The sequence below is a fragment of the Puma concolor genome, chromosome E2 (genome assembly GCF_028749965.1).
Source record: "Puma concolor isolate L17-30 chromosome E2, mPumCon1.1.hap2, whole genome shotgun sequence".
In the NCBI taxonomy this organism is placed as follows: domain Eukaryota; kingdom Metazoa; phylum Chordata; class Mammalia; order Carnivora; family Felidae; genus Puma; species Puma concolor.
The window spans coordinates 45,684,418-45,819,516 of NC_141681.1; the positions used below are offsets into that span (position 1 = coordinate 45,684,418).

The window sequence follows — 135,099 nt, forward strand, 5'->3', positions numbered from 1 at the left end:
GTCTCCCTCTCTCTCTGCCCCTCCCCTGCTTGTGCTTTCTCTCTCTCTCAAAAATAAATAAACATTAAACTACATTTTTGTTCTTTTTTAATTTCTTTTTTTTTTTTTTAACATTTATTCATTTTTTGAGAGACAGAGAGAGACAGAGCATGTGTGGGGGAGGGGCAGAGAGAGAGAGAAACACGGACTCCAAAGCAAGCTCCAGGCTCTGAACTGATAGCACAGAGCCCAATGTGGGGCTTGAACCCATGGACCGTGAGATCATGACCTGAGCCAAAGTTGGACCCGCAACCGACTGAGCCACCCAGGTGCCCCTAAACTACATTTAAAAAAATAAAAATAAAGGGGCGCCTGGGTGGCGCAGTCGGTTAAGCGTCCGACTTCAGCCAGGTCACGATCTCGCGCTCTGTGAGTTCGAGCCCCGCGTCGGGCTCTGGGCTGATGGCTCAGAGCCTGGAGCCTGTTTCCGATTCTGCGTCTCCCTCTCTCTCTGCCCCTCCCCCGTTCATGCTCTGTCTCTCTCTATCCCCAAAATAAATAAACGTTGAAAAAAAAAATTTTAAAAAAAATAAATAAAAATAAAATCTTTTGAAAATAAAATCTTTTATACATACATAATTTTATATATTATACGTATATAAATATATATATGATCAACTTGTTAACATGAAAGGTGGGATGTAGAAATTTTCCTGTATTAATTTTTCTTCATATTTTCTCTGGAACTCCTTTAGGAGATCTTGAACCTCTTAGACGCCTCCACTAACCCGCTAATTTTCTAATCATTATTTCTTTCTCCCTTCTTTCCATTCTTCCTTTTTTTTTTTTTTTTTTTTTTTTAATTATTCTGGGAGATTTCCTGGAATTTTTTCCCCTAAGCTGTTGAATTTTTTAGTTCAACATATTTCTTATTTGCAAAAGCACTTCTTTATAGAACTCTGTTGATAGGGGTGCCTGGGTGGCTTAGTTGGTTAAGCATCCGACTTCAGCTCAGATCATGATCTCTCAGTCCATGAGTTCGAGCCCCATGTCGGGCTCTGTGCTGGCAACTCAGAGCCTGGAGCCTGTTTCAGATGCTGTGTTTCCCTCTCTCTGCACTCCCCCGTTCACACTCTGTCTCTCTTGCTCTCAAAAATAAACATGAAAAAAAATTAAAAAAAGAAAAAGAACTCTGTTGATATTTGTGTTTTCAGTGCTTCTGTGATATTACAGTATTGTTTATGTGTGTGTTTCTTTTGTTCCTTTCCTTGTTTTTTCCTATTTGTTTTGATCTAGCTTTCACATTAGGGCTTTCATCATTTTTTTGTGATCTTTAGCTCTATGTTAAAATTTAACATTGAGGTACCAGAAACACTATTGTAATCTTTGTGCATGGTTGGGGCTTGTAAAATGGTAGGCTTCACTATGCAGCATTTAGTCAGATATCTAGATGATTCTTTTAAATGACTCCAAATGTGAATATCTGTAAGTGTTTTCATGACCTTTTCATTTTTTCAGTAAAGAACCCTCCCTGGGTGCCTGGGCGGCTCAGTTGGTTGAGTGTCTGATTTGATTTCAGCTCAGGTCATGAACTCATGGTTTGTCAGTTTGAGCCCCGCATGGAGCTCCGTGCTGTCCATGTGGAGCCTGCTTGGGATTCTTTCTCTGCCCCTTGTGTGCCCTCTTTCTCCCTCTCTCTCTCAGAATAAATAAAAATAAGGAAGAAAGAAAGAAAAAAGAAACCAACCCATCTATTGTTTGACACCACCAACCACCAGCATTTCTAAAGAGCAGCAGTAGAAAGGGGTTGGAACCCTGTTCTACATAGGAATTTTTACTCCCTCTTTTCAGTATCTACTTTGCCTATCATCACTAAGTTTGGAGGCTTCTGGTTATACTTTGGATAAGCTGCTGCTTTTATAATCATTTTATAAGTTCCACCTTCTACTCTTACCCAGTCACTCCAGTTATAGAGCCTTTGTGTTGACAGCTGTATCACAAATTACCTTGCTTCTAGGTAGCATCCTCTTTTGCTGGCTTTTTACTTAAGCCACTTGATTCTGCTGTTAATTTATAGTTCTTTATTTGCTTTCCTTTCAAAATTTCCTAAATCTTTTCATCCACCGGTGTTTTCTCAACCTCTGCAGTGTTTATGAGTATATTCCCTTCATCCTCGTACTATCATTTGAATGGAGTTTCAGGAAGATACAGAATAAATATCTTATTTAACCATATGTCCTCTTTAATAATTCTATTTATTTTATTTTTTATCCTTTCATCTTAGGCTCTCCCAATCTTATGTGTTTTGTTTTTTCATCCTGTTTGTTACCTGTTCTTTATATTTTATTTTACTGATTTATAAAATGCAAAAGTTACATTTAAAAACAGTTTGAGCAGGGTGCCTGAGTGGCTCAGTTGGTTAAGCCTCCCAACTCTCGACTTCGGCTCATGTCATGTTCTCACAGTTCATGGGTTCGAGCCCCACATTGGGCTCTGTGCTGATGGTGCAGAGCCTGCTTGGGATCCTCTCTCTTTCCCTCTCTCTCTGTCCTTCCCCGGCTTGTGTGCACACTCCCCCTCTCTCTTTCTCAAAATAAATAAACTTAAAAAAATAATAAAAATAAAAACAGTTTAAACTACATGCTCCTGTGAATGTTATTTGTATTTAAGCTTTCTTTTTACTGTGGGACTAGGTTTGAAATAAAGAGTCTATTTTACAATACCACATTTAAAAATTTTTGTTAAAAATACTGGAAAAAATCACAAGTGTTAGTGTTGATGATGATGATAGCCACTTTATTGGATATTTACTACATGCTAGGCACTAAATATTTTACAGTTATTACCTCTTTTCAATGATGATTTTGTTTTTATTCCCTTTTAGAAAAGGTCTGGGAAATTTATAAATAGATGAAGACTCAGCATGGAAGACATGAGAGTTAAGTCTCATCTTTCTCCATGAAAATATAGTTTAGAAAAAACTCAGAAAACCTGGGCATAACAGAAAAGTATTTCCTTTGAGGACAGATGTTGATTCTTTACGACTACATCTCTATGTATGAGACTCAGTTTAAGAGAGTTCAGAACATAATTTATACTCAAATATAAGTGAAGCTAAGAAAGAACCATTAAGAATACAATTGATATTATATGTTTCATCCCAATCTGTAATTGTCTAATCTCAGGATAAGCAATGTAAGTCTTTCATCATAAATTCAGCTTCATTAGATACCTGAGAATTAATACTGGAGAGAAACCTATGAATTTGGTGAATGTGGAAAAGCTTTCATCTATGTCACATTGTCAATAAATACTGAAGAATTCTTGTTGGAAAAAATATCTGCGTGATAAGAATGTTGGAAAGCCTTAAGCCTGAAGCAGATCTCCTTCAGCATGATCAAATTCATACTAGAGAGAAACCTCATGAATGTAATGAATGTGGAAAAACCTTCAGCCTGAAGGAAAACCTCATAGAGCATAAGAAAATGCATACTGGAGAAAAATCACATGAATGTACTGAATGTGGTAAAGTATTCTCTCGAGTCTCATCCCTTACTCTACATTTGAGAAGTCATAGAGGAAAGAAACCATATAAATGTAATAAATGTGGAAAAGCCTTCAGTCAGAAGAGAAACTTCCTTTCTCATCAGAAACATCATACGGGAGAGAAACTCTACGAGTGTGGGAAAGCTTCTATTCAGATGTCAAGCCTCATTAAACACCAGAGAAATCATACTGGAAACAAGCCCTATGCATGTAAGGAATGTGGAAAAACCTTCAATGGCAAATCATATCTCACTGAGCATGAGAAAATCCATACAGGAGAGAAACCATTCGAATGTAATCAATGTGGAAGAGCCTTCAGCCAGAAGCAGTACCTCATTAAACATCAGAATATCCACAGTGGAAAGAAACCCTTTAAATGTAATGAATGTGGAAAAGCCTTTAGCCAGAAAGAAAACCTGATTATCCATCAAAGAATACATACTGGAGAGAAACCTTATGAATGCAAGGGGTGTGGGAAAGCTTTCATTCAGAAGTCCAGCCTCATTAGACACCAGAGAAGTCATACAGGAGAGAAACCCTATATATGTAAAGAATGTGGGAAAGCCTTCAGTGGCAAATCAAATCTCACTGAGCACGAGAAAATTCATATTGGAGAGAAACCCTATAAATGTAATGAATGTGGAACAATCTTCAGGCAGAAGCAATACCTCATTAAACATCACAATATTCATACAGGAGAGAAACCCTATGAATGTAATAAATGTGGAAAAGCCTTCTCTCGAATCACATCACTTATTGTACATGTGAGAATTCATACAGGGGATAAACCTTATGAATGTAAAATATGTGGGAAAGCCTTCTGTCAAAGCTCATCTCTTACTGTTCATATGAGAAGCCATACGGGTGAAAAGCCCTATGGTTGTAATGAATGTGGAAAAGCCTTCTCTCAGTTCTCAACTCTTGCTCTACATATGAGAATCCATACTGGAGAAAAACCTTATCAGTGTAGTGAATGTGGGAAAGCTTTTAGCCAGAAGTCACATCATATTAGACACCAGAGAATTCATACTCACTAAAGCTCGATAAACGCCTTGAATTTAGGAAAAGCTTCAGCAAAACTCAGATTTAATGGTATACCAGAAATTCATTTTATAATAAAGTGGCTTGAATGTGGAAAATACTTCAACAAATCAAAACTTAAATACTAACAATTTTAATAAGTATCATAGTTTAAAAACCTATGCTCCCAGAACTCCCACAGCAAACATTGTTAGTGATGTACTTTTAGGAGCAATCTCATTGAAGTAAGTATGGATCCAGTCATGGACACTAAGCAGCATGGTTCTGGAAGGCCTACCTGATGCATTAAGACAAAGATATGAGAGGTATAAAGATTTTAAATTAAGAGACAAAATTGTCATTTTTAAAGTTTTTTGCTACAGATGTAATCAAAAGTATTTGTTCTTGATGCATTCATAGAAATCAAAGATTGGAACAGAATATTGTATTCAGAAACATGCATGCCTTTATGGGGAATTGGTAATTGATAGAGATGATATCAAAAGTTGGTAGGGGAATTATGGATGATTCAAAAAATGGTCTCAGGGTAACTGATTCTTCATGTGGAAAAACTATTGGATCTCTGCCATAGTAATACATTAAAGAATTTATTATGAAATCCAGAAGTATTGTAAAGACCAGAATGCAAAAAGCAAAACTTGGTAACATAAGAATTTTATAGGAGAATGTTTTTAAAACCTCCAGTAGGAAGGAATTTCTAAAATAGATTCCAGAACACACACTCTTGAGTGTACATGCATATACCCAAGAAACCGATACATGTACTTAAGTTAGGGAGTCATGTATCTTTATGTTCATTGCAGCATGAATTACATTAGCAAAAAATTGGAAACGTGTGTTGCTTGTGAAATGGGTAAATACAATGTGATATAGGCACACAGTAGAATATTCTCTAGTTGTTAAGTATAACAGATTATATATATAAATAGAAAGACCTGAAAAATCATGTGGCGTGAAAAAAATGAAGAGATCAATATGTTATAATTGTTAGCTCTGTGAATTTGAATGAAATCAACACTATTATTAAGCATTAGTTATGGAAGAACATTTTTATGGAAAACTGAACAATGGATTGGAAGGATACACACTCATTTCCCAAAAGTGATTGCCTCTAGAAAGAAAGGTAGCAGAAAATGGGACCAAGCATGGTTGTTAAAGGATATTTCAGTTTTGTATCTAAATACCATCATTAAAAAGAAATAAAGATTCCAACTAAATATAACAAAATGTTAGTTAACTCTGGGTTGTGGTAATATATGTGTTCTATTGTTTGTGCTATTTCCTGAAAATTAAAAAAGATAAAGATAGGAGTAGGAAAGTTGTACATGCAGTACATGTAATAATGGACTCACAATCCCAGGCAGATGCTACTATTTTATAGAAAATATTTCTAAAATCATACCTTTATTAGAAGTTATTTTTTTTAATTGGATGGTAGCTTAAATTATTTAAATGTACTCTTGCATGTCACATCACTAATATGTGTGGTCTCAGAAATTAAAGCATGATTCTGCAACAGGTTAAGTGGGTTACATACATTTAAGAATCATATGATTTAATAATACTTGCACAGACTTGATACTACTAAGAACTAGTTTGTACTGAAACATCAGAAATTTTAAGAGTCCACATAACCAGTGTTAGCATTAATAATTTGATATTTTTTAAATGAAGAAACCAAGTTACTCTTAAATTTTTAAATATGCCACTGAGTAAAACTTCAACTCTTGCATTTTACCTTCAATTTTAACCTCAGACATTTTTATTCTCTATTCTGCCAGATATAATTGATAAATCCCCTGTTTGTTTCTTTGGTGAAAATGGTGCTAAAAGAGATCTGAGACCTAAACAGTATTGTTTTATGTGAAGCAAATCTTTTTGCCAATTTTTGTTTACTTGATCCCTTTCTACAACAACTTGACACATAAAGAGTTGTTAATGCTCTTCTTGAACAGTGATAAAAATGAGTATGCAATATTTAAACCTTAGGCATATGTCAAATATATCAATTTCTTTGAAATACAAAATAATGAAATGCTAATAAAACCATAGTACTACACCACTTATTAGCAGTTTTGAAGATTGGTCTTAAGATTATAAATTCCAGGGGTTGTTTATGTGTTTACATGAATCTAAATTATCCTCTATTTTCTTCCATTCTTCATTAAACATTCCCCTTGTATTTCTTAAGTGTTTTGCCCTTCCATTTGTACAGCTTTGAAGTCACCAGAGCAATTTAGAACTCTTAATTCAGACCAAACTAGGAGGATTACCTTTTGGTGCCTGCAGTGGGTTGGTGCCAAGGTGCAACAATGATTACAATAGTCAGATAGAGTAAGATGAGTAACACCTGTGATACTGTATACTGTAAATTTACTCTGATATTCCCTACTGATTGAACTTGTTGCTAGTTATTTGCCACCACAAACAACCCTACAGTGAACATTTTTTTTTTAACATTCTTAAAATCAGACCTTAAATTTCAGATGTTTTTATTTCTGAGGCAAAAGATTGTTAGATTAAATGACATATACTATTTTTTAATTTTAATAGATAATATCGGTCATTTTCAGAAACACATCTTTCCTCTAAGCCTGCAATAGATGGTAATATACTACTTAAATTTATGTTTGTCTGATGAGCATACACCTCAACTGCTCCAAGATTTGCTGCTTTGTAAATTTTTGCATTGTTGGCTCATTTTCCTATAGGATTATTTATCTGTCAATTTTGAAGACCTCTTTATATGTTAGATGTTAGGAATTTGCCTAATTTTTGTCATAAAAATATTTTTCCATAAAAATATCTTAAATTTCTGTGTAATCGATATGTGTTTTTTCTAAGCTTATGGATTGGTTAAAAAGATACTTTAATCTCTAGATTGTATATGTAATTTTTCTTAGGTTTTCTTGCAAGTTGTTTATTGTTTACTTTTTTCAATATGTAAATATTTAATATATCTAGAATTTATTTTTTAATGCCCTATAAAATGAAGATTCATTGTTATTTTCTTCCAGATGGGTTTCCAGTTATACAAGCACAATTTGTTAAAATAACCCATCTACTCAGCAGTCACATAGTTCTGACACCAATCTGCGGTGTCCACCAACAGCAATCACAGATTTGAACTGGCAATCAAAAAAACAGAATAGGCTTTAACCCAACATTAGGTTTATTATTAGCTTTGTCCTGATCAAAACAACAACAACAACAAAACCACCTTTACAATACTGCAGCTACCCAAGCAAAGATAGCTTCGAGGACCTATGTACTGCTGAAGGGAGAAAAGGTCAGAATGGGTGCAGTTCACCTAAGCCCTGGGAAACAACGTTCTCACCCAGGATATCTTACTATAACCCACCACTGTTATCTGCATGGTGTACCCCCATCACATGGGGCACACCCAGTTGTAAGACTGAAACCCACTTAAGCACAGGGAAGCTGCTACCTTGTTTTCCCAAGACTTATGATACCTTAGTCATATAGGCTAGCCATGTCTTCATGCCAATTCACAGCTCTTCCCTCATCTAGGTACAGGATACAAATGAATCTACAGTAGTATTTTCTTCAAGGAAACTGGTATGAACGCAAATCTAAGGTTCTCTTTCTACACATGGGTCAGTAGGAAAGGCCTGTTGTTTTTACCAGTACCATCCTTTTCCTATTTAACTGACTCAGTTATGTGATCCTTTAACCATATGATCTTTTCCTCATTCAGTGAAACTGCCTGTAGTTTCACTTGTACCAAAACCTATTCTGTATTTTCATTTCACTAATTTATTTTTCTACTTCTATACTAATACCATATTAACTGATAAACTGATTTAACACTAGCCTTACTGCATTTTGATACTGCATATTAGACCAAGTCCTTGCTGTTTTTCATAGTTTTATTGGCTATTCTAATTTTCTTTCTATATAAATGAAGATAGTGTTCTCAAAATACAAAAACTCTTTAATAGTTGGAATTACATTAAATTTATATATTTATTTTGAGAGAAATTACATTTTTTATTTTAAGTCTTCCTGACCCAAATTGTAGTGTGCCTTTGCATTTCTTCAAACTATGATCATGTCCTTCAGCATGAGGGTTCTGAACAAAGTAATCTGAATGCCATCCCTGCTTAATATTATATTATAGAAAAAGTTTGTTAGTTGGGTGAATAAGAAAAGTTCCTATTATGGACTAAATGTTTGTAGCCCCCCAGAATTCATATGTTGAAGCCCTGATTTCTATTGTGATGGTGTTTGGAGATGGGGCTCTAAGGAAGTAATTGGGTTTGGATTAGGTCATGAAGGCGGGACACTCATGATGGGAACAGTACCTTTATAAGAAGTGGGAGAGAGATTATAAGAACATAAAGAGATTTCTTTCCACTTGTATACACAAGTCCTAGGAATTGGACTACATACTAGGAATTGGACCTTCACAGGATTTGCCAGCACTTTGATCTTGGGATTTCCCAGCTTCTATAACTGTAAGAAATAAATGTCTGTTTAAACCACCCAGTCTATGGTATTTTGTTGTAATGCCCAAGATAAAACAATCCCTTTCCTGCTTAATTCTACTGGGCTCCTAATAAATGGTAAAACAAAAAGCACTTTTCATTAGGAGAGTAAAATTCCAACTCCCATTATTAATAAAGTCTATAATTTTAACTTAAAATTGTTTTTAACGTTTATTTATTTTCGAGAGACAGAGACACAGTGGACTACAAATCCACAGAAATCTGGGGCAAGACATGGATAGAGACACACAATAGATAATCCACAGCCTGGAGGAAAAGCTAGGGTAAGACTCTGGGAAATTAGGGTATTCAAAATCAGATGTATATATGGGGGATTTAGAAAGGCATACACCTGCCCATCCAAGAAGCATACTAAAGAAAGACCTGAGAAGACAAGATTTCACATCCAGATAATCCCTAAATTCAGAGAAATCCTAGCTAAATTGTAAAGGAGTATCTCAACACAGAGCCAATCAGCAAAGACTACAAAAGATGATGGTTGTGTGTCTCTTTTCTTTCAGTTCCCAGCATTCAAAAAACTCTGTCAAACTAGGTAAAAATGGGTTCCAGTTCAAGATGGCAAAATAGGGAAGAACCAGTAGAATTCGCCTCCTCCTAGGACACACTGACATACAGCTACATATGGAGTAATCGCCTCAAAAAAAAAAAAAACGTAAAGGCTGGCTAAGTGACGACTACACATTGGGCAAACAAGAAAACCACATCAAAGCATGTAGGCGAGGCTGAAACAATCTCACCATAAACCTCAGCCCTGGAGTGGCAACCCACAACTGGGAGATAACTCAAAACCTGGAGCTTCTACGGGGAACAAGGAATTGAATGCCACATTGGGCAACTCCACTTTTAGGATCTTCACCTGAGAGATGAGCTCCGAAATATCTAACTTTTAAAACCAATGGGGATCACATCCTGAGACCCACAAGATTGTAGCAATCTGGAAGAGAGCTCTCAGGGGCAATCATGTCCAGATATAAAAAATTTTTAAATTCTTTTTAGAAACCTCCATACTGTTTTCCATAAGTGGCTGTACAAATTTATATTCCCACCAACAGTGCACAAGGGTTCCCTTTCTCACATCCCTACCAACATTTTAGTTTTTTGTTTTTTTTAGTAGCCATTCTGACTGGCATGACGTGATATTTCATTGCGGGTTTGATTTGTATTTCCCTGATGATTAATAATGAAATTCAACATAAACTCAAGTAACATATGATCCAGCAATTAGCCTTCTGAATATTTATCCTAAGAAAACAAAAACACTAACTCAAAAAGTTATATGCAGCCCTGAGTTCACTGCAGCATTATTTACAAGAGCCAAGGTATAGAAACAACCTAAGTTTCCACTGATGGATGAAGAGATAAAGAAATTGTGATATATGTGTGTATACACATACATACATACACACAACAGGATCTTATTCAGCTGTAAAAAAGAATGAAATCTTGCCAGTTGCAACATGGATGGATCTTAGGGCATTATGCTATGTGAAATAAGTCAGAGAAAGACAAATACCATATGATCTCTCTTATATGTGGAATCTTAAAAAAACAAAAACAAAAAAGCCAAAAATAAATACCAAGCTCTAAAATAAAGAGAACAGGTTGGTGGTTTCCAGCAGTATGGACAGTGGGGGTTGGAGAAATGGAAAATCTTTTTTGTTTGTTCAAATGAATTGGTTAGGGGTGCCCAGGTGGCTCAGTTAAGCATCCAACTTAGACTCAGGACATGATCTCACAATTCATGAGTTCAAGCCCCACATTGGCCTCTGTGCTGACAGCTCAGAGCTTAGAGCCTGCTTCAGATTCTGCGTCTTTTTCTCTCTCTGCCCCTTCCCCACTTGTGCTCTGTCTCTCTCAAAAATAAACATTTAAAAAATGACTTGGTTAAAGAAAATGAATAAATAGATGCTATTTACATCTGTTAATTTTACATTAATAGAGAAAAAAGCTAAAATTGAACTAAGGAAAAATAGTAAAGTGGTCACATGTGACAAGAAACAGTCTATGCAAAAATAGTTTAGAAAAGTATCAGATTACACAGTCTTCAACAATCAAAAATAATGAACCTGGAGAAAGGGGGACAATCTAATTTCCAGAATTAACATTTTATAACAGTGCCCAATTTTCAACATAGAGACAAGGCATTGAAAAAACTGGACATGACTCATTCAAAGGAACAAAATAAAAGAAATTGTCCCTGAGAAAGCCCAGTCATCAGACTTATGAGGCAAAGACTTTAAAACAACTGTCTTACAGCATACCTGTAAGCATGCAGCTCTTGATCTTGGTGTCATGGGTTCAATCCCCACATTGGGCACAGAGGTTACTTAAAAAAATGAAACAACTATCTTTTTATTTAAAATTTTTTAATGTTTAGTTATTTTTGAGAGAGACACAAAGCACAAGCAGGGGAGGGGCAGAGAGAGGGAGACACAGAATCTCAAGCAGGCTCCAGGCTCCAAGCTGCCAGCACAGAGCCTCATGCAGGGCTCAAACTCAAACCGTGAGATCATGACCTGAGCTTTGGTCAGATGCTCAACCCACTGAGCCACTCAGGTGTCCCAAAACAACTGTCTTAAATATGGTCAAAGACCTAAGGGAAAAACATAGACAAAACTATCAGGAAAACCATATGAACAGAGTTAGAATGTCAACAGAAATTACAAAATAGTACCAAACAAATTCTGAACCTGTAGTATACAATAGCTGATATAAAAAAAACTTACTAAAGGGGTTCAGTATCAGATTTGAGCAGACAGAAGAAAAACAACGAGCAAACTTGAAGACCATTAAAATTGAGTCTAAAGGGCAGAAACAAACCAGAATGAAGAAATGTGCATAAGGGACAGACATCAGGACACTAATAAGCAATCCCTATTAAAATTCCAATGGCATTTTATATAAATAGAAAAACCCATCCTAAAATTCATATAGAATTTCAATGACCCTGGATAGCCAAAGGAATCCTGAAAAACAAGAACAAAACAAGAACAAAAGAGCAAGAGAATTTCTTGCTCCTGATTTCAAAATTTACTACAAAGCTACATTAATTAAAACAGTATAGTACTAGCATGAGGACGAGCATATAGCAAATGGACTATGGTAGAGAGCCTAGAAACAAACCTTTGCATATATTGGCAAATGATTTGCAACAAGAGTGCCAAGAATATTTAATGTGAAAAAGACAGTCTTTTCAATGCATTTGCTGGGAAAACTGGATATCCACATACAAAAGAATGAAGTTGGGTCTTAACCTAACACCATATATAAAAATTAACTCAAAATAGAACAAAGACTTAAACTTAAGACCTAAACTCTTAGAAGGGGACACCTGGGTGGCTCAGTCCATTGAGCATCCGACTCTTGGTTTTGGCTTAGGTCAAGATCCCAGGGTCATTGCATTGAGCCCTGTGTTGGACTCTGAGCTGAGCATAGAACCTGCTTGAGATTCTCTCCTTCTCTCCTTCTGCCCTGCTTTCCAACTCACACACACTTCTCTAAAATAAAAATAAAAAAATTAAAAAACAAAAAACAAAAAACAAAAAACCTCTAAGAAGAAAACATAGGTGAAAACTTCATGACATTGGATTTGGCAACAATTGTTTGGATATGACACCAAAAGCACAGGTAGCTAAAAAATAGATAAACTGGACTTCATCAAAATTAAAAGTGTTCGTATTAAAGGTCACTATCAAGGGTGAAATGAAAAGACAAAAACATTGTGGTACCTGGCTGGCTCAGTCAGCAAAGCATACGATCTTGAGGTTTTAATTCGAGCCCCATGTTGGGTGTAGAGATTACTTAAAAATAAAGCCTTAAAAAAAACTGGAAAAGACATTTGCAATGCATATACTAATATCTAGAATATATTTTAAAAATCCTATAACATCTAGACATTTCTCCAAAGTAGATAGATATACAGACGGCCAATAAGCAAGTGAAAAGATCCTCAATGGCACTAGTTTTTAGGGATATATGAATCAGAACTGCAATGAAATACCATTTACCCATTAGATTGGCTATTATTAAAAAGTGCAAAATAAGTGTTGGCAAGGATGTGGAGAAATTGGAACCCTTGTCCATTGCTGGAGGGAATGTTAAATGGTACATTACTGGAAAAACAAGTCGGTGGCTCCTGTTAAACACGGAATTACTATATGGTCCGGCAATTCCACTCTGGTGTATAAACAAAGTAATAGAAAGCAGGGACTCAAAGAGGTATCTGTACAACTGTTTTCATAACAGCGTTACTCATGATGGCTAAAAGGTGGAAACAACCTAAGCATCCATTGACAGATGAATGGATAAACAAAGTGTAGTAAACACATACAATGGCATATTTTTAGCCTTATAAAAGAATATGGATACAACATGGATGAACCTTGAAAACCTTATGCTATGTGAAATAATTCAGATACAAAAAGCACAAATATGATTCAACTTCTATGAGGTACCTAGTACAGGCAAATTCATAGACATGGAAACTAGAACATAACTTACAAGGAGGAGGGGGGATGCAGAGTTACATAGTTTCAGTTTGGGATGATGAAAAAGCTTTGGAAATGTATAGTGGTGATAGTTACACAACATTGTGAATGTACACCACTGCACTGTACAAAAATAGTTAAAATGGTAAATTTTATGTTATGTGTATTTTACTACAATGTAAATATATTACCTGATAGCATGTGATGAGTTATGTTAATAATAATAATTATCACATAGTACGTGAGGGGAGAAGTCTCATACCAATAAGTTGAAAAGCAATAATCCTACAAAATCAGTCTGAGCTGTGTGATTAAAAGAGTAACATTTGTTTAGACAAGGTAGAGATCAATACTGAGTCTTGTCTTAGGCACAAATAAAAATTAACATTAGAAGATTTTGTTTAAGTTTTTTATTCTGAGAGAGAGAGAGCATATGTGCGTACGTGAGCAGGGGAAGGACAGAGAGAGATGGAGAGAGAGAATCCTAAGCAGGCATGGTGCTAATCAGTGCACAGCCTGACGTGGAGCTCAGTCCCATGAACTGTAAGATAATGACCCGAGCCAAATCCAAGGGTCGGTCACTTAACCAACTAAGCCACCCAGAAGCCCCTAGAATATGTTTTTATACAGATAGAGTGTACAATGAAGGCAAATGTAGGGAAGAACACAATATAAGTAACATTAAGAGAACTTGAAATAGTGTACAGGAAGAGTAAATCTTACCTACTCTAGTACAATTATCTTCCAATAATTCCAGATTCTGTGACCCAAAATGCACTCATTTGGCATTGTCTCCATAAAGACCCTCAGTCATAAATGGAAACTATTTTCAGTGATCCTTCAAATGAGAAAAGGAAGAGTATGCCAGTTGGGCAGCAATTTTCCCATCTGCAAACATAGGGACATTTATTGAACATCTTTTTACAGCCCAGGCCTTTAAGGAGCTGTGTGTTTTTTTTTTGGTTTTTTTTTGTTTTTTAATTTTTTTTTCAACGTTTATTTATTTTTGCGACAGAGAGAGACAGAGCATGAACGGGGGAGGGGCAGAGAGAGAGGGAGACACAGAATCGGAAACAGGCTCCAGGCTCTGAGCCATCAGCCCAGAGCCTGACGCGGGTCTCGAACTCCCGGACCGCGAGATCGTGACCTGGCTGAAGTCGGAAGCTTAACCGACTGCGCCACCCAGGCGCCCCAAGGAGCTGTGTGTTTTTATAAAAGCCTCAGTCATATACTTTGCCAAATGTCCTGAATACAGAGTGCATAAACTCTAATCTGGTTTTTTTTTTTTTTTTTTTCATTAAATCATTGATTCTTGACCCCATCAAGTCAGGTCCTGTTATTGACCAGTGGACATAAAATACGCTGTTCCCTGAGGCTTACACAGTATAGTACAGGAAACAGATTTGGGTCGGATAACCATAAAAGTTGTGGGACAGAAGCATGTGAAAAGATCTGCAGGACCACAGAGGAGCCTATGACAAATTTCAAAGCCGTGTCTGATGAGGCTTCTCAGAGAAGGTGAAATTTAAGCTGAATCTTGACAGGTGAGAGTGACATCACTGGGCAGAGAAGGGAGAAAAGATCATTACCAGGCAAAGGATATCCTACGTGCAATTGGTCAAGGGCTGTATAACAGAAACTGTATATTTGCTATCCCCAAGTTAAGAGCAGTTCCCACCCACTTCACCTAGTTGATGCAGACTCATCAGTTTCTCAGGCAAGTAATCTCTGAGATACCCAAGTAGGGCAAAAATGGTATTTGTACTGCTTATCAAAATATATAAATCATGTAGCAACATGAAACTTCTGAAAATTTTATTTTGTTTTAATTCCAGTGCAATAAAATTTACATGTATTTGTATGACTGATATAAATATGTCTCCCTAAACAGAAAACATGTTTATGTGTATTCACAATTGAATTTCATTGCTCTTTGCCCAGTTTCTGGACTTCAGAAGGTGCTCAAAAAATATGGAAGGGAGGAAAGAAGGAAGGAAGGAAGGAAGGAAGGAAGGAAGGAAGGAAGGAAGGAAGGAAGGAAGGAAGGAAGGAAGAGAGGGAGGGAGGGAGGGATGGAGGGAGGGAGGGAGGTAGATACCCCACCTCCAAACACGACAAATGAGTTGCCAATAATTGATAGAAGTCCAAGATGAATCCCCAGGACTCCTGATTTCTGGTCAGGACTCTTATTGAACAACAAAAAGCTATATATAGGTCAGGGGAAAATTTTGTAGTTATTTTGAAATTCAGCATTTTCTGTCGATATGAAGATCTAGTTATATTCTTTCCAAATCACTGTACCTTTCTTTTTCATGGTCATCTCTCCAAGAGCTCTTAATATACTTGAAAGTCCATAAACTTTGGAAGCAATGATTTTTGCACCTCTCTCTGAGTATTAATATTCACAGTAATCATCTTTCAGGGAACTACAATATCTCAGATCTGACAAATATTTCCATTATCTGCCCAGGATAAGATGGCAATGACTTCTACTGTTCTTTTTTATTCTCTTCTCACAAGTGATTCATGGTGTCTTCATGAATGGAATACTAGGAAAAATGGTATTCATATTTGTAGATTTATGAAATATTTCCAAATTGCATTAAAAATAGTTGTACCAATTTACAATCCCTTGGCAATGTATGAGAATCCCCACCAATCTGTGTTCTCACTAACCCTTTTTAAAAATTTTTTTTAATGTTTATTTATTTTTAAGGGGGCGGGGAGGGGCAGAGAGACAGGGAGACACAGTATCCACAGCAGGCTTCTTGGCTCGGAGCTGTCAGCACAGAGCCCAAAGTGGGCTTGGAACTCAAGAGCTGTGAGATTATGACCTGAGCCAAAGTAGGATGCTTAACTGACTGAGCCACCCAGGAGCCCTGAACCCTTGTTTTAACATGAATTTTCCTGGGTTGCCTGGGTGGCTCAGTAAGTTAAGCGTCTTACTCTTGATTTCAGCTCAGGTCATGATCTCATGGTTCATGGGATCATGCAGGGATCAGCCTTGCATTAGGCTCTGCACTGACTGCACAGGACCTCCTTGGGATTCCCTCTCTCCCTCTCTTGCTACCCTTGCCCTGTTCATGCATGCGAACATGTATGTGTGTATGCATGATCTCTCTCTCTCACTCTCTCTCTCAAAAACAAATAAAAATAAACTTTAGAATGTGCTTTAAAAAAAAAAAAAAGACTAAGTTTCCCAAATATGTTGATTGTAGAATGGTAGCTTACTGTGGTAGTAATTTGCATTTTCTTTATTATATGTGAGGATAAGCTTCTTTTCAAATGCCTATTGTCCATCTAGTTTCCTCTTCTGTGGATTTTCTGTTCATATAACTCTTCACCCATTTTCTGTTTTTTGCATTTAAAAATAAATATGTGTGAATTGTGTATATACTCTGGATACTAATCTTTTGTCACTTATATGTGCTGCAATACTTACTCTCAGACTACAACTTTTTTCACTCTATGATCTCTTTGGATGCCTAATAGTTTTATTTTTTTTATATTTTATTTATTTTGAAAGAGAGAGAGAGAGTACATGCATGCACAAGCAGGGGAGGGGCAGAGAGAGAATCCCAAGCAGTCTTCAGGCTGTCCGCTCAGAACCTAAGGCAGCGTTTGAACTGCCTTACTCACGAACTGAACCATGAGATCATGACCTGAGCCAAAATCAAGAGTCAGATGTTTAACCAACTGAGACACCCAGGCACCCCCTAATAGTTAAAAAAAATTTTTTTAATGTTTATTTATTATTGAGAGACAGAGAGACAGAGCATGAGCAGGGGAGGGGCAGAGAGAGGAGGAGAAACAGGCTCCAGCCTCCGAGCTGTCGGCACAGAGCCCAATGCAGGGCTCAAACTCACAAACCGCAAGATCATGACCTGAGCCAAAGTCGGACACTCAACTGACTGAGCCACCCAGGCGCCCCAATAGTTTTAAATTTTAATGTAATCATCTTTTATGTTTGCTTTTAGGATCTTAAGAAATATTTTCTAATCCATAGTCTCTAAGGCATTGTACTATATTTTCTTTCAAGAGTTTTACAGATTTGTTCTTTATAATTAGTTCTTTATCATTTTCCCCTTTTATTGAGATATAATTGACATATAATGATTTGATATTTGCATATATTATGAAATGATCACCAAGATAAATTTAATTAACATCCAAGACCACACATAGCTACACTTTTTTCTTGTGGTGAGAATTTTTTAAATCTACTCTCTTAGCAACTTTCAAACATACAATATAGTATTATTAACTATAGTCACCACACTGTACATTATAGCACGAGGACTTACTTTATCACCGAAGTTTGTACCTTTAAACTGCCTTCATCCATTTTGCCTAGCCTCCACTCCACACCTCAGGCAGCCACCAATTTGTTTTCTCTGAGTTGAGGGTTTTAATTGGTTTTGTTTGTTGTTTTTCTCATAGGTGAGATCATAACGCTATTTTTCCTTCTCTGACTTAGCTCACTTAGCATAATGCCCTCAAGGTCCACCCATGTTGCCACAAATGGCAGGATTTTGGTTTTTTAATTTTTTTTAATTTTTTAATGTTTATTTATTTTTTAGAGACAGAGAGAGACAGAGCATGACTCCAGGAGGGGCAGAGAGAGAGGGAGACAGAATCCGAAGAAGGCTCAGGCTCTGAGCTGTCAGCACAGAGCCCAATGCAGGGCTCAAACCCACAAACCATGAGATCATCACCTGAGCCAAAGTCAGACACTTAACCAACTGAGCCACCCAGGTGCTCCTCCTTCTTTTTTTATAGCTGAAAAATATCCCATTGTATACAGAAAACCTCTGATAACCAACATGTATATGAAAAGATGCTCAACATCATTAATCATCAGGGAAATGGAAGTCAAAACCACAGATATCACCTCATGCCTCTCTTAGAATGACTATTATCAAAAAGACAAGTAAATGAAGTTGAACATCATTTGAGGTGGAAAAAAATGTAAGACTGATGTCAAAGAAAAAACAAAGCCAAACAGCAGTTAAAGTGGTAAAAATTGATTTTATTTAGCACTAATTTCAATAGGGGAAAAAAAGACCTCAGTATTGAACCAAGCTTAATCCTGAATATAAGCATGGGCAAGTGGAAATGTATAGTCAGGGAGCACGGTGAGGGTCAGAGGATGTTAAAATTATAAGAGAAACACCAGGAGTAAGGGTCTGGCTAAACCAACTAAACAGGATTCTTGCTGAAGACAGGCCAGCATGAACACACAGCACCTGGGCGATGGTGGAGGATGAGGAATCTGATCAGACATCAAGGGTGATCACATATTAACGGTGGAGGATTCAGTTAAACTGACTGAGGGCTCTTACTAAATCTTGATTTTATAAATAATTGCACAGATAGGTCTAGGAGAAGGTTCAGGAGTCTAAAGTTTGGTCAAAGAATCTTTGTCACTGAATTGTTGGCACCTGAATTGCTGGGGGTTGCCTGGCTGGCTCAGTAGGAACTCTTGATCTTGGGGTCATAATTTCAAGCCCCATGTTGGGTGTAGAGATTGCTTAAATAAACGAAACTTAAAAAAAATGAATTGTTGGCACTTGGGCTAAACAAGACCTTGGGGTTAATTTTATTAGTATGCTATTAATGACCCATTTCAAAGACTTCTGTAGACAAATTACACATGTCCATTTACAGTTTAAATTTTTTTTCAACGTTTATTTATTTTTGGGACAGAGAGAGATAGAGCATGAACGGGGGAGGGGCAGAGAGAGAGGGAGACACAGAATCGGAAACAGGCTCCAGGCTCTGAGCCATCAGCCCAGAGCCCGGCGCGGGGCTCGAACTCACAGACCGCGAGATCGTTACCTGGCTGAAGTCGGACGCTTAACCGACTGCGCCACCCAGGCGCCCCATCCATTTACAGTTTAAAAGGATCTCCCAGGTGGCAAGGATTAGTATGGAAGCACTGGTCTCAAGAAGATGCAGGCAAGACTATAGTAATAAACTATTGATTTCAGAGAGTTATGGCCATATTCATTGAATTGACAGAAGGAAAGGCTTGGGAATGTTAGTGGAGAATGCATCTTTCCCATTCATCTATTTTTCAAGAGGAGAGATTATATTCCCTAAATACTGCCCAACTTTTAATTTTTTTCCTGATGAGGCAGAGCAAAATAGTTGGTTAGAGAATTTATTGCCTCTCAGGTCCAAATTAACCTTTTGCTGCTTGATTGGTGAAAACAAATGTTTCCTTTTAAACATTTTTTTACCAGCTGGCATAATGTTAAGCTTTATGATTAGAGGGTGCTGGAGAGACCTGCAGAAGGAAGGAATTGGCCTTGGTTCTGGAGTGGCTCCCTGTCCAGGTTTCTGACAGTAGGCTCTTCTCTACAGCTTTGCCCCACAGTTTACTCCAGTACAAACTGCCTCTGAAGCACAGCTTTCTCTAGCATTTGGCCACGTGCTTTCTCCATTCTTGACCACATCAGAGACATCATAGCAGAGATCTTCAAACAACATGTGTCTATACTCCAGCTAGGTCTCTACTCCCTCTACACTCTTTATATCCCTACACATGCGCACTGGGGGACTCATGGAAGGCAGCACCAACCTCTGTCCCACAAAGCTACCTGGAGCTGTTCTGGCCCAAGCTCTTCACAGACAGGTGTTAGGTTCCTGCAGAGAAAGGTCTCTACAGCTCCAGATCCCAGTAGTGTCCACAGTGGTGCCCCACACTCCCTCTACATGCCTATCTATCAGGCTCTCCTCACCTAACTGCCTGATAAATATGAATTATATCTGGGCCTGGGTAAACTGGTAAACTTCTCTGCCATCTTGTAGCCTTTGATGAAGTGTGAATTCTTTCCCTTCTAAGTTTGTCCTTCCTTGGGTACTCTGCCTCAGCCCTGGATTCCCTTCAGAGTCCCTTCCCATCTTAATAGTTACATTATTATTGTTGCTTAATAATTCCTTATATTAAACTTCCCGTTTTAATTATTATATAGTTTCCTGTCTTCAAATTAGACCCAGACTAATATGGAATTTGGAAGAAGATGGAGGCATGAGCAGCTCTAGCCCTACCTCTTTTCTCTTCAGCTGTGGAATCTGCCTGTCTGCATAGAGCATGCATTCCCCAATGCTCTAGGTCAAGACATGAAACTGGAGATTGAGAGCCTGTTCTTGCCACTGTCGTGATTCACCGGGTAAGTCTGTTTATTTTAATTTTTTTTAATGCTTATCTATTTTTGAGAGAGAGACAGAGTGCAAGCAGGGGAGGGGCAGAGAGAGAGGGAGACACAGAATCCAAAGCAGGCTCCAGGCTCTGAGCTGTCAGAACAGACAGAGCTTGAACCAACGAACCGTGAGATCATGACCTGAGCTGAAGTCAGATGCTTAACCAACTGAGCCACCCAGGTGCCCCATGTTTTTTTTCTTTTTTTAAGTTTATTTTTGAGAAGGAGAGAGCACACGCATGCAAGTGGGGGAGGGGCAGAGAGAAAGGGAGAGAAACTTAAGCAGGCTGACAGCACAGAGCCCAACACAGGGCTCAATCCCTCAAACCATGAGATCATGACCTGAGCTGAAGCCAAGAATTGGATGCTTAACTGACTAAGCCACCCAGGCACCCCAGTCTATTTATTTCTGGAGTCCAGTCAGAAAGCTCTTTGGACCCCCACAGTGACCATACTCCAATTTGCCTTTTATCTATAATAAAAGTAATATCTGGCCTCCATACATCTTAACTCTTTGTCTTAAATCTCAGTTAAATAACAACTCACAGGCATAAAGTGGAGTGATACATATTTGGCCTCTTCAGAAACCCTAGCATATAATGCCACATGACACACAACATGATATATAAATATTCAGACTAACTTTGCTTTTATGCTCTTGCCTTTTAGTAATTTCCATAAGTAACTTTTGACAGGAGGAAAATCCAGACTTGCCACACATGATCTGTTTTTCCAGACCGGGATGAATGACTACTTGGACCCAAGATGGTTCAAACCACTGGGGAATGGTTTTTATTGGGTATTAGTGGGATGGGAAGAGTTGGAATTGTTATGAAAGAAGACTGAGAATGATACATGAGCACTTCCTGCTACACTCAAGCCACCATTCCAGTTGTCACATTCTGCTCAGTCATTCAGCTCCCTCAGAAGGTAGATTCAGATTAAGAAGCCAATCGTAGATGGTTCTGGTTCAAGAGGACAAACAGGAAGACATAAGACCTCCCACAGACACACCAAATCTACAGCTACATATGGAATAATTCCCTCTGAAAAAAATCCAGAAACTAGGTGAGTGACTGCTGTACATCAGGCAAATGAGAGATAGGTTATAAACCTAGTATGAAGATTAAAAGACAGAATTAGTATGAATAATTATAACAAGTTAACAGATACAGGAGAAAAGATGAAAACTGGTATCAAAAACATGAAACATGGTGACAGAGAATAAAAATGTAGAGCTTTAGAATGCAAATTCAGGGATGCCTGGGTGGCTCAGTAGGTTAAGCGTTCGACTTCGGCTCAGGTCATGATCTCACGGTCTGTGAGTTTGAGCCCCGCGTTGGGCTCTGTGCTGACAGCTCAGAGCCTGGAGCCCATTTCAGATTCTGTGTCTCCCTCTCTCTGCCCCTCCCCTGTTCATGCTCTGTCTCAAAAATAAATAAACATTAAAAAAATTTTTTTTAATAAAATAAAATAAAAAAATAAAAATAAAATAAAATAAAATAAAATAAAATAAAATAAAATAAAATAAAATAAAATAAAATAAAATAAAATAAAATAAAATAAAACACACTACTGGGGCGCCCAGGTGGTTCAGTAGGTTAAGCATCCAACTTCAGCTCAGGTCATGATCTCACAGTTCATGAGTTTGAGCCCCATGTTGGGCTCTTTACTCTTAGCACAGAACCCGCTTTGGATCCTCTGTCTCCCTCTCTCTCTTCCTTCCCCAGCTCACACTTTCCCTCTCTCTGTCAAAAATAAATATTTCAAAAGAAAAAAAAAAGTTAAAACACACTATTATAACTCCAAGATAGTTTAGGTAAGCTTTGAGGTAACCACAAAACAAAAACCTACAGCAGAGACACAAAGGATAATGTAATCTATGGCTTGCATACAGAAATCATCAAATCACAAAGGATTAAAGCAAGAGAAAAAGAAAGGAACAAAGGAATTATAAAACAGTAAGAAATTTAACAAATGGCAATAATAAGTCCAAATCTGTCAACAATTATTTTATCTATTTTTTATTTTAAAAAAATTGGGCGGGGGCAGGGGGGCACCTGGGTGGCTCAGTCAGTTAAGTGTCCAAGTCTTGGTTTTGGCTCAGGTCATGATCTCATGGTTCTGTGAGTTCAAGCCCCACATTGGGCTCTAAGCTGACAGTGTGAGTCTGCTTGGAATTCTGTCTCCCTCTCTCTGCCCCTCCCCCCACTTGCCCTGTCTCTGTCTCTCTCAAAATAAATAAATAAACTTAAAAAAAATTTATAAATAAAAGGTTTTTTTAATATTTATTTATTTTTGAGAGACAGTGTGAGTGGGGGAGGGGCAGAGAGAGGGGGAGACACAGAATCCAAAGCAGGCTCCAGGCTCTGAGCTATCAGCACAGAGCCCTACAAGGGGTTTAAACCCACAAACCGCAAGATCATGACCTGAGCTGAAGTCGGATGCTTAACCAACTAAGCCACCCAGGTGCCCCTATCAACAATTACAAAATTCTCCAAGCAAAAGACATAGAATGGCTGAATGAATAAAAAAGCAAGATCCAACTATATGCTAGCTGTAAGACATACACACTGAAAGATATTCCATGCAAATGGAAACCAAAAGAAAGATAGGGAAGCTATACTTACATCAGAAAAATAGACTTTAAGACTTAGACTGTAGTAACAGACAAAGAAGCTTAATATATAATATAAAGGGATCAATCCAGTAAGAGGATAAAACATTTGTAAATAAGGCATCTGGGTGGCTCGGTCAGTTAAGCTACCGACTCTTGATTTCAGCTCATGTCACAGTCTCACGGTTCATGAGTTTGAGTCCCGAGATGGGCTCTGCACCGATAGCATAGAGCCCACCTGGGATCCTCTGTCTCCACCTTTCGCTGCTTGTTCTCTTTCTCCAAAATAAATAAAGAAACATTTTTAAAAATGTGTAAATATTTATGCATCCAACATGGGAGCAGCTAAATATATGAAGCAAGTGTTAACAGATCTAAAGAAAGAAAGACAGCAATGCCAACAACAGTAGGGGAGCAATAACCCACTTTTCACAATGGATGGATCATTCAGATAGAAAAGCAACACGGAAACATTGGAATTGAACCATACTTTAGACCAAACGAACCTAAAACACATACATAGAACAATCCATCCAGGAGTGCCTGGGTGGCACATTCGGTTAAACATCTGACTTTGGCTCAGGTCTTGATCTCATGTTTCATGGGTTTGAGTCCCATGTTGGGCTCTACACTGATTTGCAGAGGCTGCTTGGGAATCTCTTTCTCCCTTTCTCTCTGCCCCTCCCCGACTCACACGTTCTCTCTCTCTCTCAAAACAAACAAACAAACAAACAAACAAACAAACTTTAAAAAAAATGAACAACCCATCTAACTATGGCAGAATATGTGTTCTTCTCAAGTGCACAAAGAACATTCTCCAGGATAGATCATATGACAGGCAACAAAACAAGTCTTAGCAAATTTAAGATTACTGAAATCATACCAAGTATCTTTTCTGACCAAAATAGTATGAAACAAGAAATCAACAAGAAAAATGCTGGGAAATCTACATATATGTGGAAATGAAAAAACACACTTCTGAACAATCAGTGGGTCAAAGAACAAATCAAAAGAGAAATTTTTTAAATCTCAAAACAAATGAATATGGAAATACAACAACCAAAACTCTTATCAGATGTTGCAAAAGCAGTTCTGAGAGGGAAGTTTATAATGATAATAAACATATTAGGAAATTAGAAAGATCTTAAATAAACAACCAAAGTTCATACCTCAAGGAACCAGAAAAAAAGAACATATTAAACCCAAAGTTAGCAGAAAGAAGGAAATAATAAAGGTCAGAATGGAACAAATAGAATAGAAATCAGAAAAAAAAAATAGAAAGATCAGTTAAAATAAGAGCTGGCTTTTTGAAAACAAAATCAACAAACTTTTAACTAGACTAAAAAGAGAAACGACTTGGGGCACCTGGGTGGCTCAGTTGGTTAAGCGTCCGACTTCGGCCAGGTCATAATCTCATGGTTCATGAGTTCAAGCCCCGCATCAGGCCCTGTTCTGACAGCTCAGAGCCTGGAGACTGCTTCAGATTCTGTGTCTCCCTCTCTCTCTGCCCCTCCCCACTGTCTCTCTCAAAAAATGAATAAACATTTAAAAATAAATAAATAAAATAAATAAAAAGAGAGAGGACTCAAATAAATTGAATCAATAATGAAAGAGGAGATGCTACAACTGATATTACAGAAATACATAGGATCATAAGAGGCTGTTATGAACAATTATATGCCAACAAGTTAGATAACCTAGAAGAAACGGATACATTTCTAGAAAACACACAACTTACTATCATCAGTAATCAAAAATCTCCCAACACAGAACCCCTAGGACCAGACAGCTTCACTGGCAAATTCTACCAAACACTAAAGAAGAATTAATGCCAATCCTTCTCAAAATCTCTCAAAAATTTGAAGAAAAGGTAGAATGAGTTGTGAAACTCATTCTACAAGGCTGGCATTAGCCTGATGCCAAAGCCAAATAAGGACATTACAAGAAAATAAAACTACGTATCAATGTCCCCAATGATTATAGATCTAAAAATTCTCAATGAAATATTAGTAAACTGACCTCAATACATTAAAAAGGACTGTAAGCCATGACCAAGGAGAAATTATCACTGGGATGAAAGGATGATTCAACATCCAGATGTCAATAATAAATCTGACACACCACATTAATTGAGTAAAAGAGAGAGGCACTTGGGTGGCTCAGTTGGTTAAGCATCTGACTCTTGATTTTGGCTCAGGTCATGATCTCACTGTTTGTGAGTTGGAGCCCCACATCAGACTCTGCACTGATAGCACGGAACCTGCTTAGGATTCTCTGTCTCCCTCTCTCTCTCTGTTCGTCCCCTGCTCATGTTCTCTCTCTCCCTCAATAAATAAATTAATTAATTAACATTTTAAAAATAAAATAAAAAATAAAAAACAATGAAACATAGAAATCATACAATCATCTCAGTAGATGCAGAAAAAGCATTTGACAAAGTACACTGTCCTTTCGTGAGAAAAATCCTCAATAGACTGGGTACAGAGGAAACATACCTCAACATAATAAAGGCCATATATGGGAAACCCACAGCTAACATTATACTCAATGATGAAAAATTGAAAGCTTTTTCTCTAAGATCAGGAAAAAGAAAGGATGCTCACTTTCACCACTCCTATTCTATATAGTACTGAAACTCCTAGCTAGAGCAATTAGGCGAATCAAAGAAACAAAAGGCATCCAAATCAAAAAGGAACTAGTAAAGCTGTTATTTGCATATTACATTTTATATATTAAAAATCCCAATACTCAACCAAAAAACTTTGATGAGTTAGTATTCATTAAAGAATTCAGTAAAGTTGCAGCATATAAGATCAATGTATGGTGTGCATAGGTGGCTCAGTCGGTTAAGCATCTGACTTTGGCTCAGGTCATGATCTCATGGTTCATGAGTTCAAGCCCTGCATCAGGCTCTGCACTAACAGTGCAGCCAGCTTCAGATTCTCGCTCTCTCCTCCCTCTCTGCCCCTCCCCCGCTCATCCTTTCTCTCTCTCAAAATAAATAAATTAATTAAAACTTTAAAAAAATTAAAAATAGGGGCATCTGGGTGGCTCTGTTGGTTGAGCGTCCGACTTCGGCCCAGGTCATGATCCTACACTTCGTGGGTTCAAGCCCCACATCAGGCTCTGTGCTGACAGCTGGGAGCCTGGAGCCTGCTTCGGATTCTGTGTTTCCCTTTCTCTCTGCCCCTCCCTTGCTTGCACTCTCTCTGTCTCCCCAAAATAAAGAAATATTTTTTTCAAAAAAGATAAAAAAATAAAAAATAAATAGAATCAACATATGGAAATCAGTGGCATTTCTATATACTGAAATATAGAAATATCTGAAATAGAAGCAAGGAAAGCTATTCCATTCAGAATAACATTGAAAACAATAAAATACCTAGGAATAGATTTAACCACGGAAGCAAAAGATCTGTACAATGAAAACTATAAGATTTTGTTGAAAGAAATTGAGAAAGATACAAATAGAAAGATGTCTCATGTTTATGACTGGAAAAATTAATATTGTTAAAATGTCCACACTACCCAGAGCCATGTACATATTCAATGCAATCCCTATCAAAATTCCAGTGACATCTTTCACAGAGACAGAAAAAAATAATCCTAAATTTTGTATGGAACCACAAAAAACCCTGAATAGCCACAGCAAACATGAGAAAGAAAAAAGCCAGAGGCATCACACATCTTGTTTTAAACTATACTACAAAGCTATAAAAAAGTATGGTACTGGCATAAAGAGAGAAACATCAAATTATGGATGCATCCTAAGTGTCCATCTATATATGAATGGAAGAAGATGTGGTATATATATTACTCAGCCATAAAAAAGAATGAAATCTTGGCATTTGCAATGACATACATGGAGCTAGAAAGTATAATGCTAAGTGGAATAAGTCAGTCATAGAAAAACAAATGCCATATGATTTCACTCATATGTGGAATTTAGGAAACAAAACAAATGAGCAAAGGAAAAGAAAGAGAGAAAGAGAGACAAACCAAGCAAGAGACTTAACTATTGAGAAATGATGGTTGCCAGAGAGGAAGTGGGTGGGGGGGTGGGGGATTGAGGAGAGCACTGGGTGATGCATGGAATTGTTGAATCACTATATTGCACACCTGAAACTAATATAACACTGTATGTTAACTATACTGGAATTAAAATAAAATAATAAAAGAGTAAAAAACAAAAAAGAAAACAGAGCAATGGAACAGATTAGAGCCCAGAATTAAATCCCCACATATACAGTGAACTAATATTCAAAAGGAGAACTAAGAACACCAAATGGATAGTCTCTTCAACAAGTGGTAATGGGAAAACTGGATAACCACCTGCAGAAAAATGAATTGGGACTCCTGTTATACTCACAAAAACTAACTAGAAACTGATGGAAGACTTAAACACAAGATACCATACCAGAGGTGCCTAGGTGGCTCAGCTGGTTAAGCATCTGACTTTGGCTCAGATCATTATCTCACAGTTAGTGAGTTCAAGCCCCACACCAGCTCTCCGCTGTCAGCACAAAGCCTTCTTTGGATCCTCTGTCCCCTTTTCTCTCCCCCTCCCCTGCTCATGCTCTCTCTCTCAAAAAATAAATAAACTTAAAAAAAAAAAAAAACCCCAACTCATCCAGGCCTGAAAATAACTTAAAAAAAAAAAAAAGATATCATACCATAAGACTCCTAGAAGAAAACATAGAGAAGTCCCACAACATTGGTCTTAACAATTATTTTTTTGGATATGACACCAAAAGCAAAGGCAATAAGCAAAAATCAGTAAGTAAGTGGGACCACAGAGAACTTAAAAACTTCAGCACAGCAAAAGAAATAATCAACAAAATGAAAAGCAAGCTACAGAATGGGAGAAAATATTTGCAAGTCATATATTTATTGGATGGGGTTTAATATCCAAAATATGTAAAGAATACTACTCAATAGCAAAAAAACTCCAAACAATCCAAATAAAAAGTGGGCAGAGGAACTATACAGACATTTTTCAATAGAAGGCATCCAAATGGCTAACAGGTACATGAAAACATGCTCAACATCACTACTTATCAGGGAAAGGCAAATCAAAACCACAACATATCACTTCACACCTGTTAGAATGGTTATCATCAAGAAGGGATAACAAGAGTGGGTGAGGAGGTGAAGAAAGGGAGCCCTTGTATACTGTTGATGGCAATGTAAATTTGTTCAGCTACTATGGAAAACAAAATGGAGGTTCCTCAAAAAATTAAAAATATAACTATCATGGGGTGCCTGGGTGACTCAGTCAGCTGAGTGTCCAACTCTTGATTTTCGCTCAGATCATGATCTTACAGTCAGGGATCAAGCCCTGTGTCAGGCTCAGAGCAGAGCATGGAGTCTGCTTGAGATTCTCTCTCTCTCCTGCTCTCTCTACTCCTCCTCTATCTCACACACAAAATAAAGAAATAAACTTTAAAAAATTAAAAAAAAATAGGGGCCCCTGGGTGGCTCAGTCATTTAAGCGACTGACTTGGTTCAGGTCATGGTGTCACGGTTCATGAGTTTGAGCCCTGCATCAGGCTCTCTGCTGTCAGCACAGAGCCCACTTTGGATCCTCTCTCTCCCTCTCTGTCTGCCCCTCCCCCACTAGTGCATGCACACACTCTCTCCCTCTCTCAAAAATAAATAAACACTTATAAATAGACTAGTAAGTAAAAATAAAACTATCATATGACCCAAAAATTCCACTTTGGGGTATATACCCAAAGGTAATGAAAATAGTATATGGGAGAGATGTACACTCCCATGTCTATTACAGCATTATTCACAATAGCCAAGGTATGGAAACAACCCAAGTGCCCTTCAACAATGAATCGACAAAGAAGATGTGATACACACACACACATGCACACACATGAATGTTATTCAGCCATGAGAAAGAAGGAAATCCTGCCATTTGCAACAATGTGGATGGACTATGAAGATTTTATACTAAAGAGATAAAACAGAGAAAGATAAATACTATATGATATCACTTCCATGTGAAATCTAAAAAAAACAAAAACCCCCAAAACCAAAAATCATAAGAACAGAGAGTAAAATGGTGGTTACCAAGAGCTAGGAGATGGGGTATAAGAGATATATTGTGTAAGAGTACAAAGTTGCAACTAGTAGATAAATAAGTCTTGGAGATCTGGTGCACAGCATAGTGATTATGAACAACAATGCTGTATTATAAACATCAAACTTGTTAAGAGATGAGATCTTAATTAGTCCCACCACACACACAAAAATTATAATTATGTAATGTGGTAGAGGTGCTAGCAATGCTACAATGGCAACTATACTGCAATATATGAACACACCAAATCAACATGTTATGTACCCTAAGCTTATATAATGTTATATAACAACTATACTTCAATTAACAAAAGAAAAAAATTGAATTCATAGTTTAAAATATTCCAAGAAAGAAAATTCTAGCCTAGATGGTTTTGTGGTTGTAATTTACCAAATACTTAAAGGATATATATAATGTTAATTCTGCACAATCTCTAGCAAAAAAAAAAAAAAAAAAAAAAAAGAAGGGAAAATGTTCCAACTCATTTTATAAAGCTAGCATTACTTGGAAAGTAAAACCAGACAAAGGCAATACCCAAAGAAGTATAGACTAATGTTTCTTATTAATATAGACACAAATCTGCTAAACAAAAAGTTAGAAATCAAAGACAGCAATATAGAGTGCATCAAAGCAAATTGGTTTTAATCTCAGGGATGCAACACTGGTTTAATATATGGAAACTAATTAATGTAATACACCATAGTAACAAACCAAAAAAATATGATCATATCCATTAATGCAGAGAAAAAAAAACATTTGACAAAATTTAATGTCTATTCATGATTGAAACTCTCAGCAAGCTAGAACAGAAATGACCTTTCATAAACTAATAGAGGACCTATCTCATGCATGGTAAGACACTGAATGAATGCCTTCTGTTCCAGATTAGGAACAATACAATGATACGTATTCAATGTCATACCAGAAGTCCTAGCCAGTGATATAAGAAAAAAAAAAAAAAAACAGTTAAATTAAAAAGAAGAAGGAAAGGCATCAAAATGGAAATGATGTCAGACGTTTAACCGACTGAGCCACCCAGGTGCCCCTGTAAATCCATTTTTAAAGGGTAGTGTTGTATTGGGGTAAAAATAAACAAAACAGATTAGAGATTAGAATCCATAAGTGTACTTATATATAGTCAAATGATTTTTGACCAAAGTGCAAAAGCAATTCAAATATAGAAAAAATAGTCTTTTCTCAACAAATGGTGTTGGAACAATTGGACATCAAATGCAAAACCAAAGAGAATGAAAAATCTTATCATAAGCCTTACAGAAGAATTAACTCAAAATGGATCGTATGTCTAGGGGCGTATCGAGCCCCACAAGGGGCTCCATGCTGGGAATGAGGCCTGCTTGGGATTCTCTCTCCAGTTCTCCCTGCCCCTCTCCTGTTTGCTCTCTCTCTCTCTCAAGATTAATAAATAAGCATTAAAAAAATGGGTCATATGTCTAAATTAAAATGTAAAACTTGGGGTGCCTGGGTGGTTCAGTTGGTTAAGCCTCCAATTCTTGATATAGGCTCGTCACAATCTCGTGGTTATGAGATCGAGCCCCTCCTTGGGCAGGCCCTCTCTCTCTGCCCCTCCCTGGTCACTCACTCTTTCTCTCAAAATAAATAAACTTCAAAAAATAAAAATAAAATAAAATGTAAAACTTTAAAACTTTTAGAAGAAAACAGAAAAGAACTTCCTGACCTTATGTTAGGCAAAGAGTTCTCAAATAATCATACACAAAACTCTCTGAACAATTAAAATGGGTACATTTTATTATATTTAAATTATACCTGAATAAAGTTGATTTTTCACAAAGCATACACAGAATGTGGCTGGGGGGGAAAATGCAAAAGAGCAGTGGGTCTCTCAACCTTCCCAGCAAGATGACTGTCACAATATCATTCTGGCAGGATACAGGGTATCTATCATCTAGAGAAACCTAAGTCACAACTGACTTGGGGATAAGAGGCTAAGCAGCTGGCAGATGAAAACAGGGATTAAGTCACCTTCCTATCCCTTTTCAAATGATGGGCTCAGATGTAATAATCAACTTTTTAGGTCATATTAAATTTTTTTAAGTTTATTTATTTTGAGAGAAAGAAAGAGCTTGGGCACAAGCTGGGGAGGGACAGAGGGAGAGGGAGAGAGAGAGAGAATACCAAGCAGGCTCCGCACTGTCAGTGCAGAGCCTGATGAGGGGCTTGAAACCACGAATCCTGAGATCATGACCTGAGCTGAAACCAAGAGCTGGAAGCTTAACTAACTGAGCCACCCAGGTGCCCCAGGTCATATTAAATTTGAAAGGACAGTCAATGATCACAAAATAATTCAGGGACACCTTGAACATGAAAACTAGATCTATAATGCCAGGACCAGAAGAAACTTTACAAATAAACACTACACTGAAAGCCAACAGCAAATACTGCAGCAATGAAGCAATGAAAATAATCATGTCTTATACAGAAATATATTTTTGGAAATCATCAATTTATTTTTAATTTTTTAATGTTTATTTATTTTTGAGAAAGAGACAGAGAGAGACAGAGAGAGACAGAGAGACAGAGTGTGAATGGGGGAGGGGCAGAGACAGATGGAGACATAGAATCCAAAGCAGGCTCCAGGCTCCGAGCTGTCAGCACACAGTCTGATGTAGGGCTCAAACTCACAAATGACCTGAGCCAAAGTCAAACACTTAACCGACTGAGCCACCCAGGCAACCCAAAATCATCAATTTGAAAGAAGGTAATAGGGTGAGGGGATGGGTTAAATGGGTGATAGGTATTAAGCAGGGCACTTGTGATGAGGGCTGGGTGTTGAATCACTGAATTTGACACCTAAAACTAATATTACACTGTATGTTAACTAACTGGAAATGAAATAAAAACTTGAAAAAGAAAAAAAAAAAGAAATAAATAAAAGGTTTAAAAAAAAAAGAAGAAAAAAGTTGAGTAAATTTCCCAAAATGCAGAAAAGTACAGAGTTAAAAAAGTAGGTAAAAGCAATCTATTCAAAGCCCCCACCTCTCCCCAGCCACACTTACAGACAAAACTCACAGGTGCAGCATTTGGCCTTTACTCTGTTTTTCTAGGTCATGGGGGCCCTACGTTCTCAGAGAATGTATTCTTCTCTAGCCTGATCACAACCCACATCCCAGCCCCTTGAAAACCTGCCACCTCCTGTTCTATCTGGCCAGGAGTCGACCCCCTCCCCATACCCACCTTCCATAAGCCCACCTACAACCCTCTCAACATACTTCAGAACCCTTAAAAAGGCCCAGCTTCACAGAAACTTGGGGCTGACATTTGTCTAGATGTCTGGCCCTTCTCCTCTCTTGGACAGTGAATAAACTCTGTCTTGCTTTTTGCTCCACTCTGTGCAATTCTTGCCACCCTTGTCACCAGCCATCCTAACAGTAGGGGGAAGATTAGAAAATAAGAGCATAGGAGTCCCTGGCTGGCCTAGTCAGTAGATCATGAGACTCTTGATCTCAGGGTTATGAGTGCAAGCCCCACAATGGGTGTAGAGATTACTAAAAATAATAAATAAACTTTAAAAAGAAAAAAGAAAAGAAGAGGATAAATACAAAATGCTTCAAAAATTATCTAAAAATAGTTCTCTTTAATTCTGGGTATATTTGGAATTTTTTTATAATAAATAATAAAGACAACCAGAATGAGAATAAAATTACAGAAAATACTGAAGAACTAAAACAAGAAAATTTCCTAAAACTATACATTGTGAGTCTCCATGTTAAAAAACACACAAGTGTCCAAAAACAGTTTTTTTAAAAAGACCCACACTAGGGGCGCCTGGGTGGCGCAGTCGGTTAAGCGTCCGACTTCAGCCAGGTCACGATCTCGCGGTCCGTGAGTTCGAGCCCCGCGTCAGGCTCTGGGCTGATGGCTCAGAGCCTGGAGCCTGTTTCCGATTCTGTGTCTCCCTCTCTCTCTGCCCCTCCCCCGTTCATGCTCTGTCTCTCTCTGTCCCAAAAATAAATAAACGTTGAAAAAAAAAATTAAAAAAAAAAAAAAGACCCACACTAATGCATATCATTATTAAATTTCTTAATTCTGGGGATAAGAAGATCATCCTAAATACAAAGAGGGAAAAACCTGTCCTATACAAAAGTACAAGTATCCAAAGGTCACAAACTTCCCAGGATAGACACCGTGTTATGTTAAGCTATTTAGTACAATGCATTCAAAATTCTGAGGGAAAACAATTTTAACTTAAAAGTGTAAATCTAGCCAAATTATTCATTGACTGAGAAGATAAAACAAAGACTTTTTATACATTCAGAGGCCCAAATACTTTATCCAGGACATTACTGGAGGATGTATTCCACAAAAATGAGGTGCAGTTGACCCTTGAACAATGTGGGGGTTAGGGGTGCTGGCCTCACACAGCCAAAAGTCCTCTGTAACTTTTGACTCCCCCAAAACTTAACTACTAATAGCCAACTGTTGACCATATGCCTTATTGATAACATAAGTAGTTGATTAACATTTATTTGGTATATGTATTATATACTGTATTCTTACAATAAGGTAAACTGAAGAAAATATTAAGAAAATCATAAGGAAAATACATTTACAGTACTCTACTGTATATATATTTTTTAAATCCACATATAAGTGGACTCATGCAGTTCAAATCAGTGTTGTTCAAGGGTCAATTTTAGTAGCTCAAGAGAAAGGAAGAGATGACATGAAGGACAGAAGAAATACCACACAGGAGAGAAATGCAGGAAAATACCCAAGAGGGATGACAAGATAATATCCTAGGATGACAGCTAACTAACAAGTATAAAGAAAAGCAAGTTTAGAATGTAGCAGGAAAAAAACTTGAGAAATGTCTCCAGGAAAAAAAAAACCAAACTGAAATACTAGTTTTCCTGTTGCATTTGACTACATAACTCTTCTCAAGACTAGTGAGAGGATGTGTAGTGAAGAATTAACTTTACCTAAAGCCTTTGTCTGGGCTCCCAGAAGGTAACCTCTAAACCTTTAGAATTTATCAAATGATAGGAGTGTTCTGTTCATGGAAGCCCCCTCAGGCCACATCTGATACATTATGATAATGAGGTGACTTATGGTGGACCCCTCAATAGTGTATGCTAAGGAGGGGCACCTGGGTGGCTCAGTTGGTTAAGCGTCCAACTCTTGGTTTCAGCCCAGGTCATGATCTCGCGGTTCATGGGATTGAGCTCTGCCTGGGGCTCTGTGCTGACAGTGTGAAGCCTGCTTAGGATTGATTCTGTCTCCCTCTCTCTTCCTCCCCCCCTTCCCTCCCCCACTTGCTCTCTCTCTCAAATAAATAAACATTAAAAAAAGAGTTTATGCTAAGGAGATGACTCAGAGTGGGGACTGGCCACATCAGAAAGACCCAACTGTGTGATTAGACATTCAGGGCTTTGAGCCATACTACAGCCTAACCTCTAGGGAGTGGAGGAGGGCTGAAAATTGAGTTCATTCACATTGCCAATGATTCAATAAATCATGCCAATGTGATGAAGCATTGATAAAAACTCTGGACATAGAAGCTTGGGTGAGCTTCCTGGATTGGCAATACTCCATGCACGTATTGCCACTCATTGATACTGGGAGGGTAATACACCCATGGAGACATGGAAACTTTGACATTTGGGACCTTCTAAGTCCCAGATTTTGCTCTTTTGGCTGGTTCTGATTTGTATCCTTTTGCTATAATAAAACTGCAATAACAAGTACAGTGTTTTCCCAAGTTCCCTGAGTTGCTATAGCAAGTTATCAAAATTGAGGGCACCCAAGGGACCTGAAAATTTGTAGCCAGCTGGTCTGAAGTGAGGGTAGCCATGGAACCCCTAAACTTGCAGTTGATGTAGGTCTTGGGCAGACCTGGAAGTCTGGAGGGCTGTGCCTTTAACCTTAAGTTCAGTCCCCCACTTCAGGGCCTTTGTATTAGCTGTCTCTTCTGCCTAGAATGGTCTTCTCCCAAATTTCCATGTTTCTCTCCCTTCTCCCCCTTCAAATCTTTGCCAGATTTGACCTTCACAGTGAGATCATACCTGACAACTCTATTTAAAGTTGCATCTGTCCTCTCATTATTGCTTTCTCTGCTTCATTGTTTTCTATACCATTTATTACCATCTGATTTCATATATATATATGAGTTTATATATTTGATTACTGTCTCTTTCCACCCTCTACTATCTGACAACACTACATAGAAATCCCCTTGAAGATGGGGATTTCTGGTTTTTTTTACTGATGTATCTTGAGTGCCTATTGTACAATTAGCACTTGATATCTATTTGTTGATGCAACTTGAGTGCCTATATAATTAGCACTCGATATCTATTTGTTGAATAAAAGTGCCTATTGTATAATAGCACTCCATATCTATTTGTTGATATCTATTTGCTGAATATTCTACTTTATAGAATATAAAACAGGCAGTTTCGTTTATCTTCGTGTAGGACTATAAATTGGGCTAACATTTTTGAACAGCAATTCACCTCTTTCTATAAAAATTATGAATGGGAGAAGGAAGATGGCGGCGTAGGAGGACGCTGGGCTCACCGCGCGTCCTGCTGATCACTTAGATTCCACCTACACCTGCCTAAATAACCCAGAAAACCGCCAGAGGATTAGCAGAACGGAGTTGCCGGAGCCAAGCGCAGACGAGAGGCCCACGGAAGAGGGTAGGAAGGGCGGCGAGGCGGTGCGCGCTCCACGGACTGGCGGGAGGGAGCCGGGGCGGAGGGGCGGCTCGCCGGCCAAGCAGAGCCCCCGAGTCTGGCTTGCAAAAAGCGGAGGGGCCTGACGGACTGTGTTCCGACAGCAAGCGCTACTTAGCGTCTGGGAGGTCGTAAGTTAACAGCTCTGCTCAGAAAGCAGGAAGGCTGGAGGACAAAGGGAAGGAGAGCTGCTGAGCTCCCGGACGACAGAGCTCAGTTTGGTGGGGAACAAAGGCGCTCGCCAGCGCCATCTCCCCCGCCCATCCCCCAGCCAAAATCCCAAAGAGAACCAGTTCCTGCCAGGGAACTTGCTCCGCGCAAACACCCAACTCTGCCCTTCTGCGGAGCCAAACCCCGGCAGCGGATCTGACTCACTCCTGCTGCCACAGGGCCCCTCCTGAAGTGGATCACCTAAGGAGAAGCAAGCTAAGCCTGCCCCTCCTGCCCCTGTGCACCTTGCCTACCCACCCCAGCTAAGACGCCAGATCCCCAGCATCACAAGCCTGGCAGTGTGCAAGTAGCCCAGACAGGCCACCCCACCCCACAGTGAATCCCGCCCCTAGGAGAGGGGAAGAGAAGGCACGCACCAGTCTGACTGTGGCCCCAGCGGTGGGCTGGGCGCAGACATCAGGTCTGACTGCGGCTCCGCCCACCAACTCCAGTTATACACCACAGCACAGGGGAAGTGCCCTGCAGGTCCTCACCACGCCAGGGACTATCCAAAATGACCAAGCGGAAGAATTCCCCTCAGAAGAATCTCCAGGAAATAACAACAGCTAATGAGCTGATCAAAAAGGATTTAAATAATATAACAGAAAGTGAATTTAGAATAATAGTCATAAAATTAATCGCTGGGCTTGAAAACAGTATAGCTGACAGCAGAGAATCTCTTGCTACAGAGATCAAGGGACTAAGGAACAGTCACGAGGAGCTGAAAAATGCTTTAAACGAAATGCATAACAAAATGGAAACCACCACAGCTCGGATTGAAGAGGCAGAGGAGAGAATAGGTGAACTAGAAGATAAAGTTATGGAAAAAGAGGAAGCTGAGAAAAAGAGAGATAAAAAAATCCAGGAGTCAGAGGGGAAAATTAGAGAACTAAGTGATACACTAAAAAGAAATAATATACGCATAATAGGTATCCCAGAGGACGAAGAGAGAGGGAAAGGTGCTGAAGGGGTACTTGAAGAAATAATAGCTGAGAACTTCCCTGAACTGGGGAAGGAAAAAGGCATTGAAATCCAAGAGGCACAGAGAACTCCCTTCAGACGTAACTTGAATCGATCTTCTGCACGACATATCATAGTGAAACTGGCAAAATACAAGGATAAAGAGAAAATTCTGAAAGCAGCAAGGGGTAAACGTGCCCTCACATATAAAGGGAGACCTATAAGACTCGTGACTGATCTCTCTTTTGAAACTTGGCAGGCCAGAAAGAATTGGCACGAGATTTTCAGTGTGCTAGACAGAAAAAATATGCAGCCGAGAATCCTTTATCCAGCAAGTCTGTCATTTAGAATAGAAGGAGAGATAAAGGTCTTCCCAAACAAACAAAAACTGAAGGAATTTGTCACCACTAAACCAGCCCTCCAAGAGATCCTAAGGGGGACCCTGTGAGACAAAGTACCAGAGACATCACTACAAGCATAAAACATACAGACATCACAATGACTCTAAACCCATATCTTTCTATAATAACACTGAATGTAAATGGACTAAATGCGCCAACCAAAAGACATAGGGTATCAGAATGGATAAAAAAACAAGACCCATCTATTTGCTGTCTACAAGAGACTCATTTTAGACCTGAGGACACCTTTAGATTGAGAGTGAGGGGATGGAGAACTATTTATCATGCTACTGGAAGCCAAAAGAAAGCTGGAGTACCCATACTTATATCAGACAAACTAGACTTTAAATTAAAGGCTGTAACAAGAGATGAAGAAGGACATTATATAATAGTGACAGGGTCTATCCATCAGGAAGAGCTAACAATTATAAATGTCTATGCGCCGAATACCGGAGCCCCCAAATATATAAAACAATTACTCATAAACATAAGCAACCTTATTGAGAAGAATGTGGTAATTGCAGGGGACTTTAACACCCCACTTACAGAAATGGATAGATCATCTAGACACACAGTCAATAAAGAAACAAGGGCCCTGAATGAGACATTGGATCAGATGGACTTGACAGATATATTTAGAACTCTGCATCCCAAAGCAACAGAATATACTTTCTTCTCAAGTGCACATGGAACATTCTCCAAGATAGATCATATACTGGGTCACAAAACAGCCCTTCATAAGTTTACAAGAATTGAAATCATACCATGCATACTTTCAGACCACAATGCTATGAAGCTTGAAATCAACCACAGAAAAAAGTCTGGAAAACCTCCAAAAGCATGGAGGTTAAAGAACACCCTACTAACGAATGAGTGGGTCAACCAGGCAATTAGAGAAGAAATTAAAAAATATATGGAAACAAACGAAAATGAAAATACAACAATCCAAATGCTTTGGGACGCAGTGAAGGCAGTCCTGAGAGGAAAATACATTGCAATCCAGGCCTATCTCAAGAAACAAGAAAAATCCCAAATACAAAATCTAACAGCACACCTAAAGGAAATAGAAGCAGAACAGCAAAGGCAGCCTAAACCCAGCAGAAGAAGAGAAATAATAAAGGTCAGAGCAGAAATAAACAATATAGAATCTAAAAAAACTGTAGAGCAGATCAACGAAACCAAGAGTTGGTTTTTTGAAAAAATAAACAAAATTGACAAACCTCTAGCCAGGCTTCTCAAAAAGAAAAGGGAGATGACCCAAATAGATAAAATCATGAATGAAAATGGAATTATTACAACCAATCCCTCAGAGATACAAACAATTATCAGGGAATACTATGAAAAATTATATGCCAACAAATTGGACAACCTGGAAGAAATGGACAAATTCCTGAACACCCACACTCTTCCAAAACTCAATCAGGAGGAAATAGAAAGCTTGAACAGACCCATAACCAGCGAAGAAATTGAATCGGTTATCAAAAATCTCCCAACAAATAAGAGTCCAGGACCAGATGGCTTCCCAGGGGAGTTCTACCAGACGTTTAAAGCAGAGATAATACCTATCCTTCTCAAGCTATTCCAAGAAATAGAAAGGGAAGGAAAACTTCCAGACTCATTCTATGAAGCCAGTATTACTTTGATTCCTAAACCAGACAGAGACCCAGTAAAAAAAGAGAACTACAGGCCAATATCCCTGATGAATATGGATGCAAAAATTCTCAATAAGATACTAGCAAATCGAATTCAACGGCATATAAAAGGAATTATTCACCATGATCAAGTGGGATTCATTCCTGGGATGCAGGGCTGGTTCAACATTCGCAAATCAATCAACGTGATACATCACATTAACAAAAAAAAAGAGAAAAACCATATGATCCTGTCAATCGATGCAGAAAAGGCCTTTGACAAAATCCAGCACCCTTTCTTAATAAAAACCCTTGAGAAAGTCGGGATAGAAGGAACATACTTAAAGATCATAAAAGCCATTTATGAAAAGCCCACAGCTAACATCATCCTCAACGGGGAAAAACTGAGAGCTTTTTCCCTGAGATCAGGAACACGACAGGGATGCCCACTCTCACCGCTGTTGTTTAACATAGTGCTGGAAGTTCTAGCATCAGCAATCAGACAACAAAAGGAAATCAAAGGCATCAAAATTGGCAAAGATGAAGTCAAGCTTTCGCTTTTTGCAGATGACATGATATTATACATGGAAAATCCGATAGACTCCACCAAAAGTCTACTAGAACTGATACATGAATTCAGCAAAGTTGCAGGATACAAAATCAATGTACAGAAATCAGTTGCATTCTTATACACTAACAATGAAGCAACAGAAAGACAAGTAAAGAAACTGATCCCATTCACAATTGCACCAAGAAGCATAAAATACCTAGGAATAAATCTAACCAAAGATGTAAAGGATCTGTATGCTGAAAACTATAGAAAGCTTATGAAGGTAATTGAAGAAGATTTAAAGAAATGGAAAGACATTCCCTGCTCATGGATTGGAAGAATAAATATTGTCAAAATGTCAATACTACCCAAAGCTATCTACACATTCAATGCAATCCCAATCAAAATTGCACCAGCATTCTTCTCGAAACTAGAACAAGCAATCCTAAAATTCATATGGAACCACAAAAAGCCCCGAATAGCCAAAGTAATTTTGAAGAAGAAGACCAAAGCAGGAGGCATCACAATCCCAGACTTTAGCCTCTACTACAAAGCTGTCATCATCAAGACAGCATGGTATTGGCACAAAAACAGACACATAGACCAATGGAATAGAATAGAAACCCCAGAACTAGACCCACAAACGTATGGCCAACTCATCTTTGACAAAGCAGGAAAGAACATCCAATGGAAAAAAGACAGTCTCTTTAACAAATGGTGCTGGGAGAACTGGACAGCAACATGCAGAAGGTTGAAACTAGACCACTTTCTCACACCATTCACAAAAATAAACTCAAAATGGATAAAGGACCTGAATGTGAGACAGGAAACCATCAAAACCTTAGAGGAGAAAGCAGGAAAAGACCTCTCTGACCTCAGCCGTAGCAATCTCTTACTCGACACATCCCCAAAGGCAAGGGAATTAAAAGCAAAAGTGAATTACTGGGACCTTATGAAGATAAAAAGCTTCTGCACAGCAAAGGAAACAACCAACAAAACTAAAAGGCAACCAACGGAATGGGAAAATATATTTGCAAATGACATATCGGATAAAGGGCTAGTATCCAAAATCTATAAAGAGCTCACCAAACTCCACACCCGAAAAGCAAATAACCCAGTGAAGAAATGGGCAGAAAACATGAATAGACACTTCTCTAAAGAAGACATCCGGATGGCCAACAGGCACATGAAAAGATGTTCAGCGTCGCTCCTTATCAGGGAAATACAAATCAAAACCACACTCAGGTATCACCTCACGCCAGTCAGAGTGGCCAAAATGAACAAATCAGGAGACTATAGATGCTGGAGAGGATGTGGAGAAACGGGAACCCTCTTGCACTGTTGGTGGGAATGCAAATTGGTGCAGCCGCTCTGGAAAGCAGTGTGGAGGTTCCTCAGAAAATTAAAAATAGACCTACCCTATGACCCAGCAATAGCACTGCTAGGAATTTATCCAAGGGACACAGGAGTACTGATGCATAGGGGCACTTGTACCCCAATGTTCATAGCAGCACTCTCAACAATAGCCAAATTATGGAAAGAGCCTAAATGTCCATCAACTGATGAATGGATAAAGAAATTGTGGTTTATATACACTATGGAATACTACGTGGCAATGAGAAAAAATGAAATATGGCCTTTTGTAGCAACGTGGATGGAACTGGAGAGTGTGATGCTAAGTGAAATAAGCCATACAGAGAAAGACAGATACCATATGGTTTCACTCTTATGTGGATCCTGAGAAACTTGACAGGAACCCATGGGGGAGGGGAAGGAAAAAAAAAAGAGGTTAGAGTGGGAGAGAGCCAAAGCATAAGAGACTGTTGAGAACTGAGAGCAAACTGAGGGTTGAGGGGGGTGGGAGGGAAGAGAGGGTGGGTGATGGGTATTGAGGAGGGCACCTTTTGGGATGAGCACTGGGTGTTGTATGGAAACCAATTTGACAATAAATTTCATATATAAATAAAAAAAAAAAAGATACTTAAAAAAAAAAAGTATGTTCACTAAAAAATAAAAAAAAAAATAAAAAAAAAAAATAAAAATTATGAATACATTTAACCTCTGGCTCAGCACTTCCAATTTTGGGATTTACCATAAATAAACTAGCACATACATGCAAATCTATCTATACAAGTGTGTAGTAAAGAGTGTAGTAAAGCATCAGCATGCTTGGGATGCTCAAACCTTACATGTTTCACAAAGAAAAAGGACTGGTCTGTGACTAGGTCCTGGGAGACAGCCTCTGAGCCCTTGGAATATCCTGCCTAATAAGGGTGTCTTTGAATCTCAGAAACCTAAAGCTACATCAGATATTTTATGTTAACAATGTGATTTATGGTGAATACCTGCTTTTTGCATGCCTGGAGTTTTGAGCTGTGTTGCATCAGTTTGACCTCTGGGAGGGAGGTGGGGGGAGGCTAGAGACTGAAGAGCTAAGGTCATTCATTGTGAGTGCTCATACCTATGTGACCAACCCCCAATAAAAACTCTGGACACCAAGGCTCAAGTACGTTATTCTAGTTGGCAACACGTTATCCTAGTTGGCAACAACATGTGCTGTCTGTTACACACCATTTCTGGGAGAATTAAGTGTTCTCTGTGCAGTTCCACTGGGAGAGAACAACCAGAAGCTTATGCCTATTCTCTCCAGACTCTACCCTATGCTCATTTTTCCTTTGCTGGTTTTAATTTGTATCCTTTCACTGTAATAACAGTGAATTCGTGAATATCCTTTCACGAATATAACAGCTTTTCTGGGTCTTGTAATGCCTTCACTGAATCATCAAACTTTAGGGTAATCTTGGGAACCCTCAAAACAACCAGGATATCTATTACAAATATGTTAGCATAAGCTTGGAAATAATCTAATGGTGCTGGGAAAACTGGATATTCACATGCAAAATAATGAAGTTAGACCATTACTTTACACCACATAAAAAAATTAACTGAAAAGGGATATAAGACCTAAACAAAAGAACTAAAACTATAAAATTATTAAAAGAAAATATGAGGGAAAATCTTCATGACACTGAATTTGGCAATGATTTCCTGAACATGACACTAAAAGCATAGGCAACAAAACAAACAAATTGGACTTCCTCAAAATTAAAAACTTTTGTGCAAAAAAGGATACTATAAACAGGGTGAAAAGGTACTCTACAGAATGGGAGAAAATATTTGTGAATTATGTATCTGATCAAAATGTATAAAGAACTATAATTCAATACAATAAAACAAACAACTCAATTAAAAAATGAGTACACAAAAGGATGCTTAACATTATTAGTCATCAAAGAAATGCAAACCGAAACTACAATGAGACACCCTTCACACCCATTAGGATGGCTGTTATCTAAAGAAAAAAACCCAGAATATAACAAGAGTCGGTGAGGATATGGAGAAATTGGAATCCTTGCGCACTGCCAGAAGGAATATAAAATGATGCAGCCATTGAGGAGAACAGTATGGCAGTTCCTCAAAAAATTAAACACTTAGTTACCATACGATCCAGTATTTCCACTTCTAGGTATACACACAAAAGAACTGAAAGCAGGGTTTCAAAAACTTATCTGTACAGCCATGTTCACTGAAGCATTATTCCCAATAACCAAAAATGAAAACAACTCAAATGTCCTTCAACAGACAAGTGGATAAACAAAATGTGATATGAACGTACAATGAAATATTATTCAGCCTTCAAAATGAATGAAATTCTGATACAGACTACAAGAATGAACCATTAAAATATTATATGCCAAGTTAAATAATCCAGACACAAAAAAATAATGGTTTCATTTACATGAGCAGAACCTATAGTCAAATTCATAGAGACAGAAAGTAGCAGAGTGGTTACAAGGGGATGAAGGGAAGGTAGATGGCTGATTATTGTTTAATGGGTAGAGTTTAAGTTTAGGGTGATGAAAGATTTCTGGGGATGGATAGTGGTGATGCTAATACAATAATGTGAATGTACTAATGCCACTGAACTGTACATTTAAAAATGGTTGATGGGAATGCAAGCTGGCGCAGCCATTCTGGAAAACAGCATGGAGGTTCCTCAAAAAACTAAAAATAGAACTACCCTACGACCCAGCAACTGCACTACTAGGCATTTATCCACAGGATACAGGTGTGCTGTTTCGAAGGGACACATGCACCCCAATGTTTATAGCAGCACTATCAACAATAGCCAAAGTATGGAAAGAGCCCAAATGTCCATCGATGGATGAATGGATAAAGAAGATGTGGTATATACATATATATAATGGAGTATTACTTGGCAATCAAAAAGAATGAAATCTTGCCATTTGCAACTACATGCATGGAACTGGAGGGTATTATGCTAAATGAAATGAGTCAGTCAGAGAAAGACAAAAATCACATGACTTCACTTTAAGAGACAAAACAGATGAACATAAGAGAAGGGAAACAAAAATAATATAAAAACAGGGAAGGGGACAAAACAGAAGAGACTCATAAATATGGAGAACAAAGTGAGGGTTACTGGAGGGGTTGGGGGGAGGGGAGATGGGCTAAATGGGTAAGGAGCATTAAGGAATCTACTCCTGAAATCATTGTTTCACTATATGCTAACTAATTTGGATGTAAATTTTAAAAAATAAAAAATAAAATTTAAAAAAATTAAAAAAATAAAAATGGTTGAAATGGTAAATTTCAAAAAAAAAAAAGATAGTCCTAGAATGGAAACAAATTTGATGCTCATGAGCCAGTAAATATTGCCAAAGCTATGATATGGATATGGTTGCTGAAAAACAAAACAAAACAAAACAAAACAAAGTACACATAAGAGGAGATGGTCAATGACAGAATCCTAACTTTAAAAAGGCAAGTGGAAAGGGGTACCTAGGTGGTTAAGCGTCAGTTAAGCGTCAGACTTTGGCTCAGGTCACAATCTCCCAGTTTGTGAGTTTGAGCTCCACAGGGGGCTCAGTGCTGACAGCTGAGCCTGGAACCTGCTTCAGATTCTGTGTCTCCTCTCTCTGCCCTCTGCTGCTCAAGGTCTGTCTCTTTCTCTCGCAAACGTTAAAAAAATTTTTTTTTCATATAAAAAAATAAAAAAGACAAGTGGAAAAACAATTCATGGATGTTTTTGTTGCTGTTATTTGTTTTAGTGATCAGAGGATTAGAATTAGAAAAATGAAAGAGTGGTCTCAAGGAAGCCAAGGAAATTGTCAAGAATGCAGTTGTGATGTTTTTGGAAAGAATGTGAAGAAGTCAACTCTTCTTTCTCATGTAAAGGTGACAATAAATGAAAGCTTATGTATAGAGTATGTCCCAGGGCACCTGGGTGGCTCAGGTGGTTGAATGTCTGTCTCTTGATTTTGGCTCGGGTCATGATCACATGGTTCATGGAATTGAGCCCTGCATCAGGCTCTGTGCGTACAGTGTGGTGCCTGCTTGGGATTCTCTCTCTCCCTTTTTCTCTCTGCCCCTCCCCTGCTCACGAGCACGCTCTCTCTCAAAATAAATAAACATTTTTTTAAGTAAATAAAAAATAGAGTATGTCCCAGTGAAAAATTACTCCTTTCTTTGTCGCTACCCACCCTCTTGCCACCAATGGCTGCCACAGAAATCACTTTTACTAGTTTCTTTTGCAAATTTCAGTTCTTCATGCAAACACAAATATTTATTCATATGCACTCCTCCCCTTTGTTATACAAAAAGTAGAATATTATAACATAAGGTTCTGCATCTTCTTTTTGTTTTTATTTAATATATTTCGGAGGCTTTTTGTATCAGGCCATAGACGTGTTCTCAGTTTTCTCTCCAATTACATAGTGTTGCACTATGTTCAATGGCTTATTTATGGCTAATTATCAATATTTTGCATTGTGAAGACTGTTATATGTATAATATTGGATATACATCATCATAACTGTAGGATAAAATCCCAGAGGGGATTGCTCAGTGAAAGTTAAGTGCAATTGAAATTTTGAAAGATGTTGCCAAATTGTCTTTCAAAAAGTTTGTAACAATCTGCAGTCCCTCTAACAATAAAGGTTTTCATCTTTGGGGAACTTTTGCCATTCTAGTCCGTAAGAATAAATATCTCCATATATGTCTAATGGAATTTATCTGATTGTGAATGAGATTGGGCATATTTTCACATATTTGAGAACATGGGACTGTGTTCTATGTTTTGTTTGTTAATCTCTTTTCCATTCTTATTGGGTTGTTAGTCTTTCTTTAAATCTTTTTTTTTTTTTTTTTTTTGGTGCTCCTTATACATTAGGGAGCTTAGTCATTTGTTTGTAACACAAAATGCAAATATGTTTCCAGTTTGTCACTTTAACTTTTTTTTTTCATGTAGTAGGGATGATTAATCTTCTACGTTTTGATTTTTAGTTTTTGAAGTTTAGAAAGGCTTTCCCTCCTCCATGGTTATAAAGTAATTCACTCAAGTTTTCAGTCTTTGTAATTTAAGTTTTTTGTTTCAATTTTAAATTTTGACCCATTTGGAATTAATTCTGGATTCAGTACATGGCATAATCCATCCTCTTCTTTCTAGAAAGTCTATCAAATTGTCCCTATTACCTTTATTGAAAAGTCCATCTTTTTCCCAACTGATTTGAGATGCCCCATTCACCATACACTAGAATCCTTCATTTAGTTCTATTTTTGGATTCTCTATTTTGTTCCACTGGTCTGTCCATTCAGATGACAATCCCGTATTATTTAAATTTTGAAGTTTTAGCATATATTTTGTTATAAGACTAGTCCCATATGCCCCACACTGCTTTTTTTCTTCCAATTAGACTGTCTGTTCTTGCCTTTGTTTTTACATTTGAACTTTTTTTTTTAATGTTATTTTTGAGAGAGAGAGAGAGAGAGAGAGTACAAGTGGTATAGGGCAGAGAGAGAGAGAGAGAGAGGAGACACAGAGTCCAAAGCAGGCTCCAGGCTCTGAATTATCTGTCCGCATAGAGACTGATGTGGGGCTGAAACCCACGAACGTTGAAATCATGACCTGAGCTGAAGTCAGACGCTTAACCAATGAGCCACCCAGGCACCCTGACCTTTATTTTTTAAATACTTATTTAAGTAATCTCTACACCCAACACGGGGCTCAAACTAATGACCCTGAGATCAAGAGTTACAGGGGCGCCTGGGTGGCGCAGTCGGTTGAGCCTCCGACTTCAGCCAGGTCACGATCTTGCGGTCCGTGAGTTTGAGCCCCGCGTCAGGCTCTGGGCTGATGGCTCAGAGCCTGGAGCCTGTTTCCGATTCTGTGTCTCCCTCTCTCTCTGCCCCTCCCCGTTCATGCTCTGTCTCTCTCTGTCCCAAAAATAAATAAACGTTGAAAAAAAAAATTAAAAAAAAAAAAAAAGAGTTACATGCTCTTCCAAATGAGCCAGTCAGGTGCCCCTCCATTTGAACTTTAAAATAACCCCTACCTATCTAGAGAAAGATATTATTTTCAATGGGATCATGTTAAATTCATAAATTAATTTAAATGACATTTTTTATAATAAAGGATTTCTATTCAAGAATATGGTATAATTTTTCATTTAAGTCTTTTTTTGTGTATCCTCATAGAGTTTTAAACTTTTTCTTAAATAGGATTTATTTTTTGCTAAGATTATCCTGAAGAATTTTATCCTATTCTAAGTTTTTGTTTGTATATATAAAACTTACAGGAATTTTAGACCCAACTACCTTACATTCTCCTTTTTATTTAAAATTATGTTGGGTGCCTGGCTGGTTTAGTCAGTGGACTATACAACTCTTGATCTCTGGGTTGTGAGTTTGTGCCCATGTTGGGTGTAGATTACTTAAAAATAAAATGTTTACAGGCGCCTGGGTGTCTCAGTTGGTTAAGCACCTGACTCTTGATTTCACCTCAGGTCATGCTCTCATGGTTAGTAAGATCCAGTCCGGCAGGGGGCTCTGCGCTGACAGCACTTAGCCTGTTTGGGATTCTCTCTCTCCCTTCCCCACTGTTTCTCTCAAAACTATAAACAAACAAACAAACAAACAAATATTTAAAAGACAAAACAAAATAATGTTAAAAGTAACTGTAGTAACATACCTGGATAAAGCATCTTTGCAATTAGGAACAATCTATTTTTACACCTAATAAAATCCACCTGGTCTGAGGGTAAGCAGAGGGAGTTACTAAATTAGTTTGTCTGAGTAGGCTCCTTAAGGAACTATAAACTTATATTCCTTGATCTCTCTAAGCCAAGTTTTTCTCTTCATAAAATGGGAATGACACTAATTTACTTCTCTGCTATTGCAATGGTCCACACTACCTTCATGCTTTATTTCTTAGCCCAGGATTTCACAAATCAGCTCCTTTAGACCTACATCCCATCACAAGGACATTAAAAGAACACAGAAGACTGAACTGCTATGTCTCCAAGGTTTGTACTTTAAGTAGAGCAAGCAGTTCATTTAAAAAACAAAAACAACAGGGACGCCTGGGTGGCTAAGTAGCTTAAGGGTCCACTTCAGCTCAGGTCATGAACTCCCCGTCCATGGGTTTGCGCCCCAAGCAGTCTTCTGTGCTGACAGCTCAGAGCCTGGAGCTTGCTTCGGATTCTAGGTTTATGTCTCTCTTTCTGCCCCTCCCCCAATGAATAAACGTTAAAAAAAAAATTAAAAATAAATAAACAAAAAAAAAGTCCTTTTCAAATACTTTCTCTTTTAAGAGAACAAATGCTAATTTTATTTCAATTCCATAACAATGCTACTGGTTTTACCCAAAAGTCAGGCTTTAAGTCACTTATCAGCTCAATTATGTAAACTTTCTCCCACCAAAATACTTAAAAAAACAGGGGTGCCTGAGTGGTTCAGTCGGTTGAGCGTACGAATTCGGCTCAGGTCATGAGTTCGAGCCCCGCGTAGGACCCCGTGCTGACCGTTCGGAGCCTGGAGCCTGTTTCAGATTCTGTCTCCTTCTCTCTCTGCCCCTCCCCCGCTCATGCTCTGTCTCTCTCTCTCTCTCTGTCAAAAATAAATAAACATTAAAAAATATTTTAAAGAAAAACACATTCTAGGAAAATCTATCCTTGTTACTGTTTTATTATTGTGGCTCAGAGATATCTCCAAGATACAATCCCAGTCATACAATGATATTTATTTAAATTACCAATTACACACCCAGACACAAACTCCTGAGTACGGTTTCTCCCTCTCCCCACGACCCCCCAACACCTTAAATCACACACGCCTGGAATCCCATTACTTGCTTCCCGCAAAGGCTGACTCACCACCCCATCACTCTCCTCAGGCCCTGACTTTCACACACAAATCAATAGCACAGAATAATACCAGCCCCCTTTGCAACGTCGCAAACCCCTCCCTTTTGGCGTTTCCAAACCCGTTTCACGTTTAGCAATTCCTCCCCTTGGACCTCTCCAATCCCGTTGCAGGTTTCCAGTCTCCTCCCTTTTGGTCACCCTAGCTTTAAGTCTCAGAAGCTCAGATCCCACAACTCGTTTGCACAGAGGAGCCCCACGCCAAACTCCCGCCTGAACAAAGGCCGAAAAAGCGACCAAAGAAGTCTGCGCACTCCTTGGGCGCAATGACCCTCCCAAGAAGTCTCTGGGGTGTAGCCAGGCGCGAGCAGTGAAGAATCAAGACGAATTTCAAAGGGTCCATCCAACGCTCTCCCTGCTCCGAACTACATTTCCCAGAAGGCTCAATGGTGCGAATTATCTTACCTAAACCAAACTAGCCCTCCTCTTCCTGAGTCCGTACAACTCCTGAGGATAGGAGGGTGGGCCGGAGAAGGAACCCCATTTCAAACACGTCAGAGTAGCTTTTGGAAGCCACTGCCTAAGGCCGTGCCAGCCTTTGTGAGGCCTCCGGTGCGCGGTTCCATGAGGGGGCGCAATCCTTTAAGCAGGGCCTCAGCTAACCCCTGACAGAAATTCTGGCGACCGGGAGCCATCTTGCCTGCCACAGGTAAGTTTCTGACTACATTTCCCAGAGGACTCCTCGGCATCGTTGTGATTCTCGCGTGAATTCAGCCTCCAAGTCACGCGCTGGCGGTACTCTCAGGTCTGCACCCACAACTGTTGCAGCGCTGTGGAGGGTACCGCTGTTTTGGAAGCTTGGAAGGCCTGGGGTGAGGCTCCCTAGGAGAGGGCGGGGCCGGAGGCTCGGCTCTGTACGGCGGAGGAGGTAAGATTGAAGTTGTGTGATTGTGTCTGGCTGGTAGTATGTAGTGAATGACCGTGTGGTTGTGACTAGCTGTTTCTGTGGTGTGTGCTTCCAGTGATTACCCGTGTGCAGCACGGTCTGGGAGCTCGTGACTGTTCTGGTGTGATTGGATGTGACTCGGTGGTGTTTGTGTGTGTGAGAGAGAAAGGGAGAGAGTGAGTGAGTGATTGGGACCACGTGCGGCATTGTGTGTGAAGGTGTGGGGAGCTTGTGACTCGGTAGATGTAATAATAGTGTTTGTTCCCGTTAGGGCGTGTGATTGTGCGACTCTGTGACTGTGTGCTGCAGAGTACAGTTGGGGGTACTTGTGAATTCTATGTGGTTTTATCTGTGGATAGTGTGATTGTGACTGTGCGACCATCTGCGGGCGTGTGGTGCCTGTGTCAGTGCGGTTGTGACTGAATGTCCTCTTGGTAAATGTGTGGTTGTGCTTATGTGACCGTTGAGGCCCAGGGTGTTGGCCCTGTTGCTTTGGTTATGGGTTACCGCTAGCTGTCTGTCCCCGTGGTGGTCGTGTGATTATGTTTTGGGTGACTGGATAAATATATGAGGTTTTTTCACTTAGGTTGTATACCTACATATTATACTATGGTTTTCCCTCGTTTTAAAACTTTTGCAAATGCTATCATATGGTCTTTTGTCTTTTATTTTGCTTATTTGTACAACTATGTTTTAGACAATTGTCATATTAAATATAGTAGTGGTTCGTTTGTTTTCTTTGCATTACATCCTTTGAAATATACCCTTGTTATTCATCCCTTCAATTAATGATGGGTGTTTGAATTGTTTCTAGTTTCCGACTTTATACACAGCGCTGCCACAGCATTCTTTTACAGCGGATACATGTGCATGAGTTTCTCTACCTGACAGTGGAATTGCTGGCTCATATGATATCCTACACTTTACTCAGTAGTACCAAAATAATTACCTAAGTGGGTGTGCACATTTATGCTTGCACAGCAATATTTGAAACTTCTCATTGCTCCATGTTTCTACCAAAACATGATTCTCAAAGTTTTAAAAAACATCTTTAGGAGATAGAGCATAAAGTGCACAAATCCTAAGTATACAGCTGTAACACAATTTCCTAAAGCAACATAAAGAACATGGCCAGCACCCCAGAAGGTTCCCTCATGCCCCTTCCCAGTTATTTCTCCCACAATCACTGTTCAGAAGTCTATCGCCATTAATTTTACCCATTCTTGAACTTCACATATGAATGGAATTGTATAGCATGTGCTCTTTTATGCCTGGCTTCTTCCACATTATGTCTGAGATTCGTCCAAGTTGTCCACTGTAGTTGTACTTAGTTGTCATTACATGGGGATGTATTGCAATGTATTAATTGCTTACACTGTTGATGGACATTTGATAGTTTACATTTTTTGGCTGTTACAGATTGTATTGCTGCTATGAACATTCTCTGTTTTTGGTGAACATGTAAATGCTTTTCTCTTGGCTAAATATTTAGGAGTGGAATTGCTAGATAATATGGTGGGCATTTGTTTAATAGATTCTACCAATTTCTCATGTGGTTGTACCAATCCATCCAGCAACGTATGAGAGTTGCTCCACATTGGCTCTGTTGAGATTGCCAGTCTTTTAATTATTCTGGTGGTTATGTAGTGGAATTTCATCGCAGTTTTTTTTTTTTTTTTTAAGGTTATTTATTTTGAGAGCAAGAAAGCACAAGTAGGGGAGGGGCAGAGAGAGAGGAGAAAGTGAGAATTCCAAGCAGGCTCTTTGCTGAGGGCACAGAGCCCCCACGCGGGGCTCAAACTCACGAGCTGTGAGATCATGACCTGAACCGAAGTTGGTTGCTTAACCACCCAGGCACTCCTCATCACAGTTTTAATTTGTTTCCCTGATGGGTAATGATGTTCAGCATCTTTTCACAGGTTTATTGGCTATTTGGATATTCTGTGTGTGTGTGTGTGTGTGTGTGTGTGTGTGTGTGTGTGTGTGTGTGTGTGTGTGTGTGTGTGTGTTTCCAAAGGTTTTTTTTTTTTTAATTTTTTTAATTTATTTTTTGTTTTTAAATCCTTGTTTATTTTTGAGAGAGAGCATGAGCTGGAAAGAGGCAGAAAGATGAGACAGAATATCCAAAGCAGGCTCTGCACTGACAGCAGTAAGCCAGATTTGGGGCTCTAACTCAGAAACCACACCATCATGACCTGAGCTGAAGTTGGATGCTTACTGACTAAGCCACCCAGGTGCCCCTTGTATATCCTGTTTTTTTGTTTTTTGTTTTTTTAATTTACATCCAAATTAGTTAGCATACAGTGAAACAATGATTTCAGGAGTAGATTCCTTAATGCCCCTTACCCATTTAGCCCATCCCTCCTCCAGTAACCCTCTGTTTGTTCTCCATATTTATGAGTCTCTTCTGTTTTGTCCCCCTCCCTGTTTTTATATTTTGTTTCCCTTCCCTTATGTTCATCTGTTTTGTCTCTTAAAGTCCTCATATGAGTGAAGTCATGTGATTTTTGTCTTTCTCTGACTAATTTCACTTACCATAATACCCTCCAGTTCCATCCATTTAGTTGCAAATGGCAAGATTTCATTCTTTTTGATTGCTGAGTAATACTCCATTGTATATATATACCACATCTTCTTTATCCATTCATCCATCGATGGACATTTGGGCTCTTTCCATGTGCATGTGTCCCTTCAAAACAGCACACCTGTATCCCATGGATAAATACCTACTAGTGCAATTGCTGGGTCGTAGGGTATTTCTTTTTTATTTTATTTTATTTTATTTTATTTTATTTTATTTTATTTTATTTTATTTTATTTTATTTTATTTTTTTCAATATATGAAATTTTTTGTCAAATTGGTTTCCATACAACACCCAGTGCTCATCCCAAAAGGTGCCCTCCTCAATACCCATCACCCACCCTCCCCTCCCTTCCACCCCCCATCAACCCTCAGTTTGTTCTCAGTTTTGTGTTTTTTTTTTTTAATTTTTTTTTTCAACGTTTATTTATTTTGGGGACAGAGAGAGACAGAGCATGAACGGGGGAGGGGCAGAGAGAGAGGGAGACACAGAATCAGAAACAGGCTCCAGACTCTGAGCCATCAGCCCAGAGCCCGACGCGGGGCTTGAACTCACGGACCGCGAGATCGTGACCTGGCTGAAGTCGGACGCTTAACCGACTGCGCCACCCAGGCGCCCTGTTCTCAGTTTTTAAGAGTCTCTTATGCTTTGGCTCTCTCCCACTCTAACCTCTTTTTTTTTTTTTTTTTTTTTGTTTTCTTTCCCCTCCTCCATGGGTTTCTGTTGAGTTTCTCAGGATCCACATAAGAGTGAAAACATATGGTATCTGTCTTTCTCTGTATGGCTTATTTCACTTAGCATCACACTCTCCAGTTCCATCCACGTTGCTACAAAGGGCCATATTTCGTTCTTTCTCATTGCCATGTAGTACTCCATTGTGTATATAAACCACAATTTCTTTATCCATTCATCAGTTGATGGACATTTAGGCTCTTTCCATAATTTGGCCATTGTTGAGAGTGCTGCTATAAACATTGGGGTACAAGTGCCCCTAGGCATCAGTACTCCTGTATCCCTTGGGTAAATTCCTAGCAGTGCTATTGCTGGGTCATAGGGTAGGTCTATTTTTAATTTTCTGAGGAACCTCCACACTGCTTTCCAGAGTGGCTGCACCAAGGGTCGTAGGGTATTTCTATGTTTAACTTTTTGAGGAACTTCCATACTGTTTTCCAGAGTGGCTGCACCAGCTTGCATTCCCACTGGCAGTGCGAAAGAGATAGATCCTCTTTCTCCACATCCTCACCAACATCTGTTTTTGCCTGAGTTGTTAATGTGAGCCATTCTGACAGGTGTAAGATGGTATCTCATTGTGGTTCTGATTTGTATTTCCCTGATGATGAGTGATGTTGAGCATTTTTTCATGTGTCGGTTGGCCATCTGGATGTCTTCTTTGGAGAAGTGTCTATTCATGTCTTTTGCCCATTTCTTCACTGGATTATTTGTGTTTTGGGTGTTGAGTTTGATAAGTTCGTTATAGATTTTGGATACTAACCCTTTATCTGATACGTCATTTGCAAATATCTTCTCCCATTCTGTCGGTTACCTTTTAGTTTTGCTGATTGTTTCCTTCGCTGTGCAGAAGCTTTTTATTTTGATGAGGTCCCAGTAGTTCTTTTTGCTTTTGTTTCCCTTGCCTCTGGAGACGTGTTGAGTAAGAAGTTGCTGCGGGCAAGATCAAAGAGGTTTTGCCTGCTTTCTCCTTGAGGAATTTGATGGCTTCCTGTCTTACATTTAGGTCTTTCATCCATTTTGAGTTTATTTTTGTGTATGGTGTAAGAAAGTGGTCCAGGTTCATTCTTTGGCATGTCGCTGTCCAGTTTTCCCAGCACCACTTGCTGAAGAGACTGTCTTTATTCCATTGGATATTCTTTCCTGCTTTGTCAAAGATTAGTTGGCCATATGTCTGTAGGTCCATTTCTGGGTTCTCTATTCAGTTCCATTGAGCTGAGTGTCTGTTCTTGTGCCAGTACCATACTGTCTTGATGATTACAGCTTTGTAATACAGTTTGAAGTCCGGGATTGTGATGCCTCCTGCTTTGGCTTTCTTTTTCAAGATTGCTTTGGCTATTTGGGACCTTTTCTGTTTCTATACAAATTTTAGGATTGTTTGTTCTAGCTCTGTGAAGAATGCTGGTGTTATTTTGATAGGGATTGCATTGAATATGTAGATTGCTGTGGGTAGTATTGACATTTTAACAATGTTTGTTCTTCCTATCCAGGAGCATGGAATCTTTTTCCATTTTTTTATGTCTTCTTCAATTTCTGTCATAAGCTTTCTATAGTTTTCAGCGTATAGATTTTTCACCTCTTTGGTTAGATTTATTCCTAGGTATTTTATGGTTTTTGGTGCAACTGTAAATGGGATCAATTCCTTGATTTCTGTTTCTTTTGCTTCATTGTTGGTGTATAAGAATGCAACTGATTTCTGTATATTGATTTTTATATCCTGCAACTTTGCTCACTTCATGAATCAGTTCTAGCAGTTTTTTGGTGGAACCTTTAGGGTTTTCCATATACAGTGTCATGCCATCTGCAAAGAGTGAAAGTTTGACCTCCTCCTGGCCGATTTGGATGCCTTTTATTTATTTGTATTGTCCGATTGCAGAGGCTAAGACTTCCAATACTATGTTGAATAACTGGCGAGAGTGGACATCCCTGTCTTGTTACTGACCTTAGGAGGAAAGCTCTCAGTTTTTCCCCAATGAGGGTGGTATCAGTGTTGGGTCTTTCATATATGGCTTTTATGACCTCGAAGTATGATCCTTCTATCCCTACTTTCTTGAGGGTTTTTATCAAGAAAGAATACTGTAGTTTGTCAAATGCTTTCTCTGCACCTATTGAGAGGATCATATGGTTCTTGTCCTTTCTTTTATTGATGTGATGAATCACGTTAATTGTTTTGCGGATATTGAACCAGCCCTGCATCCCAGGTATAAATCCCACTTGGTCACGGTGAATAATTTGTTTAATGTATTGTTGGATTCGGTTGGCTAATATCTTTTGCATCCATGTTCATCAGGGAAATTGGTCTGTAGTTCTCCTTTTTAGTGGGATCTCTGTCTAGTTTGGGAATCAAGGTAATGCTGACTTCATAGAATGAGTTTGGAAGTTTTCCTTCCATTTCTGTTTTTTGGAACAGCTTCAAGAGAATAGGTGTTATCTCTTCCATAAATGTTTGGTAGAATTCCCCTGGAAAGCCATCTGGCCCTGGACTCTTGTTTCTTGGGAGGTTTTTTATTACTAATTTGATTTCTTTACTGGTTATGGGTCTGTTCAAATTTTCTATTTCTTCCTGTTTCAGGTTTTTTTTTTCAGAGTTTATAGCATTTGGGTTTTATTTTATTTATTATTTTTTAATATGAAATTTGTGAAATTGGTTTGCATGGAACACCCAGTGCTCATCCTAACAGGTGCCCTCCTCAATGCCCATCACCCACTTTCCCCTCCCTCCCACCCCCCATCAACCCTCAGTTTATTCTCAGTTTTTAAGAGTCTCTTATGGTTTGCCTCCCTCTCTTCCTGTTTCAGTTTTGGTAGTATATGTGTTTCTAGGAATTTGTCCATTTCTTCCAGTTTGCCCATTTTATTGGCATATAATTGCTCATAGTATTCTCTTATTATTGTTTTTATTTCTGCTATGTTGGTTGTGATCGCTCCTCTTTCGTTCTTGATTTCATTTTTGGGGGTCCTTTCCTTTTTCTTTTTGGTCAAACTGCCTAGTGGTTTATCAATTTTGTTAATTCTTTCAAAGAATCAGCTTCTGGTTTCATTGATCTGTTCTGCTTTTTTGGTTTTGATAGCATTAATTTCTGCCCTAATCTTTATTATTTCGTGTCTTCTGCTGGTTTTGGGTTTTATTTCCTGTTCTTTTTCCAGCTCTTTAAGGCATAAGGTTAGGTTGTATATCTGGGATCTTTCTACCTTCTTTAGGAAGGCCTAGATTGCTATATACTTTCCTCTTATGACTGCCTTTGCTGCGTCCCAGAAGTTATCCTGTTTTTTAAAGTGTCGAATGTTCAGGTCTTTTCACTCACTGCCCTTAAAAATTTTTTGTCTTCATTTAAAGACAACTTTTTATTTTCATATTGTAAATGTAGTTTAAAGAATTCCTATATATTCTTTTTTAAAGTTTATTATTATTTTTTAATTTTTTTAATGCTTATTTATTTTTGAGAGAGAGAGCGAGCACGCGCGAGTCTGGGAGGGACAGAGGGTGAGGAAGATTCAGAATCTGAAGCAGGCTCCAGGCTGTCAGTTGTCAGCACAGAGCCAGATGTAGGGCTTGAACCCACAAATCATGAGATCATGACCTGAGCCAAAGTCCTATGCTTAACTGACTGAGCCACCCAGGCATCCCCTTAAGTGTATTATTTATTTTGAGAGAGAGTGTGCAAGTGGGGGAGGGGCAGAGAGCGATGGAGAGAAAGAAAGAATCCCAAGCAGGCTTCACACAGTCAGCATGGAGCCCAGTGTGGGGCTTAAACCCACGAACTGCAAGATCATGACCTGAGCTGAAGTTGGACGCTTAACTGCCTGAGCCACCCAGGCTCCCCGAATTCCTATGTATTCTTCACTCAGGTGCCCATGGTACAATGATGAAAATCAGGAAATTTACACAGAAATAAGATTTTTGACTAATTTACAAACCTTACTTAAATTTTGCTAATTGTCCTGTCAGTGCCCTTTTCTGTTCCAGGACCCAATATAAAATACTTCACTGATTTAGTTGTCTTGTCTCTTCCCATCAGACATAGTTCTTTAGTTCTTTTCATCTTTCATGACCTTGATACTTCTGAAGGGTACTGGCCAGTTTTCTTGTAGAATGTCTTTCAATTTGGATTTGTCTGCTTTTTCCTCATGGTTAAATTTAGACTATGCATTTTTGGCTAAAAGATCACAGAAATCTTTTATATGATCACATATCTTTTATATGACAATGTGTCATATAATGATACCAGTATATCTCATTACTGGTAATGTTAACTATGATCACTTGGTTGAGATGGTATCTGCCAGGTTTCTTCCTTGTAAAACTATTTTCTCTTTTTAGTTAATAAGTATCTTGTGGGGAGATGCTTTAGAGACTATGCAAAACTACTGTTCTCATGGGGGTGCCTGGCTGGTTCAGTCATAAGACCATGTGACTCTGGATCTCAGGGTCATGTGTTTGAGCCCCATGTTAGGGGTAGAGATTACTTAAATAAATAAACTTAAAAAAAAATACTGTTCTCATCATACTTTCACCCATTGATAATTCTTGTCTGTAACAACTATTACTGTGGTGTGTGCCTAGTGGTGGTTTTCTCTTTCCATCATTCCTTGTATATTTATTAAATTCTGTAAAAAGCTGTCCATTATTCCTCATGTGTTTATTCAATTACTTGTTTATTAACTAGTGGATACTTATTTTGTTCTATGAGTTGTAATCCATTATTATTGTTATATAATTTGTTGCTCAAATTGTCCCAGATTTGGCCATTAGGAACTCCAAATTAGCTCCTGTGTCCTTTCAACATGGCATCATTTTTGAGTACTTTCTTATGCCTATGTATATGTCTTCTCCCATTTTCCTAGCAGGTTTTTAGCCCTTTGTTTTTTTATGATTAGTGCTTTTTTCATATCTGGAAAAGAAATCTTTATATTTCCAAGTTCCTGCAGATATTCTATGTTTTCTTATAGATTTAGCATTCATATTTAAGTCTGTTGTCCATCTTGAATTAGTTTTTGTGTATGGTATTTATTGAAAACACCATCTTTGCACATCTGAAATGCTAGAGGCTTTTATCATAAATCAGGTGATATATACTGTCATCCTCTTTCTGGACTGTAATTCTGTTTTATTTTATTTTATTTTATTTTATTTTATTTTTTTATCAATGCCACTCTTGAAATCTATAGTATTAGTTCTCCAACCTTGTTTCTTTTCTTTTTTTTTTTTTTTTAAATTTTTTTTTCAACGTTTTTATTTATTTTTGGGACAGAGAGAGACAGAGCATGAACGGGGGAGGGGCAGAGAGAGAGGGAGACACAGAATCAGAAACAGGCTCCAGGCTCCGAACCGTCAGCCCAGAGCCTGACGCGGGGCTCGAACTCACGGACCGCGAGATCGTGACCTGGCTGAAGTCGGACGCTTAACCGACTGCGCCACCCAGGCGCCCCTCTTTTCTTTTTTAAGATTGTCTTGGCTGTTGTAAGTCCCTTGGATGTCAGAATCAACTTGTTAATTCTCACCAAAAATAAAAAATCCTTGCTGGGGTTTTGTTTGTGAATCTATATGTTAATTTGGGGAGAATTGACATCCTATCAATATTGAATCTTCCAATTAATAAATATAGTATATGTCTACATTTGTTAAGGTCTTTAATTTCTCTCAATGATTTGTTGTAGTTTTCAATGCACATCTTTTATTGTATTTGTGCCTGGGTATTTGACATTGTCAGTGGTATTTAATTTTTTTTTTCCAGTTGTTTATTGCTAGAAGTACATTTTTTTTTTTTTTTTGTATATTGTCCTTGTATCTAGCATCTACAGAACACCTACTGTAAATGCTATTTATCAAGTCGGAAGTTCTCATTCGTTAAGATTTTTACATTAATGGGGGCTGAATTTAGCAATTGCATTTTCTGTGTCTTTCGAGAGGATATTTTTTTTACTATTATTATCAATGTGGTAAATTATCTTAAGTTTCATACCTTGAACCAACCTATCATTCCTGAAATAAATCTTACTTGCCCATAGAGTATTAAACTTTTTAACAATTTCACTGGGTTAGATCTGCTAATGAACTTCTGCATGTATGTTCATGAGAAATATTGGCCCATAATTTTCATTTTATGTCTTTGTTTTGATATCAGTCTTATATTAGCCTCATAAAATGAATTAAGAAGAATTCCCTGTGTTTTTCTATTCACTATGTGTAAGATTAAAGGTTTTCCTTAAATTTGGAAGAATTCACTGGTGAAGCTATCTGGGCCTGAACTTTTCTTGATAGGAAGATTTTAAACTGTGGGATCAATTTACCTCTTCAGATGTTTCAGGTTTTTTGTCTGTTTTGTCCATTTTGGCATGTTTTTAAAAGAATTTGTTTCATCTAAGCTTTCAAATTTAAGAGCATGAAGTTATTAGTGTTATTATGTTTTTAATGACTGTGGCATCTATAATGATGTTCACGTTTTCATTCTTGATTTTGTTCATTTGTGTTATCCCTCTCATTTTCATCAGTGGTATTGGTAACATTTTTTCTTCTGGGTACTTTCAAAACTTTTTTCTCGGGTTGTGGTTTTGATTTTTGTTTTCTGTGTTTTCCTTTTTATTTATTATTCTTCAGGTTTGCTGAGCTTGAAACTCTTGTTGAGGCTTTTAATCAGTTAATCAGTTCAGACAATTATTACTCTCCAATCTCTTTTATTCCTCAGACACTCCACTTACATATATGATAAATCTTTGGACTGTGTCCCTTTTGTCTTACACTCACTTCTGTTCTTTCTGTTCTTTTTTTCTACTTCATGTGGATTTTTTGGTTTGTTTTTGACTTGTCTTTCAGTTCATTAATTCTTTTTTCTTTTTAATTTTTTTAATGTTTATTTGTTTTGGAGAGCGGGGGAGGGGGCAGAGAGAGGGATACAGAATATGAAGCAGGCTCCCTGCAGTCAGCGCAAAGCCCGATGTGGGACTTCAACCCACTAACCACGAGATCATGACCTGAGCTGAAGTGCTGAAGTTGGACACTTAACTGACTTAGCCACCCAGGTGCCTCTGAGTTCAGTAATTCTCTTAATTTCCTTCCTTCCTTCCTTCCTTCCTTCCTTCCTTCCTTCCTTCCTTCCTTCCTTCCTTCCTTCCTTCTTTCCTTCTTTCTTTCTTTCTTTCTTTCTTTCTTTCTTTCTTTCTTTCTTTCTTTCTTTCTTTCTTTCTTTCTTCTTAGTTTATTTATTTATTTGGTAATCTCTATATCCAATGTGGGGCTCAAAGTCACGGCCCTGAGATCAAGAATCATGTGTTCTTGTGCCTAAGCCAGCCAGGTGCCCTAATTTCTTAATTTCTTCATTTACTGATGTAGGTTGCCTATTTGGTTCTTTTTTACAGATTTCAGTTCTGTTTAATTTCTTTATCTTACCCATTTCCTTATATTTTGGTTGTTTTTAACATTTTAAAACTATTTTAAAGCTATTTTAAATTGTTTGCCAACTCTAATATCTGTATTGTCCATGGTTCTGTTTTCTGGCTTTATCTCTGAGCATATCTAGCATTTTTAATTTTTTTTTAATTTTTTTTAAATGTTTATTTATTTTTGAGACAGAGGGAGACAGAGCATGAATGGGGGAGGGTCAGAGAGAGAGAGAGACACAGAATCTGAAGCAGGCTCCAGGCTCTGAGCTGTCAGCACAGAGCCCGATGCGGGGCTCGAACTCACGGACCGTGAGATCATGACCTGAGCCGAAGTTGGACGCTTAACCGACTGAGCCACCCAGGCGCCCCTATCTAGCATTTTTTAATTGGATGATACATATTGTGTCAAAAACAACCATGGAGGCCAAGGGCAACCACTACCTACATCTAGCCTTCTCGTTATATCAGAAAAATTAAAGTGCTTTTCAGGTCTCTTTTACTAGCAAATACAATTCTTAGTATACAAGAAATTTTCAGGATAATGTTGGAAATAATTTAAAACATTATGTTTTTATTAAAAGACTGCTTGTTTAGAAGAGTGCAAAATTCTCAAAAATTTTATTTAGTAGATTTCAGAGGGCTGTCTTGTCTGTAGTGGTATCTTTTGGCGGTGCTCCATACCCAACATGTGGTCATTTTGTAAACATACTACAGTCTTGGCCACAGAGATTACTGGTTTTAAAAGGAAGGGTCAGGGGCGCCTAGGTGGCACAGTTGGTTGAGTGTCCAACTCTTGGTTTCAGCTCAGGTCATGATCTCACAGTTGGTGAGTTCGAGCCCCACACTGGGATCTGCGCTGATAGCGTGGAGCCTGCTTGGGATTCTGTCTCTCCTCTCTGTCTCTCCTGCGCTTGTGCGCACGTTCTCTCTCTCTCTCTCTCTCTCTCTCTCTCTCTCTCTCTCAAAAATAAATAAATAGGGGCGCCTGGGTGGCGCAGTCGGTTAAGCGTCCGACTTCAGCCAGGTCACGATCTCGCGGTCCGTGAGTTCGAGCCCCGCGTCGGGCTCTGGGCCGATGGCTCGGAGCCTGGAGCCTGTTTCCGATTCTGTGTCTCCCTCTCTCTCTGCCCCTCCCCCGTTCATGCTCTGTCTCTCTCTGTCCCAAAAATAAATAAAAAACGTTGAAAAAAAATTTTTTTTAAATAAATAAATAAATAAATAAACTTAAAAAAAATAAAAGAAGAAGGAAAGGGCAGATTCCCCAGATGCAAGGATTCAGCTGGAGATGATATACTCTAGGAGCAAAGATGAAGAGGGTTGGGAATGTAACAGACATAATATGGAGCTATTGAAATAAGAATGTTTCCTGACCACGTCACCTGGGTGGCTCAGTCAGTTGAAGGTCCAACTCTTGATTGTGGCTCAGGTCATAATCCCAGGGTTATGGAATTGAGCCCAGTGTTGGACTCCGCTCATGCTGAGTGTGGACCCCACTTAAGATTCTTTCTCCCTCTGCCCCTCTCCCCTGCTTTGTGTGTGTACTCTGTCTCTAAAATTAAAAAAAGGGGGGGGGTTTCCTTGCTCATTTGACTTGGAAGGTGCAGCACTTGAGATTGTCCCTTTAACCAAGGAAAGACCAGTAGGAGAGACCAGAAAAGGGGACTTTAAAGTGAGAAGTATGGGAGAAGGAGTTGTTTCCAAGTCTTTCTGGATTACTGTTGATTCTTTAGTATATAGCACAGTGCCTGGCACATAATAGATTATGTTGGTTGATTTATAAAACAAACTAAGAGCTTAATAAATAGTAATAATAATAAAAATGTTAAAGGAGTGCTTTCAGGTTTTAAAGAAGAGACATTTGTGGATTACCTTGGATTTCATTTCCTGAAATAAATAAATAAATAAATAAATAAATAAATAAATAAATAAATACATACACACACACACACACACACACACACACACACACACACACACACACACCCTTAGTGGAATGCAGTAAGTGCTAGGGGTAGATGTATCCATTAAATAATTGATAACAAGGTTCTTTGTCCTGGGTGGTCACTTTTACATAGTTATTGATAAATTGTTTAATCATCAAGGAGTTTTGTACATAGGGATGTTCACTGCCCTTTATAATGCTCAGTTTATTATATTCCTATATCTAATAAACCAAAAGAACATATTTTATGAAACATTTCAACATCGATCTCAAATTAAGTTACTCCTCTTAAACAATTTAGACATCTATTAGTATTTTAGTATAATGTTTTTTGGGTCATTTTAAACATCTTAAGCACATATCATGTATACAATTATTACAAATTTTATTACTACACTTACAGTTAAAAGCTATTCTAAAGCATCAGTGATATGGATTTAGTCCACTTCTACATTATTTCTATACTTTTTAATTTCTTCCCATTGTTACGCGAATTAATCATCTTCCTAAAGTTTTTGTAATATTGCTGTGTTCGCTTTCCTGGGTTTCAGTTTTCTTAAGATTCATTAATCCCAAAAATCGTCTCAAACTGTGCAAGATTAGAGGATCTGGTTCATCAACCAGTTATTTCTTGGTCAGGACACAGGACTTGATTGTACAAAACAAGATCATTAAAAACTGTTTAGACAAATGTATATCCAAACTAAAATGTATATGATCAACTTTTAGGAGTTATTTGGAATTCGTATAAAGGTAAAATGATATATATGCAAGGATTTTTTTTTAAGTTTATTTTGAGAGAGAGAGAGTGAGTGTGTGTGCACAAGCAGGGGAAGGGCAGAGAGAGAAGGAGGGAGAGAGAGAATCCCAAGCAGGCTCCGCACTATCAGTGCAGAGCCAGACTTGGAGCTGGAACTCACGAGCCATCAAATCATGACCTGAGCCAAAATCAAGAGTCAGACATTAAACTGACTGAGCCACCTAGGCACCTCTATACAAGGATATTTATTACAGCATTGTTTGTAATAGAAGACAAGAAACAGCCCCAAATGGTCATGGGCCGCAGATTGGTTAAATAAAAGTGTATCCATTTAATGAAATACAATGTAGCTAAGGGAATTTCAGCTCTGTGGGTACAAGTTACGTTCCAGTTCAAGATACATTATGTAAAGGGGCGCCTGGGTGGCTCAGTTGGTTAAGCGTTTAGCATCTGCAGGTCATGATCTCATGGTCCGTGAGTTCGTGCCCTGCGTCGGGCTCTGTGCTGACAGCTCAGAGCCTGAATGGAGCCTGCTTCAGATTCTGTGTCTCCTTCTCTTTCTGACCCTACCCCGTTCATGCTCTGTCTCAAAAATAAATAAACGTTAAAAAAAATTTTTAAGATACATTAAGTAAAAATAGAAATGTGTATAACAGTGTATATAATATGCAATCAGTTGTGTAAAAAAATTATATCTTTGTGTGTAGATGTGTATATATGTATACTATATTCTCCAAGCCCATATTAGATTGCTGAAATCTATCCTACTTCAAAGCCTGAGGTCTCTGGAGTAGGGAATAATGAAAGATTTGCCCATTTTTCTCACTATACCCCTTTTTTATTTGTATTTGTGTGGGGTGAACAGAGGGGAATGATCATCTGGGAGCTATGCAGCAAGTGGGATCTTATGTAGCTTCTTTTGCCTTCCCCAGTTCTGCCCTTTTCCAAAAGGATCCCAGAGGAAGACTGATCTTTTTCTGCAAATACCAAAGCCATGGCTCAGGTGAGATGCTGTTTCCTTTTGCTCAAAGAGAGTTATTTTTACCCCTAGTACATGTAAACATTTGCCTTCTTCATCATGATATTTTTGATGTTTAAAAAAAAAAAACAAAAACTTTTTCAGACAGTTTAGTTAAAAGTTGTGCTAAAGTTCTCTTAACCTTGCTCTAAAGAGAAAGATCTTCAATAAGTCATTTCAAAAATTTCTCTCTTGGTGGAGATATTTATAGAAAAAAGAATTGGTTCTATAACCATTGTTGGAAAAAAGAAACAAGGTCTGGTTAAAGATTTTTACACTCTCAAATTACGGGTAACAGTTAAGGGCCAGCCAAGTTGTTGGTTAACAAGTTTCTGTGAAGAGGTCTTAATCAGATTATAAATCCTTCAGAAAATTCTTCTGGATTCCATCAAGAATCCTTGTTTGTTCTCACAAAGAGATTGTTAATTACATAATGTAAAAATGGTCTCATTGAGGCCAGGCTCCAAAAAAAAAGCTTTTACATGGTCCATTCAGGAACCTGACCCTCATTTCTTCATAAAAACCCAGTGTCCTTCCCAGTTCCCTCTTCTTTTAAGCAACGTTTACAAATTCATTTAGTAAGTCCTTCAGATCTTCTGTCTTAGACTTCTGCCAAAAAGAATAGAAATGTATTCCCCATTTGTTAATGAATCTAATTTGCTTGGACAGTGATTTGATGAGATAGAGATAAATAATTAGGGGCACCTCATAGGGAAAAGGCCTGGTCATCACAGACCTAGGGTTTCCAAGAAGAAAATATGTGGAATGGTTTTGATTGATATCATTCTTAGTACATGGAAGATCTCCTGATGTATGAGCCTTTCAGGTTTGGGGGTATGACTCATAGTTAGTACAAAGCTCTGACACCTATATTTTAAAGGGTCATCCATAATAAATAGACTTCAGTAATGCCATTGTGTGAATTTGGATCATTTTCCGTCACCTTCCTATATCTCAGGAACAAAGGGAATTTACTGTTGAGCAATGGGTAGTTATAAGTAAAATTGGGCCAGTATTAGGGATTTAAAAATTACTTTAACATCAATATCTGAAAACAAAAGAAAACTTGTTTTATATCCATGTGATAGAATATTATTCAGTGAAAAAAATATGCTAATGAAAAGAATTTATTAAGGTGCACCTGGCTGGCTTAGAGGAGCTCTTGATCTTGGGGTTGTGAGTTCAAGCCCCATGTTGAGTATGGAGATTGCCTAAATAAATTAAAAAAATTTTTTTTATTCTTAAAAAATAAATTGTTATAACAAGGAATTAACTCTTACTATATAATAGTGTGACATGAGAAAGGATCAGTCTTTAATTTTACGCAAATTTAATTTTCTAAGAAAAAATATTTTTTAAAGTCATTTTACACATTTTGCAAGTAAAGTAGTGCTATTCTAATCTTGCCCCATCACCCACTCCCAAAAGGTGATTGCCCTCAACTGTCTTGAATATGGTTTAATTGCTATCTTTTGGTGAATCAATTTTACTCTCTTGACTTACTACAAAGTGGAAGGGACATTGTATATTCTTGTATTGCACCCTTCATTTTCTCTGATAGTTATTAGTCATATTACAATTTTTTTTGTCAAATCAGTAGTGTACACAATATTATGACTGCAAATATTGCTTACTGATGAGCCAGCTCATAGCTCCATTCTATTACAGCCTTTCATTTTTCCTGCGGTTAATTGCTTTTTCTCCCCCCATTTCCTTCATTGTCCATTTTTTCCATCTGATCAAACACATTAATTCGTTTTGAGTATGGAGACTGCCATCTCCATTCCCTTTTTCACCCTGCTCCCACCTGGTCCTGTTACTTTCTAGACTACTGCATAGTTTTCCCAAGGCTTCCATTTTTGTGGTTTTCCTGAGATTTTCCTTCACTGTTCTCCTGTGTTAATTCACCTATTTCTTGAATACTACGTCTTGTTCTTTTCTGGTTTACTTCCTTCTTTTTGGTGGAGCACATCTTCTGGTACTTTCCTAAGAAATTATGAGGTCCTTTTATGTCTAGAAATGTCTTTTTTCAACCCTCACAACAGAATGATAGTTTAGTTATGGAATGTAGGTGAGAATTTCTTTTCTCTATCAGCATATTGAAGAATTATTCTTACCATTTCTTGTTTTTAGTAGTGTTCTTGAGAACCTCATTGCCTCTCTGATTCTTGATGTCTTTTATATGATCTGCTCTCCTCTGGATGGTTTTAATGTCTTCTCTTTATCCCTTATTCTGAAATTTTACTCTTAGCTACTTGGGAAAAGAAGAGAAAGAAAGAGGCTTACATGTGTTGGTGACTTACTGTATGGCAAGTAGAGAAAAAAAGCTTATATGTACTGAATGGCAAGGATTATGCTAGCCATTTGTATATACTATTTCACTTAATTGGGATGCCCCTCTTAGCTGGATTTTGTACCTTCCTAATTTTGTCTGGGGGAAACAGAATAAACATGGAAACACAAGATTCAGTCCTGCTTATTTGTTTACGGTCCTCCACTTGCGTCCGAAACATCCGGCCCCACTCTATATGCTTGCTATTTTTCACTTCTCCCTTTATTCTTTTCTTCTCTCTTTCCTTCACCAAAAACAAAACAAAAACAAAAATATAAAACATTTCTTTTTATTAATCAAGTCATATACATGGTTGTTGTTCCAGGAGTCAGTGATGTTCAGTGATGTGTCCATAGACTTCTCTCAGGAGGAGTGGGAATGCCTGAATGATGATCAGAAAGATTTATACAGAGATGTGATGTTGGAGAATTACAGCCACCTGGTTTCAATGGGTAAGGACGTCTGTCCATAATCAGATTCTGCAGTCAGAAGCTCTATTTTCTCCCATGTGAAATACCTGCCTTTCAAGTAGGTATTTCTACATCCTGTTCTTAGAAGAATGTTTTTAATATTGTAGTGTTAGAACAAAGAAGCTACACTGAGTTATGGGGGAGTTTCAAGTCCTATGTTGTTTCATAAATCTGATATACCTTTCTTTGACCTTTTCTTAATGAAGGGACTGAATTTGAATACTGGTATATTCTCATCATAAACTTATCTCCTTACTTCTTTTATAAGCAGGACATTCTGTTTCTAAACCAGATGTGATCTCCTTTTTGGAGCAGGGGAAGGAGCCCTGGTTGGTTGACAGAGAACTAACAAGAGACCAGTGGCCAGGTAAGTGAAGCTCGTCAGGTAATTACTCAGTTGGTCATTGGAGAGACTGCACCTTTGAGGTGCTCTCTGGGAATCTCCCCTTAGGCCTATTGTACAAAAGTAAGCCTTTCAGCATGAACTTTCAAATGACCTTACCTTTTCCTCTTACTTAACACACTCTACCTGCTTTTCTTCGCTTATACTTCTTTCCATTTTCTCTTGTAATTGCCCAATTCTAACCAGCCAGTGCCCTCCTCTACGCTTTCTAATGATATTCCTTTCTATCCATATTTTGGATCTAATTTCTTATCACTTTCTCATCCTCTTTTTGTATTTAGTCTTAAAGAAGCATCACTGTCTCCTGACATTTTTTTTTTTTTTTTTTTTTTACATTGCCAAAGGCTTATTTTCTTTAGGGTGTTTTAGATGAAGTAGCTCATACAGTCATTGATTCATTCATACTTAGAACAAACATTTACTGATTTTTGAATGTGTGAGGTACTCTCAGAGGTACTGCAGAGATTAAAAAAGGGAATAAGCAATTTCAGAATTTATAGCTTAATAGGAGTACTAGAATACACCTATATATATAGCTTCTATAAAGTAGAACCATCATAAAAGAGGTTAAAATAGGGAGCTCAGAAAAAATGAGGGCTAAGGATATAGAAGAGAAGTTGATCCACACAGATACTATATCCACATAGATACATGAGTGTGCATGTCGTTAACTTTAGATAGAATGTTGGAAATAAAGGCTCTGTACCTCCATTGAGAACTTAAAGCTAGCAAAGATAAACAAAACTTGATATGAACGAGTTAAAACAGGACAGCACATTGATTCATTCAGTATATGTTTATTGAGTACCTGTTGTATGCCCAGCACTATTCTTAACACTGATATTACAGCAGTGAACAGAACATGCAAAATCTCTATTCCTGGAGCTTACCTTCTAGTGCTGAGAGAGATATAAAAATAAATGAATATATGGGTCATGTAACAGTGCTAATAAGAAAAACAAAGTAGAGGAAGAGCGTAGAGGATACTATCTTCTATGATGGGGTAAGACTAACTTTTCCAGTTAAGTGACATTTGGACAGAAACGTGAAGAAGTACAACAGTAAATCATTGTATGTGGTTAGTGGAAGGAAGAACATTACAGAGGGTGGAAGCCAAACATTCCAGGGCCCTGAAGCAAGTGTGCATTGGCTGTGTTCAGGGAGCAGGAGCCAGGAGGCCAGTGCTTTATCTTATCCTGGTTGGTCAAGTATTTTCAAATAAACCGGAGATTTGATGTCATTTCACCTTTGCATAATCTCAATTTGTAGTTGTAAAAAATATGGACATTTTTTTCCCTTACACAGTTTTAATGCCATTATCATCTCTAATAAATTTTACAATTTCTTGGTATACTGGATTGTTTTCATGTCATTATAGTGAGTACTAGTGAGAGTGGACATTTTCATCTTAATGGTGCTCTTTAACTTGTTCACTACTAAATTTTGCCCTTTTTACCTATTACTATCCTTATTTTTTCAAATTTTATGGACTTTATGTAATAAGAATATCTATGTACCCATTTCCAGAAGGTGCTTTTACTTTTTAATTTTAATTTGCATTGGTGTCTTTAATGTGTATGTTGTAATGTGTTTGTAGTCAGCTCCTTAAATGATTATTGTGATGAATTTTATAAATTTTTGTTGTTTTTTAGTTTTCTGCGATTTGTTTTATACCATTTAAATCCATTTTTAGTTTCTTTTTCAATAAAGTATAAATTAAGAGTCCAAATCCATTAACCTCCCTCCCCCCTACACGCACGCACACACACACAATTTAGCACCCTTTCATCATTTAGCTTACTTCATCTTTGTTTTATCTGCCTGTTCAATAACAAGTTCTGATTTATGTTAGTTTGTATGTCAGCTTCTTTTTCTTGTATCTGTCTGTCTACTTATGCCTACGGAGATAGATATGCCTAGCAGAAGTTAATATATTGTCATTCTTTTTATTGGAAATTATTAAAATTATGTAACAAACTGCAGGTGGACATTTAAACAGTTATGAAATGAACTTTCATGTAACCATTACCCAGGTAAAAAACTACAACACTACCAGCACAGATCTCTGTGTCCCCAAGATCTTTGTGTCCTTTCATAGTTTTACTAAGAGTGCCATCCACAATATATAGTTTAGTTTTAGTTGGGTGTGAATTTTATAGACATGTAATCATACTATAATATGTATTATTTTATGCCTTGCCTTTTTTTTTTAATGTTTATTTATTTTTGAGAGACAGAGAGAAACACTGTAAGCAGGGGAGGGCCAGAGAGAGAGGGAGACACAGAATCTGAAGCAGGCTCCAGGCTCTGAGCTGTCAGCACAGACCCCGACGCAGGGCTCGAACTCACAAACCACAAGATCATGACCTCAGCCGAAGTCGGGTGCTTAACCTACTGAGCCACCCAGGTGCCCCTAATTGCTCTTACTTTTATAAAAAGTCCTGATCTCTGGTGAGAGAACTCTCCACCCTTTCCTTCAGAAGTGCTTGGTTTTACTTTATCTTCCATATGAATTTAAAAATTTACATTAAGTAAAGTTTCATTAAAAATGTCTTTTTCGGGGCGCCTGGGTGGCTCAGTCGGTTGAGCGTCCGACTTCGCTCAGGTCACGATCTCACAGTCCGTGAGTTCGAGCCCCACGTCGGGCTCTGGGCTGACAGCTCAGAGCCTGGAGCCTGTTTCAGATTCTGTGTCTCCCTCTCTCTCTGGCCCTCCCCCCGTTCATGCTCTGTCTCTCTCTGTCTCAAAAATAAATAAATGTTAAAAAAAAAATTTTTTTTTTAAATGTCATTTTCAACATCCATCCATGAATAAAACTCTCAACAAAGTGGGTATATAGGGGAATGTACCTCAGCGTAATAAAGTCCATATATGTAAGCCTACAGCTAACATACTCAACTGAAAGCTTTTCTTCTAAGATCAGGAATAAGACAAGGATGCCTACTCTCACCACTTATTAAACAGTACTAGAAGCCTTAGAATAATTAGACAAGAAAAAGAAAGAAAAGGCATCTAAATTAGAAAGGAAGAAATAAAACCATCTATGTTTGCAGATGACATGATATTATATATACAAAACTTTAAAGACTCCACTAAAAACTATTAAAATTAATAAATGAATTCAGTGAAGGTCCAGGATACAAAATCAATATATAAAAATCAGTTGCAGGGACACCTGAGTGTTTCAGTCTGTTAAGCATCTGATTCTGGATTTTGGCTCAGGTCATGATCTCACAATTCGTGGAATCGAGCCACACGTTGGACTCTGGGCTGACAGCACGGAGCCCGGTTGGAATTATCTTACTCTCTCTCTGCCCCTGTCCCACTTGTGAGCTCTAGCTCTAAATAAATAAATAAATAAATAAACAAACAAACAAACAAACAGCTGCATTTCTATACACTAACAATGAACATTCAGAAGAGAAATTGAGAAAATCCCTTTTACAATTGCATCAAAAAGAATAAAATAGGAATAAATTTAGCCAATGAGGTGAAAGACCTGTACACTGAAAACTATAAGACGTTGATGAAAGAAATGGAAAAAAACACAAATAAATAGACACTACCCAAAGCAAGTTACAGATTCAATGCAATCCCTATCAAAATTCCAGTGGTGCCTTTTATAGAAATAGAACAATCAAAATTGTCTAGAACCATGAAAGACGCAAATAGCCAAAACAGTCTTGGAGGCATCACACTTCCTGATTTCAAACTATATTAAAAGGTATCAAAATCAAAACAGTATGGTATTGGCACAAAAACGGATGCATCAATCAATGGAACAAAATAGAGAGCCCAGAATTAAACCCACACATATATGGTTAATTAATTTTTAACAACGAATCCAAGAATATACAGTGGGAAAGGACAGTCTCTTCAATAAATGATTTTGGGAAAACTGGACAGCCACATATGAAAGAATGAAACTGGACCACTATCTTACATCATGTACAAAAATCAGCCCAAAATGGATTGAGGACCTGAACGTAAATAAGACTTGAAACCACAAAATTCCTAGAAGAAAATGTAGGCAGTAAGCTCTTAGATCCTTGGCAATTTTTTGGATTTGACAACAAAATAAAGACAGCAAAAGCAAAAATAAATGAGTGGGACTACATCAAACTCAAAATCTGCACAGCAAAGGAAATGGTCAACAAAATGAAAAGACAACCTACAGAATGGGAGAAAATGTATGCAAACCATATATCTGATAAGGAGGTAATATATAAAATATATATACAGAATCCATAAACTACATAGCAAAAATTCCAATGAAAATATAGAAGATGTAAAAGAAACGGAAATTTTAGAACTAGAAAATATAGTGGCCAAAATTTTTAAAACTACTGCATAAGCTCAATAGAATGGAAATAACAGAGAAAAATTGGTGAACTTAAAGATGAGCCAAACTAGTTCACATAAATACCAGAATAAAGATCAAAAACTTAAAAAGAACCTATAGCTTCAGGGACATGTGAGACAACAGAGTTTTAACATTCATGTCCTTGAAGTCCCAGAAGGAGAAAGTTCAGGACTGGAAAAAGTATTTGAAGAAATAATGGCTTACCAAATTTGGTGAAAGATATATCAGTTCAAAAGGCTCAGCCACCCCAAACAAGATAAACACAAAGAGATCCATACCCAGACACATCATAATCAAATTGCTGCAAATGGATGACCAAAAACGTAATGAAAGAACCACAGAAAAATAATGCATTACTTATAGGGAAACAATTATTTGAATGACTGGATTTCTCTCTTTGTAAACCATGGAGGCCAGAATAAAGTGGAATAAAATTTTATTGTGCTAAAAAACTGTTAACCCAGATTTACAAATCCAGCAAAAACCTACCAGGAATGAAGGTGAAATTAAGAAAGGCAATACTGTAAATGTAGATGGCAACTGAGACTCGCTTGAAGGTCCCTATGAGATATGACAGTGGTGGGAAGACTGGCTAATGAGACAATTTATATACCATGTTAGAGGGGTAAACACTAGTTAAGTCTAGGAGACAGCTGTCTGTGCCAATTCTGGCCCAGTGCTTCCACATAATGTCTTTCAAGGAAAGTCAGAAATCCAGATTTTCATATTAAATCTGATAGCTCAATGTTGATAACTAATTCAAAACTTTAGAAAATTTGTTGGGGGCAACATCAAACAAATATGTAAGATACAACCTGATTCATCAGATTTTTACTTCTGTGGAGTTTTCTTTTTCTTTCTTTTTTCTTTTCTTTTTTTTTTTTTTTTTTTAACCTCAGAAATTCTACCAAGGTACATCTGGTTAAAACTCCTCATAAATTGTGCTCAACACAGAAGGGAACTTCTTTTTACTCAGAGGTTTCTTCAACCCTGGAAATTAGTTTTGTTGTTAGCTCTGCATCATCCCCAAGTTCTCCTTCCAGAACTCATATCTTACATTTATTTTATTGCCCATATAATTTTCCTTTCCTATGACTCCCACCACTTTTTTGTCACCTTTTCTATCTTTTCCCCTCTGAGAATTTTTTTTCATGAATTCTAGTTTTCATGATGATTGACTTTTCACTGTGGAATTTGAAGATTTAGTTTATACCTTTTTTCACGCTCCAAATATAATTATATCACAATTTTTAAAGTATTATTCAGCTTGCTTCATGACAGTGAAATGGCTTTCATTTCTGAGCTCTGTAGTCACATTTCACTTCTTTTAGGACTTGTTCTTTTCTATGCAATTAATCCTTGTCTTAATTGAGAATTGCTGAGTTTTCTGAGTATCTCTCATTAATCTAACTCTCTTCAGACACATCAGGTAACTGGTTTATTTTTTAAGAGACATTTCTCCTCTAACCCTCTGTTCTGCCCCAGTTGAGACATACATAGCTATCATTTTAGAATTTCTCTTCATTATCATCCCATTGATTCCCTTTACCATGTTCCTTTGAATTTCTTTTGATTCTCTATGTGGATATCTTGGATACCTTTGTCTTGATTGTTGGATCTCTTTCCTTCCTCTTTCTTGGTTTATCCCTTTATTATTCTGACACACACCTTCCAAAAGCAACCAAGGAAAGTATGCAAGAAAAATAAATAGTGTATTTTGTGGGGCTGCCTGGCTGGCTCAGTCGGTGGAGCATGAAACTCTTGATCTCAGAGTTGTAAGTTGGAGCCCCACATTGGGCGTAGAGATAATTTTAAAAAATAAAATCTTTAAAAACAGAAGTGTATTTTCTGAGTCCTTATATGTCTGAAAATGTTTCCCATTCACCCTTCAATTTCACTGATAGTTTGACTGGAGATGTAATTTTAGGTTGAAAAACTGAAATTCAAAGTTTTGAAGGCATTGCTCCACAGATTTTTATTTTTTTTTTATTTTTTTTTTATTTATATATGAAATTTATTGTCAAATTGGTTTCCATACAACACCCAGTGCTCATCCCAAAAGGTGCCCTCCTCAATACCCATCACCCACCCTCTCCTCCCTCCCACCCCCCATCAACCCTTAGTTTGTTCTCAGTTCTCAACAGTCTCTTATGCTTTGGCTCTCTCCCACTCTAACCTCTTTTTTTTTTTTTTTTTCCCTTCCCCTCCCCCATGGGTTCCTGTTAAGTTTCTCAGGATCCACATAAGAGTGAAACCATATGGTATCTGTCTTTCTCTGTATGGCTTATTTCACTTAGCATCACACTCTCCAGTTCCATCCATGTTGCTACAAAAGGCCATATTTCATTTTTTCTCATTGCCACGTAGTACTCCATTGTGTATATAAACCACAATTTCTTTATCCATTCATCAGTTGATGGACATTTAGGCTCTTTCCATAATTTGGCTATTGTTGAGAGTGCTGCTATGAACATTGGGGTACAAGTGCCCCTATGCATCAGTACTCCTGTGTCCCTTGGATAAATTCCTAGCAGTGCTATTGCTGGGTCATAGGGTAGGTCTATTTTTAATTTTCTGAGGAACCTCCACACTGCTTTCCAGAGCGGCTGCACCAATTTGCATTCCCACCAACAGTGCAAGAGGGTTCCCGTTTCTCCACATCCTCTCCAGCATCTATAGTCTCCTGATTTGTTCATTTTGGCCACTCTGACTGGCGTGAGGTGATACCTGAGTGTGGTTTTGATTTGTATTTCCCTGATAAGGAGCGACGCTGAACATCTTTTCATGTGCCTGTTGGCCATCCAGATGTCTTCTTTAGAGAAGTGTCTATTCATGTTTTCTGCCCATTTCTTCACTGGGTTATTTGCTTTTCGGGTGGCTCCACAGATTTTTAAAATCTAGCATCTAGTGTTGTTCAGAAATCCAAAACTCATTCAGGTTCTTAATTATTTCATGTGATCTATTTAATCTCTTTGGAAGCTTTTAGAATTTATCTTTATAATATGCTAATATTTCAAGTAGAGATAGCATGATGTTGATTTTATTCTTTCATTTGGGCACTCACTGAGACATTTCATTCTGGAAACAAAAATCTCTGAAATTTTCTTGTATTATTTTCTTGATTATTCTATGTTGTCTTCTCTATTCTCTGTGTTTCAAACTTTGAATGTTTGCTTTTTTTTTTTTTTAATGTTTATTTTGAGAGAGAGAGAGAGAGATCTCCCACATGTTTGCTCAAGCCAGGAAGGGGAAGAGAAAGAGAAAGAGAATCCCAAGCAGGCTCTGCACTGCCAGGGCAGAGCCCAATGCAGGGCTTGAACCCACGAACAGTGAGATCATGACCTGAGCCTAAACCAAGAGTCAGACACTTAACCAACTGAGCCACCCTGATGCCCCTGTTCACTTTTTATTTCTAGTGTCTGGCACCATGTCTGACACATTTAATGGGCTCATTAACTTTTTTGAATGATTGAACACTCATAATTCAGATCTTAAATTTCTTGTCTTAGCTCTAGAATTATTTTTTTCTTTTTTTTATTATACTTTCTGTGAGAATTTATTAAGTTCTAATTCTCATTAATTTTTATAAAAGATTTTTCTTTCAATATTTTTTCTGACATTATTCTCTTATGAGATATGTATTATATATTTTTGGAAGCATTCTTCTTTTGAATTTTTCTCCATTGGTTGTCTTTCCTGAGTTTTTTTTTTTTTCCTTTGTCCATTTTAATCTCTCATGTTTAAGATTTTCCTGAAACTACTAGTGATTTAAGGCTGTCTGCCCATATAAAACTGTGGTATTAAAAAGCTGATATGAGGGTGCCTGGGTGGTTCAGTCAGTTAAGCATCGGACTCTTGATTTCCTCTCAGGTCATGATCACACAGTTCATAGGCTTGAGCTGTGCATCAGGCTCCACTCTGACAGCACAGAGCCTGATTGGGATTCTGTCTCCCTCTCTCTGCCCTGCTTGCACACACTCTCTAAAAATAAAAACTTTTTTTTAAATTAAAATATATATTTTTAAAAAGCTGGCTTGACCTCTCATTTGTGTCTGAAGAAGTGTATATTTATTGGTGGTAGTTACTGTAGAGTGATCTTCCTAGAACAGTTCGTTGGCTGATACCACCTATCAGATATTTTCTCTTGGACTGGTTTTCTCCAGAATTGAATCCTCTACTTTCTTTCTGGGAGTCAGTAAAATGAGCTTGACTGCCAGATTCTGAAAGTTTACTGAGTCGTATGTATCAGGTGTATGGGGTAGGTTTGAGATTCTGGGGTCTGTTTCGTACAGATTTCAATTAATCTTAACTTTTTGCAGCCCCTCCTGCACCCTGCTTTCAAAGGTACCTGTTGATTGCAGTTCTTAGAAATAATGATTCTACAATAAGACTAATCTATAACCTGAGTTTCAGTGTGTTTATGGTTAACAAATTATTTGTTACCATTACATCTACGGTGGCTTCAAAAATTTTGTTGCTGCTCTTTCCTCTCCTATTCTTTGTCTTTGTGGAGTTTCTTCTTTCATTTAATCTCATCACTATCACTTTGGTGGGACTTCATGAAGGAACAGTAATAAATGCATATATTCACTGTGCTGTGTTTGAAAAGAGTGTGTCCTTCTAGAGGAATTTTTTAAGGAGTATACATTTAAATACTTGCTTATTGAGTCAGTTAATAAATATTTGTTGATCTTCCAGTATATACCAGATACTGTGCTTAGAGTTAGGTACACACTGATGAAGACTATGGACATTTCCTTCACAGAACTTAACACCTATTCAGTGAAAAAGATAGTAGTGAAGCTAAGTCAATATATAATTACAAATTATGAAAATCCTGTTAAGGAGGACAACAGAGTGCTTAAAGTGTGACTACAAGGAGAGTATAATTTGGTCATGCAGCCAGGAAAGGCCTCAAAAAGTATGACCTTTAAGTGCAGATTTGGAAAATGGGCAATAGTTACCAAGGCCAAGAGTAAACAACAACAATAAAACCACCTACTAGACATAAGGAAAAGTACCTGGAAAGACTATTAAGAGGGACTAAAAACTGAGAGCATTTGAAGAACTGCAAAATAGGGCCAGCGTGGATGGAGCTTAGCAACCAAAAGGGAGCATAGCCTGAGATTTGTCTGAAGAGGCAGGCAGCAATTAGATCATTCAGAGCTTTGTATACCTTGTTCGAGTTTGGCTTTTGTTGTAAGAGAACTGCCATTAAGGATGGATTCAAGATTGCCTACCTCAGGTGGGGAAACTAGGTAAGAAAGACACTATCCTGATAGTTCAAAGAGATACATGTATTAGATATTGAAGATAGGAGGAAGAGTGTTAAGATATATTTAGGAGCAAGATTAGGCAGTATTTGCTGAATAATTATATGAGAGAAAGAGAAAAGATGGTACTAGAATACTTTTCACTTTTTTGGCTTGAGATTTTCCCATAGTGTGGTCTTCAAAACACTGCACTTGCCTAATATCCCCATTTTAATATAGAAATTCTTTTGTATTATCTCTCAAATATTAAACATTTATGCCAAATACTTCTCATATATTATTTACAGTTCCCCCAATGATTATAAGAGTAGACAGAGAATTGAGGGCTAAGAAAAATGAACTACTTTGCCCAAGAAAACAAAGCTTGTAATTAGCTGTGTGTTCAAAAATTCACAACTGATTCTGGTAACTGATTGTTCAATAGCAGAACACTGCTTTTATATCCTCTACCTTCTCTTTAAACCTACAAATGCTCTTCCTGTCAGTTGGTCATCACTACTATAGTGTTTATGTTCTTTTTAAGTCCTTTCCTCTTTTCTCCTAAGATCAGCATCACAGAGTTCCAAGCCAAAAAGTGTTTTTATCAAACTCCAAACATATTCCATATTTAGCCACAAAAGAATCCTCACTGTCTGCCATTCATGCTATATTTATTCATTCCTGCCATCTGGATTGCCACTCTCAATTTCCTTATTTGTTAAATTTTTTTTTTTCAACATTTATTTATTTTTGGGACAGAGAGAGACAGAGCATGAACGGGGGAGGGGCAGAGAGAGGGAGACACAGAATCCGAAACAGGCTCCAGGCTCTGAGCTGTCAGCCCAGAGCCCGACGCGGGGCTCGAACTCACGGACCACGAGATCGTGACCTGGCTGAAGTCAGACGCTTAACCGACTGCGCCACCCAGGCGCCCCCCAATTTCCTTATTTGTTAAAGAGACCCTGGGTTTCCAGTTACAGAATTGAGGACAGTGCTGTCTAATAAAACTTTCAGTGATGATGTGGAAATGTTCTATGTTATTTCCAACACTAACCACAATTGGCTATTGAACACTGGAAATTACAGTGCTATTGAATTAAATTTGAATTTTTATATAATTTTAATTATGTTAAATTTAAATAGATACATATGCTCATGGATACTGTAATGGACAACATAGATCTAACTGGGAACTGGCAAACCATTTTCCTAAAAGGCCAGATAATAAATATCTTAAATTTATAGTCGATGTGGTCTCTGTTGCAACTACTCACTTCTGCCATTGTAGCTCAAAAGCAGTCATAGACAATATGTAAACAAATAAGTGTAGCTATGTTCCAATAAAACTTTACTTAGAAAAATTGTTACAGTGCTGCAGGCCATAGTTTGCCAACCTCTGGGAATGTTATCTTATACTCATTTAATCCTGATAATAACTCTATTAAGTAGGTAATCATTTCCCTTATTTTATAGTTCATGTTGTGGGGTGCTCTCACAGGTATGTGTGCATATGCTCTGAATTTTTGTATGTGTATTTATGATTAGAGTCATTTTGTAACAAGGGAGATAAGACTAAGTTTTCTGTATGTTCAGCAAGCTCCCCTAAATAATTCTGATCAATAGCAATGTTTGGAAATCATTGGCTTACTTACTGCCCTCATCTTACTATATGATCTGTCCTTATTCTCATCTATTTTTTTTTCAAGTTTGGTTTAATTCTCCCATTTTAACTGAAGTTTTATTTCTCCCAAACAAAAAATATGAGTGATTACTTTCATATTTTCTTTCAGTCCTAGAATCAAGATGTGAGACCAAGAAATTATTTCTGAAGAAGGAGATTTATGAAATAGAGTCAGCGCAGTGGGAGTTAATGGAAAGACTTACAAGACATGACCTTCAGTGCTCTAGTTTCAGAGATGATTGGGAATGTAATGGCCAGTTTGAGAAACAACATGGCTCTCAGGAGCGACACTTTGGTCAACTGATATTCACCCATGAAGGCATGCCTACATTCAGTCAGCATCCATCCTTTACATTACAGCAAATCATCAATAATAAAGAGAAATACTGTGGAACTAAGGAATATAGGAAAGCCTTTAGACATGACTCACAGCTTACTACACATCAAATAATTCATACCATTGAGAAGCCCTATGAATGTAAGGAATGTGGAAAAGCCTTTAGACATCCCTCAAGACTCAGTCATCATCAAAAAATTCATACTGGCAAGAAACCCTTTGAATGTAAAGAATGTGGGAAAACATTTATTTGTGGTTCAGACCTTACTCGACATCACAGAATTCACACTGGTGAGAAACCCTACGAATGTAAGGAATGTGGAAAGGCCTTTAGTAGTGGCTCAAACTTCACTCGACATCAGAGGATTCACACTGGTGAAAAGCCCTATGAATGTAAAGAATGTGGGAAGGCCTTTAGTAGTGGCTCAAACTTTACTCAACATCAAAGAATTCATACAGGGGAGAAACCCTATGAATGTAAGGAATGTGGCAATGCCTTTAGTCAGAGCTCACAACTTATCAAACATCAGAGAATTCATACAGGTGAGAAGCCCTATGAATGTAAGGAATGTGAAAAGGCTTTTCGTTCTGGTTCAGATCTTACTAGACATCAGAGAATTCATACTGGTGAGAAGCCCTATGAGTGTAAGATATGTGGGAAAGCCTATTCTCAGAGTTCACAACTTATTAGTCATCATAGAATTCATACTGGTGAGAAACCCTACGAATATAGAGAATGTGGGAAGACATTTAATTATGGCTCACAACTTATTCAGCATCAAAATTTGTACTGGTGATAAACCATAGAAGGTCTGAAATCTGTAGGAAGGCTTTTAATTACAGTTCAATTATTCAACATTAGAGAATTTGTCTTGATAATAATCCCTTTAAATAGAATAATGTAGAAACATCTTACTTGTTGACTCCAGCTTATTCAGCCTGAGAAAAATCATGTAGGAGAAACACCCTATGAGTAGAATATATTTTGGAAGTCCTTTAATAAAAGCTTATATTTCTTTTGACATCAGATAATTCAAGCTAGCAAATACTGAAAATCACAGCACTTTTGACACCTTTCTAACCTTATTTTAAACCTCAGAATTCATGATAATATATAATCCTGACATTTTTGTTTTTCCCCCTAATTTGTCTATACTTGTTATATTCTTAATATTTTAACCCATCTTAAATTTATATGACTATAAAGTCCACCTGTTTCCATCACAGTTTGTAAAATACCTTTAATACCTGGAATAAGTGACCTCTTTATTCAAAGATGGCTTATTCTTTTTGTTATTTACAAAACTTCGGATTTCTTGTGAAAACATTGACGAACAACTTTCCACACAGTAAACAGAGATCCCTTCATAGCTTCTTGGTGTTTCCATATGTTGCTGTGATATCATTTTATCAAATTCCTACTGATAGACATTTCCCAGAGTTTCTGCCATTACACACAGTACCCTAATGGAAATTCTCCATAGGCATATCTTTATATCATGTATTTTAATTGCAGAAATAGTGCATGAACATATTTTCCTTTTAAAAGATTTAAACATTACAAATAAGGCAGATACACTCTGACTATCATCCTTGTATGCATTTCCCTTTCTGAAGGATAGTCATTATCTGTTTAGTATTTATGCTTCCTGACCATTTTTCTACGTTTTTATACATATTTGTCTCAGTGGAAACTAAAACGGGATAATGATAATACCTACCTCAAAATTTTGTGTGAGGATCAAATAAACTAAGATGCATAAAGTGCTTAGAATTCTGCCTGTCATATAATAAATATTCGCTGAATGTTGGTCATTATTTTATTCATCATTGCCATTGGTATTATTTGCTGAAAAATAGTTTCTGCAGACCTTGCTGAACGTCAGGCAGGATATATAGTCGAAGAAAGACACAGGGTAATGAATTCAGAAAATTTTCCATCATCATTTCCTATGGAACATGAAATTATCCTAGGTGTTGATGGGGAAAGTAATGTGTGGAAAGGACTTTATTCAGCCTAGCATCCTTTTTGCTACATCATGCAATACCTAATGTAAAAACAAGAATGTAGACAAACCATTTGCAACATGGATGAAAAATGAAAAAGTGTGAAAAGAAACAGCATTATGTTTGAAAAATTAATACACAAAGAGAAACCTTATAGTTAATGATTTAAAATGTTATTGTAGGAGTGCCTGGCTGGCTCAGTTGGTGTAGCATGTGACTCTTGGTCTCGAGGTTGTAAGTTCAAGCCCCACATTGAGTGTAGAGATTACTTAAAATATTTAATAAAATGTTAAATACAGTGCTTCCTGGTATATTTGAAACCTGAACAAAATTATTTTTTTAGGAAAATAAAAATGAATACAGTATTGACTCAGAATTAGAACTCTCAGAAGCCTCATAATCATAAAAACACAGAAAAGGGGAAATTTAGTGTGATATAGTAGCTATTACTACTAATAAAGCACCAAACCAAAAATTTTTTTCAGGCAAAACATTATCAAGTATCTAAGGAATTGTTATATAGAGGTAAACATCTCATAACCACCCAAATATAACCTTGATGTTAGAATAATATTAGGACACCTAAAAACGGAAGCTCATTTTTAGTATCCATGAAGACATATGTGAACATACTAAAGAAACTAGCAAACAGTGGTACCTATTAAAATAATACAAATGAACCTGGTTGCAGCAGTAGCTAAGGAGGATACCCAGTGCCCAGTTCTAACTAACTGATGTGAGGAAATGCAGGCCTCATTTTGCCAGCTCTTGTGACTTTTCGAGAGTCTGGATCTTTTTTTTTTTTTTTTTTTCAGTGTGTGATAGCTCTTGATTTTTATTTATTTTAATGTTTATTTTTGAGAGAGTGCAAGTGAGGGAGGGGCAGAGAAGGGGGACCGAGGATCCAATGTGGATTCTATGCTGATAGGCTGACAGCAGTGAGCCTGGGGCTTGGGGCTTGAACCCATGAATGGCGAGATCATGACTTGAGCCAAAGTCAGACACCCAACCGACTGAGCTACCCAGGTGCCCTAATAGCTCTTGATTTTTAAATGGTAGCTCAGATTTATCTTTAAAGACACCATGAGTACCAAAGATGTATTGACTGCACAAATAGGCCATAAGTTCCTTTTGTTCTGGACCCTAAAGCTGTGGATGTGCAGAAGGCTTGGAGGAGGAGTTTTTAATAGTGCAAATCCCTTAAATATTTAATATTTAAAATATTTCCAGAGATAACTAGCTAAACTCCAAGTGTAAGGATTTTTTTTAAAGACTTATTCCACCCCAATATTTTCTACATGCAGTTCTTTATTCTAAGCATCATGTCAAATTTAAAAATTGGGTCTATTTTATATGTAACAACAATATCCTATTGTTGATAAATATATACACATACAACTGAAAATTTTTAAATGGCCTATGAAGAGGAAAAATAGCCTGAGCATCACATTTTTGCACTAGCAGCAAACATGTCATTGGAATTCTGTATTGTGTTCTAGATGAAAAGTTAGCAGACTTTCCATAAAGGGCCAGATAGTAAATATTTTAGCCCTGTGAGCCGTACTATTTCTGTAGCAACTACTTAACTCTGCCATTGTGGAAGAGTGTGGAAGGCTACTAAAGTCTTAGATTAAGAATCCTGAAGTTAAGCAAATGTCCCACATTTTAGCTTTGTTTAGGTAGATTAGTGTTTTGAAATAGATCTTTCCTTTGCCTCAATTTTCATGCTCGGCAAGCAGCTTCCTGCATTGGATGGATTCCATGCTTGGAAGGAAATTCCCATATACCCAAAATTACAGGTCTGTTCTTCCATTCCTCACTTCCTTTTTTCTTAGATCCCATGTTAGTAGGTTAAGGGTTTTTTTTAAACATTGAGTTATTTTGTTCCAGGCTTATGCCTGTAAAATATTTTATAATCAACTTAAGAAAAGCGGAATGAGCAACATAGGAGTTTAAGTCATTCATTAAGTTCTTCATCTAAAATTATAGAGGAAATGGGATGCCTGGCTAGCTCGATGGGAAGAGCATTCGACTCTTGATCTCAGGGCTATGAGTTCGAGCCCCACGTTGGGTAGGGAAATTACTAAAAGAAATAAAAACTTTTAAAAAATAAAATGAAATAAAATTACAGAGGTAATGCATTTGCGTTCAAACCAATGAAACAATACTAAAAAAAAAAAAAAAAAAAAAAAAAAAGCTATGCCTTTTGCTATTCCTCACTCCCTCTCTGCTGATTTACTTCTGAGTAATGTTCAAACCTTGTGTATATCCCCCATATATTTCTTTATGTTTAAATGTTAACACAAATCAGTATATTTTTACCAAAAAATATGGATGATAGTTTAAACATGCCTTTTAAATTTTCAATTTCCCTAGTCAGTAAATGATGATTTAACTTATTTTTTTATTTTTTTTAATTTTTTAAAAAAAAAAATTTTTTTTTTCAACGTTTATTTATTTTTGGGACAGAGAGAGACAGAGCATGAACGGGGGAGGGGCAGCGAGAGAGGGAGACACAGAATCGGAAACAGGCTCCAGGCTCCGAGCCATCAGCCCAGAGCCTGACGCGGGGCTCGAACTCACGGACCGCGAGATCGTGACCTGGCTGAAGTCGGACGCTTAACCGACTGCGCCACCCAGGCGCCCCTAACTTATTTTTTTAAATGGTTACAGTATATTTTATACCCAAGTATGTTTGTACCAATACCAACTCAACTATTCATGCAATATTTCAGACTGTTTCCTCTCTGCTGTTTGAAAGTAGTGCTTCATTCAGGGCACCTGGATGGCTCAGTCGGTTAAGCGTCTGACTCTTGTTTTTGGCTCAGGTCATGATCTCATGGTTTGTGAGTTTGAGCCCTGAGTCAGTCTCTACACTGACAGCGTGGATCCTGCTTGGGATTCATTCTCTCTCTCTCTCTCTCTGGCCCTCCCCTGCATGTGCGCTCTCTCTCAAACTTTTTTTTTTTTAAGTTTATTTATTTTGAGAGAGTACAAGCAGGGAGGGCCAGAGAGAGAGGGAGAGAGAGGCTCCCAAGCAGGCTCTGAACTGACAGCATGGAGCCCAATGTGGGGCTCGAACCCATGAACCATGAGATCATGAACTGAGCTGAAACCAAGAGTCAGACACTTAACTGACTGAGCCACCCAGGCGCCCCTCAAAATAAACTTTAAAAAACTTTAAAAAAATAATAAAAGTAATGCTTCAATAAACATTTTATACTTTTGTCTATTTTATTTCTGTAAAATAGGTTTTCCAAACCATTTCCAATGTTTTCTGTTTCTTAGGAAGGTATTGCTTATAGAAACTTTCAGAGGGACGAGGATAAAGGGACAGAGTGTACAGTTTTTCACATACGTGGGTGTGTATACACACACAGACTCTACCATTTTAATCCATCTGGGATTCATTATTGTATATGGTGTAATACAGGATGTTGGTTTTGTTTCCATTCAGAAATAAGACCAATTATGCCAGAACCAATAATTGAAATATTCATTTTTCTCCTACTGTATTAAAATACTCATATATTAAATGCTCATATTCTCAAATCTATTTCTGTGCTCTATTCTCCAGCAATCTTTGACTTATACTTTTTAGTAACTTATTACTTGGAAATAGAGATATGTATATTGTTAATATATAATTTTTACTTAGAAATAAAGACAGGGTGCCTGAGTGGCTCAGTCGGTTAAACGTCCAACTTCAGCTCAGGTCATGATCTCGCGGTTGGTGAGTTCAAGCCCTGCATCAGGCTCTGTGCTGACAACTCAGAGCCTGGAGCCTGCTTTGGATTCTGTGTCTCCCTGTCTCTCTGTCCCTTCCCCCGCTCACCCTCTGTCTCTCTCTCTCTCAAAATTAAATAAACGTTAAACATTTAAGAAAAAAAGGGGGCACCTGGGTGGCTCAGTCGGTTGAGTGTCCGACTTCAAATCAGGTCATGACCTCGCAGTTTGTGTTGGAGTCCCGCATTGGGCTCTGCGCTGACAGTGCAGAGCCTGCTTGGGATTCTCTCTGTCTCTGCCCCTACCATGCTTGCTTCTCTCTCTCTCTCAAAATAAGTAAACTTAAAAAAAAATTTTTTTAATGAAAAAAAACAAAAACAAATGCTTATTAGATTTTAAATTATTTTATCCGGTTCCAATAAAAAAACTAATAAGGGTTATATTTTAAATTTTATTCAATTTAAATAGAGTATTTCAAAATGAATTCACATTGAATTGACTTTGAATGGATATTCATTAATACAGGTATGTCTCAAAATGTCTTTGACAACTTTTTATCTCTTTACACTCTAATATCTTCATGATGTAATGTTTCACAATACTTAAAATATGCTAGTAATAATCTGAAATTTAGTATCTTTTATTAGGTATTGATTATAAAATGATAGATTCTTTTGATCTTTGATAATCTGCATATAAAGGGATATCTCAGTATACCTATTTCACCTTTTTTCATGTTGTAGACATGAGGACAGTGGCTGTTGGGCAAGAATTTTTTTTTTCACTGTATTTTCCCCATTTTAACAGACTGAAGGGTTGGTTTTTTCAGATTAATTTCTGTTTGTTGTTTTCATCTCCACTCTTATTTGTGTGTCATAAGAGAAATGATTTATTGCTTTGGTGAAATGTGTTAAAACACATGAATATCCCCCCCCCCCCCCCATTTGACCCTGAATTTCTCATGTTCCCTGGTCAGACTATGATTCTCTGTAACTACTCTACAGGCCCAGTCCTCTGCTTGTTATGTCTCCCAATACCTAAGTTTAAATGAAGTATTAGGATGTGCAGTTTCAAGCTGCCTCTTTCAGTAAAGCATCCCTAACAAAAAGTCTGTTTCTCAGTTAGTCCAGAAATCAAGTGTAGAAAATTAATTATCACCCACAGAAGTTTCTACTGTAGCCATCTTTGTTTTATTTCTAATTTTAATGGAAACACAATGGTTACAGTCCATATGTTCTACCTTTTTAAAATTGGAGTAGATAAGAAATTCATTCAAAGAATATTGAGTGGCTCATAGAAAATCTTAGAGTGCTAAGGAACAAAGATACAGAACCAAGAACATTGCTGCACATGATGACACAGAACTCGTGAGGTCATTCCTGCTGCTGCTGCTGCTGCTGCTGCTGCTGCTGCTGCTGCTGCTGCTGCTGCTGCTGCTGCTGCTGGACAGAATTGCCAGCTTACACTACTGACAACATGGACTCTGGATGTTCCTGCTAGTGCCACCTGTGTACATGGGGTTACCCATCACCCAGATGGAATCTCCCATCCTTGTTCCTTTATATCATCACCTTGCTGTTCTGAGATAGGTGTTTTTTGTTTTTCGTTTATTTTCGAGAGAGCAACAGAGCACAAGTGGGGGGCGGGGGGGGGGGGGTAGTGAGAGGGAGACACAGAATCTGAAGCAGGCTCCAGGCTCTGAGCTGTCAGCACAGAGCCCGTCACAGGGCTCAAACTCACGAACCATGAGATCATGTCCCTAGCTGAAGTTGGTTGCTTAACTGATGAAGCCACCCAGGCACCCCTGAGATGGGTGTGTTGGAGTGCTGAAGCCTATGTTCCATCCTTGTACATTAGCTGCTGGAGAGACTAAGATGCATTTTCAGTTTAGTGAGAATCAGCCTCGGCTTCTTAAAGATGGGTGTTAACCATCATAGCAAGGGTGCACAAATACTGTACAGCCAAATGAATGACCAGTGTTCACAAGATGGCATCCCATCAATATACCTCATTCTTCCTGTAACTGAACATTAAAACCTCATCTAAAATAACATTACTCATTCCTCATTTATTCATGAGCCATTCCTCATTCAACCAAAATTGTGTTGGGTAATGTTTATACCTTCTATCTGTCAGGATCCTGTGTAGACATTCTGTAACCTTTTTTCTAAGTTGTAACAACCTACATAAAAGGGCTCTGTGCTGACTGCTGGGAGCCTAGAGCCTGCTTCAGATTCTGTGTCTACCTTTCTCTCTGCCCTTCCCCCACTCACACTTTGCCTCTCTCTGTCTCTGAAAAATGAATAAACCTTAAAAAAAAATTTTTAAGAGGAAAGAAGGAATGTAATAATAATATCTAACTATATATAAATTAGGTAGATGTTCCAGCCTTCCTTTCTGTAAATAATAGTTGTGACACATTCCCTTTTAATTAGCAAACTGGGAAGCTTTTATGGTTAAAGTTATCCAAACCTTTCATTAAAGATCAGAATCTTTGTTGGTTATAGTTTTCTTTATAGGTTTTCTGGTTTGGGGGGGGGGGGTGTTTATTTGCTTGTTTTTACAACTGGAAATGATAGGGATAAGAGTTGACCCTAGGAAATCTTTGAGTATTATTCATGTTTCATTTGGAAATTTCACATCCCTTGATAGCCAGGATCAATCAGCCCAGCAGACATTAACCCTTCCTCTCACCCCAGCCTTTGGTCTGCTGCCCATGGTCATGAGGAACTCCAAATAGCCAAGTTATAGTCTCACTTTACATTTTATTAGAATCACTGTTATGTCCACTGGTGAAAACATCCCTTCATTTATTCTCTACATTATTCTTCATCAAAGTGTCAAAATTTGGTGATGTTCTTGATATTTAGGCTTGACTTTATAATTGTTCTTTTCAGAGTATGCTGAAACTTGCTTATAGTTTATGGTATGAATATAAGGGGAGAGGAGCATGAAAAAGTAACACTTGCAAGATAACTACCTCAGACAAGGTAATTATAAGAGCTTCAAGAAAGGCATGTCTAATAATGCATCCTGTCTTAAAATTTCTATTGTGTGCTAATAGTACAGTTACATGAACTTTCTTGTTTATTGTCTACATGATGTAATTTTCCCATGTTTAATTTTAATCTCTTTGTGTCCTTAAACTATAGATGTGCTTTGTAAACACAATATAAAATATTTTAATCTAACCTGACAATCTATTTGTGTTTCAAATAGAGTACTAGGTCCATTTTTATTCGGTGTAATTACTAATCTCTTTGGCTATAAATCTGCCATCCTCATTTGTGCTTTTCAGTTGATCTTGCCAGTTCTATGTTCCTTTCTAACTGGTTTTCTTCAGGATTTAAAAAAATTACCATTTTGTTTCTTACCTCTACTAGTTTGGAAATTCTATATACTATTTCTAAGCCTTTCTAAGTATTACCTCAGAAAATACCATACATACTAAAACCTATTAAGGTCCAAAACAGTTCACATCTTTACTCATTCCTGTACCAATAGAAATTACTTTGGGTTCTTTAGCTACATTTATCCACCCACCTCCCAGTGTAAATTATTGTTCTTTATATTTTTATTATCTTTTTTTTAACCTGATGGACATTACTATTTTAAATAGTCAATGTTTGGGGCACCTGCGTGGCTCAGTCAGTTAAGTATCCAACTTCGTCTCAGGTCATGATCTCATGGTCCTTGAATTCAAACCCCACATCTGGCTCTGTGCTGATAGCTCAGAGCCTAGAGCCTGCTTTGGATTGTGTCTCCCTCTTTCTCTGCCCCTCCCCAACTCTCACTCTTTCTGTCTCTCAAAAATAAATAAACATTAAAAATTTTTTTTCTATAGTCAATGTTTGGTTTTTTTTTTTTTTTTTTTTTTTGCATTTCTCCCCATAATTCCTATATTGTTTTTTATTCCTTTGCCTCTCTGTGATAAGATTCTAGTAATTTATTTTGACCTCTCCTTTAGTCACAGATTCACCATACAGGGTAATGTGTTGTTTTTTATTTTTCCCCCATTTGCTTATGTTTGGGGGTTTATCTGTATGGGTTTGTTAGAATGTCATAACAGACTGGATGGCTTAAGTAATAGAAATTTATTTTCTCCTGGTTCTGGAGGCTGTTAGTCCAACATCAAGATGTCAACCAGTCTTTTCCGGAGGCATCTCTCCTTGGATTATGTGCCACCCAAATCCCATCATTCTAATTTTATTACCTCTTTAAAGGCCCCACCTCCAAATATAGTCACATTCTGGGGTACTGGGGTTCTGCTTAAATGTTGTCAACAGGTTTTTGGTTTTGCTATCTGATTGCTCCATCTTATGATTCAAAACTTGTGTTGCTGCAGTCATTATTTTTCTGGAATCTTTGTTACTCCTTTTGTTTTTTGTTTACCCAGCTTTATTGAGGTAAAATTTACACCCAATAAAATTCACCAATATTTAAGTGTACAATTTTATGAGTTTTGACAAGTGTATACAATCATGTAATTGTTACCACAATCATGATATAAAACATTTCCATCACTTCAAATACAGTAAAACCTTGGTTTGCAAGCATAATTCGTTCTGGAAACATGCTTGTAATCCAAAGTACATATATATACATATACATGGAATCTACTCCTGAAATCGCTGTTGCACTAAAGGCTAACTAATTTGGATGTAAATTTTAAAAAATAATAATAAAATTAAAAATTAGGGGCGCCTGGGTGGCGCAGTCGGTTAAGCATCCGACTTCAGCCAGGTCACGATCTCGCGGTCCGTGAGTTCGAGCCCCGCGTCAGGCTCTGGGCTGATGGCTCAGAGCCTGGAGCCTGTTTCCCATTCTGTGTCTCCCTCTCTCGCTGCCCCTCCCCCGTTCATGCTCTGTCTCTCTCTATCCCAAAAATAAATAAACGTTGAAAAAAAAAATTAAAAAAAAAATTAGAAAAAGAATTATTTGTTTATTCAACATATAACTCCTTTATTAGGTATATGTGTTGCAAATATTTTCTGCCAATCTATGCTTTGCCTTTTCATTTTCTTAACAGTGGTTTTTGAAAAGCAAAAGGTTTTAGTTTTTTTTTTTTTTAAGTTTATTTATTTATTTTGAGAGAAAGAGAGTGCAAGCTTGAGTAGGGGAGGGGCAGAGAGGGGTAGAGAAAGAATCCCAAGCAGGCTCCGCACTCTCAGCACAGAACCCACTGCGGGGCTTGAACCCACCAACTGAGAGATCATGACCTGAGCTGAAATCAAGAGTCGGATGCTTAACTGACTGAGCCACCCAGGTGCTCCAAAATGTTTTAGTTTTGTTTTTTGTGTTTTTTTAAAATTTACATCCAAATTAGTTAGCATATAGTACAACAATGATTTCAGAAGTAGATTCCTTAATGTCCCTTACCCATTTAGCCCATCCCCCCTCCCACACCCCCTCCAGTAACCCTCAGTTTGTTCTCCATATTTATGAGTCTCTTATGTTTTGTCCCCCTCCCTGTTTTTATATTATTTTTGTTTCCCTTCCCTTGTGTTCATCTGTTTTGTCTCTTAAAGTCGTCATAGGAGTGAATTCATATGATTTTTGTCTTTCTCTGACTAATTTCACTTAGCATAATACCCTCCAGTTCCATCCATGTAGTTGCAAATGACAAGATTTCATTCTTTTTGATTGCCGAGTGATACTCCATTGTATATATATACCTCATCTTCTTTATCCGTTCATCCATCGATGGACATTTGGGTTCTTTCCACGCTTTGGCTATTGTTGATAGTGCTGCTATAAACATTGGGGTGCATGTGCCCCTTCGAAACAGCATACCTGTATCCCTTGGATAAATGCCTAGTAGTGCAATTGCTGGGTCGTAGGGTAGTTCTATTTTTAGTTTTTTGAGGAGCCTCCATACTGTTTTCCAGAGTGGCTGCACCAGCTTGCATTCCCACCAACAATGCAAAGGAGATCCTCTTTGTCCACATCCTCGCCAACATCTGTTTTTGCCTGAGTTGTTAATGTTAGCCATTCTGACAGGTGTAAGGTGGTATCTCATTGTGGTTTTGATTTGTTTTTGTTTTTGTTTTTGTTTTTTAGTTTTTTTTTTTTAATGTTTATTTGTTTTTTGAGAGAGAGAGACAGACAGAGTGTGAGCAGGGGAGGGGCAGAGAGAGAGGGAGACACAGAATCCGAAGCAGGCTCCAGGCTCCGAGCTGTCAGCACAGAACCCGATGCGGGGCTTGAACTCACAAGCTGTGAGATCATGACCTGAGCTGAAGTCAGATGCTTAACTGACTGAGCCATCCAGGCACTCCTCATTGTGGTTTTGATTTGTATTTCCCTGATGATGAGTGAAGTTGAACATTTTTTCATGTGTCGGTTGGCCATCTGGATCAAAATGTTTTAGTTTTGATAAAATCCAAATTATTTTCCTTCTTTCACAGTTCATGCTTTTTGCATCCTGCCTGAAAAATATTTCCTAAATCAGGGTCAGAAAATTTTATCTCTTTGGTTTTTAAATGAATGGAAAGAGGGGCACCTGGGTGGCTCAGTAGGCTGAGCATCCAACTTTGGCTCAGGTCATGATCTCGTGGTTTGTGAGTTCGAGCCCCACATCAGGCTCTGGGCTGACAGCTCAGAGCCTGGAGCCTGCTTTGGATTCTGTGTCTCGCTCTCTCTCTGTCCTGCCCCTGTCTCTCTCTGTCTCAAAAATGAATAAAAGATTTTTAAAAAATGAATGGAAAGAATTCAGGGTTGAGCTGTGAATAAAAAAGATGCTCGGGTGCCTGGGTGGCTCAGTCAGTTGAGCATCCAACTCTTGATTTTGGTTCAGGTCATAACCTAACACTTGTGAGATCAAACCCTGCATCAATCTCTGCGCTGACAGTACGAAACTTGCTTGGGATTCTCTCTCTCCCTCTCTCTCTGCTCTTCCCTCATTGGTGTTCTTTCTGTCTCTCTCAAAATAGATAAATAAACTTTAAAAAAAGTGGGGGGCTTCTGAGGGGCCCAGTAGGTTAAGCATCTGACTCTTGATTTCAGCTCAGGTAGTGATCTCAGGGGTTCATGAGTTTGAGCCCTGCATGAGGCCCCTCACACTAACAGTGCAAAGCCTGCTTGGGATTCTCTGTTTCCCTCTCTGCCCTTCCCCCACTTGGATTATCTCTGTCTCTAAAAAATAAATAAATAAGTAGGGGTGCCTGGGTGGCCCAGTTGGTTAAGTGTCCAACTCTTGGTTTTGGCCTCAGGTCACGATCTCAGTTTGTGAGTTTGAGCCTCACATTGGGCTCTGTGCTGACAGCGTGGAGCCTGCTTGGGATTCTCTCTCCCTCTCTCTCTCTCTCTCTCTGCCCTTCCCCTGCTCACTCTCTCTGTCTCTCTCTCAAAAATAAATAAATAAACTTAAAAAATTTTAAATAAACATTTTTTGAAAAGTAGTTTATATATATATAAAACCATCTCAGAGGTAAGAGTAAATTAAATTTTATTTGCTTCTCCCATAGATTGTGATATTTGAGATACACATACTATTTTAATGAATATTCCTTTTGGTCATGGTCAAAATTTATAATCTCATTAAGCATCACTATTCCAGGTTGGCTTCAAACTACCTCACGTCAAAATTTAGGGAGAAAAATTAACATTAAAAGTGAAATAGACTAGGGGCGCCTGGGTGGCGCAGTCGGTTAAGCGTCCGACTTCAGCCAGGTCACGATCTCGCGGTCCGTGAGTTCGAGCCCCACGTCAGGCTCTGGTCTGGGCTGATGGCTCAGAGCCTGGAGCCTGTTTCCGATTCTGTGTCTCCCTCTCTCTCTGCCCCTCCCCCGTTCATGCTCTGTCTCTCTCTGTCCCAAAAATAAATAAACGTTTGGAAAAAAAAATTAAAAAAAAAAAAAAAAAAAGTGAAATAGACTATTTTCATAAACTTCCTAACTTTTAACATGGTCACATAAGTAGAAATTGTAAAGAATCCATAATAAGGAATACAAGGAACTTAATTCTGTTGTTGCATACTATCATGCAGTTTAAATTTCCTTTGGAAAAAGATATCCATTTAGCTCAGGTTCTTCTAGTATAATCAGTTGTATATGGAATCTACAGTGATAAATCATATTCCCTTATAATCCATAAAGTTTAAATTATTAAAATTCCTTATTTTAGAAGAATTTATGATTTGGGAACTTAAGAACTCTAGGATAAGATTACTTTGATCTATTTTTATTTTCTTGTTAAATTTCACTTTATGAAATGGCTTTCATGTCCCATAGAACCTTAAGGAATATAAATTTTTTTCTTTTAACATTAGATTGCCAGGGTTCATCCATATTATTGTTCAATACAGTCCATTCATTTTGACTATTCTGTGATAAAGTAGTCCCCCCCCCCCCCCCCCCACCTTATCCACAGTTTTGCTTTCCATGGTTTCAGTCATCTGTGGTCAACTGTGGTCCGGAAGTAGATGATCCTCCTCCTGATGTATGGTCAGAAGGTCAGTGTTAGCCAGACACTGCATCATAATGCCTATGTCAGTCACCTTACTGCATCTCCTCATGTAGAGATTTTATCATTTCACATCATCACAAGAAGGGTGAGTACAGTATAATAGATATTTTGAGAGAGACCACATTCATATAACTTTTATTAGAGTATATTGTTCTAATTGTTCTATTTTATTATTAGTTGTTATTGTTAATCTCTTACTGAGTCTAATGTATAAATTACATTTTATCATAACTATGTCTGTATAGAAAAAAACATAGTCTACATAGGATTTGGTACTATCTGTAGGTTTAGGTATCCACTGGGAAGGGTCTTGGAAGTATACCCCCCCCCCCAGATAAGGAAGTACTATTATATCCTATGTTTATACCATATTTACTACTGTATTCGGTGTTTACACCTACCTTTTTTTTGAGACTTCAAAGACAGTTCTTTAACTACTTGGGATTGTTTTCCACATACCTTCCAACACTAGGCAACCATTTACCTATTTTCTGTCTTTATGAATTCGCCTGTTCTATACATTTAATATAAATGTAATTATATAATATGTTGTCTTTTGTGTCTGGTTTCTTTCACATAGCATGTTTTCAAGGCTCATCCCTTGCATGTGTCCGTACTTCATCCTTTTTATGGCTGAATAATAAATACCCTGTTGTATGGATATACCATGCTTAATTTATCCACACATTTGTTGCTGGACGTCTAGGTCATTTCCACTTTTTGGCTATGGTTATTAATGTTGCTCTGAACATTCATGAAATGTTTCTGTGGACATATATTTCTCTTTCTCTTGGGCATATATAGCTAAGAGTGAAATTGCTGGGTTATACGTTTTATACCTTTAACAGTGTGGGGGACTTCCAGACTGTTTTTTAAATTGGCTGCAGGGCGCCTGGGTGGCACAGTCGGTTAAGCATCTGACTTCAGCTCAGGTCATGATTTTGTTGTTCATGAGTTCGAGTCCCACGTAGTAGGGCTCTGTGCTGACAGCTCAGAGCCTGGAGCCTGCTTTGGATCTGTGTCTCCCTCTGTCTCTGCCCTGCTCACGCCCTGTCTCTCCCTCTTTCAAAAATAAACAAACATTAAAAATATTTTTTTAATAAAAAAATGAATAAACACAAGCTCAGTGTTTCCAAACTAACAAAAACCACCTTTGCACGTAGGGATAGATCTTTCATAAACATTAAATGTTTGATAATGAATGCAAACCAACGGGAGCTAAATGACAAAGGACTGCTACCAGCCCTCTTCCCTCATGTAGATTATGACATTAAAAAAAAAAAAATCCTTTTCTGTGTTATCTTCTTTCAATGCCCAGTTCAGAATTTCTGAATTTGTATAGATTGTGACAAGGAGAACCCCAAATTATTATCACAGAAGAGTAACAGGAGGAAAGATGGAATTTAGCAATACCACATTTCTGAAATCTGTCTATGTGACATTCCTATAAAGTTTGTTTTGAGTGGCTTTAAGTGTTTTCTATTCCACCAAGTTACAATGCATAAGTACCTCTTCAAAGCTATCATTTTAACAAAGGAGGCACTCCACAAAGAACTAAATACAGAGGATAGAAAGAAAATGTGCAGAAGTGTTCTAAGAGAATAAAAACAAAAAACAATGAATTTGAAGGCTTGCTTTAGGGTTTCCTAAGCCAAGTTGTGTTTTTTTAAATATATGTTTCAACCAAAATCTATTGATAATTTAGTTATAAAGAAGACAGAGATTGTACCCATCACACACACCTCATTATGTTCCTGAATGTGGCTCTTTCAGTCTTGATTGGGTACCTGCACCTCTTGGAGGCACACAGGAATTTTGATCACAAACTTCATCTATAAGATAAGAAATGTGGTTTCTCTTAGTATTAAAATATATGGGAAGCAGAGTGGTAACAATATTTATGATTGAACACAAAGTATGGCCAGTTGTCAGCCCTCTCCAGTGAATCTCCAAAGAAGGATGATTTTTTTTTTTAATTTTTTTTTCAACATTTATTTATTTTTTGGGACAGAGAGAGACAGAGCATGAACGGGGGAGGGGCAGAGAGAGAGGGAGACACAGAATTGGAAACAGGCTCCAGGCTCTGAGCCATCAGCCCAGAGCCTGACGCGGGGCTCGAACTCACGGACCGCGAGATCGTGACCTGGCTGAAGTCGGACGCTTAACCGACTGCGCCACCCAGGCGCCCCCAAAGAAGGATGATTTAAATAGCTCTAAATGGACAGTATGCTATGTTAGCTCAGAAATCAATTGCTGAAATCCACCACCATCAACCTAAAATCCCCAGTCCCAAGCTAAAGAATTTTCTATCTTCCTCAGTGACATCATACCACCCATGCCTGATTACATATATACAGAACTTTACTCTGCACTCATATTCCTGAGTAGATTGAGATTACGTGTTTGTTTATGAATCACTTGGCCAGGAATGGTACTTAGGCTGAGAAATCAGTTTTATCAGAGGAAAAATAGCTGGTCCTTATAAGAGCAGAGGTATCAAATTATTTTTTATTCATATTGGTATACCTCCATCAGAGGAGAAACACAGGTAAGAAAGCAGCTGGTTTCCTAGGGGCACCTGGGTGGCTCAGTCAGTTAAGCATCTTATTTCGGCTCAGGTCATGATCTCACAGTTCGTGGGTTTGAGGCCCTGCGTTGGGCTCTGTGCTGACAGCTCAGAACCTGGAGTCTGCTTTGGATTCTGTGTCTCCCTCTCTCTCTGCCTGTACCTCACTTGTGCTCTCTCTCTCTCTGTGTCTCAAAAAATAAATAAATAAATGTTAAAGAAAAAAAAAGCAGCTGGTTTCCTGAACAGAAAAATAGGAAAATTCTTTCATAAGGTAAGTTGGATTTATCTTCTAGGCTCACAAGAAAACACAAATTTTCTACTTATGTGTTGAAGCACATAAAACAAGGTATGTATTGGTTGGTTGAAGAAAATGTCATCTGATACTTGCAGGAAACCCCGTATTTCCTTTAGGAGAAATGGTTTGCTAATTCAGTGTTTGCAATAACTTTATAGAACTACTGTGAATAATGGGAATTGACTGTATTTTAAGCTCTGCAAGCCATTCAGTCTGCATAACTAGTGAATCCTGCCCTTGTAGCTTAAATGCAGCCATAGACAATGAATAAATGAACATGGCTATGTTCCAGTAAAACTATTTATAGACACTGAAGTTTGAAATGCATGATTTTTTACACGTCACAAAATATTCTTCTTTTTCTGATTTTTTAAAACCATTTTAAAGATAGATATTATTCTTTACTCACTAGCCATATACGTGGCAGGCCAGATTTGTAATTTGTCAACCCCTGCTTTAGAATAACTACAATCTAAAATTTTATTTACTAGTTTTATTTTTAGTAATAATATTGGCATCACAATTTTAAACTATTTTATGGCCATTTTAGACTACTGCAACTATATAAATATGTTAATATTACTAGGAACCAGGATTTCTAGAGAGAGATTATTAGAGGAAAAAAACAAATATAAAAGGTAAGAATAAAACCTTGTAACATTACATTTGAATTAGTAATGTCAGCATGAATGAATGCTTTGAGTCTTAAGTTTCTTGCCTTCCTTTAACAAAGAGAAGAGTGTCTGATCTAGAACCCAAGATATTTGACTCCCTAATCCTGGGTTGTCTGCTCTAGCCATAGTGCTTCTCTTTTAGGTAAAGATGTTTTTTTCTTTTAACATTTATTTTTGAGAGAGATCAAGCATGAGCAGGGGAGGGGCAGAGAGAGAGAGAGGAAGAGACAGAGAATCCCAAGCAGGCTCAGCACTGTCAGCACAGAGCCCAATGTGGGGCTCCATCTCACAAACCGAGAGATCATGACCTGCGTCAAGAGTCAGATGCTTAACTGAGCCACTCAGGGGCCCCAAGATGTTTTTTCTTAGTCTGGGCCTTCTTAAATCCTCCCAACAAAGTCCCCTTAACATTAAGAGGAACAGCCTATTCTGGAAATCTGGGGAAGGAGCAAATAAACTATTCCAGGACAGGATTTTCCTTTGAAATCTTATGTTTAAATCTATGTTTATTTACATTCTCCATAATAAACCTGTGATTAAATGTAAATACACAATTTTCCAGAAAAATCAGGTTTTTTTCCACCAAATGCTTCAGTAAAGATGATGCTTCTTGAAAATGCAACATTCCTTTCTCATTTCAAAATTGAGGAGAGTGAGGCTTTTGGTCTCATCCAATCATTCCACATCGTCACAGTCCCGCAGGAACACACCAGAAGCGCGCGCGCGCGCGCACGCACACACACACACACACACACACACACACACACACACACACACGCCACAATCAGGCACACACTGAGGGACTCCCATCCAAGGTCTGCAGGGAAGGCCTGGGGAAAACGTATCTATCAGAACCGTGCCACCTAAATGTTCAGAGTCAATTACAGACACGTTCACAGACCCATTACCTCGCAGGCCAACACAACATTCTTAGTCCTGTACAGTCTGACACACAATCCAGTCAAAATCTCCCTCACAAACCACATTCCGGTCCTCGCAGTAGCACTTCACAAACACAAACCAGCCACACCCAATGAGAAAGTCGTACCCAGAACCACTCCAAAGATAGACACACGGTGCCATCGAGTAGGCGGTAGGGAGAGTCACATTTATGCATATCCCCCCCTTCAATACGCCGGTTGTTGGTGCCCGCCGCGCTCCAAGACCTGCCGGGACTTTCTTGGGACAAAGAGCCGGGAACGCCGCCCGCTCAGGAGCCCGCCTAGATCTCCGCCTCACGCGGCGAGCGGGCGGGGTGGAAGCTCCGCTCCCCTAGGCTGGCGGCGCCGGCGCACTCAGTGCCTACAGAGCGAGCTCCCAGCAGCCTCCGCGCGCGGCCCGTTAAGCCCCGGGGGCTGTGTACTTGCAGGTTCCGTCCCATCCTCGCTTACACTGAGCATCACCGTGAGGCAGGTGCGACACCCAAGGTGAGCAGTCCCGGTTCAGAGGGTCGGAAAGACGTTGCCTCCTGGCCTGGAGATTAGGAGACAGAAGGGAGGCGCTGCAGTACCGCAGAGTGTGGCGAGCCTCTCACCTCAGGCCCGAGTGTGCGTGAGAACGGCAGTGGTGTGTGTGGTTGTGTATCTGGGTGACCGTGGGCGTGACGGGGCCCGAGTGTGGCATCAGGACTGTGTGTGGCTGTGAGGTCGGAACTAGTGGGTGATGGCATTTGTGTGGCTGAATTGGATGCAGATCCTCTTGTGTGACGGAAGGTTGCGTGACCGTGGACTATGTGACTCCGACCCTGGTGTCGCAGCTGATCTTCTGCCCTCTAGCCGCACGCGCCCAGCGGCAGAGAAAAAGCTCCCAGACAGATAGCTGAGCGCCAGCGAAAAGGCTCATACCCGATCTTGGGATAAGAATGTTAGAAAAGAACGTGCTTCGCAGGCAGGTTCCTGGGGGTACCCCCACCCACTACATCTTCGGATGCGCGCGCGGACACACACACACACACACACACACACACACACACACACACAGCTCTGAGGGGTCCAGCTGCAGGTTTCAGAACCACCGAGTTTCTTCCGGGAAACTGCCCAGAAGTCCGATTCCCGCCGCCCGCCTCCCACAACCGTGACCCTGGCCTTTTTCTAATACTAGGAAGGGTCAACAATATTCTCCCTCTTTACTCGGTTTATGTGTGGGTGGTTGGTGGGGACAGATGGGGTTGTGGTGTGCCCTAATTTAGCTGGGCTGGGCTCCAAGAAAGGCCTGTTGTCCTAAGATTCCCTTCTTCCTCAATCTTGTCAAACCCTAAGGAAAGGGCTCTGAGGAGGAGGAGGAGAAGGAATGCTCTTGTCCATTTTAAAAAGTTAAGGTCAAGGTGAGTGAGTATTTCCTCATATAATATGAAATGCATTTTTATTTTTTAGGGCATGGGAACATTTGCTTCCTTTTTAAATTTCCTGTCGATTGAGTTAATACTTAGGCTACCTACCTAGTGCCTATATGCACTTGTCCATTTGACAGATACTTCCCATTACTTCTATGAGCTTTCTTTTTAAGTGTAAAGCTCTTAGAACAGCTCCTGACACTTGATAAGTATTTAATAAACATTAGATATTTGTTAATGTGATTTTGGGCAATTCCCCACCCACCTCCAATAGATCAGGAAAAATGAAAATACCAAGCTAACTGTGATGGGGATTTCCTAGTTTAAAAAAAAAAAATGAGATGCTCAAATGGTCTAGAACAGAAATTCTTTTTTTTTTTTTAACGTTTATTTATTTTTGAGATAGAGAGAGACAGAGCATGAACGGAGGAGGGGCAGAGAGAGAGGGAGACACAGAATCTGAAACAGGCTCCAGGCTCTGAGCTGTCAGCACAGAGCCCGATGCGGGGCTCGAACTCACGGACTGCGAGATCATGACCTGAGCCGAAGTCGGACGCTTAACCGACTGAGCCACCCAGGTGCCCCTAGAACAGAAATTCTTAACCAGAGGTAATTTAAATCCATTTGGAGCTTTCAGGGAACCAGAAACTCCTTGAAGTTGTATTTAAGTTGTTGTAGATATTTGTTAATATTTCATTTCTATGGGGAGGAAGTCCATAATTTAATGAGATTTTCAAACATGATCCTAAAAAGATTTAGATCTACTGGCCTAGAGTCAAAGACTAATATCTGAGAATGTACTTTGAGATAACAAATAAAATTAGTGTCTAACAATAGGAAATTCTTAAGTCACACTCCATCCCTGTGATGCAATTTTATGTCATTAAACATGTGAATCATGAGAAGGAAAAAATTGAAAAAAAATTTTAAAGTCTATTTATTTATTTTTGAAAGAGAGAGATAATGGAGAGAGAGAATCCCAAGCAGTGGAGCCTGACATGGTGCTTCCGAACCATGAGATCATGACCTGAGCTGAAGTCAAGTGTTGGATGCTCAACTTACTGAGCCACCCAGGTGCCCTGTAAATGATAAATTTTAAGCAATAGTCATAGTTTTGAACAAGATGACTCAGGAAAATTTTAATTACAGATGAATCCCTTTTAGTAAACTAGGGATTTGTAGAAATTTTGCAAGGATTATATCTAATGTGAAACTATAATTAGTTATGCAGTGGAGAAAGGCAGAGAGAAAGCCTCTATTGTGTACCAAATACTCCTGTCTGCTTTGGTGTATTTTTACTGAATTTAAGAATGCTGCTTACCGTGGGGTGCCTGGGTGGCTCAGTTGGTTAAGCTTCTGACTTCTGCTCAGGTCATGATCTTGAGGTTTGTGAGTTTGAGCCCCGTGTCCGGCTCTGTGCTGACAGCTTGGAGCCTGCAGCCTGCTTCGAATTCTGTGTCTCCCTCTCTCTCTGTCCCTCCCCTGCTCATACTCTGTCTCTCTCTGTCTCTCAAAAATAAATAAATGTTAAAAAAAATAAAAAAGAATGCTGCTTACCTTGATTGTGTTCAGTCACAGAATAAGGTGAAGGCAGCACCTTGTTTTGGTGAAGAACAGTAAAAAAACTGATGAGTGTTATTTATTTCTGCCATACTGATTTTTTTTTTTTTTTTTGAGGAACTCACTCATTTCACAGTCCTATAGACTCCTTTCTCTTAACAACTAAAAGGTAGTTCCTCTCCTCAACTCTTTTTTATTTTGTTTGAAAATAGTTTTTGTTTCTGATGATAGAATTAATGCAGGTTTATTATAAACAAGAAAAATATGCAGACCTAAGGAAATTATAAAGAAGAACATTTAATTTGTTCATAGTCCCATCATACAGAGTTAATGAATATTAGTACTTTGATGTTTGTTTTTCCAAATCTTTTTTCTGTGCGCTTGTGTACATATGTTCATTTCGTAAAATAGAATTACAAAAATTGATTATTTAAGGAGATACTCTCCAACATTTTGAAAAGAAATCCAGCGCAGTCATAAGATTTATTATATTGCTGTTTGTACAGAGTAAAGGAGAGTACAGTGGTTTCCCTCTAACCTGAAATTTTTTTCAAGACTTTATACCTTTTAGGATTATGGAAACATTTATCAGGGCAACAAATATCAAATAAGATATCTTTTCAGAATTGAGGTGGTTTTTTTTTGTTTGTTTTTTTTTTGTGGTTCAAGGTTGCTCCTAAGTAGAGATTTGTAATAACAGTGGAACGTGGTAGTAATGATAAATAATTCAGGCATGTTATACAGAAGAACTTGATCAAATGTTTTTAATGTGTTAATGTGTTCAATATGATACCTTATCAAATTTCTTGAGTTTTATGATGCCAAGTGGTGTTTCTTTGGAACTGCTAGGAATAGAGAGCAAAAGGGACTTTGTTCTACTTCTTGATTTTTATGAATCTTTTTTGCTAATATTATTTATTAAGAAGAATTACATTCTCAAACAGTTCTAAAATTTACTAATGTTGTAAGAAAGAGGAGTCCTGAAAATCTCACTATAAGAGAAAGGAGAAAGGGCATCCTAGTATTAAAATTATTAAAGGGACGCTTGGGTGGCTCAGTTGGTTAAGCATCCACCTCTCAATTTCGGCTCAGGTCATGATCTCATGGTTCATGGGTTCAAGCCGTGCATCAGGCTCTGCGCTCACAGTGTGGAGCCTGCTTGGGATTCTCTGTCTCCCTCTCTCTCTGCCCCTCCCTTGTTCATGCTCACTCTCAAAAATAAAATTAAATTAAAAGTAAAATTATTAAAGATAATTTACCAAATAATTAAAATGCTTTTACTAAAGATACTTTTTTAAACACATGGAATAACGGGCATGTAATTTTTTCATTTTATTTATTGCTTGTAATAAGGTATTTTAAGTGCTTTATATGTATTATATTATTTAACCTTCACAATAACCTTATAAGGTATATACTGTTACTATTCTCCAGTTTATCTAAGAGGAAGCAGTGGCACTGAAAACTAACATGCCTGAAGTCTCCCAGTTGATAACATCAAACCTCAGATTCATATTCTGGATCCTGACAACAAAGCCTGTGTTCTTCATATGTGAGAGTCAGTCACCTCCCACCATTGTGGATATTCTTTTTGGTCTGCCTATTGCACTTGAAAGTTTATCATGGATATCTTTCTTCATGAATTAATATGAACCAGTACCATTATTATTAATAATTACATAATATGCCATCATATTGTAGAACCTAATTTATTTAGCTGGTTGCCTTACTGTTAGGTTTTCTGACTTTTGGTTAGAAAGTATTCCTTGATGAACTTCCTTGTATATATCTCCTTGTATACTTCTATGAAAATTTTCCAGGGATAAATTCCTAGAAATGGAATTTCTAGGTTGAATTATTAGACATTTTATAAAGTACTCACAATATGCCTGATCCTATGCTAGTACTCTGAGGGTGAAAGAGTGACTAAAATGACAAGTTGATTTTTTTTTAATATGAAATTTATTGTCAAATTGGTTTCCATACAACACCCAGTGCTCATCCCAACAGGTGTCCTCCTCAGTACCCATCACCCACCCTCCTCTCCCTCCCACCCCCCATCAACCTTCAGTTTGTTCTCAGTTTTTAATTGTCTCTTATGTTTTGGCTCCCTCCCTCTCTAACCTTTTTTTTTTTTTCCCCTTCCCCTCCCTCATGGTCTTCTGTTAAGTTTCTCAGGATCCACATAACAGGGTTGATTCTTAAATTATTATCTATCAACATAGATAAAACTGTATAGGAATTAGACTAAGTGTGATAAAGGTCACTGAAGAAGTTAGCTTGGGAATTCCTGGGAAGAAGATACATTATCTGATTATAGCAAGCTTTATCAGGTTGTAACCAAAAAATGCCAAATCCAGAGGATTTCTGTATAGGTAAATGGACTGTATGTAAGAGGTGTTATGCCTTATGGTTTTTATTCTCATGATGTTGATGCAAAGTGAGACCAACAGGGCAAAAGATTCAGCACCTCTTTGGAGGGCATCATGGCTAAAATGACTGGTTCAGAAGCAAGATCAATGCATTAGTACAGAAGTTAAGAAAGGCAGCAGCAGAGAAACAAGGCATTAGATGGGGGGTGTTTAACCATTTTTTTCTAGGCAAAACTTCAACATACATGAACAAACTTATAAATCATAGAGTTGGGTCAGCTATTGGGAGCTAGAAGAAAAATATATAGTAGCTTTTTTCCTCCAAGTTCAAGAGGTGACTGCTTCAGAAGTGAGTCTTTTTCACCTATTTGAAGAAAAGCTTCCCACTTACAAAATTTCAAAAATATCTTTCCAGAGTATATATTGCCATATAAAATTATGAAGTAAATATAAGCAAAAAGAAGAAAATTAAGATCAAAATGGGGAAATTAGCAATCTTTGCAGATCTTTTTTTTTTTTTTTTTAATTTTAGAGAGAGAGTGTGTGAACACAAGCAGGGGAGAGGGAGGCAAAGGGAAAGAAAGAGAATCTTAAGCAGGCTCCATGCTCAGCACGGAGTCCAACAGGATTGATCTCACGACCCTTGGATCATGACCTGACCCGAAATCAAGAGTCAGATGCTTAATTATACTTTACTAATGTATTCATAATGTCCATTTTATTTTATTTTATTGAAGAATATTTTATCTTGAATATTTTGTATATCCTTATATATTTTTAAAAGCTTAGATTTTGTGATTATCATGCACATGCACAAATATATATATCTTTTTTGCCCTGCTATAACAGGATCACAGTACTCACAACTGTTGTCACCTGCATTCTTCACTCAGCAGCATGTAGTAAACATATTTCCATCTTTCCAATTAAAAGTCTGTATTATCATTTTTTAAGTGACAAGCTTTTTCATTCTGTGGGTGCTTTATAATTTATTTAATCTATTTTCTACTGAAGGATTTTTAGATTCTTTCCCGCTTTTTTCCATTATAAATAATGTCTGTCACTACATTCTTACATCTTGTACATATATACAATTATTTTCTTTAATCCCCAGAGTAGAATTTCTGAGTCAGAAGATTTGCATGGTTTAAATGCTGCTTGGACATAATTTTTTTTAATGAATGTTTATTTTTAAGAGAGATAGAGCATGAGTTGGGGAGGGACAGAGAGAGAGGGAGACACAGAATCTGAAGCAGGCTCCAGGCTCTGAGCTGCCAGCACAGAGCCAGACGCGGGGCTCGAACTCACAAACCACAAGATCATGACCTGAGCTGAAGTCAGATGCTTAACCTACTGAGCCACCCAGGTGCTCCCTGCTTGGACATAATTTTAAATTTACACAATCTGCAGGTTAGAGTATTCATTTCCTTACAAACTTGCTAATATGGGCATAAGTACTCCCAAAGTGAGATTTAATGTCTTTTGGTGGTTTCACATGTTATTTCTATTTTTTTAGGTTTATTTATTTATTTTGAGAGAGAAGGAAAGAGAGAGAAAAAGCATGAGCGGGGGAGAGGCAGAGAGAGAGGGAAAGAAAAGGAATCTCAAGCAGGCTCGGCACTGTCAGCGCAGAGCCCAACTTGGGGCTGGAACTCACAAACCGTGAGATCATGGCCTGAACCAAACAAAATCAAGAGCTGGATGCTTAACCCACTGAGCCACCCAGGAGCCCCGTTATTTCTATTTTTTAATGAGTCCTGCATGCTCATGTTTCTCCCATTGGAACAAGAAATTCTGGGTTTCAGAGACCAGAACTAGAGTTGATTAAGAGCTGACTTTGGTTAGAAAAATGAGGAATCCAAATTCAGCTTTGCTACTTAACTCAATTTCTGCAAGTGGTTTTACTTTTATTGTAAATATTCTGGTCCATTGCATAGATAATTATTATACTACATAGCAATCCTAAGGATCCACTTAATGTATATAAAATGCCTATCCTATGGAAGTCTTTGAAATAGTTATGTGTTGTCTACCTGTTGAGAGCATGTATCCACACCTTTTCAGCCTAGGTTGTAAGAAAGAGAATGGTAAATAAAGACATGTAGGAAAGCAGTGTGGTTGATTCTGATGGAAAAAAGTAATGAGCCCAGAAGATTCTGGAAGTTATTGTACAGGCTGGCAGGCTGGTAGGGTTGCCAGTGCAGCAGTTTAACAGTGGTTAATGACTGCCAGGGTTGGGACTTAGGAATTTCTCTCTTTGTATCTGATGAATCCAAGCAAGCCTGCAAAGCTTTGAAAGATATTCTTGTTTAGATGATGTGGCCCTTTATCAGCCCTGGAATTTTCGAGGAGGGATTAGACTTTCCAGATGCCCTCAAATCTCCCTCAGTGTGTGTGTGTGTGTCTGTGTGTCTGTGTGTGTCTGTGTGTGTGTGTGTGTGAGAGAGAGAGAGAGAGAGAGAGAGAGAGAGAGAGAGAGAGAAGTTCAAGGGAGGGGAAAAGGACATTAACTCCAGCCATTTAGTGAGTTCTGAGGACTATCTCATCTCATGGCTTTCTTTTCTTCCCCCTAGCTCTGGCCTCTGTGAACCCTCCAGGCAAGTAAACTCCAAGGAAGACTGACCAGTTCTTGAGTTTCTAAACCATGGCCCATGTAAGTTACTGTTTCTTTCTCCTGAAAATACAGTCATGTTAATGTCCTATGAACATTTCTTTATCCTGAAACTTCCTACCTATCAGAGTCCCATCTAGGAATCTTCTCCCAGTCCTCCAAATCCAGTGAGGGATGAGGCTATTTAGCACAACACCTGTCCTATGAGTCCTCTTTTCGCCAGTCATTATTTGTGTATTCATTGAAAAAAAAAATCATTTAGCATCTCCTATGTGTGCTCAATCTTTTGCTAAGAGCTGCAGTGGGGCAGAAATGAAATCGCTTGAGGGGGATGTTTGACCATCTTTGTGAGTTGATGAAAGAGGATGAGCCCATTTGACTACTCATGGGGAAACTGAATGTTTCTGGATTTGAGTTTTCCAGTATGTAAGATAAGATTTGCTGTTGGTTGGCCTCAGCCTCAACATATGGTGAGCTCACTTGCTTTGTGAGGCTTTTAGGATGGGGTACAGATATAATTGGGTCTTGCATGCAAAGAGATCAAGGACCTTCCCTAGGAATCCCTAAGAGTTGTATACTAGGATCAGGGTTCCATTTGTAGTTGAACAGGATATGCTGGTCTAGAATGACATCTCTGTGATTCTGGATCACCAGTTTCCAGAATCTACATCCATATCCTCTAAGTCAGGAACAAGGAATGTATACAGTGAGTGATGGAAAATGATAAGTAGGAAAATCATGCAGATACATAGTTTATAGACCTTAACAACTGAGGAGAACCTTAAATATTTTGTATAGACCAAAATGGAAGAATGATTAAGTCTCATATAGCCCTCACATAGACTATTATACAATTTTTTAGACTTCATTAAAGAATCTGTCATAAATGGAAAAATGCTTATGATATGATCTGATTCAATGATGAACTTGGAATAAATTATTCATATCCTTTTCTAACATAGAAATATTATAAGGAAACTTTTAAAAAATCTGTTCTTTAAAGGGAAAGGGTGGAAGAACTACATTTCTTGAGACTTTATGAGGGAGACATGTAACAGGCACAGGCTTATATACAATATTTCATTTAATTGGAAAACTGATTTTTTTCTTTCCCAGACATGTTTGGATGATCAAGATACGCCAGAGTATTCAAGAGGCTGCACCTATAGCAACAGGATTCTTCAAGAGCACATAGGCATGCTGCTTCAGGCACACTCATTTCCTAACTCACTATATTAAAGGCTTCCAGCCCAAGCCTTTTTGTTTGCCATATGGTCCATTTCCTGCAGTATCTCTTCCATCTTAAAACAAATTTTCTTTAATTTCAATTGTATTATATGGTTTGTCATTGCAGAGATCACTGATGTTCAGTGATGTGTCCATAGTCTTCTCTCAGGAGGAGTGGGAATACCTGGACCTGGAACAGAGGGACTTGTACAGAGATGTAATGTTGGAGAATTACAGCAACTTGGTCTCCCTGGGTAAGGTCATCCGCCTGTAGACATGTTTTCTGTAATTTCTGCTTTTTTCTCTGGAAATTTCAGTAATATCTTTCAAGAAGCTATCTAAATTTCTGCTCCCTGTTCTCAGGTAAATGGTTTGAACTTTATTTGTTTGAAAGTGAACACCTCTGTTAGGCATATTCATCTTCCTTATTCTTTTTTTTTTTTTTAAATGTGCCATCTTCCTCATTCTTAAGTGGCCTTTAGGCCTTCCTTATTGATGAAAAAAGGGTGGATTTGAATACAGTCTTACTAGTGTCAAAGAAATCAGGTTTCCAGGGTACCTGGGTGGCTGAGTCATTCAAGTGTCTTACTCTTGATTTCTGCTCAGGTCATGATATCACGGTTCGTGAGTTCAAGCCCCATGCTGTTATTGCGGAGCCTGCTTGGGATTCTCTCTCTCCCTTTCTCTCTCTGCCCCCCACCCCCACCCCGCTTGTGTATGCATGCTGTCTCTCTTCCAAAATAAATAAATAAACTTAAAAAAAAAAATCAGGCTTCACTTTGTATGTGAACTCAGAATTGCTATAGGTGTTTTGTTATTTGTTGGTATACCTCTTAGGAAAATAGCTAGACCATGTATCTTGGTTTTAATCTACCAAAAGAACAGATAATATTTGTAGTGTTAAGTTGGATCAACAGGATTTATTTACAATTCAAGACAACTCATTCCTTTTGTTAATAAACATATTCACTTTTACCTACTTTCATGATTAAAAATTAAAAATCCAAGAACTTTGCATTTAACATTATATTAATATCATAAGAAATAACAATAAATGCTTCTGGAAACTTCTTATTTTCCCCTCAGCAAAATAACAATGACAATAAATAATAATAGCTAATAAAATACATTCGACCCTTGAACAACATAGGAGTTAGGGATGCCAATCCCCTATGCAGTCAAAAATCTGCATGTAACTTTTGACTCCCCAAAGCTTAACTAATAGCCTACTATTGATCACAAGTTTTACTGATAACATAAAGTTGATTAACACATATTTTGTATGTTATATGTATTGTATACTGTATTCTTAAAATAAAGTAAGCTAGAGGAAAAAAATGTTAAGAAAAGCATAAAGAAGAGAAAATACATTTACAGTACTTATTTATCAAAAAAAATCCACATATATGTGGACTGTTGCAGTTCAAACCTGCATTGTTCAAGGGACAACTGTGTATATAGTGCTTAGTACATAGCCTAGGCAGTGTTTAGATATAGGTATATGTTAATATAACTGTCACAACAATTGTGTATGAAGGGTACAATTACTATTCTTAAAACTAGGATGTGGCAGAGACAGGATTTGAACTCGGGCAGTCTGTGCTCTCAACCACTTGCCTCAAGAAGGATTACTTGTATGAATATAAATTAATCTATTTATTATGTAACCTTAATATGAATGTTTTCTAGCTATCTTGCCCTTCTTTGTTCTAAAGGCTTTATCAATTACCATCTGACCTGTAGTTTATTAAGAAGGTAGCCAAGATTGAATCAAAGTAACTTTGAATTTATTTTTTATTTCCATATCACCTTACATTTCATTTCTTCTAATCAGGATGCTTCATTTCTAAGCCAGATGTGATTTCCTTGTTGGAGCAAGGAAAAGAGCCCTGGAAAGTTGTGAGGAAAGGAAGGAGACGATATGCAGGTGAGTGAGCCCCAATTAAGCAGGGGGAAGCCATCACCAGAGGAAACCACACAACTAGTTAGGGAAGAGGCACACTCTACTGCTGTTGTTTAGAAAGTCCTCTTTAAAGATCCAAGGCCTGGGGTGCCTGGCTGACTTAGTCAGTAGAGCATATGACTCTTGATCTTGCAGTTGTAAGTTTGAGCCCCACGTTGGGTGTAGAGATTACTTAAAAATAAAGTCTTTAAAAAAATTAAAAAATTAAGGTCTAGGGCCTGAAAGAAAAAGGTCTAAGACCTGAGGAGCAAGTTAAGGTCTTAGCAGGGGATACGTATAGAACTATTTATTTATCCATTTACCACTCTTTTGTTGTTGTTGCTGTTGTTCTTTCAAATTTTCCTCCTCTTTGAAGGGGGCATGGGTGGAGAGGTGCTCTCTTTGTTCCCTGTTGACAACCATTCTATCTATATTTTGATTCAGCTGCTTTCTTCTTTTGTATTTATAAATAGTAGATAGTTAGACTAACTGACTGATTGACTTATCTACCTACCTCTGAGCTGGGCACTGTGCTAGACACTATCAATATAGTAGTAAATAAAGCCAATAGAGTCTCTGTCCCCCATGGAATTTACCTTGTAATAAGAGACACATAGTAACTATAAATAAATAGGAAATACAATTTTAGGGGGCACCAGGGCAGCTCAGTTAAGTGTCCGACTCTTGATTTCAGCCTCATGATTTCAGACTCTTGATTTCAGTCATGATCTCACGGTTCATGGGTTTGAGCCCCGTATCTGCCAACACAGAGCCTGCTTGGGATTCTTTCTGCCCCTCCCCCACTTGCATACACATGTCCAGTCTCTCTCAAAATAAATAAATAAACTTTAAAAAAATAATAAAGATAGATAACTTCAGGTAATAAGAGAGTACTATGAAGTAAAGTAAGCAAAGTAAGAGAATATAAAATGGTGTAGGATGGAAAGCTACTTTAGGAATGGTCTGAGAAAACTTTTTTGGGGAAATAAAAGACTATAAAAAGAATATACTTGACATTCTAAGAATACATATATGTTTTATCAGCAATCACAGTTTTATATGAATTACTCGAAGATAGATCCTTAGATCGTAGAATTTCATTCTCTGCTTTTTTCCCTGTGTATATATATATATCTACCTTCATATCAGGAAGAAACATGAATGTGATAGACTATAGGAAGAATGATCCCTTGGTTTAGCTTCCACCTCTGTGCTATTTTAATCTCTCTTTGAATGTCTTTAAAAAAGATCCTCAACATTCTTTATATAGAGAGGTATATGTTGCCATTCTGTATTTTGCTGTCTGTACATTCAGGTCTGGCTGAGGAGACTCATTTTAGGCTAAAAGTTCTTGTTGTAACAGGGCCATTTCAGTGCCTACACTATCTATAATGTTATATCTTCTGACTCACTCTCCACCACAGGAAGGAAAAACATGCTTTTTGTCCCAATCCTAACTTATTTTCTTTTTCATACTTAGGTAATTAAATGACATTTACAGTTATTAATGCTGAAAAAAAAAAAACAATGAAATGCAGAGTTTCCAAATGAGTAAGATAATGTAAGTTTAATCAGGAAGTATTCAGCCAAAATGACAACTCTTGACTCAAAATTAGACATCTTAAACAAGATCATTTTTTTCTTTCATTTTCTTTTCTTGCTTTGTTTCTTTCTTCCTTCAAGTAACTTTTATTGAAGTATAACTTGCATACAGAAGAGCAGATAAATGAGAGAAGGCTTTTTTGAGGAGGTGATATTTGAGGAGAGATGTGAGGCTCAAGCCATGTGATTCTCTAGGGCAAGAGCATTCTGAGCCAACAGAAAGGGCCTAAGGAGGAAGATAGCTTTGCATGTTTGAGGAGTAAAAAGAAGGCCATTATGGCTAGAGGAGGAGGAAGGGAAAAGAAAGTAACAAAAGATGAGATCAGAGTTAGGCAAAGGTCAAGTAATATAATCATTAAGAGAAATTGGAAGCTATAGCCTGCTATATAATCTAAAATGATCCCTCTGGAATGCAAACTGGTGCAGCCGCTCTGGAAAACAGTGTGGAGGTTCCTCAAAAAATTAAAAATAGACCTACCCTATGACCCAGCAGTAGCACTGCTAGGAATTTACCCAAGGGATACAGGAGTACTGATGCATAGGGGCACTTGTACCCCAATGTTTATAGAAGCACTCTCAACAATAGCCAAATTATGGAAAGAGCCTAAATGTCCATCAACTAATGAATGGATAAAGAAATTGTGGTTTATATACACAATGAAGTACTACATGGCAATGAGAAAGAATGAAATATGGCCCTTTGTAGCAACATGGATAGAACTGGAGAGTGTTATGCTAAGTGAAATAAGCCATACAGAGAAAGACAGATACCATATGTTTTCATTCTTATGTGGATCCTGAGAAACTTAACAGGAACCCATGGGGGAGGGGAAGGAAAAAAAAAAAAGAGAGAGAGAGAGAGAGAGAGAGGTTAGAGTGGGAGAGAGCCAAAGCATAAGAGACTCTTAAAAACTGAGAACAAACTGAGGGCTGATGGGGGGAGGGAGGGAGGGGGGGGTGGGTGATGGGTATTGAAGAGGGCATCTTTTGGGATGAGCACTGGGTGTTGTATGGAAACCAATTTGACAATAAATTTAATATATTTAAATTAAAAATAAAATAAAATAAAATAATCCCTCTGGTTGAGTATGTAAGCAGGAAGGACCAGTATGGAGGCAATTTCAGCTGTTTGGACTAGAAGTAATGGTGGTTTGGATAAGAATGGCAACAGTAAGAAAAAACAAAAAAAGAATGGCAACAGTAGGAGGTAATAAGAAGCTCTTAGACTTGTGATATGTTTGAAGGTAATGCCAAAAAGAACATGCTGATAGGATCATAAGTGGATTAAGTGGGAAAGATCTATCAAAGGAAGAGATAAGTGTGTTAGCTGGGTAAATAGAAGCACAATTTACTGAAGTGGGGAAGATAAGAAGAGCCGGTTGGAAGGTGGACATTGAATTCTGTTTTGGATATTTTTAACTCTGAGATATGTTTCTCTTTGAGATGTTGATTAGACAGCTGAATAACCTGGAGCTCAGGGAGAGATTATGGTCTATTGTACATCTGGGAGTCTGTGGTTCAAATTTAAATCCATGGGTCTGAACTGGATCATTTAAGGAAGACATGCTTGAAGGAAGAAAGCAGACAAGGGAAACTGGCCTGAGGATTGATTCATGGGGCACTTCACCATTTAGACCTTTGAAAGAGGGATAGCAAAGGAGATAGAGAAGGAACAGCCACTGACATAAAAACAAAATGTTTCAAAATGATAGTAGACAGTGGAGATGGAGAATTCATCCCAGGTTCTGGCAAGTGATTTCAGTGAAGTCTGGGTGAAAACATGATTGAAATGACATAACGAGAGAAGGGCAGGTGAGGCAGTGATGAGAATCAGTATAAGAATTCTTGGGAGGAATTGTGTATGAAAGGAAGTTGGGAAATGACATTCATAATTACACTGGGGATATGAGTTATAAGCAGTGTATTTTGTGATATATTAGAACATGTTTGTGTGTTCATGAGAATGATTCTGTAGGTGGGGGAAACTGATGCAATAGAGAAAGAAGATAATTGTGGAAGCTGTGTCTTGAGGTGGGAGTGGAGGAAAGGGCATAAGATCCAGAGAATAAGGTATAAAAAAGAAAACAATGTAGTTATGAAGGCAGGTTGGTCAGAGATGGTGGAGAGAAGATAGCATATTCTGTTGTTGCTATTTTCTCAGTGAAGTAAGAAGATAGTCATGAATAGAATGTGAAGATTATTCAATATTAGCATTCAGTGTGGACTTATTCAGAATGTGTTTAAAATTGATTCTCAGAAGTACAGTTTCTTGGATGTCAGGCTTTTATTAAACTTAAATGTAATTATTATATATATAGAGAGAAAGTTCTTATAGTTTTCTGTATTCCCATTAGCAGTCTTTAATATATTGAATAGAAATCCTTTGGTTGAATAGAATTGGGACTGGTATTTGGTTTGTTAATTCATAAAAATGGGTTAGATATTTTATTTTTTTAATGTTTATTTATTTTTGAGAGAGAAAGAGAGAAAGTGCAGGGTAAGGAGGGACAGAGAGAGATAGGGACAGAGGATCTGAAGCAGGCTCTGTGCTGACAGCAGAGAGCACGATGTGGTGCTTAAACCCGTGAACTGTGAGATCTTGACCTAAGCTGGTCAGATAGATCCTCAACCAAATGATCTGCTCAGACGCCCCTAGAGATTTTATATATATATATCATAAAAGTATTTTAACTCTCAACATGAAAATGTATCTTTATTTATTAATTCAGTTGAGATATGTCTAAGCCTGCCTTTCTAATGTGTCTCATCATATTTAATTTTTCATCTAAACCACATACATAATGCATAGTTTATTATTTCTAGTTAAAAAGAATTTTTTTAAACAAATCTAATATATTGTAATTGAAATTAAATCAGTGGTCACTTCAAGAGTGTGGGGTGGGATCAACTAGGGAAGAGTACAAAAGAGCTTTCTGGAGGATAGACTTTTTTTTTTAACTTTATTTATTTATTTTGAGAGAGAAAGCATGAGTAGGGGAGGAGCACAGAGACAGTAAGAGACTCTCAAGGCAGAGCCCGATGTAAGGCTCAAACTCACAAACCCTGAGATCATGACCTGAGCTGAAGTTGGACGCTTAACTGACTGAGCCTCCAGGTGTCCTAGTTTTAATTTTTTTTAAATAGAACAAGAGCCAGACTTGAAGTGTGAGTGCAGACTATTTCTTGATTGTCATGTTTTCCCCCATCTTTTACTCTAACTCCTCCAACAATTTTTGAAAGCTGTGATTTTTTAACAATATGTATTTACGATCAGTTTTTCCAAAGTGTTCAATTTCATTTTCATAGAGTCAGTCTCTTCTCATAGTTGTTCATGAGTTTATTATTTAATTAAATTAGATACCTTAAGGGAAAAAGTGAAACTGGCCTAAACTTGTTTGGAATAAACACTCCCTTGTAAAGCAGAAGTACTTTGTCACCTAGACCTAGGGATGTGACTGTATCCCCAGGACATGACTAGCCACTATTTTCTCTTTCATGCCCTAGCCCCCATGTCCATTGCCTGCTGTGGAGGCAGACAGGAGTAGTTGCTATCTGGCCTGAGAAAATCTGCAGGATTCAATATACATGGCCACTTTGAAGATAGTATTTATCCTGTTGTCACCCATTGTCATCCATACCTGCTCAGCTTCTCAGCATGAACATACACTTGGTAGGCCATTCTCACCTTGTACAGAGTAATCTCCATCTTGTGATTTTGCATGTCATTTCTTTAGAAAATCTAATGCCAAATGCTTCGTATTTCAGAGTTTTCCTTCATAAAGGTTATGTATATATTTTCAGTTTACTACCTGACTAGAATCTTCTTTTCTGCATTATATTTTATTGTTAAACATATATATTAAAGCTATTAGTTTTTGTATTTTGATTTTATATCCCACTACCCTACCTAAATTCTGTTACCATTTATATTATTTAAACCTTTTAAGTGTTCCAATTATGTAATCATATCATCTGGAAATACAATTTTACTTCCTCTTAAATTTTTCTACTTCTAGCTTTTTTCTGATATTTAAGTGTATTGGCTAATAACTCAAAAGCTGCCTTTAATATATATTTTATCATTTTAGGGAAGTAATCATTTCTATTTTATTGTGCTGTTCCTTTAAATCAGGAATGGTTCCTATTTTAGTTGCCTTTCAGAATCTCTGAAGTTGATCTTGTGGTTCCCCCCAAACCCCGCAGCCCTATTTATTTATTTATTTTTTAAGTTTATTTTGAGAGAGAGAGAGAAAGAGAGAGCATGCACGCAGGAAGGGGAGAGAGGGAGAGATAATCCCAAGCCAACTCTGCGCTGTCACCGCAGAGGCTGACCCCACAAGCCTGACCCCAGGGCCTGAGATCAGGACCTGAGCCAAAATCAAGAGTTGGATGCTTAACCTACTGAGCCATTCAGGCACCCCTGTGTGTTGATTTGTCTTAATAGATTTCTTCATATTGGACCACTCTAACATTCTTTGAGTAAATAACACTAGGTTTTCAATATGCTGTTTTATTAGATGTTTTAGAATTTTTATATCAGTTTTCAAAAAATTGGTATGTAGTTTTCTTTTTATGAGTGATCTTTATTTAGTACAGTATTACTCTATGAAAATAGTTTGGAAGTCCTCCTTTTTCTTAGTTCTCAGTCTTAATAGAATTTAGATAGTCTACTCTTAATAGAATTTAGATGGTCTATTCTTTAAAGCTTCTTTCCTAGGAGAAGGAGATGGTAAGTCTCACCCCATTCTCTATTTGCTCTATGAAAATTAATGTTTAAATTTTTTTTTTTTTACCATTTATTTATTTTTGAGACAGAGAGAGAGCATGAATGGGGGAGGGTCATAGAGAGAGGGAGACACAGAATCTGAAACAGGCTCCAGGCTCTGAGCTGTCAGCACAGAGCCTGAGGCGGGGCTCGAACTCTCGGACCGCGAGATCATGACCTGAGCCGAAGTCGGATGCTTAACTGACTGAGCCCCCAGGCCCCCTGGAAATTCATGTTTAAACATTGTATTTCTTCTGTGGTCAGTTTTGGTAAATTATATTTTCCTAGAAAATTATTCATTTTAGGTATGTTTTAAAATTTATTAGCAAAATAATCTTTTTTCAGCTGGCCTCTGTATTCGTGGTTATTTTCACTTTGCCATTTATTTCTATGTGCTTTATTGCTGTTTTCTTTTTTTTTAATTTGTTTAATGTTTATTTATTTATTTTTTATTTTTAATTTTTTTTTCAATGTTTATTTATTTTTGGGACAGAGAGAGACAGAGCATGAACGGGGGAGGGGCAGAGAGAGAGGGAGACACAGAATCGGAAACAGGCTCCGGACTCCGAGCCATCAGCCCAGAGCCCGACGCGGGGCTCGAACTCACGGACCGCGAGATCGTGACCTGGCTGAAGTCGGACGCTTAACCGACTGCGCCACCCAGGCGCCCCTTTAATGTTTATTTTTGAGAGAGAGAGAGAGAGAGAAAGCGAGCATGAGCAGGGGAGGAGCAGAGAGAGAGACACACACAGACTCTGAAGCAGGCTCCAGACTTTGAGCTGTCAGCACAGAGCCCAACTTGGGGCTCTAATCCACGAGCCTTGAGATCTTGACCTGAGCTGAAGTCTGACACTTAACTGACTTGAGCCACACAGGCATCCCCTTGCTGTTTTCTTTATATTAACTAACGCTTTAGCTGTTTTACTGATTTTTTTTAAAGTTTATTTATTTATTTTGAGAGAGAGAGAAACAGAGCATGCAAGTGGAGAAGGGACAGAGAGAGAGAATCCCAAGCAGGCTCCATACTGTCAGCACAGAGTCTGACACAGAGCTCAAACCCACAAACCATGAGATCATGACCTAAGCCTAAATCAAGAGTCAGTCGCTTAACTAACTGAGCCAAGCTGACACCCCTGATTTGTTTTTTTAAAGAATGCTTTTGCTTTATGTATTAGTTCTTTTTTTCTGTTTTCTGACTAGTTATGCATTTATACTGATTAATTTATTCCTTCTGCTTTGCTTCAGTTTACTTTATTCTTCTTCCAATTTCTTTGATTTTTAATTAATTTTTTCTCTCATGTTTATATTTATGTAAATATTTAAAGTTTTCAAATTTTTTTCTAAGTGCTGTGCTTATATTTTATAGATACTAATTTAATGTTGATTTTTAAATTATTACCATTTTCTAAAATACAAAAATACTGTTTTGGAACTTATTTCCCTATTGATCTAAAAGTTATTTAATATAGACTTCTAAAATTTCAAGTGGGTTTATTTTTGGCTTTTTAAAATTTTATTATTTCTAGCTTCAATAGAAAATGTTGATATGATTTCAGCTTTTTTACACAGACCAATTATAATAACTGAAACATCCTCCTTTTTCTCTCTCATACATAACTCATTCAGCATTTAAATATTTCTCTGCTATTTCTCCCACTGGATTACCATCTTCTCTCTATATCCAACATGAACTTTGTTAGCAAATTTTTCATACTCAAGTGACTACAAGACCCATTGTCCCTTTTAGTGAGTTTCTTACATATCACATCTTTTTCTTTGCTAAGTATTTCATAAGAACTTCAGTAAGGTATAAACATGTTTTCCTGTGTGGAAAATCACTGGTACACATTTCTAGGAAATAAAGGAATAGCTTTGCCTCTGAAGGAACGGAAAGGAGACTTGAGTAAGGGGATGAAGGAACAAAACTAGTTGAGCATTTATAAAATGGATGAATAACAGAATAAGCTTAAAGAGAAATCAAGTGAATAGAACTCTTCAGCACTTTTATTGTGTTGTGGAGACAGAAAATAACTCACAGCTACATGAAGTAAGGAATGGACATAGATTAGGGGTTTAAGCAATAAAAGGATATATAGGAATATATAACCATCATTTTCCATTTATATGTTTAACTAGACTAGCTTGGATTAATAAAGGGAATATTTAATCATTGTTATAATATGTGAGAGATTAGAGACAGAAATATGTTCCAAATGAGTATATAACCATGGGAATTGAAAGAGTAAAACTCATTATGTGCTATGCATGTATTATTTAACAGAGAGTAGAAATTGTTTCTGCCGTTGAAGAAGTTTAGGGGTAAGAAAAGCAGAGAAACAATTGGAAAAATTTATAAATATATAATTTCAACCCAGATATATGTTGATATGTAATACACATATATTATATGTCAGTGCATAGCCCGATGCGGGGCTCGAACTCATGAACTGGGAGATCATGACCCGAGCCAAAATCAAGAGTCAGATGCTTAACTGACTGAGCAACCTGGGTGCCCCAACAACATAGGTTTAGAGTCAGCCTTAAAGGAATAACTTTTAAACTAAGACCTCAGGATGAGAAGTAACCAGCTATTCAAAGAGCCCAAGCAGATTTGTGGAAAATAGAGCAGACTAAGATGATGTGTTATAGGTTAGTGGAGGTCTTTTAACCACAGCAAGTTTGATTTTATTCTAAGAATAAAGAGAAGTTGTTGAAAAAAGTTAAGGATGAATTCTTAACCTTTCATTTCCATCAGAACTGTGTGGAGAATATTAAATATTGGACTGACCAGGACTGTAGAATCTGATCCAGGTGGTTTAGGTAGTGTCTAAACCTCAATATTTATAACAAGTTCCTGTGACTTCTACTCCACATCTCAGCTTGATACCCACTGACTTACTAATCACCAGCCTCACTTTGTTTCTTCTTTTTTAGTTTATTTATTTGTTTATTTTGAGAGAGAGAGAGAGAGAGAGAGAGAGAATCCCAAGCAGGCTCCACTGTCAGCACAGAGCCCCATGCAGGGCTCAATCTCACAAACCATGAGATCATGACCTGAGCCGAAACCAAGAGTCGAACGCTTAATCGACAGAGCCACCCATGCACCCCACCAGTCTTACTTTCTTAACATGAACTTTCATTTTCCCTGGTGTTACTGTATGCTTTTTTTTCAACTTGCATATTTTCAGAATTTCATTGAGTATTACTTTAGTTGTCTATTATTTCTACTGTAGAAATTTTACTTCTTTTAAAAAAGGAAACTATATGTTTGCTCTCTTATTTTCTTTCAGATTTAGAGACCAGGTATGAGACCAAGAAGTTATCCTCAGAAAATGACATTTATGAAATAAACCTACCTCAGTGGAAGATAATGGAAAGAATTAAAAATCATGGCCTTAAGGGCCTAATTTTAAAAAGTGACTGGGAGTCTAAAAGAAAATTTGAAGGACAGGAGGAATATTTCAGTCAAGTGAAAATTACATCTCAAAAAGTGTCCTCTTATCAAAAACGTACATCTCTAACTCCACATCAGAGAATTCATTTTGTGGAGAAACCCTATGAATGCAAAGAATGTGGAAAGGCCTTTAGAGTACGCCAACAGCTTACTTTTCATCACAGAATTCATACTGGTGAAAAACCCTATGAATGTAAGGAGTGTGGAATGGCCTTTAGACAGACTGCACACCTTACTCGACATCAGAGACTTCATTCTGGTGAAAAACTCTATGAATGTAAAGAATGTGGAGAATCTTTTATATGTGGCCCAGACCTTAGAGTACATCAGAAAATTCATATTGGCGAAAAGCCCTATGAATGTAAAGAATGCGGGAAAGCCTTCAGAGTGCGAGGACAACTTACTCTCCATCAGAGGATTCATACTGGTGAGAAACCCTATGTATGTACAGAATGTGGAAAGGCCTTTAGACAGTATGCACATCTCACTCGACATCAGAAGCTTAATATTGCTGACAAACTCTATGAATGTAAAGAATGTGGGAAGGCCTTTTTGTGTGGCTCTGGCCTTAGAGTACATCACAAACTTCATACTGGTGAGAAACCCTATGAATGTAAGGAATGTGGGAAAGCTTTCAGAGTGAGACAGCAACTAACACTGCACCAGAGAATTCATACTGGTGAGAAACCCTATGAATGTAAGGAATGTGGAAAGACCTTCAGTCGTGGTTATCATCTTATTCTTCATCACAGAATTCATACTGGTGAGAAACCTTATGAATGTAAGGAATGTTGGAAGGCCTTTAGTCGTTACTCACAACTTATTTCACACCAAAGTATCCATATTGGTGTTAAACCTTATGACTGCAAGGAATGTGGGAAGGCTTTTAGATTGCTCTCACAACTTACACAACATCAGAGTATTCATATTGGTGAGAAACCCTATAAATGTAAGGAATGTGGGAAGGCCTTTAGATTGCGCCAAAAACTTACTTTACATCAGAGCATTCATACTGGTGAAAAACCCTTTGAGTGTAAGGAATGTAGGAAGGCCTTTAGACTTAATTCATCCCTTATTCAGCATCTGAGAATTCATTCTGGTGAGAAACCTTATGAATGTAAGGAATGTAAGAAGGCCTTTAGACAACATTCACACCTTACCCATCATCTAAAAATTCATAATGTAAAAATATAAGATAGTTTTTCAATCCTGTCTTGTAGAATACTCTATGAATATAGTAATTAATCCTTTTTGCTTCCTTCATACAGGCAATTGACTTAAGAGGTTTTATATCATTACAAGAATATGTTAATTTAATGTATTCCACCATCACTTAAACCTGATAAACTTTACACTTACTCTAAAAACTAATCCTAATCAGTGTGACAAATGTGGGAGACACTTATCTCTGTCCCATCACTTTCCTACTTGTATTATATTGACAAGATGCTTAACTGCTCTGTGCTATAATTTTTTCATTTGTAAAATGGTAATACAATACTGTGGCAGAACAAAAATTGTTGCAAATTGTTTGACATTCCCCCTTTCCCCCCATCAAAATCTGGAATCCACATCCGTTCTCCTTGAGGATGGGCAGACCAAGACTACTTTGACTAGTAATAGTACTGCTGTGCCAGTTTCCAGGCTTTACTGGTAGATTTTACTTCATCTCTTGGAGTGCTCCTTTAAGCTTAGGCTCTGAATTCTGTTAAAAAGTCTGTCTGCTCTGCTGAAGAGACCACATGGAGAAGCCCTAAGACCACAAAGAAAGGAAGAGGCACCCTTCTGAGCCCAGTCTTCCACACATGCCTACCAAGACACCAGACATTTAAGTGAAATAGTGTTGGATCTTCCAGACCACCCAGCAGCTGAGTACCCACTGAGTGACTTCAGTTGATACCATATAAAACAGATGAATCAACTGAGTCCCTGCCCAAATTCCTGACCCACAAGATCATGAGATATAATAAAATGATTGTTGTTTTAAGCCACTAAATTTTGTTTTATTATTATCATTAGTATTACTCCTTTGAAAATTCATATGAAAGACTATGGGCACAAAGAATATAGAAATGCCTTCCACCAACACTCACCCTTATTTAACTTCAGATAACTTACTCTTTTTAAAATAGTGGAAGTGAGAAATTGTTTTTCAATTTGTTCATAAAAAAGCAGATATTCTACAGTCTACATTCTCTGGCCCAAGTCTCAATTTAACTTAAAATTAACAAAGAATAATGTAAAAAGAAACTTTGGAAATTAAAAATTACTTGTATTATAACTTCTGTATTGATTTTTAAAAATACATTGTAGCCTTTTTTTGTGCTCTGGTTGTCCTGTCTTTCATTAGTGAGAATCCCCTCAAATTGGTTCCTATGTCCTTTTGTCATGACAAAAGCTTTTAAATTTTTTTTTTTTTAACGTTTATTTTATTTTTGGGACAGAGAGAGACAGAGCATGAACGGGGGAGGGGCAGAGAGAGAGGGAGACACAGAATCAGAAACAGGCTCCAGGCTCTGAGCCATCAGCCCAGAGCCTGACGCGGGGCTCGAACTCACGGACCGCGAGATCGTGACCTGGCTGAAGTCGGACGCTTAACCGACTGCGCCACCCAGGCGCCCCGACAAAAGCTTTTAATAGCTTCCTTTTTTCCTGACCAAATGCACTGGTCAGTTATGAAGCATATTAGGGTACTTATTGATAAAGGGGGAAAGTGGAGCATTTATTTTGTCTTTCCTTTATGACCTATATAAGACAACCAAAAGTTGGTGAAGTAAAGTTCTTTATTATTATTAGAGAACTCTAGTCAATAAAGATCAAAGGAATGACAGAATTTGAAAAATCACTCTTTAATTTCTGAAATACTGGATCTTGGTGGTGATTTCAATGGAAGCAAAGATCATTAGTGAAAAAGATTGATAGGAAGTTTTTAATGGATCAGAATGACAGAACCTACATTTACATTACATTACATCAACATCTCAATTAGATCAGCCCCACTATGTGCCTCTTGCTTGTGCAGTGGCTATATGTAGTATCATTTGTTAAGTGTTCTTACCCCAAATGTTAACTCAGAAGTAAAAGTGGGTCTCTAAATCTAATTACCAGGTTACAGGAAACTTGGGGAATAAAGGAACAAATTAATGACACAAAGAAGCAAACAACCAAACCCAGAATGTACAAAATTCCACAGAATAAATGGTCTTGGTTCTTAACCAATATAGGTTAAGACAAAAGAATGTTGCAAATTAAAAGAGACTTAAGAGACATATCAATTAAATACAGTGTATGGAATGTATTGGAATCCTTGTTTTAAAATGTACCCAGGATTTGTTTTAATCAATTATGGTACAACATGCAGATACAGAAATGATTGTCATGAAGGAAGAAGTTTAGACTCAAAGATCTCTAAAAACAGGAGGCAACAGCATGCCCACAGGGCCACATGGGGAAATACCCAGTTATGTTGGAAGGCAGAAGTGGGGAAAGGGCAGAGCATGGCACAGAGCCTTTGCTGAGGTTTTCTCCAAAGAATGGGTGACACTGGGTAAGTACACTGAGGAAGTTTGGGAATGGAATGGATAGTGGTTTTTTTTTTAAATATTTCTTTTTTTTTAAAGTTTATTTATTTTGAGAGAGTGTGTGTGTGCAGGAGGGAGAGAGGGAGAATCCTAAGCTGGCTGCACAATATTAGTGTGAGGAGCCTGATGGCAGGGCTCGAACTCATGAACCTGTGAGATCATGACCTGAGCCAAAATCAAGAGTCCGATGCTTCACAGACTGAACCATCCAGGTGCTCCTGGATAGTCTTAATAATTTCGGAGGTTCTGAGGTATATGAGTGGTCCCTAGTTGTCTGGTACCTGGCCCTGGGGTGATTTGTGCAGGAGGAATATTGGCTTGGTGTGTGAGAGTTTGATGAAACAGTTGGGGCTTTGGCTTGGTGGGTTTGATCAAAAGAGTTGTTTGCTATCTCTAGGAATTTGCTACCCCTGGGAAGGGCAGTCTCTCCAGGACCAAGTCTCCAAATGCCAGAGCATAATTACAGAAAATAAAATACATTAAATACAATCCTGATTTGGACAAATGAAAACATTGTTTACATTGTTTTGAAAATGTAAATCTAAGTGGATATTAAGTTATATTAAGCAATTATTCATTTTTTAGGCATGATGATGGCATCATCACCAATTATTATGTGTAAGTCCTTATACATTAGAGATTCATACTGAAGTATTCAAGGGTGAAATCACATAATGTCTATGCCTTGCTTTAAAATACTTCAGAAAAAGGGTGCCTTGATGGCTTAGTCAGATGTCTCTTGAGTTTGACTTGAGCCTGCTTAGGATTCTGTCCCTCCACCCCTGCTCACTCACTCTCATAAATAAATAACTAAATAAGTAAATGGAGGGAGGGAGGGTGGCAGGAACAGATGAAATAAGATGGGCAACTGCTAAATGTTGAAGCTGGATAATGGGTACATTGAGTCATTGTGCTATTCTTACTACCTTTGCATATATTTGAAAATATCCATAATAAAGCTTTCCCTAAGTAGAAAATCAAATCTGAAATTTTAGACCACTTAGTGATAAATGATAATGATGCCTACAAATAAAAGTTTGTGGGATATCACCAAAAGTCTACTTGTTAAGAAATAACCTTAATGCATTTAGAAAACTTGGACTGAGGGAACCCTCTTGCACTGTTGGTGGGAATGCAGACTGGTGCAGCCACTCTGGAAAACAGTGTGGAGGTTCCTCAAAAAATTAAAAATAGACCTACCCTATGACCCAGCAGTAGCACTGCTAGGAATTTACCCAAGGGATACAGGAGTACTGATGCCTAGGGGCACTTGTACCCCAATGTTTATAGCAGCACTCTCAACAATAGCCAAATTATGGAAAGAGCCTAAATGTCCATCAACTGATGAATGGATAAAGAAATTGTGGTTTATATACACAATGGAGTACTAGATGGCAATGAGAAAGAATGAAATATGGCCCTTTGTAGCAACGTGGATGGAACTGGAGAGTGTGATGCTAAGTGAAATAAGCCATACAGAGAAAGACAGATACCATATGTTTTCACTCTTATGTGGATCCTGAGAAACTTAACAGAATCCCATGGGGGAGGGGAAGGGGAAAAAAAAAAAAAGAGGTTAGAGTGGGAGAGAGCCAAAGCCTAAGAGACTCTTAAAAACAGAACAGGGGTGCCTGGGTGGCTCAGTCGGTTAAGCGTCCGACTTCGGCTCAGGTCATGATCTCACGGTCCATGAGTTCGAGCCCCGCGTCGGGCTCTGTGCTGACAGCTCGGAGTCTGGAGCCCACTTCAGATTCTGTGTGTCTCCCTCTCTCTCTGCTCCTCCCCTGTCCATGCTCTGTCTCTCTCTGTCTCAAAAATAAATAAACATTAAAAAAAAAAACAAAAAAAAAACTGAGGGTTAATGGGGGTGGGAGGGAGGGGAGGGTAGGTGATGGGTATTGAAGAGGGCATCTTTTGGGATGAGCACTGGGTGTTGTATGGAAACCAATTTGACAATAAATTTCATATATTAAAAAAAAAAAAGAAAAAGAAAACTTGGACTGAGGAACTAGTGTTTGTCTTCTTTACCATTCTGTCCCCACACTTATAGTACCTGTTGTATAACAGGCAGTTGATTTTTGTTTATTTATTTTTGAGAGAGGGGGGAGAGGGGCAGTGGGAGAGAGAGAGAATCCCAAGCAGGCTGCACAGTGTCAGTGCAGAGCCCCATGTGGGGCTTGAACTCACAACCCGTGAGATCATGAGACGGATGCTTATTAACCAACTGAGCCACCTAACAGATAGTTGATTTTTAAAATTGGGGGGAAAAACACATTAGCTTGAACCATAAAATAGTTTTTTAATAATTTTTTTTAAAACTAAGTACCACAAAGTAATTCATACACTAAAGTAGAAATTAATGAAATAGCTAATAAAATCCTTATCCAAGGATGTTCTCTTTGAAAAGGCCATTAATAAAGAATTGGCAGTTATTGAGGAAAAAAAGACTCCGTTTCAACTTTATATATGAGAAAGGTTAAACAGCTATATATATCAAGGAGAATTAAAAATTTTAAAGTTATATGTGTTACCATATACATATATTTCAATATCTATAAAAATACAGAGAATGAATTATCTGGAGAAAACTAAATCATCAAAGTTGACTCAAGATACTATAGAAAACCTGAACAGATATATAAGCAAAGAAAAATATTGTAGTTATGATTGTTTTAAAAAACTAGAATCAACAGTTTTGCAGGCAATAAAAAGTTTTAAAGAGTAGAGAGCCTCTAACAAAATTTTGCTAGATCATTCTATAAGGCTAACATCCCAATAATAAAATGCGAATAGCCCCTAGAAAGCAAAATCTGGACCAGTATCACTTAAGATACATACAAACATCCCAAATAAAGTTCAGCGAACTTAATGGTCTGTTAAAACAATTATAGGAGCACCTGGGTGGCTTAGTCAGTTAGGCATCCGACTTCAGCTCAGGTCATGATCTCACAGTTTGTGAGTTCAAGCCCCTCGTCGGGCTTTGCTGACAGCTCAGAGCCTGGAGCCTGCTTCAGATTCTCTGTTTCCCTCTCTCTCTTCCCCTCCCCTGCTCGCACTCTGTCTCTCTCTCTCTCTCAAAAAAAAAATAAACTTTTTTTTAATTAAAAAAATTATAAAACATAAAACAATTTACCAGGAATATCCAGGGACCTGACCTGTTGTGATTTAATTAAGTATCCAGATTTTAGGTTTCTAACTTGAGCAATGTAACAATGTTGGAAAAAATGGCATTATTTACCTCAATATCTTTTAGGTTGTTTCTCATATTCTAATTCATCTTAGCTTCATCAGCTTTAAAAAAGGAATGAACAACAGATATGAAAAATGAGGATTCAACACAAAAAGTATTACCTTCCACAAAACAAAAATGAATATTATTACACTTTATTTTCTACCAAACCTCTGTAATGTCACTATAGTTATACATTAAGACTTGTACTTCCCGGTCCATTTTATTCAGATTGGGCAGATATCATTGGATAATCACTCACCTAGAATAGACCCACTCATGATTTCAAACAATACACACAATATTTTAACACAAAAAGTATTTTAAGTGCTATAACAAAATTAGTTTTTGCTAATGGGTCAGTATGTTTCTCCTGCCTGGTATCGTTTTCATGCTAACAGAGGTCTTCTGGAGACTGTACTTAACTCAAAATTTCTGAAAGTATGTTCCACGAAACACTAGTACTTTAGTGATAATGGGAAAATTACTGTATAGCCAAACAAGGCTGGGAACTCTGTATACTATATTTCTTGAGGGGGAAAAAAAATTCACATTAAGTGCCTAACAAAAGACTATCCAAAAAAGTTTCATTTTATCTGACCAGTGTATCTCAGACTTTACTATACAGAACTCCCATTCCGAATACCTACTGCGGATGTAATTCCACTTTGGCAGATGCTGCTATAACCGGAAGGAGTGGCTCAAGGATGGAAATGTCAGCATTATGACAGGTGTACAGTTATCTGTTTGGCAAGGAAAGCAATTCAAATTATGTTATCCAGTCAGCTGCTCGCTCTTTTTTTTTTTAATTTGAAATGATACTTTTCAATAGAATAGAAAATCCTTCCCCCTATTCTTTCTATAAATATATGTATAGACTATAATTTCTTGCTGAAAAATCCTACTGACTTACCTGTGTGTTTCTTGTTATCCATAAACAAGAATTTCTCTGAGGTATTTATCAAAAAGTGGGACTGCTCAAAGGTTATATTCATTTTCAACTTCACTAGATAGTGCCATAGAAGTGGAGAACATGGGAAGGGGCACCTGGGTGGCTCAGTTGGTTGAGTGTCTGACTTCAGCTCAGGTCATGATCTTGCGGTGCATGAGTTCCAGCCCCATGTCGGGCTCTGTGCTACAGCTCAGAGCCTGGAGCCTGCTTCAGATTCTGTGTCTCCCTGTCTCTCTGCCCCTCCCCTACTCATGCTCTCTCTCTCTCAAAAACATTAAAAAACATTGTTTTAAAGAAGTGGAGAACATGGGACACCTGAGTGGCTCAGTGGGTTGAGCATCTGACTCGATTTCGGCTCAGGTTATGATTCCAAGGTTGTGGGATTGAGCCCCATGTCAGGCTCCATCTGCTTAAGATTCTCTCCCTCTGCCCCTCTCCCCTGTTCACGCATGCTCTCTCTCTCTCTCTTTCTAAAAAAAAGAAGTGAGAACATCATTGTCTTGCCAATTTACAACCCCTTCACCCAATAAAGTATTATTTCCTTGTAATCCTACTTCTGGTATGTGCTTTATAGTGAGTTGAGCATCTTTTCACATCTGTTTATTGTTAAACATTATAACTTACCAATTCATGCCATGTTCCTTTGTTAAAAAAATATAAAAGAATTGTAGGATTCTTAAAAATAATATTCTAGATAATAATCCTTTACCTAGTATTATAAATAACGAACCTTAGCCTCCCCAGATTGTGGCTGTATGTGTATTTATGGTGATACTATCATATTAAAATTTAAAAAATTTAAATGTGGATGCAATCATAGCTTTCATTATTACCCAATAATCTTAATTTTTTACAAGACCCTTGGTTTTCTAGGCTATCAGTTATGTCAACTGCAAATAGATATAATTTTGGATTTTTTCTGAATATTTATAGCGATTATTTTATTAATCTAATAGAAAGATCTCCAAAATAGGATTTAGGAATAGTGGTGATAGGGATATAGTTGTTTTCACCTATTTAATGGAAATCTCTTAGTATAATGTTTGTTTTAGTTTGGAGGTAAACAGACTTTGTTGTGGCTCAATTGTTTCCTTCAGTTCCTTATTAACTTCTTTATTAGAAATGCCTGCTGAGAGGGGTGCCTTGGTGGCTCAGTCAGTTGAGCGTCCAACTTTGGCTCAGGTCATGATCTCACAGTTCGTGGGTTCGAGCCCCGCATTGGGCTCTGTGCTGACAGCTCAGATCCTGCAGCCTGCCTTGGATTCTATGTCTCCCTCTCTCTCTGCCCCTCCTCCACTCATGCTTTCTCTCTCTCTCTCTCAAAAAATAAAGATTAAAAAAAAATTTTTTTTTAAATAAGTAGAGAACATGGAACACCTGAGTGGCTCAGTAGGTTGAGCGTCTCGTTCTTGATTTCGGCTCAAGTCATGATCTCACGGTTCGTGAGTTCAAGCCCCACAAAGAGTTCTGCGCTGCTTGGAATTCTCTCCTCTCTCTCTCCCCCTCCCCTACTCGCTGTTTCTCAAAATAAATAAAAAAACATTTTTAAAAAGTTTAGAAATGCCTTCTGAATATTATCAGATGCTATTTTGACACATTGATATAATATTTTTGTCCTTGAATTTGTTAATGTGAAAGTAGTACTTTGGTCATTAAGGCAGTATGGTTTTGGCACAAGAATGAACAAACAGACCAATGGAACAAAATAAATGGCCTTGAAATACACCTACATATATGTGGTCATCTGATTTACGACAAAGGTTCCTCTGCATTATGGTTGGGACATAGTGGTCTTTTCAATAAGTAGCACTGGGTCAACTGCATAGCTATATTCATAAAAAAAATGAATCTTGGCCCTTACATCACACTACAAACATAAATTCCAGATACATTAGTGACCTAATTGTAAAAGGTAAAGCAAAAGAAATATAAAATATCTTTCTGGGCTTGAGGTAGCAAAGATTTCTTTCTTTTTTTTTTTTTAATTTAAATTCTAGTCAGTTAACATACAGTGCAATATTGGCTTCAGGAGTAGAATTGAGTAGAACTGAGTAATTAGTGAATTACTCAGTTCACCAGGGCTCATCACAACTAGTGTCCTCCTTATTACCCATCACCCATCTAGCCCATCCCCTACCCACCTTCCTCCATCAAACCCTCAGTTTGTTCTCTGTCATTAAGAGTCTCCTGTGGTTTGTTCCCCTATATTTCTCTTTTTTCTTCTTTTCCCCTTTCCATACGTTCATCTGTTTTGTTTCTTAAATTCCACATATGAATGAAATCATATGGTATTTGTCTTTTTCTGACTGACTTATTTCTCTTGGCATAATATACTCTAGCTCCATCCACATTGTTGCAATGGCAAGATTTCATTCTTGTTGATGACTGAGTAATATTCCATCGCATATAAATACCACATCTTCTTGGGGCGCCTGGGTGGCGCAGTCGGTTAAGCGTCCGACTTCAGCCAGGTCACGATCTCGCGGTCCGTGAGTTCGAGCCCCGCGTTGGGCTCTGGGCTGATGGCTCAGAGCCTGGAGCCTGTTTCCGATTCTGTCTCCCTCTCTCTCTGCCCCTCCCCCGTTCATGCTCTGTCTCTCTCTGTCCCAAAAATAAATAAACGTTGAAAAAAAAATTAAAAAAAAATAAAATAAAATAAATACCACATCTTCCTCGTCCATTCATCAGTCAATGGGCATTTAGGCTCTCTCCATAATTTGGCTATTGTTGATAATGCTGAGATAGCAAAGAGTTCTTAAACAGAATACAAAAAGCATTAACCATATGGGGAAAAATGATAAATTTTACTGTATTAAATTTAAGAATCTATTTCATCAAAAAACACAATTAAGAAAGTGAAAAAAGTCACAGAGAATATATTATATATATATATAATATACAATGTAGTATATGTTAATATATGTTAATATGAATATATACATTTATGTAATAAATGTAAAATATTTAATCATATATAGACAAAATGTTAATAAAATATTAAATAAATATATATATAATATATTTGACTCATCCACAATATATAAAGAATCCCTATAGATCAATAAACGACAGAAAATAAAATAGTAAATGGGAAAAAAACTCATATAAGCACTTCAAAAAAAGTGTGTATCCAAATGGCCAATAAAGATATCAAAAGTTGCTCAAGTTCATTATTAAGAAAGTGGAAAAACTAAAACCACAATGTGATAAGTATACACCCTCCAGAATAGCTAAATGGAAAAAATATGTACAAAGTGCTTGTGCATAATGCCATGGAGTGCTCAAGCCTTTGACAATATGCTAGTGGATACTGAAGACAAGATCCCCAATCTTCAGGAAAATCTGGGAAGCAGACAACCAGTAAGTACCTAACTAAGAAAACTTCAGATTCTGATAAGGGCCATGAAGAGAAAAGATATTGGGAAGGAGAATTACTAGAGGGAGACAATTCAGTTGGTCATTTCATCTGACGTATATACAGTATCCCTAGTGGTAGCAGTACAGATTTTATGCAAGAATAGCCGGGTTAAGACTGAGAAAGAAAAGCTACCAAGGTGTCCTAGTCCTACCAGATATTTAAAAGTACTAAAAAGTCCCTAAATAATCAAAATGATGTGGTACTCATGCAGGAACAGACCAGTGGAATAGAACAGAAAGTCTATAAGGGACCCAAAAAATATAGGAAATTTTAATACATGAAGGTATGAGGAAGTAACACTTCTCTAAGTATACCTTTCTGTATATTTTTCACTTTGGGAACCATGTTAATGTTATATATGTTTACACAAAGAGAAGAAAGACCCTACATTGGAATATAAGCAGAAACAAATATTTCCCCACACTACAGGGGAAAAAGCTAACCCAAGAAACTTTTTTTAAAGCTTTATTTTTTAATGTTTATTTTTGAGAGAGAGAACATGAGCGGGGGGAGGAATAGAAAAGGGGGGAGGACAGAGGATCCAAAGTGGGCTTTGCCCTGACAGCGGCGAACCTCATGCAGGGCTCAAACTCATGAATTGAGATCATGACGTGAGCCAAAGTCTGACACTCAACCGAGCCACCCAGGTGCCCAAAGTAGCTTTTTTAAAAAGTAAGCTCTTTTTTTTAAAAGTAAGCCCCAACATGGGGCTTGACTAATGACCCGAAGATCAAGAGCCACACGCTCTACCAAATGAGCCAGTCAGGTGCTCCTAACCCAAGCAATTTTTGAACGACAACTTGACCCTATTCGCTCAGCCCAAAACAGAAACAAAACAAAACAAAAAACAACCATAAACAAATAACTAGCTAGTAGGACTGATTTGCACAATGATATAGATTACCAATTGTGAAACTACTACTTCATATATTCTAGAATCAAGCAAAAAAGTAAATATATTATGGGATTAAGCTAATATAATGGGAGAAAAGCTTATCACTGCTGGAGAAGGTAATTGCAATATGGAGAGAAGGAGGCTAGATGAACCCTGTGGTGTTGGGTTGAAATTGGAGGTATCACTATAAAGTCATATTTTTGTGCATTTTTTAAGTAATCCCTACACCCAAGATGGGACTCCAACTTACCACCCCAAGATCAATGTAGAGTCAGATGCTCTACCAACTGAGCCAGCCAGGTTGCCCCCATGATATTTTTAAATAGATAAATATAGAAATACATATAGAGGTGTGTGTGTGTGTGTGTGTGTGTGTGTGTGTGTTTTCTAGCAGAGAGGACAAAAAAGAAACGACATCCCAGTACCAGTGAGAATATCCAGCACCCAGATCCAAGGAACTTGGAGAAATAGCATATACAAGCACTGAGCAGAGAAAACACAAGATGGTTTTGGAACATTGTGTGGAGGCAGAAAGTAGGGAAGTGCTCGAAAAGTGATTGCAATGTCAAAAGATCACAGTGGCAGTCTGAAGGAGTTCCCACTGGCCAAATATGGGATAATCTGAGTATAACAATATGTCATAATAGTAACAGATTAAGTAAAACCATTTAATAACCCAGTGGCTAAAATAGGAACCCATGAAACATGCTTTATAGAACACCAAATTACTAATGTGGAAGGAATGGCGGAATTAGATTATCACCAATAATCAACCATCACAATAATAATTGATCTGGTAAGAATCATCAATGGATGCTAAAAGTAGCAGGTGAAAGTCTGATGAAAAACAGATGTTTATAGCATCTTAAAAACATCTCTCCACAGGTGTTCCTGGGTGGCTCAGTCTGTTCAGTATCCAACTGTGACTCAGGTCATGATCTCATGTTTATGGGTTCAAGCCCCATGTTGGGCTCCATGCTGATAGCTTGCTCAGAGCCTGGAGCCTGCCTTGGATTCTGTATCTCCTTCTTTCCCTGCCCCTCCCCCGTCTCTGTCTCTCAAAAATAAATAAATGTTAAAAAACTCTCTTTCTTAGAGATTCTAAAAGATTTGTTCATTTTGAGTCAACAACTGGAACCTCAGCAGAAAATCAGTATGTATAAAATAGAACTGAAAATGCAAGTTTTATAACTGAAAAAAACTGAAATGAAAATTTCACTGAATAAGCATAAGTACAGATGGGAGGCATCAGAAGAAAGAGTCAGTGATCACCATGATAGGTCAATAATAATCCAATCTGAAATACAAAAAAGTAAAAACATTGAAAAAATACAGAGGTACCTATGGAACAATACTCATAACTAGAGTTCTAGAATGAGAGTACTGACAGAGTGTGGTAGAACAAAACTATGACCAAACCACCAAAATTCAATAAATAGAAAATCTTATAATCAGACAGAGAAAAATAATACATAAAGTATTGGGGACCAAAAACATGAATAATGCTGACTTAATTAGAAACAATAGTAGCCAGCAATCCCTATCAAAATAACACCAGCATTCTTCACTGAGCTAGAAGAAACAATCCTAAAATATGTATGGAACCACAAAAGACCATGAGTAGCCAAAGCAATCCTGAAAAAGAAAACCAAAGCTGGAGGCATCACAATTCTGGACTTCAAGCTGTATTACAAAGCTGTAATCATCAAGACATTGTGGTACTGGCACAAGAACAGACATATAGATCAATGAAACAAAATAGAGAACCCAGAAATGGACTCAGAAATGTATGGTCAACTAATCTTTGACAAAGCAGGAAAGAATATCCAATGGAAAAAGATAGTCTCTTTCACAAATGGTGTTTGGAAAACTGGACAGTGAGATGCAGAAGAATGAACCTGGGCCACTTTCTTACACCATACGCAAAAATAAACTCAAAATGGATAAAAGACCTAAACATACGACGGGAAGCCATTAAAATCCTAGAGGAGAGGGGCACGTGCGTGGCTCAGTCAGTTAAGTATCTGACTTTGCCTCAGGTCATGATCTCATATTTTGTGGGTTGTAGCTGACAGCTCAGAGCCTGGAGCCTGCTTTGGATTCTGTGTCTCCCTCTCTCTCTGCCCCTCCCCTGCTTGCGCTTTGTCTCTCTCTCTCTCTCAAAAATAAATAAACATTAAAAAAAATTTTTTTTAATCCTAGAGGAGAAAATAGGCAACAACCTCCTTGATCTTGGCTGCAGCAACTTCTTACTTGACATGTCTCCAGAGGCAAGGGAAACAGAAGCAAAAATGAACTACTGAGACTTCATCAAAATAAAAATCTTCTGCACAGTGAAGGAAACAATCAGCAAAACTAAAAGGAAAACAACAGAATGGGAGAAGATATTTGCAAAGGACATATCAGATACAGGGTTAGTATCCAAAATCTATAAAGAACGTATCAAACTCAACACCCAAAAAACAAATAATCCAGTGAAGAAATGGGCAAAAGACATGAATAGACACTTTTCCAAAGAAGACATCCAGATGGCTAACAGACACAAGAAAAAATGCTCAGCATCACTCATCATCAGAGAAATACTAATGAAAACCACAATGAGAGACCACTGCACACTTGTCAGAATGGCTAACATTAACAACTCAGGCAACAACAGATGTTGGCAAGGATGTGGAGAAAAAAGGAATCCTTTTGCATTGCTGGTAGGAATGCAAACTGGTGCATCCACTTTGGAAAAAAGTATGCAGGTTCCTCAAAAAATTAAAAATAGAACTACCCTATGACCCAGCAATTGCACTACTAAGTATTTTAGGTATTTATCCAAAGGATACACAAATGCTGATTTGAAGGGGCACATGGCACCCCAATGTTTATAGAAGCACTATTGACAATAGCCAAAGTATGGAAAGAGCCCAAATATCCATTGACTGATGAATGGATAAAGAAGATGTGGTGTGTGCGCGTGTGTGCGTGCATGTGTGTGTGTGTGTGTGTGTGTAATGGAATATCACTCTGCTATCAAAAAGAATGAAATCTTGCCATTTGCAACAATGTGGCTGGAACTAGAGTGTATTATGTTGAGCAAAATAAGTCAATCAGAGAAAGACAAATACCATATGATTTCACTCATATGTGGAATTTAAGACAAAACAAATGAAGATAAGGGAAAGGAAACAAAAATAATATAAAAACAGGGGGAGACAAACCATAAGATACTCTTAAATACAGAGAACAAACAGGGTTGCTGACAGGATGTTGGGTTGGGTAAAGGCTAAAGAGGTGAGGGACATTAAGGAGGACACTTGTTGGGATGTACACTGGGTGTTATATGTAAGTCATGAATCATTACACTCTATGCCTGAAATTAAAAAATAAAATAAAATTCTGATAATGTAAAAAAAAGACGAAACAATAGTAGCCAAAAGACAATAGAATAACATCTGGAAAAACTAAAAAAAAAAATAGGTCAACTCAGAATTCTATTTCCAGAGAAAATATGCTTTTATAATGAAGATGAAATAAAGACATTTTCAGATAAATGAATATTTAGATTTTTACTAGCAGAACTGCAGTTCTGGTAAAGGAAACTCTTCAGGTTAAAGAGAACTGACTTCAGATGAAAATACAGTCTCAACAGGAAGGAAGAACATCAGATATAGTCAATATGTGGATAAATATAACATATGCTTCCTTCTTTATAAGTTATTAAAATATATAACTGTTTAAACCAAAATAATGGAATGTATGTGGCTGAAATATGTATGCCAACAGTAGGACAAAGAATAAGAAGTATAAATGAAATGATATTGTTTACAAGGTTCTCGTATTTTACATGGAGTGGTACAAAATTAATTCTAGGTAAACTATGTTTAAACAAGAATGCATATTTTAATCCCTAGAGCAACCTCTAACAAGATGCATAAAGGTATAGCTGAGTGCCAACAGAAGAATTCAAATCTATCAGAAAAAATGATCAATTCTCCAAAAAAGACAGGAAAGTAGTTAATAAAAAATGTGGTAAATAGGTATCAACCAAATAGTAAACA

General features: G+C 37.9%; 2 protein-coding genes across 9 annotated transcripts in view; both read left to right on the forward strand.

Moving 5' to 3' along the window:
- Positions 1–7,389, forward strand: part of ZNF260 (zinc finger protein 260) — a 17,941-nt gene extending 10,552 nt beyond the window's left edge. For all 3 annotated transcript variants that reach the window (XM_086691092.1, XM_086691090.1, XM_086691091.1), the window contains one exon: positions 2,864–7,389. In XM_086691092.1, the coding sequence (XP_086547218.1) occupies positions 3,333–4,562 (1,230 nt within the window). In that variant the 5' untranslated portion in view covers positions 2,864–3,332 and the 3' untranslated portion in view covers positions 4,563–7,389. The remainder of the gene's footprint in view (positions 1–2,863) is intronic.
- A 42,015-nt stretch (positions 7,390–49,404) lies between these two features.
- LOC147573563 (uncharacterized) lies at positions 49,405–121,304 on the forward strand. Of its 6 annotated transcripts, none has more exons than XM_086691031.1 (6): positions 49,955–50,109; positions 64,453–64,523; positions 67,196–67,322; positions 67,609–67,707; positions 79,149–80,129; positions 119,028–121,304. In XM_086691031.1, exons 2-6 carry the CDS (start codon positions 64,515–64,517, stop codon positions 120,170–120,172), a joined length of 2,361 nt encoding a protein of 786 aa, XP_086547157.1. In that variant the 5' UTR covers positions 49,955–50,109; positions 64,453–64,514; the 3' UTR covers positions 120,173–121,304. The 6 variants fall into 6 exon arrangements, with proteins under 6 accessions (XP_086547154.1, XP_086547155.1, XP_086547156.1 ...); XM_086691027.1 differs by lacking the exons at positions 49,955–50,109; positions 64,453–64,523; positions 67,196–67,322; positions 67,609–67,707; positions 79,149–80,129 and adding exons at positions 98,403–98,540; positions 105,951–106,030; positions 107,105–107,183; positions 107,343–107,469; positions 109,050–109,142 and having other exon boundaries at positions 118,815–121,304; XM_086691028.1 differs by lacking the exons at positions 49,955–50,109; positions 119,028–121,304 and adding an exon at positions 49,405–49,890 and having other exon boundaries at positions 79,149–81,191.
- The last annotated feature ends 13,795 nt before the right edge of the window (positions 121,305–135,099 follow it).

Excerpts from the sequence above, each read along its gene's own strand:
- LOC147573563 (XM_086691031.1), top strand. Across the intron at positions 67,323-67,608 it reads CAGCCACCTGGTTTCAATGG|CAGGACATTCTGTTTCTAAA; the intron begins GTAAGGACGTCT and ends TTCTTTTATAAG. Across the intron at positions 80,130-119,027 it reads AGAATGTGGGAAGACATTTA|AAAAACGTACATCTCTAACT; the intron begins ATTATGGCTCAC and ends TGTCCTCTTATC.